This window comes from Barbus barbus (genome assembly GCF_936440315.1).
Source record: "Barbus barbus genome assembly, chromosome: 31".
NCBI classification, from domain to species: domain Eukaryota; kingdom Metazoa; phylum Chordata; class Actinopteri; order Cypriniformes; family Cyprinidae; genus Barbus; species Barbus barbus.
In genome coordinates, this window is record NC_136759.1 from 9387787 (window position 1) to 9525243 (window position 137457).

General features: G+C 37.5%; 4 protein-coding genes across 12 annotated transcripts; 1 reads left to right on the top strand and 3 right to left on the bottom strand.

Moving 5' to 3' along the window:
• Positions 1 to 6760: 6760 nt before the first annotated feature.
• Positions 6761 to 22576, bottom strand: LOC306851554 (sodium-dependent serotonin transporter-like). 5 transcript variants are annotated; one of them, XM_079387870.1, is made up of 15 exons: positions 22453 to 22557; positions 22114 to 22208; positions 17104 to 17690; positions 16351 to 16485; positions 15811 to 16033; positions 15031 to 15169; positions 14805 to 14939; positions 14534 to 14637; positions 13802 to 13929; positions 13495 to 13607; positions 12494 to 12625; positions 12215 to 12314; positions 11640 to 11740; positions 9462 to 9629; positions 6761 to 8919 (listed from the first exon to the last, which is right to left on the bottom strand). In XM_079387870.1, the coding sequence occupies exons 3-15, from the start codon at positions 17480 to 17482 to the stop codon at positions 8836 to 8838; spliced, it is 1941 nt and encodes a 646-aa protein (XP_079243996.1). In that variant the 5' UTR covers positions 17483 to 17690; positions 22114 to 22208; positions 22453 to 22557; the 3' UTR covers positions 6761 to 8835. The 5 variants fall into 5 exon arrangements, with proteins under 5 accessions (XP_079243996.1, XP_079243997.1, XP_079243998.1 ...); XM_079387871.1 differs by lacking the exon at positions 22114 to 22208 and having other exon boundaries at positions 22453 to 22576; XM_079387872.1 differs by lacking the exon at positions 22453 to 22557 and having other exon boundaries at positions 22114 to 22383.
• Positions 22577 to 25134: 2558 nt separating this feature from the next.
• Positions 25135 to 42845, bottom strand: LOC306851560 (bleomycin hydrolase-like). 4 transcript variants are annotated; one of them, XM_079387892.1, is made up of 12 exons: positions 42696 to 42845; positions 41941 to 42138; positions 39825 to 39934; positions 39389 to 39530; positions 39120 to 39208; positions 38262 to 38354; positions 30289 to 30444; positions 30056 to 30214; positions 29009 to 29076; positions 28807 to 28924; positions 27526 to 27595; positions 25135 to 25414 (listed from the first exon to the last, which is right to left on the bottom strand). In XM_079387892.1, the coding sequence occupies exons 1-12, from the start codon at positions 42703 to 42705 to the stop codon at positions 25266 to 25268; spliced, it is 1362 nt and encodes a 453-aa protein (XP_079244018.1). In that variant the 5' UTR covers positions 42706 to 42845; the 3' UTR covers positions 25135 to 25265. The 4 variants fall into 4 exon arrangements, with proteins under 4 accessions (XP_079244018.1, XP_079244019.1, XP_079244020.1 ...); XM_079387893.1 differs by having other exon boundaries at positions 39422 to 39530; positions 42696 to 42815; XM_079387894.1 differs by lacking the exon at positions 42696 to 42845 and adding an exon at positions 42547 to 42638.
• Positions 42846 to 57899: 15054 nt separating this feature from the next.
• On the top strand, positions 57900 to 107472 carry LOC306851557 (RNA-binding protein Nova-1-like). 2 transcript variants are annotated; one of them, XM_079387877.1, is made up of 5 exons: positions 57903 to 58546; positions 63465 to 63527; positions 66983 to 67126; positions 95940 to 96106; positions 106328 to 107472. In XM_079387877.1, the coding sequence occupies exons 1-5, from the start codon at positions 58390 to 58392 to the stop codon at positions 107348 to 107350; spliced, it is 1554 nt and encodes a 517-aa protein (XP_079244003.1). In that variant the 5' UTR covers positions 57903 to 58389; the 3' UTR covers positions 107351 to 107472. The 2 variants fall into 2 exon arrangements, with proteins under 2 accessions (XP_079244004.1, XP_079244003.1); XM_079387878.1 differs by lacking the exon at positions 63465 to 63527 and having other exon boundaries at positions 57900 to 58546.
• Positions 107473 to 125776: 18304 nt separating this feature from the next.
• Positions 125777 to 128328, bottom strand: LOC306851563 (DNA-directed RNA polymerase I subunit RPA34-like). The gene is made up of 3 exons (XM_079387897.1): positions 128097 to 128328; positions 127879 to 128008; positions 125777 to 127108 (listed from the first exon to the last, which is right to left on the bottom strand). Exons 1-3 carry the CDS (start codon positions 128146 to 128148, stop codon positions 126421 to 126423), a joined length of 870 nt encoding a protein of 289 aa, XP_079244023.1. The 5' UTR covers positions 128149 to 128328; the 3' UTR covers positions 125777 to 126420.
• Between the last annotated feature and the right edge of the window lie 9129 nt (positions 128329 to 137457).

Consider the following 137457-nt stretch of genomic DNA (forward strand, 5'->3'; position numbering starts at 1 on the left):
TATATTTATTTATTTTGCCAATGAAAGGCTGCTCTCAGATGTCTAAAATAATACAATTTTATTTTACTGATTTATTTCTTTTTTGGTGGGGGGGGTAAGAAATGTACCACGCCTGTATTTTTTTTTTTTTTTTTTTTTGCTGATGACCAAGTGTTTTCAAAATGTCTAAAATAATATATAAAAATATGGAAAAATAGTTAAATAACACCAATAAATCCGCTTTTTTTTTGTCATCCATGCGTCATATGACTACATATGTACGGAGGAGGGTGCTATTTCCAGGGCCTGATCATAAATCTAGAACTGATTGTTTTATCCAACAGCTTTCTTTATCCTATTTAGAAATACTAGACTACTGCAAGCCAATTCAGAAGAGATTTTCCTCCGAATATTAGCATCTCTGGTGAGGTGTATGTAAGAAAAATTTATCATATCCTTTAAAATATCTGGGTTACAGATTATTGTAAACCCCCATCCCCCAATTAATCCCAGCAGATACTGGTGTTTTAGAGAGCTTGTGGGAAAAAAACACAGCCTAGAATCAATGCAGACTCATTCTGTCAGAGAAAACAAGCAATCAGCTAGAGGTACTTTATTTTGCTGGGTGTGGGTGTTTTGACTGATTAATGGATTCATCTCACAGCATTATTGCTTTCAGCGGTCGAACGTCTTATTGGTTATTCAACACATCACTATTCCTCATATTTCCTCCATTCAGTTAACAGCCACAATATATGAGGAAATGGAGAGCCATTGTTTCCTGTGTCTCCATGTAAATATTGTTTTGCTGCATGGACACGTCTCACATTCTGTCTGTTATCACATGGATGCATCTGTCAGTGACCGTATCTCTGTCTCTCTGTGGATTAGCAGGGAGAGCAGGGGAGATAAGATTGAGATTTGGGGACACTGACTACTGATTTTAAGACAGACAGATGAACAGCAGTGTCTTTTAATTAAAGTTTGGGGGGTGGAGTAAGACTGCAGAATTATAGACAGAATTATAATGCTCTCATTCACACCAGACATATATATCATGGTAAAAAAAGTGAAATTTAAATAAAGCTGAACCACCTAAATGTGTTCAGATGCAGTGAACATACTGAGTAGCACCGAACACTCACTTTATCATTTTGTGATATCAGTCCTAATAGTGTAAAAATCCTGTTTAATCTCAGTTGAGAACTCTTCTATGTCAGAATGACCTAGGGAAAGCACAATAATCGCAGTGTCCACTCTGTGAAAGCAAATAAACGGTAGCAGCAGCATTTATAGTTGCCTAAATGAAAAAGAAATATACTGTAGCACAGACTCTGGCACTAGTCCATCTAATGGTTGTCTACTGGAATTGCATATTTTGTAGTTCCTGTGATACAGTTACTGAGTGTAATAGACCACTCAGGGTAGCACCATATTTAGTTTTTGACAGGAATGGAAATGAGGCTGTGATGGATGGAAGTACAGTGCGTTCAATGGATTGTTGCGAATGGATTGTAGCTGATGAAACGTCTTTCTGTGAGAGAGAAAAAAAAGCTTTCAGTAAACGAAAACTCCATAAAACAGTTTGGAAAGTTGTGAAAGTTTCCAGTAGCCCCTCACTACAGTACACAAGATCCATCCTGGAGATGGTAGGTTTAGGGATCAGGGGATAGAGATGGGTAGTTTAGGGATATTTAAGGTTGGAGGAGTTGGATCTGGATCCAGCCTCGTCCCCTGGATCTTGTGTTCCGCAGTGAGGACCATCTCAAAATTTCACAATCTAAGGACCTTTATACAGTTTGTGCCATTGCAAAGACCTCACAGCCTTGTTTTCATCTGCCTTAAATTCAATATGGCATCTAACCTGATTAAGGAGTAGGTATTGAGCTCATGTTCTTGGCTAATCAATAAATCAACATAACAAAGAATACGCATTTTAATTATATAGGCCTATATTTTAATAGAAACGTGAGACAATTGGAGAAACTATACAAAGCTTGTTTAAAATGTTCTTTAGTGGTTATTCAATAGGGACACAATTCATTTACAGGGTTCCCATAATTTCCTCGGCAATGAATTTCCATGATTTTTCCATGGCTTTTCCAGTTATTCCTAATAAGTCTTTTTAACATCATTTTACAGAGACTGCTGGGGAGGATTTACATTTGTATGAAAAACTTCTGTAGGAGAAAATATATTTCACACGCCATAACGGAAAAATTAAAAAAGTCAGAGAGGATGCTTTCAATATTATAAAGGCTAATTAATTACCATGTATGAAATGCATGAAAAGTGATAATAGCGTATGTGTTTGTTTGTGCATATCAAACTAACCCCACCAGATGGCGCCACTTTCTAGATGATGACAGAGCAACAGTTGTGAAATGCTTATTACAAAAAATGAATAGAAGATATTCTCTTAATCAGTTTATGTTCCAATTTATCCAGAATGTACTTACATGTTAACATCAGAGATACCACCATCAGTATGTGTCTTTACTCTCAGCACTTCAGGCTATAAAGAAGGTGGGTGGAAGTTTAAATTCTGAGCCTTATGAAAACTATTATTCTAACAGAGTATTGAGAATCAGGGAAAGGAGAAGATGGAAAGGGTGTGCGTGTGTGTATTTGTTGAGATAAGAAGGCATTCTACGCACACAAAATGAGTTCATTAGGCAGTGGGCTGCAATGAAGAAACCCAGTTGCTTTTGATAAAGGGGGTGCAACTGAGGAGGAATGAAAGGTTTCATTTCCTGTCTTCGCAAGGCAACATATCGCCCAGATCAGCCAGTGGCAGGGTAAAGCTAGGGAGGCTGGGTGACAGACAGGAGAACAGAGGAAGAGGAGGAGAGAAATACCAGGATTCAAGGAGCTATTACAAACAGGTAGAGAAGAAAACGTATTATATGCAGAACATGCATGATATGTTCACAGGTGGGTTTCAATAAGAGAAAACACTACACGTTTATATATAAAGAAAACAAAGATAAAACATATAGGCTACATGGATTGTAATGCGTTACACCACACGTCCGAGATTAAATGTGCACTCATTTTCAGCCCGCTATATGGAATCTGATTTTGCTCATTAAATCTAGGCTACATGTTGCTCTGACATTCTTAGATTGTGTTTCTCATTTGCTGTTTGTTCGTCACACCTTTATAACCTCTTTGGCACAGGTTAGAACTGCCTGTGATGTTTATGAGGTATGATGTGATCTCTCCATTACATTTTCCAAGGCAACATTTTGTAAGGATCACTAAAATACAAAATAAAACAAGAACTTAACTTGTTTAGAACGCAACTATTAAAACCAGCATCTTAAGCCCATGATGTAGGCCTAATGTGTTTTAAATCTCCACTAAATGGTTACAGCACTTTGTCTTGAGTTGATCATTTTTGTATGAATAGCTTCAGAGAAGTATGCAAATTTTACAGTGACTTTAGAGATATCGAGTCCTTAAGACATTTTGCGTGTTCCTTGAAGAACTGCAAACCCATTTTTGCCTGAGAGTGAAACAATTAATGTAATCCTTTAAAATAGTATAAAGTGTAAAACAATCTAAAGCAGCAATTATGCTAAATATTCATTTATTTTGTCTGAGGTGGAAAAGAGATTCAAAAAATGTTGATCTAAATCTATAATAAAGTGTATAGCAATGGGTTTATGTATTTTTAGCCATTTTAATTTTTGTTTTGTCGTTAATGATTGATAATGCAAAGTGCTCGGAAGGTCTGCTGTTCTTATGATTACTTTCTCAGTTGAATGCAATTTCTATTGCTGTCATGTCAAATTCACACTGCAAAGGCGGTGGCATAGATGCTTCTGAAGTGGCATTTAAGTGTTTTCACACAGACTGTTTAATGCTGCTCAGGGGTGGCATAAAAGCATTTACACAGTAATTACAACTGATACTAGGGGCTGAGGTGGGTTACTTACAGCAGGCATAATTTAGTCTGGCTTTTATTCTGCATTACATCTTTAGACAGAATTTTGAGCAGGCACAGAGCAGCTTTAGCTTAGCTCTGTAAAGAGACCTTTATTTCTGTATTTTTCTGTCTGTCAATGTAAATATAAATGTATAAGTAAATAATCCATTTACTTCTTATAATAATTTTAAGAACCCCAACCCCTTTCGTTTTAACTTCTTTTGGAGGTTCAAACCTTAATTACTGTTCCCTGCTTTTAAGTGGCCTTTTGTCAATGGTGTAGTCTAAGTGAGATGAACAGTATACAACTGAGAAAGCAAACTTTCTTCAGCTAATATCAGTGTGAAAGGTCAAAATGATCAAACAAAAACAGTAAAGCCAAAATATGAGCAGAGTAGGCGTGTGAGAGCAGAGGGGCAGATAAAGAGATGGTGTGATCGTTGCAGAGGAGAGAGGGAGATGTGACAGGGTGTTTAATATAGATCCTTCAGTCTGATAAAGCTGACAGGAGGTTCCCATCCCCAGAAGAGCAGGGACTCATAGGAAATTGCCAGAAAGAAAAACAGAGAGAGGGAGAAAGAGAGAGGAGGATTACGTGACTGACACCCCTCATTATATTTTTTCTCTCTCTGTTTTCTTTTTAGATTTCTCTAGAATGTGTTACTGAGCTTTAGAAGTATTCAGATATGGGGTTTGTCCAAAAAAATATGCATGGTATGGTTGTACAACTTGATTAGTGTTAACATTGAGTTAAAAAAAAATCCTGAAGGGACCTTGCATTGCAGTTCACATCGTGTGAAAGCTGTAACTCAACACTGTGTATGCATCTGAGTTCAGAGCAGAGGAGTGTTTGTTCAGGCCCAGCTTTTACATGCAATGTACTGTATAGATTAGTCCTTGATGACAGAAACTCAACATTAATGCTTGTCACAGGGCCCTTGTTGCAATACCAGAATTTGAGATGCATTTGACTCTCAATGTACCGAAAACAGAAATTTGAATCATAAATTTATGCCCAGTATTGTTCAAGATTCTCAATGCAATTTAATTCACCATGAATTATATAATAGTTATAATCACTGTATAATCAGAGAATACTTTCTATTGTCAAATGGCTTCTGGGATCTAGGAAACTTTGTATTTTGAAATGTTGAGGGGAAAATAATTATCTGTTTAACTGACTTTCAAATAATTATCCTAAATAAAAGGATACTTTACTTTTACTTTACTTTTAGTCATTTAGCAGATGCTTTTATCCAAAGCGACTTACAAGAAAAAGTAACTAAAACTAAAAGTTAACACTCTGTAAATACTCTATACATACCCATTTAAGAAAATACAGAAATTAAATAAAATTGACAAATGCATACAACAATTTCAATAGTAAACATAAAAAGGGAAAAAATAAATAAATAAAATAAAAAGCGATACTTATATCATTTGCCGGTGTCCTAGGATACGTTGTCATAACTTAAGGACTTTTGTTAAAATCAAAAATATATTTTTATTAATAATTATTTAATTGTGAAATACAATTTAAAATAGCTGTTTAATATTTTAATTGCCTATTTTTTCTTTATAAAAGTCTTTACTGTCACTTTAGATCAATTTAATGTGTCCTTGCTGAATAAAATAATTTGTTTACTTTTAAAAATATATCTCTGAAATATTTACTGTTTAAAATAATACAAAAACAATACAAATTATGCTGATGATAATGATGATGATTATTATTATGAAAGACAACAATCTAAATGGACCCTATTAACTTGATGGTTAAAATTTAGCAAGACATTTAGTCTATTAAGGATATTATAACTCTACACACCCAAACGTATTTGAAACTTATTAGAAGATATAAGAAAGAAATATATAATTTAGGACATAAATGCAGCTGGATTATTTCCAATGGTTTGATCTGTAAAACCAGAAAATCATCTTGTAATTATGTGGAAAGGGTGAGGAGGAACGTGACTGACAGCTCATGTTAATACAATGAGTATGTGTGTGCAATCTGCTCCTCAGAACATTTGTGAGCAAGACCTCATTTATCTACGCCCAAACCCACCTGATAACAGGCTCTGAGGGAGGAGTGTGCGATAAATGGGTTTTCTAAAGATGGGAGATAGGGAATATACATGAATTAGCTCAAGGGAGAGTTAGACGTGATTCAACTGTAATCAAATTCAGTCAAAAAAATGTATGGGTGTTATTAAAATGTTATTTAAAATGTTTTGTCATAATTATCACATAAATGTGTAATGGATAATATTTTTGAGTTTGAAAGGTCTCTTATACTCACCATGGCTGCATTTATTAGATCAAAAATAAAGTAAAAACTGTAATATTGTGAAACATGATTACAATTTAAATTAAGTGTTTTCCATTTTAATACATTTTAAACTGTAATTTATTCTTGTGATGGCAAAGCTGAATTTTCAGCATCAGTCTTCATTGTCACACGCTCCTTTAGAAATAATTTTAATACGCTGATTTCATGCTCAGGAAACATATCTCTGCTACTTAATATTTTTTGTCAAAATTGTTATATTTTTCAGGACTCTTTGCTGAACAAAGTTCAAAATAACAATTTATTTTAAATAGAAATCGTTTGTAACTATTTAAATGTCTTTACTGTCACTTTTGATCAATTTAAATGCATCCTTGCTAAATTCTGTAAAAAATCGGAATAATTAAATTCTGAATAGTGTATATTTATGATTTATTGAACTTAAATATTTCAATTCATCACTTTGAAAGTTAAAATAGCCCACTGAAATCATCCAGGATTATCAGTCAGACAGATCCCTATTTTGTAGCATAAACACAATAAAGGCACACATCCATTATTAATACATATAACTTTATTTTATGTATTTGTCCTATACATATTTTCTCTTAACAGTCTCGGAGACATACATAGATCAAATTTAGACTTTATAAAGTACAATAGATTTTCAATACTTTGATAGACAGAATAGTAAATTGTGCTGAGAAAGAAGAAGAAAGGTCAGCACTGGACTGAAGAGCACACACAGGCACGCACGCACTCACACACACACACACACACACAGATGCACAATATAGACTCACGTCTACGGCATGCACACACACGCACTGATAGAATTGACCATGGCTTATTACTTCTCTACCTCGATGTACAGCTCACACATGTCAGTTCGACAGAGAAATCGACGTCCTCACATTTGCCCACTCTACGAATTCAACGAGTCAGCACAGAACGCCAGACCACACGAACAGCAAAACTCACAAAGTACACATGCACATACTTAGATGTCCAGTCACACCTTTTTTTCATGAAAAAAGTCTTGAGGATCAAGGCTGAAGCATTTGTAACAAGCACATTAGTATTTGGTTTCTGCTACTAAGTGTAACTCACACATAAATATATGTAAAAAATAAATGGCAAAGGAACATGCTAGTGGTCGATCAATATTGTTGTTTTTTTTCTTAGACTTTTACATTTGGTCCCTCCAGTCCTGAATATTTGGTCCCATTCTTGTAAATGCTACATGTAAATAGTAACTGGGTAGGCAGACAAAGAGTTCCAGTAGCAAATAAACAAAATAAGCATTATATGAATGAAATGCCACAAATGTCCCACAAATAAATACACATATGCCTAACAATTGGTACATATCCTCCAAAAGTAGGCTAAACACTTAATATCTGTTACATATACGGGCATGGTGGTCAAAGACGTACTCATACACACATATCCACTCACACACACACACATACACACCTGTGCAAAAAAACATTTAAAAAAATGTATGATTTGGGCCCTTGCTTGTCTCATAAAAAACATTCTGTTACATTCCTACTTTTACCCTTTCCACATCTGAAATGTAAAATAAAAAAACATTTAACAAGACAGAAAATAAGAAAATATATTCACAATTAGTGATGGATTCAGTCCCTAAACCACAAGCAGCTTCTTTGAAGTCATACTTACAAATTTCTATAATGACAATAAAGAAACAAAATCTTTTTTGGCCTCATATAAATGAGTGTACATGTAAAATATACCTGAAATTGGTCACAAAACCACAATATAACAATCTTTATGTATTTAGTTACTATTTAAGGACAAATAAATATTGTAGAAAAGCAATGTATATAAATTTTAGATTTTCATAAAGTAAACTGAACCACTTGTGCGTCCATTCCTGTTCTTATCCCAAACTTCACTAAACAGATATTCAAAAGTTTGGAGTTGGTGAGATTTTTTTATGTTACATGATCCTTCAGATATCAGTCTGATAAGAAACATTGGTTAGACTTTATTTTAAGTTGTCCTTGTTTCAGTGTACATTTAAGTACTGAGTAATATTAATTAACTACATGTACTAACTATATGGTTAGGGTTAGGATTAGGGTTACTTGCATGTAATTATGATTAATTTATTGTTATTATAATAATAAGCACATGTATTGTGTTACCGAAACATTTCTTATTATCAATGTTGAAAACTGTTGTGTAAACAGTGATTTTTTTTCAGGATTCTTTGATGACTAGAAAGTTCAGAAGAACAGCATTTATATGAAATAATCTTTTGAAACAATGTAAAGTTCTTTACTGTCACCTTTGATTATATATATTTGATTATATATATATATACATTGTTTATGGAGATCTAAAATAAAAAATAGAAGGACAAAACACAAACTCAAGAACTTGCTACGGCTGTCAGTAACTCATATGAGCGCTGACAGTGGTCACACATGGATGGCTAGAATAAGAATAAAACAATAGCTGTATTCGGAGGCCTGGCCTCACCGTCACACAATACAGGTAGCAGACTCCTCTGGGGTGAGGTGTGAAGGGAGGTCAGCCGAGGCCCTTACAGGAGACACAGGTCCCCTGCTTTTGTGCTACATGTCCAGCAGAAGAGGAAATTCTGTCACACGGTGTTGGTGATGACAATTGTGTCTCTCTGAGGGCCGCTGGACCCCGGAGCCTCAGGGGTAATGCTCTTTAGCAGACGCTACAGGGGTAAGCAGTGAGAGTGGTGAAAACTGTGAAAACGTTTAAGTTACAGGAGGGTGTTACGGTAAGTCGAACAGCTCAACTACAAAGAAATATTAAAGAGATTAAACAACAGTGATATGTTGCAACTCTTGTCAGTTAAATACTGAACAGCTGTGGGCTAAAACTCTCCTCTATGAGGCACATAATTACACACCCCAAACCTGACATGCTAAAGTCACTGGTAGTTACATCACAGAATCAACAAAGGTTAACCTTGTGTCATTTTTCATCAACTGCCAAACACATCCTGTGACTAAAGTGTCACTGCATGGATGTATACAGTGACTGACAGCCATGTGCCTTGACTCCCTTTGATGTCTATCTTCACGTCTCAAACAGAGAAAATTTACTAACGTTATCAAGTTGATGCGTTGCAGCATAATTGTGTCTGTGCTGCTGTAATGTGTTTAAGTGCCATTGTTATATCTGGCTCACTTATTAGACCTGACAAGATACAGTAATATATGTGTTTTGATGTTTTTGTCTGTCGAGGCTCACCTGTTTGAAGGTCCCTTTGGTGGTGACTAGATGGTAGACCATGTAAGAAGGCACACAGATGAAGGAGGACACTCCAATACAGTAGCCGAGAACTGTGGTCCAGAAAGGGTACAGGTAGTCAAACAGCTTCACCTCGGGAGGGAATGCCAGGAAACTTCCAATAATGAACTACAGACATGAAACAATGAGAAGAATAACAAAACTGTATCTGCATTTCTGACATGCTGAGATCTGGAAAAATATAACAAAGATCATAAACGAGAGGTTAAAGGGATAGTTCTGCCCAAAATTAAAATGCTGTCATCATTTGAACCTCATGTTCTTTTGTGTTCCTCAAAAGAAAGTCATACATGAAAACTGTCAGGGTTCTGTCGTGTGTGTCATGTGTTCCTGCCCCTTGTGTCCATATTTGGTTTGTTTCCTGTCCTTGTTAAGCGTAATCATTAGTTAATTCTTGTCTAGCTGTGTTTGTCTTGTTATCTATGATTTACCTGTGTATTTATAGTCCTGTCTGTGTTGTGCCATTTCGTCTGGTCTACTCGTTAACCCCGGTGTGTGATGTCCTTGTCCTGCCCTGATGTCATGATTAAAGTCTGTTATTTGAGTTTATCTCCTCGTCTGCGTGTTCCTGGTTCCTCCCTCGTGTGTGCACCGTGACAGAAGACCAGACCACAACAGTAAGCGGCGCCCCTTCACCTCGTTTTATTTTCCGTTTTTGAACAGTTTTTATTTTTTGTTCCTGTTTGGTCTGTCCCTTGCGGCATGGAAGTCGCCGCTCGTCATCCTGACTTAGCCCGCGTCAAGTGGGCGTGGGAGTTCGGCAGGATTGCCGCGAGTGCCGCGAGTCCGCTGGCCGCGAGCCCTCCAGCCTGCCGATCGCGGGAGAAGTTCGCCGTTGTCCGCGGTTCATCCAACCCGCCGATCGTGGGAGATATCCACCGCCGTCCGCGGCACACCAAGACCGCCGTTCGCGGGAGATCAACGCTGCCGTCCGTGGGGAAAGCCAACCCACCGTCGGCGGCTTCCCCAAGTCACGCCGCTAGCCGCGGCTCATCGACCCCGCCGTTCGCGGGAGATCACGTCGCCGTCCGTGGAGAAAGCCCACCCACCGTCGGTGGCTCCCCTGTGCACGCCGCCGACCCGCCTCTGACTCAATACCCGCCGGATTGCCTCTGACTCAAGCCCGCCGCGGAAGTGGAAGCGGTTGCTGAGGGAACCTTGTGAGGGCCCCTGACTCCTTGTCATGCCCATTAAGAAGCCTCTACTTCCGAGCTAGCCCAGGTGGGCTCCTGTTCCTGTGGGCGGTCCTGTCCTGTTCCAGTGTCTGTGAGTTTAGCCCTGGAGGGCTATCGGGTTCCTGTCCTGTCCCTGATCCTGTCTGTCTGGCCCCGGAGGGCTCCTGATACCCCCTGGATTCCCCATGGAAATTTTTTTTGGGGGGGGGGGGGCGATGAAGGATGCCTCGGCCACAAATACCACCCGCCATGGCCTCCTGAGCTCCCTGCTCCGCCATGGCTTCCTGAGCTCCACCGGGGCCTCCGTCTGTTCTGCTCTGGAGGTCCCCGTCCTGTGTTCCTGTGGATGTCTGTCCTGAGGGGCCTCCAGAGCGCCCACCCCCCCTCCCTGATGGAACTGTTAAGGCTCGGGACGAGCCTTTCGGGAGGGGGGGAGTACTGTCAGGGTTCTGTCATGTGTTCCTGCCCCTTGTGTCCATATTTGGTTTGTTTCCTGTCCTTGTTAAGCGTAATCATTAGTTAATTCTTGTCTAGCTGTGTTTGTCTTGTTATCTATGATTTACCTGTGTATTTATAGTCCTGTCTGTGTTGTGCCATTTCGTCTGGTCTACTCGTTAACCCCGGTGTGTGATGTCCTGCCCTGATGTCATGATTAAAGTCTGTTATTTGAGTTTATCTCCTCGTCTGCGTGTTCCTGGTTCCTCCCTCGTGTGTGTGCACCGTGACAAAAACATTATGACCGACTTTTCATTTTTGAGCCAACTGTCCCTTTCAGTGTATTTGCATGTAAATGCACTTTCTGGACTGGGTTTCTGTAACTCAGACAGCATAGCTTATCAAATCATGGGTATGAAGGGAATGCATGAACTGATAAAACATATACCTTGAATGCAATGGAAGTTGTTTTGGTAAGTCACAAAATGCATTAATGTAATAGACTGACCAATAGGAAGCAGGGACAGATGGCTACCCAGCAGACCCTCCAAAACAGACCAGGAGCAAAGCCAAGCATCAGCTGCACATCATTGCAGAAACGCGTCGTCCCTGCACGTATTTTACAAACAGACTTAGTGCACATCGCCTGAAGCAGCATATCGGATTACGAAACTATTGAGGTACATGATAAAATCTTGGGACTAATAGTTGGTAGTTGAATAAGAAAGAACAGATGAACAACAGCAACATATAAAGTGACAGAAGTAGCTAAACAGTTTTATAGTTTGACATTATGACTTCTCTCCCTGCAGTAGTGACTAAAAAAATACATTTTCTTAGACTCTCAGGAATTAGGCTAAAGGGGGCACAGTCCAAAATAAGTTGAGGAAGAAAAACTGACATATCAAAAGCATACATTTTCCGGCCCAAAAGCCTCTAAGGGACCATCTTGTCTAGACAATTCGTTAAGAAACTACGTAGGAGTTTGTTTGCTTCATCAAACCAGCACGGATTCAGACCAGCAGCACGGTCAAAACTAATTAAAGTATATTTTGAATGATTAAGCTGCAATCTAATACATACCATAGAACCAGGAAACAGCAATGACCTCGAGGAAGACCACGGTGATAACAGCAGGGCCCGTGGCATACTCCTCAAATAGTTTAACAACAAATGCACCTCCCTACAAACACATTGCCTCAGTATTAAAATGAATCATTAATGTGCACACTTTGGAAAATGGCATGTTATTTTGGTAAATTTCCAAATTTGGTCTCTGGACAGTATTTAAAGCCTATTAGAACTGAAGGAAAATCCCCCAAAGCAAAACAAAATTTTTGTTTGCAGTGCTGTTAGACTTACGTAGGTAAGAGTGGAGAGGGCGCCCAAATAACAGACGCACACCAGGCCGAGCACAAACCATTCTCTCCTCCTGGCCAACAGGTGGGGGAACTCGTCCAACATGGCTGTAATTACCCCTTCCAGACCTGCAAACTGTAGAGCGCAAACACACACAAGAGACACATAGGATGATAGAAAAGTAGGTCAAGGACCCATTAAACTTGTACAGGCATTAATTCAAATAATGCTCCTTATAAGGTAAATACAGCACTCAGTGGATTTTGACATTATAATCAAACAGAAATAGACTACATATAGAGTTATATCATTAGCAGACTGCATTAATCCATTCCTGACATGACTTTTATAGATAAATATACTAAAATATATTTGTAAAGCTACAAATAGATTTACATAGTTATGTACTTTATAAAAATACCCTGCAATTGTACTTTTGGTATACTAAACTGGTATATTAAAGTCTGCTAAACTGGAACAACTAATTTTGTAATTAATGCACTTTAATTGTGCAGAAGTAGTGCTTAAGACCAACTAAAGATATACTAAAGTATATTTGTTTGTGCTAAAGTAAAACTACTGCAAGTATACTTTAGGTACAATTTCAATATCTATGATATTATTCAAAGATTAGAACACATATCAGGCTTAATATTAAGTAATATGTATTGTGCACAAGCAGTTCTTGAATTTTGTTGAATTTTTAAAATCAGTCAGTTTATCCCGAGGGATAAGACAATAAATATGTTAATAGATTTGATTTATGCTTAGTTTGAAATAAATGTATTTTAAATATATACTTTTTTACTGGTATTGATGTGTGTGGTCAGCATAGGGACAAGAATGGGTTAACTATGCATGCTGAAGACCTAATGTAATGAAACACTGTTGACAATACATTTTACTAAATTCAGAAACAATAAGCTGAGTAAACAGAGGGAAAAATCTAATTCATTAAGGGAGAATTCATTGGCTAGTATTTCAAGAAAGCAAGAAAGACTGACCGTGCTATCCAGCCCCAGCATAATTATCATGAGGAAGAATATGATGGCGAAGAACGTAGCAGCTGGCATATTGGCAATAGCCTCAGCATAGATGATGAAGAGCAGACTGGGACCTTCGAACACACGCATCCAATCAAGACAGGTAAATCAAATGTCATTTTAGTGTGAACAGCCATATCATTTTTTTGCAATTGATATTAAGGTTTAAATAATTATTTAAAATTCTTTAATTGGTACTTAATTGAATGGAAATGGTGCCATAGAGCAAGAATAAAGAAGTTAGGTAGAAATGAAATGAGGTGCTTACCAGCATCTTTAGCTACATTCTCCACACGTTGTTGGCGCATCTCTGCCATGTAGCCCAGCACGGTGAAGATCACAAAGCCTGACAGGAAACTGGTCAAACAGTTCACTGAGCTTGTGACCAATGCATCTCTGCAATTCAAAGAGAGATATAAAGATTTGAGCAAAAAGAAAAATTATAAAAAGCTTAAATAGATTAAATAAATAATAAAAAAGATTAAATAGCTTAAACAGGGAGCAACAGAGAAAAAGGATAATAGAAAATAAAAACTAGATTTTTAGAAAGCTAGCGATTGCAAAAAAGTGTTGTGGGTGATTTCAGGGCATTGCTATGATTTTAAGAAAGGTTCCTAGGTGGTTTCTTACAGCACCAAGTCAACAGAGTCCACCTCCAAGTCTCTATCATATTCTAGTTCTCAGATAAGTCAAGATTATTTTTTTCACACGTTTTATCATAAATAAAGTTGCTTAGAGAAGTAATAGAACTCCTTTCCTCAACAAATCTAATGATTCATGATATCATTTTGGCTATAGCCTGAACAATGCTGGAAGAGTTATGAGCCAGAGTGTAATACTTAGGATTAGGCCAACGCCAAACCTACATAGAAACATATGCAAAAAGAAGCTGGGAATAAAGTGTGAATAAAGTTCACATTTTAAGCTCAAGTTTGTGATAACAGAACCTTAAGTGCAGATAATAGAAAATGACAGCAGTATAAATGTGAGCCAGGTGTACTTGTAGCAGTTGTTATGAAAGGGATTGTAGCTGGCAAAGGCCAGGAGAACACCAAAGCCTGGACCCAGAGAGAAGAAGATCTGTGCAGCTGCATCAAGCCAAACCTGAAAAAAACACAGATGGAGTGATTTGTCTGTAAAGATTTTCATTCATCCATATCATACCTGACAGATGGCAGGAAATATGTGTTATAGGGGAAGAGGGACACAGCAACCAACATGGATTGTGCAATATCTTAGTATTCAGAATGGTTGATTTAGTTGCCACTCACTGTAGTGGTTAAAAGTTTGCTCCAATCAGGTTTCAGGTAGAAGACCACTCCTCTCCATGCTCCCGGCAGGGTGGCCCCTCTTATCAACAGGATCAGCAGCACCAGGTACGGAAAGGTAGCCGTCACCCACACTACCTGCCAGAAAGAGTCATGAAGAAGCTGCCGATAAACAGTTTTAACTCAAAGTTGGCTATTCTTTTTCTTTGAGGTTTCCTGTATATCTTACCTTGCCGGAGGTTTTGACCCCTTTCCAGATGCTGAAGTACACAACAATGAAGATGAACAACAGACAGAGCGCTAGTTGCCAGCTCACCCAGCCCAACTGATGAAGACCAGGGGACAGATGAACCTGCAGAACATGCCGTCTAAGGACATGAGAGAAGTTGGTAGACAGTTTATAAAGACAAACATAAGTAGAAGCTACTATTGGGTGACAAAGGTGTCACAGAATAGTAAAAAAATGGTAACACTTTAGTATAGGGACCAATTATCTAGTTGCTTATTAGCATGACCATTATTAACATATTGGCTGTTTATTAGTACGTATAAAGCACATGTTCTGCATGACTATATTCTACATCCCTAATCCTACCCAATACCAACACTTAACAACAACTACCTTACTAATTAGCAGTTTATTGAGGCAAAAGTCATAGTTAATGGTTTGTTAATAGCAAGAATTGGACCTTAAAATAAACTGGGACCAAAAAAAGCTTAGTGAGTAGGAAAGTACTGATGAGTGCAGGACAGTTAGATAAGAACAAGAAGCAACATTTATATAGAAAACAGGAAATCCTGGCAGCACAAATAAAAAGTGGGAGCAATCAACTAAATGAAGCCTCTAAATCTCTCCAAAAGCAGCGGATACACAGAACCAGTCCCCCACCTGCATCTTTCAAGAGAGAGTAACACATTCTCTCTAAATCTCGTTCGTTCAAGAAGCCTAGTAAAGGCAAAGTTCTTAGCTCTATCCCTTTCAACTGGACTTGCACTTACACGCACTTACATATAGAACTCTTCAGCCGGAGAGACAGAGGTGCTGGTCCAGGAGACATTCAAGTCGGTGGACAGGTAGTGGGTGCAGTTGGGAGTGTTCCACTGGTTGGTACAGGTGGTCCAGGGTAGCGTGGCACGAAAGGAGGACAGGAGGTAGTAGAGAGCCCAGGCCATTATGGTATTGTAGTAGAAGGCAATGTAGAGCGCAATGATGCAGATGGCAAAGCCTATACCTGCAAAAGAACATGATCATGCAAATGTTTCTATCACCTTCCACTTTGGGGAAGTGGCTGACATTTAGGACAAAGTTGCATTTACATAAAATCAAGTTTCTTAAGCAGCTGGCATTTTACCAGGTAAATGTGACAATTTCCATAACAGAGTCCTGGTTATCAACAAAGAGAGAGCGGAATCGGTAAGAAGTTTAGAGGAAGGTCAAGGGAGAGTGTACTATCAGCACAGCACATGTCAGTTTGCCGTTATCTGTCTGACCCTTAACCTGGGTTCTTGGTCTCAGAAGTCTGAGCCTTGTGAAGCAGACCAGTCTTACCCTTGAAGATGGGGCAGATGTGTTTCCAGATGGAGATACACCCGCTGCGGTGAAACTGGCCCAAAGCCAGTTCCATGTAAAACAGCGGCACACCACCAAACACAGCCATCAGCAGGTATGGCAGAAGAAAGGCACCTAAACACAAGGATTTAGACAGGAAGCACAATTGAACTTCACGGTTCCATTGCAGTGGTCTTAACTCATCCTGAAAGCACTATTGTACTTACAGAAAAGACTCTAACATACACAAAAAGTTCCTGTTCAGACAAGCCCCCAGGTTCTTGATTAAAGTTTTATACGTGAGCTTTTGACGTGAATGCTAGATAGCTGTTGATTGAGCAGCAGCGAGCCAGATTATTAAACAATATGAGCAAGTCCCACCCATGAGAGCCACAATTAATGGTGTTGGTTGCGGTGAGTGTCTCCCTGCCTGCTCTATCTCATGCACTCCCTTTGCATGGTGAAACAGGAAATTACAAAGATTTTATTACTTGAAATTCAATGAAAGGAGACTAAAGCCTGTTTGTACTGACGAGGCGAGTTGGATCGCACAAAGACAGGAGACAACAGCAGAATTCCCCATTGTCTGTTAGTTCTTTTTAAGCAAACATCACCAAGTTGATCTTGTCTCAAAGACGGAAATCTGTCTTTTAATCTTTCTCTACACAATATTTGTTTAAGTGCATCAAACTTATCCGTCTCAGAGTTGCCTGCAGCTTTAGTATCACTATTGCCTAGCACGTTTGACCTTACCCCCTCCATTTTGGTAGCAGATGTAGGGAAAACGCCACACATTGCCCAGGTCCACTGCATACCCGATCACCGACAGCAAGAAGTCCATCTTTTTGCTCCAGGTCTCCCTAGGCGGATCCAAGCTTGTCTGCTGGACCACCAGAGTCTTGAATGCCCCAGGGGTGCTGCCCCTGTCCGTCCCAGCACCCGCACCATCCCTAGGGCTTTGTGGGGATGTGCTGGGATAACCGTTGGAGACCTGCCCAGGCCCGGAGCACGATTTCTGACCCTTCTCCGCAATGCTGTCCGCAACCAGCCTTCCATTTTCTTGTGACTCTTGCTCCTTCTCATGCTCTCCCTCATCCTCTTGATTCATCATCACTGGTTGTTTCATCTCCATGGTGAGGACTGCTGTTAGGGTTGAGACGGTGGTCCTCTTGCACTGGCTGATATCGCGCCCATGAGGGGATAGAGAGCCTGGAGAAGAAGGGCTGAGTTTGGAACGGAGCAGGCTGGGATGGAGAGAGCAAGGAGAGTGTGACCGTGCCTTAACCTGTGCGTTTTAACAACCTCAAGTGGGAAAACAAGCAAACACCGCTCAAGCCCAGCTGTAGAACAAAGAGAGGGGAAATTCAGATGGCGCTGGAGGGGATTTAGCATGGATTTACCCCTGTGATTCTGATACAAAGTGTTCTTAAGAAATGACACATCATCTTTGTCAGAAAAACCATATGTTGTTTTGAAAGATATCTGGAGATTTTGATTAAATATGCCCTTACAACATGGGGTTAAAGCTGTAAAACGCTAAGTGAACTCTGTACATGCCACAGCAACAGTAAGCCTTCGGGAGCTGCCAAGACAGTTATTTATTCTCATTTTCCTTGACACTGTTGTTACTTAACTTCCAATAAGAGAGTGTACCTGATGTTAATCACAGATGCATTAGATTACAAAACATACACTTTTTACAGCCTTTCCCCTAATTTAAATAGATCTTATATACATTTATGGTACACTTACATTTAACAGTGAGAGTTAAGTAATTCCAAACGTTACGACATGTTAAACAAACAAGGCATGAAAGACTATGTGCAACAATTTTATTTTTATTTCAGGACAGAAATTAAGACTCAAACAGGTTTAAAACTTGTTTGATCAATACACGGTTAAACATTACCAATAATTCATTATACTGTGTTTTAAAGTGCACTTCAGCATCCAAAATTAACTGGAGGGCAAGTTGCTTCCAGCAGCATCCTTACTTTCCGCCTAGCATTCTGTGAAAGCTGTTTGTAATTACTAGTTGAAATTGATGGACATTGATGCAGGTGGGTGAGAAGATATTAAGCAACTACTATTTATCACAACTTAAAGATCATAATAATGTCAGGAATAATTGAGAGGGGAATACTAATTTTTTCCCTGCTTGCCTTTTCCTCATACTATAACAGCTGATACATTTAATTTAGTTTCCATCAGGGGATTTATAACAGCCAAGAAATGTTTATTATTTATTCAAAGTGAATCATTTGTTCCTTTAAAACACATTTATAAAAAGTAAAAAACTATTAATGATTTTATGGTGGATGTGGAGAAGGTGGAAAATGTTCTGCACTATTAAAATCAGACAAAAAGCAAAATGTTTGCCCATATCCAGCATGGCAACTTATCAATACAATTAATTTGTATGTAAGATTTGATTCGTCAAACATGACTCAAAAATTACGCACAGGCACATTTTATGTGGAATGATTGAAAAAGTTAATTTAAAAAATAAGGACAAGCATAAGTTAAATGATCATGCCATATTATCAATCAATTGTAAATGTTAACACAAAAAATGTTAATGTTTTACAGCTGCCACCACATATCCTTCTCATCCAAGTGTCACAAGAAGACAAGATAAAAGACATTGAATTACAAGTTTTATCTAAGATATTTTTTCTGGACAAAGATTATCTGGTTGGCAAACTGCCTGATATGTATTATTTACAGCCCTATCTCTTTCTACTTTCTGCCCGTTTTTCTTTGCACACACTAGTCAACCCACAAATCTATTCTCTTTCACGCACACTAAATCAACTCTCCTAATACTGAGCATCTCGGACACCTCGCCTAAATTTTTGTTCATAATCACAGATAATAGCGAGGTCAAGATCAGTGCAGCTATGTTATGTTAAGAGTTTGTTCGGTTACCAGGATCTCATGCTAAATGTGCTTATCTGTTACTCCACAATCTTCATTATAACACATCTGATATACACATAAATGCCAAATGAAATAAAGTTAATACGAACAGTTTTATAACCAATAGATATTGAGATAAAACACTTCCAGTCCCATTATAGCATCATTAGACTCATTAAATTGAGCTGCCAGAGTTCTTCAGGGTTCTCAAAAACCTCCACTACAGCAGAACTAGACTTCCACATTTTAATGAACTGAAAATATCAGTTAAAGTACAACTTTAACAACATAAAACTGTTGACAAAGGCTCAATGGCATACATAGCAACATCAAAATGCCTCCTGTTACACATGCAGGCACGTACAGACACACACACACAAGCAAAGACTTGCAACACATTATCACACACGGAGCCACAAACACCATACACAGCGCAACCCTACCGTGCTGCGGTTGAGCAGTTCTGTGGGGGTCTGTGTTAGGGTGGGGACCAACACCGTCCCTGGGAGCCTGGTGCTCAAGACACACCCCCTTCACCCCTGCTCGCTCTCTTTCTCTCTAACTCAGGCTTCCTCTACTTCTTCTTTTACCAAAGAGTCTTTAACTTGCTTTGTGGTAGTCAGCCTAAGGCACTTCACATGTAGTCACATAGAATTAAGCTCAATGATATAATTATGACCCCTGCTACCAAACATCTGTTCATGGAAAACACAAGAGGAATGAATGGAGAGTGCAAGCCCTCGTTTAAAGCACATCCACATACTATTTATTTGTGTCAAAGGAGGCCTGACCTACATTCGCAAAATCCCACTAATATATTCAACTTACACATAGGATCTTAAACTGACACCAGGTTTAAGAGAAACTGCCTATTAGTTTAAAAGAATCACTGATATCCTTATTGACATGCTACTCAAAAGGTTGGACATACCTATGACTCTTTAATATCAATATGTTTTTATTACACATTTACAATTAATGATAAACTCATCAAAATGATGAAAAAACACAAAATTCCAAACAAATAAGATGTATTAAATGGGTTTCTACTTTAAGCACTTGTTGCTTATTCTTAATTATCCAGTCCAATTCTCTGTTTCTCTCACATATATACTGTACATATACACTCTGTGTATGTATGTATGTATGTATATGTGTATATATATATATATATATATATATATATATATATGTAGTTTTGTCATTTATAAATCTGTGTGATATGTAAACAACTAGTCTAATAACTAATTACAAAACTAATTTCAAGCATATAAGCATGATTTCAGATCAAAATGTTTTTAAGATGATAAGAAATCATATAAATCTAGTAAAGTGTGTCCAGACTTTTGACTGGTTATCTATATATTCTCCATAAAGTGCAAACGATGATGTTGTTTGGAAGGCTCACTGTAAAAATAGACTAAAAACAGTTAAAATATAGGCCTTGTTTATCAATTCATCTTCTAAGTGCCATGGCGAATAAGTGAATTACGCACACAGTTGAGTCCCTAATTGTAAACAAGATTTCAGAGATAAATATGAACACACAACGTGGTTTCCACATGGATTTTAAGCTGTACATAATGTAACAATGTAAACAATACGGGTTAAATCAGCAGGAAAAGATAAATACATTACCCTTCTGTTCTTCTGAATGAACAGCGATCCAGAAATAATACAGCTAAGATTAACGATGGACACAAAACCTATTACCTTTTGAAAATTAAACACCATACACTACAAACCAACTGACACTCGTAGGCTCTGAACGATTCAAATACTGAAAGTTGTCAATTTAACATAGCATTAGAGATTATTAAAATGCCTTTGTTTATTTGAATAAAAGCCATCACCTCAGGGCAAACACAAACAAACCACACACATACACACAAAACAAATAATGTAAGATAATAACGCATGATTTGCATTTTAGAACACAGAGAAAGTAGGTCAAAGTAGGTCCTAATACTGCTATAACTATTTTATGATTTTTGTGGTGTCAAAATGTGCCTTGTCCAGTGTAAATTGTAATTAGGTGTAATTAGAAAAAAAAGTAATTTTTAACATAAAAATCTATAGTGTTATTAACTGATATCACCTGAAAATGTTTTTTAAACTGATCCTAAGGTGATTTTTGGTGATTTATTAAGTTTATGCAGGTGTCCTAGTAGAGTAACTAAAAGTGTTCTTTATTACATTAACTAACTATGAAATTGTCAGGCAACTTTTGTTCAATTTTACAGGCATAGGCTATATAAAGGCCTATACATAGCCTATTTTTATTAGTCCTATAGGCTATATTAGAGAGAGGGTAGTTTTATTAATTCATCATCTTTTTATGCAATGTTTTGTTTGAAAAGTATGTGCTATCTTTTTCTTAAAAAGTACAATCTTTTAGGTGGAATTAAATGTGTAATGTTAAAGGATGTTGCTATCACGTGCATCATATCTAAATCCTTCAGTGTCATAATCTGAGTAGAAAACAAGACGGTTGGCAGTTTTACTAATCTCTGACATGTTGTTGTTGGTTAGAAGACGGGACCGAGGGATCAGGACAGAAGCAGGAGTGCTGGCGATGTGATGAAGGCACAAATGGACCGAGGGAGACGGGACGTTTAATCTGTCTAATGACCCTAACTAGAGTACACGAAGAACCGCCTCAGAAGAACAACATTAAAGATCCTTCATCGCTTTTACAGGTACAAATAAACCTTTACGCATGAAAGGCAGGCATATAATGTGTTAATCAATAACCTTAAAAATATAACTAACTAAACACAATTTTGAATCTAAGTATTTGCTTAGAGCGTACCTAAAGAGAAAGATGGAGAAAGTGTGTCCTACCTTACAGATGTCAAGTCGAGTTCTACAGAGATTTTTGCAGCGTCCCTCGGGTGACAAATAATTTTTCCCACTTTTTACACGCAAGCGCTCACACACTGTTAAGCATACACAAGTATTGTAAAGCACCAAGAACATTTGCTGAGGATCCATTACATCCAGTTTTTCTTGCCCATCAGAAGGTTCTTGCAAATAGTCTCATACGTCAATGAGAGGCTGACTTAGTTTTACAGCTAAATGTAATACATGCTACAACCCTGTTTTAAATTCTCAAAGACAAACACACATAAGATTCTGCAAACATTCACATAGTGGCTCTGAAAGACATACAGTTACACTTACAGTTTGGAGAACAGCAAATCTTTCCAATCTGTTTGAGCTAGTAGGTTAATCCGCAATGTCCAATGAACTGAAAGGCTGGAGGGAAACAGAGGGATTGGGTGAAGGTATCTCAACTAGGCGAAACAGATTTTAAAGGAGGGAAATAAGAAGCTTAGATTGTGTCTGTGACAAATGCACTCCCCTTTAACTTTCTTGCTAACCAGTGGCAGATCGGGATGTGAAAGAATTAAAGAGCACAAAGATTCAGTCAAGAGTCCCATTTCAACACTCAACTAGAGAGTTCTTGGAATCACTCCCTGAGGACTTGAAGGCATAATTATTTGATGGAATGGCCAACAAAAAGGTACCGTTCCTCTGAGGTCTTTAAAAGCCCTTCCACATGTTTTAATCTATTGTGGGGCCTTGGTATTTCCTATGACCACAGTCTTTGCAAAGTTCAAAAAGGTACCGTCTCTACATGGTAGTGGAAAGATTGTGTTAAATCTATGCAAAATAGTCTGATAATATCATTTTATGTTGTTGGAAGGTGCTCGATTTAAGTATTAAAGGGACAGTTTGCCATATGGAAGCATTTACTGAAAAATCTTTGTCACAAGGAGGACTGAAACTGATTTGGCAGAACAAAAATAATACATTTAAGAAGTAAATGAATTATCAGATCTCCAGTTCAGGGAGTCATCTGCCGTGTGAAGAGTCAAATCTGGTAAGCAGCCAAAAATATGCATGTCTTATCTCATATTAAAATTATCAGTTAATGTGTTAACTTTGGCAGCCCTAAAAAAACTACTGATAAACTACATATTAATATATTAAAATAATAAATAATATTTTGCTTTTTTTATTTTAAATTGATCAAAAACTTAATGTTAAAAAACTAGCCAAGTAAGCTAATAAACTATAATGAAGAAAAACGAAAACGAAAAGACATTATAAAATATCAAAATAAATTAAAAACAAAATTCTAAGTGAATAACCTCTTTATGTGCTCCTTAATCTTAATTTAACCATTAGTTTACACTGAGCATAGGGTATAGGTGCATGATTACAAAATAAGTATATCCCTTTTCCTTCATACACACTCCTATGTGGGTGTAATTAAGGAGAATTACCTCCTCTTAATTAGATTTAACACAGATCAAACTGACTCAATTCAATTTGTTCAAGTTTGATTACAAATCGATCTTTTATGCCCCTTAAAACTAGCTGATCTTAGACTCAGACTTGAATAAAGATCAGCAGAGATGAGATGGCCTTAAAACGAAGTACTATAGGAGTGCATATGTAGCATTTTCAGAAGGCACGTTCTGAGGTGAACTCCAACAGATAACGTCATACACTGTAAAAACAATTCTGTAAAATTTACGGTAAAAAACTGGCAGCTGTGGTTGCCAGAATTCTACCGTAAAAAATACAGTAGCAACGTTTTAGGTTTTACGGTTTTAACTTAAATTTACAGTTAAATACCGTAATTTCTTTAACTGACAATCTTAATATACCAACCTATTAAAGTACTGAAATCTGTTTTGTTCCTTTGAAATACACTGATAACCACCAAATGCAGGTAATGATGAGAAAGTCACATGATAAGCCAAAGCCCATCACAAGCAACTTTTAGACAATAGAATATACAGAAGGTGCACAGTGTCATTCACACAAGCACTAAACACCATCATGGTGAGACTCATTAAACTGAAATATGCTATAAACATTAATTTAACAACATTAGATGTAACATACAACCCTAATAAACATAACTGATAAGAAAAAACTAAGAAGAAACGTAGTTATTTCAAAGAAAAAACGTCAAATTCAAACAGAATTTGAAATGGAAAGCAGGGAATTCTGGGAACGTCAGTTTACGGTTTTTCCCTGTAAATTTTACAGGGACTTTCCGTTAACCATGTAACAGGTTTTTTCACAGCATTTTCACAGTTTTTTACCGTTAAAATCACGATCATTTTTTACAGTGTAGGTCCCAAGCCATGATTTAACATATGCTGCGCTGATAGTCTTCCAGTGGGATCTCAAATAATCCTGTCTGTTGGTGGTGAGCGTTGCACCTAGGATGTTATGAAATTCTAGTAAATAATAATAATTGTTACATAACCCAACAATAATTGTTGGGTTATGTACTAGAAAACACACAAAAATTTAAAAAAATATGCTCACCAAGACTGCAATTATTTGATCAAAATTACAGTAAAAAACATTAATATTATAAAATATTATTATAATGTAAAATCCCTTTTTTGTCTATTTTAAAATATTTTCAAAAATATTATTTATTCCTGTGATGGCCAAACTGCATTTTCAGCATCATTATACCAGTGTCACAGGATCATTCAAAAATCAATGTTTATAAACAGTTGTGCGGTTTAATATTTCTGTAGAAACTATGATACATTCCTTTCCAGAATTCTTTGAGTAGAAAATTCAAAAGAATTCTATTTATTTACAATTTAATTGTTTGTTTTTTTTGCAATCCAAGTGTAACTTTTGATTAATTTAATGCATCCTTGCTGAATAAAAATTCAGATTTCTTCCATAAAAAAAACAACAACAACTTGAATGGCAGTGTATATATCTCAAAGATGCCATAATTCAAATCACGTAATGCTGATTAAATCAGGAATTATACTGAGCAAATGATGCACTGAAATGATTCCACACTCAGACTCCAGTGATAATAAAAAAAGAGACAAAATTTTTTATTTTGTTTAATATCTAGAGTAGGCTTTTTGTGAGAGGGTAAAAACCGGTTGGAGGCGGAGTCAAGGAGACCAGGCTGAGACCAGTGCCTGCGGCTCCCGTGGTTATGCCAGGGCTCCCATGGGGTCCCAGGCCGGGAGGACGATGGGCTCCTTCTGCATGACATCCAGCACTTCAGGAGGGAGGAAATTCTTATCCACCACCACCTCGTACACATACTCCGAGAACCACTCGTCTGTCATGATCAGATATCCTGCAGGAAGAGGCCGAGATGAGGCACGGACAACAGACAGAGATAAATGGGTAAAATGAGAGATGAGCACAAGAAAGATAGAGGGACGGAGGAGTGGAACACCATTTAATTTGCCGCAACAGAAGCTCTTATATGAGAAACTTCAGCTTAGCTCACTAGGTTTGAACAGAGCTCAATCTGCCAATTAAAAATGTAATTAAGCAATATGGCGGCGATATATAAAGTCCAAGTCTGAAAGATGTCCGATTTAGCGCCGCCTCGTGAGACTGGGTTTTTCCATCACACGCTGAAATCCGATTAGGCTTGCGAGTAAAACTAACAGCAAACCGTGTTTAACGCTGCCAAATCTGATGTCAAATAAAATCCTGATCCCATTAGCTCCGCACATTCTCCATTGTTCACATGGAGGGAACGAGCCACACCTTGTCTAGATTGCCCGTCTCACCTCTCAAAACCAAAAAGGTTTGATTTTAAAACAAGCAAACACACATTTGAACAATATTTTTCATTCAGGATGTGTCAGGATCTAATCGTGTCCGTTAATGGCTCCCGCTAAAGCCAGTTCCTCTCTTAATCGCTTAAAGAAAGTACAAAAACTTGACATCAGGAATGTTTTGCCCTGTTAAAAGCAGGAAGTAGATGATGATAAGCTTTATTTCACTCAGCATTCACTCCTGGGCCATGACTGGTTGACTAAGACAAATCAAACCAGGCCATTGAATGCCTAGTGAAACAGAGCAGAACATACAGTGCACAAATGAAGCAGTAGAGCTTGGATTTCCATGTTGGATTTCTGTGCATCGAGTGTGTGCAAATAGGGCATTGTTTATGGATAAGAACAGACTTTTAATGAGGCTGAGAGAAGCCTCAGAGACAAACGGTTCTGAATCTGAAAAAACTAACCGATTTTTGCTACAAAACATCACGTTTATTTGAGTAGCTAGCAGTCTTTGATTGTGTTTGTAATAAATATCATGCATTCCTGGGGGGCACAAAGCATCTGACAGAATATTTACCTCTCTATTCATCACTTCTACAGCCATAAAATCTACCAGCTTCAGGGGCCTCCAGTTAGCCATTGACCGCATTATAAATATTCTGTCAAAATCAGTTACACAAATACCCCTCTTTAACCTCTTGTTCGTGCCACAATATGCAAAAATAGGCCAGAATGAGGCAGAAATAATCAATCTTACAAGCCTGAAGCCTGTATTCCTTCAGAACGTTTACGCGGCCCCCCTGAATATATCACATTATTATCTAATCTTCAGGGGAAACAACTGTTATGACCAATTTGAGAGCCCTTAACCCCTTCGACCTCAACAACACATTTTTCTAATTCCCCTCCTCGTCTAGATTTGCTGTTATTTAATTATGCAAAACATTCTAAAACCAAACCTTTTGAACGTTAGTATATGTGCAACAGAAATAGCCATGCTTGCCTTAGAAACACCACAGAACCACAGCGTTTGCACATTTTGAGGAAGTCAACCTATGAATGCCTTTGGATCTCATTAAACCAACAAAAGAAAAAGTATTTTAACAGGGAAAAAAAATGACACACTTCACCAAATGGAAAAATTACACACTTCACCTAAGGCAAACTTTGAACTTTTTAAATGCGCAGATGAAGCAATCTGCAAGGAATCATTAGAAGATTATAAAGGTATTGGCCAAAATACCTTTATAATCTTCTGAGGAATTCAAGTCTATGGAAGCGGAAAGAAAACGGCAATGTGTGCACACACTCTTTCTTTCTCCGGGCAGCCAAAGCTAATTAAACAGCCCCTCGATGTAGCGTCTGTTTTAAATAAGACGGTGGGTATGGACATGCGGGTCCAGCTGTGAGCGGGTCTACAGATGTGCCCGGCCCAAATAACACACACAGCATGCTCTAAACCTCTCAATCCAGAGAGGCCCAGCAAAGACCCCATGCTAAATCAAATATCCAGCTCCTGGTGTTCTCAGACAAGAGTTAAATTAAGTTGAAGCACGGACTAAAGAGCCCCAAGAAGTAATCCTGCTGCAAATTGAATTATTCAATGTCAAAAGCTAAATATCTGTAAATTAGGAAGCATATAAAAGCGGCAGACCGATGGTAACCCCCTCACCTTTATTCCCACGGTCGTCTCCCCACGAGTTCTCCACACGCCACTTCTCGTAGCATCCCTCCTTTCCATTCTGTGGATGAGAGACAGAGGTGATTAAAAAAAGAGAGTGAAAGTCCATCCCATGCACATGACAATCATAGTGTAGTGGATAGAGATGTGGAATCATAACTGAAAGGTTTTAGGTTAACAATGGATGATATGTAAACTATTGCCACTGCGACTCTGGGCAAAGCACTTAATCCCAGGTGCTACGTGTTATTTATGATAAAAGCGCCTGTTAAATGACCAAATTATAGGAACAAAATTAGACTTTAATAGCATACACAACTGTTCAAATGTTTGGGGTTGGTAAGATATGGGGCCCTATCATACACTTGGCGCAATGTGGCGCCAGGTGTGACGCAAGTGTTTTTTGCTAGTTTCAGCCTGACGCAGTTATAATTTTCACATCCTGCACCACGTTGTTTAAATAGCAAATGCATTTGCGCCTATTTGTGCACTCATGGGCATGCTGGTCTGAAAACGAGGTGTGTTTTCAGAAATTGTTGAATAAAATCATTATTTTAGTTTTCTTTGCGAACAAATAGTATTCTCGTAGCTTCATTAAATTAAGGTTGAACCACTGATGTCACATGGACTATTTTACCAGTATCCTTACCATGTTTCTAGGCCTTGAACGTGGTAGTTCCATTGCGGTCTATGCAGGGTCAGAAAGTTATCGGATTTCATAAAAAAATATCTTAATTTGTTCCAAAGATGAACGAAGGTCTTGCGGGTTTGGATCGACATGAGGGTGAATAATAAATGACAGAATTTTAATGTTTTGGTGAACTAACCCTTTAATGCATCCTTGCTGAAATATTAATTTGGTATATTGAGTATTATTTTCTCTGTATTTCAAATTTTGTAATGTCTAGCTGCTCTTTAAACCTAAGATATCTTTTACTTATTAACAAAAAAGGCAAAGAAGCCCTTTGCTTTACAGCACATGTACACTGGTGCTGCCCCACCGGGTGCCAGAGAAGAGAATAATGAACTCTGGACATGCATATGGTGACTTATGAGGGCAAAATAGTCAGTAATCTCAAAATCTGCTTGTAATTAAACAGGCCGGATGTCTGCAGAGGGAGGAATAATCTTGAGGTCATAATGACTGCAAGTGCCGTTAATGAGCATTCAGGGTCATGACCTGTGTGATATAGTGTTCTTTAAATAACTATCTCAAACTATCCAATCCAAGCATGTTCGACAATGTTTCTGAGCGTGCTGTTCTGCCAATACCTTGTCAGTAACGGCAGTCAGGATCATGGCATGGGTCATCATAGAATCTCCAAAGATCAGCCTTTCTGCCTTAGACAAGTTTTTCACCGAGATGCCGAACACCAGGTCATGGTTAAACCTACAAAAATACAGAGAATCCTTAGTGTCAAAAATACACTCAGAAAAGTCTTACCTTTTAACTGGCAGAAGAGGCAATACTCACACATTCATGTCATTGATGCCCAGTTTGCTGTGAAAATGTTTGCCTACGTCACAGCCGAACCACACCGCCTGATGCCAGAAAGACACCAATTAATACAGACATACATTATCACAACCACTATTTTTGACTATCAACTTATGTGTTCTATGTTTTTCTCTGTTTTTGTGCTGATTAAATTGTCAGGACACAACATGTACAACAAGACTTGAAAATTCGAGAATGCAATATACTGAAATTGCAAAAAACTCTTTACACGGTCATTATGTTTCATCCTGATAAAATATGCATCTGGGAATAGGGATAAGAGACAAAATGACTAAGCTGTCCACCAGCAGGCTATTCAGTTAGTTAAGTTTATCTAGATTTTTTCTCTCTTTTAGCTCAAAAAAATAGATGAATTTAGAGATGCAAATGAGTAAAAAATGCTTCTCTCAATTAATTTTCACTACAGACATCAAAATGCTGCATTTGTAACGAATTGACCACCTTCAACAATCACTATCAAACCACATAGGTCTCTTTTGTCATATGGGAATAATTGTGCAAAAACGATTATAGTCATTTAATCTGTTTATTCCTGGGCTGTGATTCACATACACTACTGTTCAAAAGTTTGGGGTTGATTAAATTTTTCAATGTTTTTGAAAGAAGTTTCTTGTACTTATGGTTGCATTTATTTGATAGTCAAAAAGTAAATATTGTGAAATATTACTACTATCTTAAAATAACCTTTTCTATTTCAATAGATTTCAAATTGTAATTTATATCCGTGATGGCAAGCTGAAATTTCTGCAGCCATTGCTCCAGTCTTCAGTGTCACATGATCATTCAGAAAGGTTTACAATTCTTTGATCAACAGCGTGTATCTGAAACAGAGATATTTTGTAATATTGTGGCACTTTTGATCAATTTAAAGCATCCTTGCTAAATCAAAGTATTTCCAAAAAAAATAAAAAATTTGGTATCCCTAAACTTTTGCAAGGATGATCACATGACCCTAAACCAGCCTAATTATAATGGCAACCCTTCGAACCTAAATGATTTTACCTCTCCACCCTTGATGGAATCTGCAGCAGCTTTCTTGAGCAGCTCGATGGGCTGGTTGTTGTAAAGTGTTCTGCGGCCGGCCACCATGTTTCCCAGAAACTCCACACTGTACAGCTTTCCATAGGGGTTTTGTGGCCGAGGGTCGTTAACGAGGCAGATCTGCACAGAGATTACACAACCTGTGAGTGAAGACTACAACAGACTGAAGCTGACATGGACTGTGCTGTTCTTACCTTGTCCTGAAGATTATAGAGGGGCTTGACGTGCTTTGTGTAAAACTCCAGAGGAGTTAAAGGACCCATGCGGTGGAAGGTCTTCTCCTTGTCCCGGTATTCCCAACAGATGGTGTCTGGAGGACTGCCCAGACAAACACTGGCCACTCGAAACACCTGAAGACATCAAGTAAAAGAGAAAAAAAACACATGGAATCATATTGCCCCCAAACTTTTGAACTGTAGTGTGCATAGCGGAAACTCTCAAGTTTTATGGCTCCTAATAAGCATTCAAAATTCAAAAATTGTTGATTGAAGATTGAACTCTGAAGATGGATGACATATGAATGTGATATCTTAAATAAGACCTGGGAGAACAAAACAAACCACATTAGAGAAAGCTCTGGCTTTGACAGGATGTAGCTGAGATTAGCACTAAGAACACAAACACTGTGTGTTTGACTCTGGTACTCTTTATTCTGAACTCAAACTGTTTTTAGTTCTCAGAATTTAGCCTTTGTTACTCCAATCCCAGGCATTTCCTGCCCTCTCCTGACCGCGACCTGAGCTTTACATATTGGAACGTGGATTTCTCGTAGCCAAGATTAACTTGACCTTGATAATATGCACTTCTTGGTCAATCGCAAATGCAGGAAGGCAAGAAACTGGACAGATAAGATGTGCATGTCTTTTTTCTTTTGGCATATGCAAGTAGGCGAATCAACAAAGACGTGCCACACAAACTGAATTTTACAGAGAATTCTGGTTGACTTTATTCAAACTAAATAAGATTTCATTTGTCTGGACTTCACACAAAATCCATAGAAAATAAAAACAATTTATGACTCCTTAAGCTTTTTTTTTATTTAAGGAATAGTTCACTGACTAATGAAAACTTATTTACTCACTCCTCATGTTTCAAAAAAAGGAGATTTTGCAGAATGTCAAAGCTGCTTTATTCCAACAAAAGGGGACAGTGTTTAAACTGTCAAGTTCCAAAAAGGCAAGACATTTGCTCATGAGATGTGAAAAAAAAACCAATGACTCTTGTGCAATGCCATGCAAGCGTGTAGGAGATTTTAATAGGAAACATTGGGAGAATAATGACTTGAATTTTTGAGATGGTATGAGGAAACATTTAAATTTATTCCAAAAAGTCACTTTTGACTACTCTCTAATTTTCCCTATAAACAGAAGCAAAAGGCAAAAGCCGAAGGACAAAAAAAAACCTCTACATACCAAATAAAAACAAAAACATTAAAAAACCCAGAAAAAAATAAAAACACTATATATACACAAACTATATACAGTCAGGTCCATAAATATTGGGACATCGACACAATTCTAACATTTTTGGCTCTATACACCACCACAATGGATTTCAAATGAAACGAACAAGATGTGCTTTAACTGCAGACTGTCAGCTTTAATTTGAGGGTATTTACATCCAAATCAGGTGAGTGGGGTAGGAATTACAACAGTTTGCATGTGTGCCTCCCACTTGTTAAGGGACCAAAAGTAATGGGACAGAATAATAATCATAAATCAAACTTTCACTTTTTAATACTTGGTTGCAAATCCTTTGCAGTCAATTACAGCCTGAAGTCTGGAACGCATAGACATCAGCAGACGCTGGGTTTCATCCCTGGTGATGCTCTGTCAGGCCTCTACTGCAACCGTCTTCAGTTCCTGCTTGTTCTTGGGGCATTTTCCCTTCAGTTTTGTCTTCAGCAAGTGAAATGCATGCTCAATCGGATTCAGGTCAGGTGATTGACTTGGCCATTGCATAAGTCCACTTCTTTCCCTTCAAAAACTCTTTGGTTGCTTTTGCAGTATGCTTTGGGTCATTGTCCATCTGCACTGTGAAGCGCCGTCCAGTGAGTTCTGAAGCATTTGGCTGAATATGAGCAGATAATATTGCCCGAAACACTTCAGAATTCATCCTGCTGCTTTTGTCAGCAGTCACATCATCAATAAATACAAGAGAACCAGTTCCACTGGCAGCCATACATGCCCACGCCATGACACTACCACCACCATGCTTCACTGATGAGGTGGTATGCTTAGGATCATGAGCAGTTCCTTTCCTTCTCCATACTCTTCTCTTCCCATCACTCTGGTACAAGTTGATCTTGGTCTCATCTGAACTGTGAAGGCTTTTTTAGATGTCGTTTGGCAAACTCTAATCTGGCCTTCCTGTTTTTGAGGCTCACCAATGGTTTACATCTTGTGGTGAACCCTCTGTATTCACTCTGGTGAAGTCTTCTCTTGATTGTTGACTTTGACACACATACACCTACCTCCTGGAGAGTGTTCTTGATCTGGCCAACTGTTGTGAAGGGTGTTTTCTTCACCAGGGAAAGAATTCTACTGTCATCCACCACAGTTGTTTTCCGTGGTCTTCCGGGTCTTTTGGTGTTGCTGAGCTCACCGGTGCGTTCCTTCTTTTTAAGAATGTTCCAAACAGTTGTTTTGGCCACGCCTAATGTTTTTGCTCTCTCTCTGATGGGTTTGTTTTGTTTTTTCAGCCTAATGATGGCTTGCTTCACTGATAGTGACAGCTCTTTGGATCTCATCTTGACAGTTGACAGCAACAGATTCCAAATGCAAATAGCACACTTGAAATGAACTCTGGACCTTTTATCTGCTCATTGTAATTGGGATAATGAGGGAATAACACACACCTGGCCATGGAACAGCTGAGAAGCCAATTGTCCCATTACTTTTGGTCCCTTAACAAGTGGGAGGCACATATGCAAACTGTTGTAATTCCTACACCGTTCACCTGATTTGGATGTAAATACCCTCAAATTAAAGCTGACAGTCTGCAGTTAAAGCACATCTTGTCCGTTTCATTTGAAATCCATTGTGGTGGTGTATAGAGCCAAAAATGTTAGAATTGTGTCGATGTCCCAATATTTATGGACCTGACTGTATTATGTATAAACAAATTTTGGTCTATTCATCACACATGCAAAAAAACACTAAATCTAAAAAAAAGTTTATATTAAATAAAAATGGACATCGCCATGAGAGAACTTCAATAAAATATACTTTTTTTTGGTCTTTTAATCACACAAAGCTCGCTCATATATCTTCAGAAGACTCATAATGACTATTTTTAATGGTGCTTTTTCATCCTATTTGGAGTTTGACAGTATAAATCATCCACTTTCATTTGCTAAATATCATTTATGTTCCACAGAAGGCTTTGGAAGAACATAAGTCAACATTTGTCAATTTATTGTACTCTTTAGATGAGAGGTTTCAGAAGAGAGCTAGTAACCAACCTTCTCTCTCACCCTATTCTAGCCCAATCCCAAAAGAAAACCATTTAGCATTAAAGTTTGTTTTCTCTATCCAGTCTTCCCAGAGGGAGAGTAAATACCGGCGGCGCCCAGCCCTCTTTCCTCCCTGTTGACCCGGCATTGGACCCAGATGCTCCAACCGCACAAACAGCCTCTGCGTCGCACGCTCTGACATCCTCTCTCTTAGATAAACTTACAGGACCGTCCAAACAACATGGGCGCCCGTTTTCCCTTTTTTTGGCCTGTTGAAAAGTGCCGCTCACACAAAACAATGGCCGAGGTTCACTGACGTCAGTACAGAGTCAGCGAGTCAATATTGAAACACCTGTCTGAGGCTGGGTGGCCACAGGGCAGCAGGAAGAGCTGAGAGGCACATCTAGGGATGAGCGGCTGGCTCACAGGCCAGAAAGATGAGCATGCCACAGCACAATGTAAATCTTTTGCTTAAGAAAAACACAATGTCTCGTCCAAAAGCACTAAATCTCATCCTCTCAGGCTGTTTCGTTATGCCTTCAATTTGGATTATGCAGGATCTGTGAGTCGGAGCAACTTAACAAGAGCAAGGTGTATTGATGCAATGTTTAAATTACTCTAAACTTGTATGTATGGAATAAGCAACACGCATTTGATGTGAAAGGTGCAGGAAACTCTCATATGTCCTAAGTAGATTGTCAAAAGCATTTTGACATGTTACAGGAAAACGTTTTAGTTTATTCTAATGGGTCAGAGCTGTGGCCTTGTGGTAGTCTTGAGCCATGGTGCTTACACAGGCATTATGACATCAAACATGGCTTATGTAAAAAAGGCAGTAAAAAGGCAAACTAAATCACTAAATTAATAAAATTAAAAATAAAAACCATGAAAAACTAAAAAATACAATAAATTAACCCCCCCAGAACTAAACTACATTACAAAGAACAAAAAAAGACCAAATAAACAAAGTAAATAAAATAAACCACAATAAAAAAGCAAAACAAAATAAAACAGATCAACTAAAAATTAAAACAAAAACCAGCAAAACGAAATGAAATAAAATGAAACCTCTCAAACCTAAAAGAAAATTAAACAAAATAAAAACAAATGAAAATCCATGCAGAACTAAACAAAAACATATTACAAAGAAATGCAAAAAATAAAAGCAATAAACTACAAAAAAAAAAAAGCGCAGAATAATAAATTAAACACCCCACAGAGCTATATATTAATTACAAAAGAAGAAAAAGGGACAAAAAGTAATTAATATGAAAAATAAATCAATAAATAAAATGAAAAAAAGATTTGTTGACAAGGAAAGCAACACTCTGACTGGCTGTCTCACGTCAAAGTAATCCATGTGCAAGCAATCAGCCATGCAAATTGCTGGTTGTATGTATGAAGATGCAACATGGCACATTTCCAGCTGCCTGTGGGTAGGTACGTGTAACTGATCTTCCACGTAAACATTGCTTTTCTATATGGCTGCTAGACTCCAGTACAGAGACCACAGTGGCGATCCTATCATTTTAGTTTGTGTTTATTTGCATCTGCTTCTCAAGCACAGCTTTGCAAGGAAGTAAACAGAATGAAGTTCAACAAAGAATGGCATGTTAACAATTGGCCTTTTTGCTTTTGTTACATGGCAAAAATGAAACAACGCAAGCCAAAATATAATTTATGATCGGATGACCCATTAGAGGCTGTGAACAGCTGACATTCGATTAACTTTAACTTTGTGGAAACACATTTGGTCCTTTCAGACAAACAAAGATCAACAAGGGAATTTCAGATTGTCTTTATGTTGTGGTTGTGGATAATTCTCTGCAGTGATGAAACAGACCTCAACCAAAAAACAACAAAAATGCACATTCCTTTATCATACATACACAATCTTCTAGCATGTGCAAACAAACTCCAAGATATGTGACCCTGGACTACAAAATCAGTCATAAGGGTACATTTTTCGAAATTGAGATTTATACATCATCTGAAAGCTGAATAATTAAGTTTTCCATTGATGGGAAAGATCATATTGTTAGGATAGAACAATATTTGGCCAAGATACAACTATTTGAATATCTGTAATCTGAGGGTGCAAAAAAATCTAAACATTGAGAAAATCGCCTTTAAAGCTGTCCAAATTAAGTCCTTAGCAATGCATATTACTAATCAAAAATTAAGTTGTGATATATTTATGGTAGGAAATTTACAAAATATCTTCATGGAACATGCTCTTTACTTAATTTCCTAATGATTTTTAGCATAAAATAAAAATTGATAATTTTGACCCATACAATGTATTTTTGGCTACAGCTATAAATATACCCGTGCTACTTATGACTGGTTTTGTGGTCCAGGGTCAAATATGACAAATGAGCAGAATATTTATAAAATACAATCATGATGAATTGATTCTGTGATTAAAGCAATTATATCAAATTTCCTCTGATCTGTAATATATGTATATTATAAATATATATGTGTGTGTGTATTTTATAATAGAAGCATTTTGAGTTCCCACATGAAGCTTCACAAGAAGTGGTTTGTTTAGCAACTTTAAAGCATGTCCTGCAGCACACAGGTCTGCGATTGTAAAGAGTGACACTGTCCAGTCCAGCAGTGCCAACACATCAATAACTCCAGTTAAACAAAGTCACCTTTGATCTACTTGTGTGATTATGAATGGAAACGACAGATAAAAAAAAGGTACAAACTGATTTTGAACCTCATACAAGTTCTGAATTGACATATTATACATAAATATGACCTGCATTTGATCTCATCCACTGTAACTCACCATTTTGATATGAATAAAAATGTCTCACCGTGTCCCTATTAAATAAACTAACCCACGTCCCAACAACTCCTCTGCCAGTGAAGTGCTACAGAAAACAAACCTCCACCAGGTGGACAAAAAAAACATCCTGTCGAAAACAGGATATATGCTTAGGCATATGCTTATCCTGGGAGAGAAACGCAGAGAATGAGCTTAGAGATATTAACTTAGACGTGTGCGCTGTGCATCATCCCTCCACAGATGGTGGAGGTATAGTAATAATGCCAGTGAGATTGCCTTTGCCACTCAACGACAGGCACCGGGTGATAACCATCATGTTTGTGGAACATTCTGTCATCAAGTCCTGCAGGCGCTTGCTCTTTCTCTCCGTCTAGCTCACACGCATAAAAATGCGTGCAAACATATAAAAGATACGTTAAAATACACATACGCAGGTATTCACAAAACCAGGGCACGCTTTGTATGTGCTCATTTTGGTTCACAGTTGGGTGACAATGTTATTGGAAGTCGTGGCCTAATGGTTAGAGAATTGGACTTGTAATCGAAAGGTTGCGGGTTCGAGTCCCCGGCCGGCAGGGATTGTAGGTGGGGGGAGTGAATGTACAGCACTCTCTCCACCCTCAATACCACGACTGAGGTACCCTTGAGCAAGGCACCGAACCCCCAACTGCTCCCCGGGCGCCGCAGCATAAATGGCTGCCCAATGCTCCGGGTGTGTGTTCACGGTGTGTGTGTGTGTGTGTGTGTGTGTGTGTGCATTTGTTCACTACTCACTGCTGTGTGTGTGCACTTGGATGGGTTAAACGCAGAGCACCAATTTCGAGTATGGGTCACCATACTTGACAATACGTCACGACTTTACTTTATTGCTCAGCTCAAATGGAGTTTAATTATTGATGTCTATGTTTTATCAGATCGAGCACTTATGATATTTACAATATGTCAGTACTTACGTCATTGCATCACTTACAGTCTGACATACAGACGGGTCCTATTTCAAATTTAACAGGGTATTGTTTATTCTTTAGAATATATAATAATAGTATAATAAATATGCATACCTACAATCAAATTGCCAATTTTTTGGAATATTTCAAATTCCTTTAACAGATTTTTGAACGCCATTGAATGTGTATTTTAAGAAGCAAGTTTCGTTTTTTTATTTTTTACTTTTAGTTTGTACATTTCATTATATACACATTACATGTGAAATGTTACACTGGTTATATGCTGATCTTTGTGAAAAAAATGACCTTTACATTTTTTTATGGACTGAATTATGAAACTGATCATATTGCCCATATGTTTGTTGATTCTGGAAATGTGTCTTAAAAAAGCTTTTATGTTTCCCAAAGCTGATATATTGGGGTGTTTTCAGAGCTGGCAACTGCCGATAAGGAGCAAACAGTTGCAAATCCCACAATTATAAAAAGTAAGCTTGACAGTCTCTTATCCACAATTGTATAGTTCTCTCTGCTTATGTGAAATATGCACGAGTTTGCTGCCAAGCCAGTGAAAGATAACCTTGCAATATTGTCTGGCAACCTCTAGTGGTGGTTTCATAATCAGTCAAACAGCGCCCTCAACAGGGCTATTCTATTACCTTTCTAAATAGTTTGTTCAAAAATAGTCCATTTTTTTTATTCATCATGTCATTCCAAACTGTTATCTTTTTATGAAGAAAAAAAGAGATAAAAGAATCCAATTTCTAATACAAAATATTTCTTATTTAAAAATCAAATCAATATGTTGCCAAGATCTTTAATTATGTAATTGATGTGCATATGCGAATACAGGGATGGAATGACACGAGGTTGAGTAAATTATAATTTTTTTACCTTTTTTTTTTTTCAGGCTGATCTATACCATTGTCATAAAACAGAGGGCAGGTTTGCTCCAAAAAACAAACTCACCTCCTCAATCATGGTGTCTATAGTGTCAGAGAGCTCGATTTTAGTGGCTTCACTGGCCACCATGTTCCTCAGCCTTAGACAATACTCCCTCAGCTGCAACAACAAAACAAATGCAAATTACAAATCACAAAAATAATTACACTGAAAAAATGGATAATGCTAAATAATGTGTCTAATTATATAATATCTCAAATGTGTTATAACACATCTTATAAACCCCTTTCTCACAATTTTTTCATAATATAAACCAAGAGTAAACAGTGCTTTAAAAGGCCATGTAAAAAAAATGTAACCTTTCAATCTTTTCAGATTACTGTTAACTAAAACTAAACTAAAATTAAAAATAGTTTTTGGTAATTGAAATTAAGCAGACAAACTGGCAAAAAAGTGAAATAAGTTTAAGTACCAAAATGACTAAAACAGAAATAAAAATAAAGCTAAACAGACATTAAAAAAAACTAATAAAACTGGCAAAATCACATAAAAAAACTTGAAGCTTAAATTAAAATAAATATCAATGATATAAAATAAAAGCTATTTCAAAATATGAATAAATATTATGAAAGTAAAAAAATTCTAAAATAACACTGGTTACTTTGATTAATCTTTTTATCTCATATTTGTTTGAGCTCTTCATTAAATGTCATGCGGGCCAAAACTCCCATCTTCCTCATTTATCTAACAGACCTTAGCGACTTTATCCTCTGCTCATCCGATGACTCAGAGTGTTTCTGTGATGGAGCCACCAGCTCATGCGCAGCCACTAAATCCCCGTTCGGTAAATGTCAACATAAAAGCTTGAGGGGATACACAGCGCTGCAGACTGAGAGTTGCTTTCAAGGGTTGAGCGTAACTCACCTTGTGATTGAGGATATCGTTCATTCTACGGGAGGCCTCAGAGCTGTGAGACTCGGGGAAGCACTTCTTAGGGATGACGCCGTATTTTTCTGAAAAACACATAGGGTTTTAAATGCAACTTGAATGTGAAGATGTACAAAGGTTCAATTCATACATTTAAACCATTTTTGGTCTGAAGTGAAAAGATGCCAATTCACATTTAAATTGACAAGTACATGCTTCCCCTGAACAAATGTGAGTTTAGTTCAATGCAACAGAGCTAAACTGACCAATAAGGTTAACCAGCATATCCCACTGCCCACCATCATTGGTAGGATTTGATAGCAGGAACTGAACCAATCTGCCATCTACTGACTCCTTCCGCTGGGCTGTCTCCACACAGGCATGCAAAAAGTAATAGCATCTCTCCACCTGAGACAAAAACAGAAATACAGATGATCAGGGGCTGTGTCCCATCAAGGTGAAGGGGCAGAGGGTGGACACAGTGGTCCACAAACATCCAGGGAACACAATACATCTCACACAAAAAGAGGATTTACTGCACTTTTACCATTAACACAATGAGAGCAAACGATAGACAGCAAAAACAACACAGCAGAATTACAACCTGAGAGACTGGTGTAAATAAATACAGTTGATTCTTAGATTAAACAGTAAAGATTATGTCGTTTTTGAAAACCCAGACCAGGAGGAGCGGTAACTTACTTTGTCCCAGAAAAAAAGATATGACTGACTGAATTCAAATTCTTCAATGTTAAACTTCTTCATAAATGGAAGACGCATGACATTGAGGCATGAGAAGATCCAACATCTCCCTGATGGAAAAAAACAAAACAAGCACAGACATTGAGGTCGGGTCAAACCTGAAGGTACTTAAATTGGATTTTTTTTTTTTTTTTTTACTTTACAAAGGTTCCTGTTTTAAGCCATTTGGACCCTTTTCATATTATGATGATGCACTTATGTATCCATTAATTCATCTAGCTGTTTTTAAACACATTCACGAAGACTCATATACTCAAAACCTGCATTTATTTGATCAGAAATATTGTAAAAACAGTAATATTGTGAAATATTACAATGTACAGTTAATGTTTTTGAGTTTTAATATATTTTAAAAAGTAATTTCTTCTTGTGATGACAAAACTGACAGCAGCCATTACTCCAGTGCTCCAAAAACCTTTCTTCTTATTATTATTATCATCATTACAACGTTCAAAACAGTTCTGCCAGGTAATATTTTTGGTGATTTCCAAAAATAAAAAATCTGTGATTCCAGGATTCTTTGAAGAATAGAAAGTTCCTGACCCCCAAACATTTTAAACTGTAATGTGTGTGTGTGTGTGTGTGTATATATAAATATATATATCTATATATATATATATGTGTGTGTGTGTGTGTGTGTATAGTCCTACAGTACATCATCCAGGCATTCCATACATACATATATTCAAATAATAATAATATTGTATTTGCTATGCAAATATTTTTCACATGTACTACTATAAAAGTTTATCCTGCTATAGGTTACTTCCTTGTTCAAAAAAACAGTACTAATGAAATACATATGTGAAGTGGTGCACCAAGTATTTTTTGTTGTTTTGCTAATTCTTTAGAAAACATTCAGCAGTAGTCTTGGACTTCACTGTGCAAAGACAAGTTTCCAGTTACTCTTATTTAGCTGTAAGCTTATTCTAGAATCTAGACCAGGGGTTCTCAAAGTCTACATTCAAAGGTCCAAATCTGAATTTTCATCAGTGTCAAAGGTCCGGAACAATTGGTTATTACAAAACGTGTTTTTAATAAACATACATAACATATAACAAATAAACACTAATTTAAAAAAAAAGGTTCCCTTTGCATTCAAAATACTTTAATAACAAGTGCAAAAGTGGCAAAACGTTAAGTGTCAGCAGTAGAAGTCGACCTATAATGTTTTTTCTCTGGCCAATGCCGATATTTAGAAATCAGGGCAGCATATGGCCGATATATGATGCTGATTTTTTGGGCCGATTTTCTCTTTTTTTCCCTTTATATCAAAAGAGAGTTTGCGTAAATGGTTATTGCAGGGCACAAGATAGTAATAGTAGTAGTAGTAGCCTAATTCATAGTAATAATACATGGCTCAAAACTTAAGCACCTTCTCAAAACAGTTCTGAAGCATGCTTTTTTGTTTATGTTTGCTGACAGACACCAGTGTTTCCCGCAGACTAGCAAATGCAAGTTGATTCTCTGCCAGCAGGAGGCGCTGTTGGAGCGTGATATATAGCTGTTTCCCCGGTAACGACTGTAATCAAATAAGCGCTACTTTATCAGCCATTACAGGAAAGACCAAATGAAAATTAGCATCAAAGCTTTTCTGAAGAAAACGGACGGTTCTTTTAAATTAAGATACATTCATATAAAAACACCATTTTATTTTTGAAACGCGCAGTGCTCAGTTTATTCAACGAAGTATAAGCCTTTTGGAAAATCTATTTGTAGCGGTCAGTTTTGATATTGTGACAAGTCGCCACAAATAAATGTATACACTGGGCACTGCTATAAGACAAATTGCCATAATATAAGTGATAGCGCAAAAAAAAAAAAAAAAAAAAAAAAATATTAGCGGTGAAATGTCGCCCGATTATGTCAAACGTCATACGCTCACTGGATGTCATGATGACAACAAATGTCCGGACTTTGAGAAGCACTGATCTAGACCATTAATATGACTGACACTTTCTCTCATGTGGGCCTAGATTATTTTACCGAATATCTGTCAGATGCACCATTCACCTGCAAAATTTTACTTCTCAATTTTCCCTCACAGTGTAGGTACCTGAGTTTTTCTGGTTGGTGACAGGCTTGCCCTCTGTGGGAACACTGTGCTGGAACACGTGTACTGTGTCCTGGACCGTCTGCCGATGCAGACAAACCTCTAACGGATCAATGCAAGTCGAGACGTTCTGGGCGAGCAGATATCGTGGCTCCGAGCGGAAGCGCTTGATAAAAGCTGATGCTTTCTCCTGACTCAGGCCTGGGCAACAAACAAGGACACAAACACAAAACAAGGGCTCTCAATTTACAGACCAGGATGGACAGTGAGTGTGATACTGTGCCTTTAAACCTTCATTGACATATTGCATACTCATGAATGTTAAGAAATACTGACAAGTATGACTTTTTCTATTCATGTAACACACAAGAGTTTGATAGAATGATGTCATTGTCAGATTCTGCCTGAAATGATTGACAGCCAGCTCTCTGACTTCAGTTTGACTCCTTTCATTGTTTATGTAGTTTAACGGTGTTTAGCTTCTCTTTCACACAACAAACCTTTCCATTTCCAATAATTACACGTAAGCACTCGTTTTAACCCATTCAAAGCGTCACACCAGAGATTTAGCTCGAGCATACGATATCAAGAGTTAAAAGTCTATCTCACAGCTTTGCTTAGTCACTTTCAGCTGTAGTAGTAAACAGCTCGGGCTAGTTAGCCACACAATGCTACTCCATTCACATCAACATTTGTGAAGCTCTGAGCCCTCAACCCACACCTACGAGCAGCGAGAGACAATATTTACACATACGCACCAGTGTCCATGTTTGCAGGTGAGGAGAGGAGGTGTAGGAGTCTGATTTGTAGGTCTTTGTTTATTTCATTCGCCGACAGCCAGCCAGTCTGTGCGGAATTCCGGAAACAGGAAACCCGGTGAAATCGCGTGTCTTTCTGTCGAGGTTGCCATATCTGAGGGAAACCCTCCTATCTGGAGCATTATTGTTACACATACCCACAAGCCGCTACAGTGAAAAAGAAACGTCAAAAATAAAATAATTATTTACAAATAAGAAAACTGTTGAAATTGTATAAAACGAAAATTCAGCATGGAGGAGTTTCTTCAGTCGATTGTCAACTTTAGGTTGTCAAACTGAATTTAATATCTGTTTTATTGTCTGTTAATTCTACATAGGTTTTGCTACTTTTTGCGGTCTTCAAGCAATAAATGTCTAATTTAAATGGGAACAATATAGGTATGGTAACAAGGTAGGAAATTTAGTCTTAATTTGGTCACTCGGTAGGGATTAGCTGGGACGAAATTTCAGTTTGTAGTATTTCATAAACTTGATAAAGAACAAAAAAATAAATAAAATATGTTGCACATTTATTCATTTGAGACACTTTATCCAAAGTGATTTACAAATGTGCTTTTTCAGTGTGTTTCCTACACTGGAGTCAATACTGATGTATCAAGCGTCATTGTTAATTAGGGGCCAGGCACCTATTGTCATCGTTAGCGTTCTTATTCTTCTTCCGTCGGAAAATGAATGGCAGCCCATAGAACCGATTGCGGGAAAGTTGTAAAATTTGGCACACTGATAGATGATAGTGTCAATAGTAACCACAGCAAATTTGGAGTATCTAACTCAAACTCTCTAGCGCCACCACTAGTCCAAAAATTACATTTTGAAATGCTAATAACTTTTGAACCGTAAGCCACAAAATGAAATTCTTTTTTTTCCTCTGAATCCTTGGCTCAAGCCGAGTCGAATCAAATTCAAAAATCGTAAGGTTTAGTTTTTTCGCTATCTTCAATTGTTCGTACAACCTACTTTGTCGAACTCGTCCTAAACGGTTCGTCCGATTCTCACCAAAATCGAATCATATTGTGAAGTTGTTGTTTAATATTCATTGTATTCTTTTTCTGGATGTTTTTGCCAAGGACTTTTATTTTGGTGTTGCGTCCTCCGAGAAGGAGGGTCAAGTATGTGAGGGGAAGTCAAGAGGGTAGAGGTTGGCGGGCACAGAGACCAGTTGCTCTCCTCCCCAGTTCTAGGGCTTCGCTCAATAAAAGTTATTAGCCGTCTATATTTTCAAGTCCATCGTCTTTATTCACATCAACCCACGGGCAGCTAAAACCCCACGCCTTACATATTTATTGGTGGCAGCGGTGGTTGTCTCCGGCGTCTTTGGAGAAGTTGCTGTTGGACTGGTATGATGACAAGAACTAAAATATATGATAATCGCTGCCCTTTCATCATATATGCTGGATCAGTTGTGCTAGTGGATTAATTTAGACTGAAACGCGTTTTGCTTTACTCACCGTTTCAATTGCATGGACTGTATTCCGACGGACTATTTATAACTTTAGAGAAGTTTTGTTGTTTTCACCATCGTGTGAGTTTTCATTTCACGTTCAGTTATTTGTTTCTTTCATTTTATTTCGGAAAAATAAGTAAAGTACAAGAAGACGTTTGCAACTGGACTATTAGAAGTTGGCCTATTGCCAGGATTGAACAGCGCTCACTTTTCGGACACGTGTGCGTGTTACTCCCTCCTGTGGCGGACTTCGGTGACTGCAAGTCTAACCTGCAGACCATCTTTACCAATAAAAGACTTTGCTCGATTGAACTGACACAACACTGCATTGACTTCAATCTATTCAAACATGGCAGAGGACAATGTAACAAACCCGCAAGTGCACTTCAGAGCTGTTTTACCTCCAGACTTCACTGGGGATGGCAACGAAAGCTTTTCTCAGTGGGCTCGTCGTTTTCAAGTATGCTGTGAGACCTCAGGTATGGACAAACCTCAGCTTGCCAAGGTACTTCCTTCAAGATTGGCAGGTGCTGCATTCAGTTACTGGGATAGTTTGTCGGATGACATAAAAGCTGATTACGATACCACTTGTAGCAAATTAGCTGCAGTTTTCGATCAAAAACAGCTATTAAGAACCTTTCAAACTTACTTGAATGCCAGACCGCGTCTGAGTAATGAGCCATTGGAAGTGTATGCTGCCGAACTGACCCGCCTTGTTCACCAAGCTTTTCCGGACTATGGAGAATCAGCCATCAGAGGTGAAATTTTGCGACGTTTTATAGCTGGACTTGAACCTGCATTGCAAGCTAAGCTGTATGAGTTTGGTGTTACTACACTTGACGATGCGATTAAAGTAGCTGGTCGGTGTGAGAGAGCACGTTCTGCAGCCACCGAGACTTTTCCTCTGCCGGCGCCTGCTGCACCTCAACCAGCCGTGGTTCACAGCCTCACGACTGAGTCCACCAATATGCTTGCAGCACAGCTCAGTGACCTCCATCTGAAAGTAGACAAACTTCAGTCTGTTGTTACTATGCTGACGCAGCCGAAGTCTCATTATACCAGTTTTGTTTCATCTCCAGAGCATCACTTTGCCTATCGTCGACGATCACCTTCACTAGACAGAGCTAAAGACAATCTATATTTGTCGTCTTCTCGCTATCAACATTTCACTGCATCTGATGAGCCCTACTCCAGAGGACGATCTCCTGTACGTTCCAGTAACAGCCATCGCAGGCCACAAGGGAGCCCCAGGCCAAGTCATCATCAGCAGCAAGGCTATGAAACACCCTTACTCTATGACAGTCGAGATATTCGCTTCAGCCCTCAGCGGGGATATGCTGCATACAATGACTCAGTGACTTCTCAACCCGGTTACAGGCGTCAATCAAACGATGACAGCAGTCCAGGCAGGAACCGAGATCGACGTAGGGGTGAGCAGTATTACAGACATCGCTCTCCAAGTCCACAACAACCACATTCACGCCATGTACACTTCACCGAGCAGCGGTCGGGAAACGAATGGTAGCTGGAGATGAGGGCCAATCTTCAGTTCAACTGTCAGCGGCCCATAGCGAAAACACGGTGACATCTTCGGACTCTGCAATCTGGACGCCATACATAAAAGGACTCGTTGAGGACCAAGAAGTCAGTGTTTTCCTTGACACTGGTGCTGGTTTGTCGCTCATTAGTGAGGCCTTACGTCAACGCATCCCTGCACTGAAACATCGCCCCTTACTGAAAAGTTTCCAGGTGGCACACACACTGACAGGACAACAATTAGACATTTTAGGTTCATTACCCGTCACATTACGTCTTGGGTCACACACATTCAGTGTGAATGTGTATGTTGTAAGAGACTCTAGACAGGATGCCCTTCTTGGATGGGACTTCTTCAAAACACATGGTGCCTCAATTGACACAGTCTCTGGTACTTTTATGTTCAATAATGAGAAAATTTCCCTTCTCAGTTCCTCACATGCATTGCCTTTTTGCTGTAATGTGTTCTTGCTCTCACAGGTCTCAGTCCCCCCCTTGACAGAGATTGTTGTTCCTGCTTCAGTAGCTTGTACCTCAGAAACAAGAAGTCAGCTTCATGGTTTTCAAGGTATTCTAGAACCGAATGTGACATTTGACAAAGACTTGGCTGTTGCTCGTAGCTTCTCTAATGTTGAGAATGGGCTCACTGTAGTTCATCTACTTAATCCTACACACCAGGACATTGAGCTGCCCAAACAGACCCATTTAGGTCAATTCTACACTGTACGTAATGTGCCTTCTGATTTCTATAGGCCTGTGGATAGTCTTGTGGCTCAGGTTAGCCTGCCAAGCCTTTCATGCCAAATACCTGATGTTCACATGGGTACTGACACTCTTACTCCCAGTGAGGTAGAAGTAGTTAACTCCCTCCTACAAGAGAACTGTGATGTCTTTAGCACTACCTCTGCCGATCTTGGTAGAACTGATTTGATTAAGCATAGCATACAGACGTTTTCTTCGTCCCCTGTGCGTCAGAGAGCATACCGTACATCTCCTGTCCTACGAAAGGAAATCGACAACCAAGTACAGAAACTTCTTGATGCTGACTTAATTGAGCCTAGTCATAGCCCATGGGCCTCCCCAGTGATACTTGTCCGTAAAAAGGATGGCTCTTACAGATTTTGTATCGATTATAGACGTTTGAACTCAATTACTATCAAAGATGCTCACCCACTTCCACGTGTGGATGACAGTTTAGACGCCCTTTCTGGAGCCACCTTGTTTAGCACTCTAGATTTGTCCAGTGGCTACTGGCAAATTCAAATGGATGATGCTAGCAAGGAGAAAACTGCCTTCACTACAGGTGATTCCCTCTATCATTTTAAGGTCATGCCAATGGGTCTTACTAATGCCCCCCCAACATTTCAGCGATTGATGGAGCTTGTTCTCCGTGGCCTCCATTGGTCCAAGACTTTAGTATATCTTGATGATATAATAGTCTTCAGTAAGACCTTTAAAGACCACATTCAGGATCTCTCTGAAGTGTTTGGTAGATTACGGCAAGCTGGCCTCAAACTCCATCCTCAAAAGTGTCAGTTTTTCAAGCAGTCTGTACTCTTTCTAGGACATGTTGTTTCGAAGGATGGCATTCAACCAGACCCCAAAGTGACTGAGAAAGTGTTGAACTGGCCTCGTCCAACTACGCCTACAGAGATTAGAGCTTTCATAGGCCTCTGTTCCTACTATCGGCGTTTTATCAAAGACTTTGCAGAAAAGGCAGCCCCTTTACACAGCCTTACAAAGAAAAATGCCAAATTCACATGGAGTGAACAATGTGAGGACACTTTTCAGTATTTTCGGCATGCTTTAGCTTCCCCTCCTATTCTCACCTACGCTGATTTCAGCAAGTCGTTTATTCTGTATACGGATGCATCTCACCATGCCATTGGCTCCGTTCTTGCACAACAACAACAGGGTGTTGAAAAGGTAGTAGCCTATGCCAGTCATGTGCTAAGTGCAACAGAACGCAACTGGTCCACCTTTGACAGAGAATGGTGGGCTATTGTTTGGTCCGTTAGACATTTCTCACACTACTTGCAAGGGTGCCCCTTTGTGATTGTTACTGATCATCGTCCCTTGTTAGCTTTAAAGAAAATGCCTATTGATCGTGATCCAACAGGGCGTAGGGCACGCTGGGCATTGGAGCTTGATGTGTACGATTGGGTCATAAAACACAGGAATGGCGCAAAGCACACAAATGCAGACTCACTATCTAGACGCCCGACTGAAAGTGATACCACTCCTCAGCCTACTTCTGATCCCTCCATATCAGGCCAGTCAGAACCTCCTTTAGTCACAGCCCCTCTTACCGCTCATGCCATCATAGACCTTTCTCAGACTTTGTCAGTCGATATTGCGAAGTGTCAAAAAGAGGATGTCACACTGAGGACAGTGAGTGAGTGGTTGAAAGATGGACGAAGACCTCCAGCTTGGGCTCTAAAGAAAGGTTCGGCAGAGCTCAAAGTGTATTGGCGACAGTTTGATAGACTGCATTTGCAGGATGGGAAAATCTACAGTTTTGCCTGTAACAAACCAAAAGAGTCACCTACTCTTCATGTAGTCATTCCCAGCAAAGCTGTCCCCCAGGTGTTACACTTTTTACATGGACATTCCACTGTAGGTCACCTTGGTCATAAAAAGACACTTGCAAGAGCTAGAGAGCATTTCTACTGGCCATACATGGCTAGAGACATAGAGAACTACTGCCAACAGTGTGTCCCATGTCAGTCAAGATCTATGCCAGTCCCACATCGTGTAGCTCCCCTGCAGACTATTCATGCCAGTCGTCCTTTTGAAAAGGTGGCAGCTGACATTACCGAGCTACCTGTGTCACCATCAGGCCATAAATATGTCCTCGTTCTCCAAGACTATTTCACCAAGTATGTGAATTTGTACCCTATGAAAGACCAAAGAGCTGTAACGGTTGCACAATGTATTTTTGAACAGTATATCACAGAGCATGGTGCTCCTGAATGCCTTCATACAGATCAAGGCCGTCAGTTTGAGGCAGATTTAATCAAGGAGTTGTGTTCCAAGTTGGGTGTCACCAAAACCAGGACTTCTCCTTATCATCCTGAGGGAGATGGTTTAATCGAAAGATTCAATCGCACCCTGAAAGATCAGTTGAGTAAATGTCTGTACCAGCAAACAGAGCCATGGGATACCATGTTAAGGGCAATCCAGTTGTCTTATAATACTAGTGTACACAGCAGCACTGGATACACCCCTTTCTTCCTCGTTCATGGACGTGAAGCCAGATTGCCACTTCATTTACTCTTCCCTTGTCCTACTGAACCTTCCAGTGCCTCTGCAGGCACCCCAGCAGAGTATGCTACGTCTGTCTACAAGAAATTGCAGTGTGCTTTCAAGTTCCGTCAGGAGAATCAGGAACATGCTCATGAACAGCAAAAAGCTCAATATGACAAAAAGGCCAAATATACCTCGTACAATGTGGGAGATTTGGTTTGGTTGAATGATCCTGCTCATTCCCGGTGTAAACTGGCCCCACGTTGGAAAGGACCCTACACTGTAACACAAAATGTACAGCCTACTGATGGTTATTCTGTACTTTATGCTATTCAGCCAAAAGGTTTTCCTGCAAAGACACCGCAAGTGGTACACCATAACCGTCTAAAACCTTACTTGTTTTCCACCTATCAACAAACAGTTTCGGATGCATCCTCTCCCGTTGCACAGCCAGTTGAAAGGGAAGTACCCACTAGTACTTCTAATTCCTCTACACTTGCTGTCCAGGAGAACTTGCCTTCTGTTGTCTTTACTGGTGAGGTCCCCAGTCAGAGTCCAGCTAGGTCTTTGCTTTTGGGACAGTCCCCCCTAAACTTGACTCAAAAAACTGGACCGTTTACTGTCACACAGCCTGATGACATGGACACTGTATCCTCAACAGTGGACCATCCTACTATGGCTCCGCATGGTGTGCTGGACCCTAGACCGTTAGGTCGCAGGCCTGTCAAATTGCCTGCAAGGTTTAAAGATTATGTTGTGAAATAAAAAAAAATAAAAAAAGAGAAAAAAAAAAACACTTATCAGTTCTTTGTTTTAGAAGCTTTGCTGCAGTACGCATAAACACCCCGTATTGTGTTTATTGAAAGTGTTGGTTATGTTGCACCAATAATCTGCACATTGTTTTGTCTGGTTTAAGGACATTGTTACTTTCTGTGTATTGAAAACGTGGACGTTTCTTTTCCCACAGGGTGACTAATGTGAAGTTGTTGTTTAATATTCATTGTATTCTTTTTCTGGATGTTTTTGCCAAGGACTTTTATTTTGGTGTTGCGTCCTCCGAGAAGGAGGGTCAAGTATGTGAGGGGAAGTCAAGAGGGTAGAGGTTGGCGGGCACAGAGACCAGTTGCTCTCCTCCCCAGTTCTAGGGCTTCGCTCAATAAAAGTTATTAGCCGTCTATATTTTCAAGTCCATCGTCTTTATTCACATCAACCCACGGGCAGCTAAAACCCCACGCCTTACAATATCATCTTCAGACCATGCTGACAAAAAATTATGGATTTTGTATTGATAGACAAAACCGTTTTCACATACCACAACATCGAAATTGAGACATGATGCCAAAATGACACTTGAGGCCGTATCTCTGCAATGCTTTGGCATATTGACACCGAACTGTGTGAGCCATTGTCACCTCACACAGAACACACCACATCGATTTGATAACGGTGCCACCTGTTGGTCAAAGGTGAAAAGTCATTCAATCATATTACTAGTAGTTTTAGATGATTTTTTCACTCATTTGGACTGCAATAATCTTAAAATGGCTTCAATTACTAATTTCTGCAGTTGTTCTGATATCCGTGCTATGCTTAGCTCCGCTGATGTGCTTGGCCCCGTCATTGTTGCTTGCAGCTATATTTAGTTTTGTTATTTTGTTTGTCCTTATGTATTTCATTGTGTTAGACCTCGTTGTTCTTTGACTTTTTCTTTGGGGAGTCATTTCTTTTCAGTTTTGTTGTTTATGGTCTCACTTTCTGGATACTTGTCTTGCCTTGTTTAATAAAATAAGCTTTAACAAAATCCTCAATCTTTCCTCTCTGAGACTCTAATTTGTAACATTATGGTCATTATGTTGTGTTATGCTGCCATGGTACTTTTTTGTTTGTGCCATGAGAAATGTTAGTAATTTTCAGTTGTTATGACTACAGTCCTAGTTTCTTTGGTGATGGTTTTTCCCAATAACATTTCAGACTTAGTTCTGAAATCAACATGTCCCTTTCATGCTGAAATTATATTACACACACACACAATTCAACTTGAAGGAGATTGTTAACCTTAATAAGGTGTCAACTATAGGTGCTAATCTATTTTTAGTTGATGGGTTTGCCCAAAAAAATTTCAGACTTTGTCCTGAAAGTGTAATTTCTTTTTAAATTTGGTCATTGTGTGGAAATTGTAGTGTGTGCCACTTAAGTCTGACGTATAATCCATTTTATTTCAGTAAAGCACAGGAAACAAGGTTGAAATCCATTCCGATGTAACATTAACAACATAATATCTACAATAGATTCTTATGTAAATCATTAAACCAAGCTCTTTTTTACAAACTAGGACTGGTTTAAGATGAACCACACACAGCAATAGTAGAATAGAACAGAAAATAATAAAACATCAAATTATTCATAAAGAAAAAAAAATGTCTTCTTCAGTTTTATTTCCAGAAAATTTCTTAATGCGTGTACATATGTTGTAATATAAAAAGTTGAACTAAAATGGAATAATGAGCCCCTGAACTAAGTAGGGATCAATGTCAAAAGTTGAAGTGAGTATCTTGTCTGGTCAGCAGCTGCTTTAAGTACTACAGTGCATCTCATCTCATCCTCATGGTATGGCCCAGATTTGCCAGTTCTTGCTGTGACATGTTTCCATAGGCGGAACTTAGTCTTCCCCTGGCCGAGGGTCAGAAATTAATGGGGGCTAGGGGTAAAAATGTCACCGAAATGGCCTTGCGCAATTAAACTAAATCTAATATGACTGACACGAATAAAGTGAAAATGAAAATAAAATAAAAAGTGTCGACTATGGCATTAAATTTAGATCTGCTCATGCTGCATCAGATTTATTTTTACACGATTTTCAACGTTCAGCATTATAACCAATCACACACGATTCTGTTGAGTTTCTGAATGCAATGGCCAATCAGAAGCTTTCAGATGAGTCATCGCTGAAACGCCGGAGTTTAGTGCGCCTGGTCACTGACTAAGTTCTGCTCTCTCGCGAATTCTCTCATCATAAACAAGTCGCAGATATATGTACGTCGTATACGTAAGTAGTTTACACAGCTTCATTAATTATAACGGAGGTTTTTGAGAGTCCCAAAACTCTTGTTAAACCTAAGTGAGTGATATAATGTTTTTTGATAATGTAAACGTTCTTTGCTTGCTTTCTAGACGTAATGTAGTCGCTGTTTGAATAACCATGAAATTGAAACCGTAATAATTAGTAACTTACAATGTTTTTATTAAATTGTGATCACATTAAATTACAAATATTTAATGACACCCATATCTGCACTGTAAAAAGTGATACGTTGACTTAACTTAAAAAAAATTGAGGAAACCCGTTAAGTAAATAATAATAATAAAAAAAAATAAGTTAAGTGAACAATTTTTTTAAATTATCATTTACTTAAACATTTTAAGGCAAGGGGTTTGCTCAGTTTTTTTAAAGTTAAGTCAACTTATCACTTTTTACAGTGTGGTAATTGCCTAAAAAGACGGGTTTATGATGTGCATAGCGAAATGATTGCACTAACATTACATTTTACATTTACATTTAGTCATTCTGCAGATGCTTTTATCCAAAGCGACTTACAATTGGGGAATACATAAAGCGATTCATCTTAAAGAGGCAAACAGACACAGGAAGTGCTCATAATACCAAGTGTATTACGAGCTTGTGTGTGCACAATAACATTAGGTTACTTGTAGCCTTTCCCTGGAGTTGGTTCACCCTTTGCCTATGGATGTTTCCCTACTGTTTCACCAAGACTTTTGCAAGTTCTTGAACACATCTGGGGAAGCACAAGTTACAGGTGGTACAGGTACCAATGCAAGGATGATCAGCTGTCCTTCCTGTATACCTGTAAAACTGTTAAAGGTGGGGTATGTAATTTTTCAGAATGCTTTAGAAAACTGAGTCAGGGCCGAGTACCAAAACAAACTTGTAGCCAATCAGCAGTAAGGGGCGTGCCTACTCATGATGAGGAGGAGGAAGCATTCAGTGAACAGCCGAGCCGAGCGACAGAAAGATAGAGATGGCGGATAAAAAACAAAAGAGGAAAACGTCTGCGGAACGATAAGTCAAGAAGTAGGACCCCTGTAAATATCGGATCAGCTTTCCTGTGTCTACACCGGACGCGGCGCGCCGCAACAGCTAAAGTCTGCCTACACTGGACGTGATAAAGCAACCATTGAAAATCTTTTTAAATTTGTGTCAGCACGTTATAAATAGAACTCGCCAGCAGTTTTCTGTCAGGGATTTGTCGAGCCGTGCAGCATCCAGTGTAGACAGCATCACTGATTACAATGACTTCTATAGTATCTTGTCGCACTGCTCGCGTCTGGTGTAGACACGGTGTAACATTGGTTTAGCTTTGTTTCACAGAACTAATCATTGCCTGGGTTGCGTAGGCTACGTATGTGTGGAGCTGAGCTATCAAAACAGGGGCGAGACCCTTTTGGGGTAGGGGCGGGTTTGTTTTGGTGATTTCAAATATCAACATTGGCTTCCAGAAATCACTTACCCCACCTTTAAGGCGTCTTATATTACAGACATTACAGTTATAACTGTGACCTTTATTGCCTAGCGCCTGTAAACCGTAAGTGTCTTAAGGACTGTTCCACAGGTGCATTCGAAATAACTTTTCATAGTTCATTAAACAAGTATAATAATTATTGTTTAAACCCTCTTGTCAGTCCTGTGTCTTGTTTCCCCCTCCTCTCGTGTCTATATTTGGCCTTCCTGTTCCTGTCCTCGTTCCCTGTCATCTGTAGTTAATTAGTCCCTAGCCCTGTTTAATTTCTCTGCACCTGTTTCTGTTCTTCCTCTGTGATTCCTTGTGTTCTTAAACCCTGTGTTTCCCTGCCCCTGTGTCCGGTATTATCGTCATCTCCATGTCTCCTGTGATCCCAGTGTTATCAATAAAGTTCTGAAGTTTGTGAAGTTCCTCACCTCTGCGTTTCCCTGCTCCAGAGTGGGATCTGACACCTCTCCAATAAATCTGATCTGTAGACTATTTGGATTTTGGATACTGTATCTTTAAAATAGCCTACAGTACCCTGAAAAAGGGACTTTTTTTGTTATTGCTGAATATGCATGCAATATTTCCACATTACTATCGAAATTAACTAGCTTTGTTATCATAAAAATGAAGGGAATGAAGAAATAAACACACACACACACACAAAACGATGTTGTGAGACTGCTGCCCTCTGGTGGCTGTAAGTCACGTGAAAGATTCAAATTAAATGTGACTAAGATTTTGCCACAAGAGGACAGTAACCTTGCATAACCTCCACTCCACAGCTGCATTGCCTTGAGTGAATACAACGTTTATTAATAGTTTTATTATTAATTTCAAGAACACTTTTTATAATGCGCATGCTGTTAATGATTACTGATATGTAACAATAACTATAGCCTATATTTTAACAGTGCAGTTGTGTTCTAGTTCAGAAGGAAGCATCAAAATATGAAGAGCTTGATAATATATAATAATAAAATAAAATAAATTGTTAGATGTGTATTTAAAGTTATGGCGTTTGTCATCTCTGCAGCCTTTTTTTTTTTTTTTTTAACTGGTAACACCAGACAAAGAAATAGCTTTTCTCAGTCTCTTTGACTGCTTCCATAATTCACCCACAAGATGGAGACTCTTGTTTATGTCTTTTGTTTCTTATTTTGGCCTTGCAGTTCTGATATTTTAATGCTAGGAACTGGGAAAAGATCCATCTCACATTCCAAAATACTGTGTATACATGATAACTGAAATGTGAATGATTTGATAAAGCCATGTTATAGAATGAAAATGAATTTAAATAGCATTTAATTTAATATCCAACAATGAAGAGACATGGTTTGAAATTCACCCAATCTGGCAAACAAATAATTCAATTTTTTATTATTCTAGCTAAAGGTAGATATTAAGAATGGTTAGGGAGTAACTCAGTATCCTCATTGGGTTTATTAGTAGTTGTTTATTTGTAAAAACAACTTGATAATGATTCCAAAAAAGGCTGTTTGTGCCAGATGAATTATCAAATACCCTTGTCTCCTTTTAAACCTGCATAGTGCCATGTTGTTGCTCATAAATAAATGTGTAATTCAATGCCAGATGTTGCCCAGTCCGGCCAGTTCTTAAGGTTTTTCTGTGTTAGTTGCAGAAACAATAGTGTGGGTGCTCTTTTGGAAAAGGGGGCAGATGGGGTCCCCTCTTCAAACAATGTGTGTAGAGTGGGGGAGGGTGTTATGCATTGAAAGTCATCCTTGACGAGATATCACCCTTTCACCAGTGTGACAGAGGGGAGAAAACTGCACGGTTTATGTGAAAGCTCATAAACCCATATTGCTTTATATGGAGAGCTTATATGGAGAGCTTTAGCCACCACCATCTGTCCGAAATTAACATTTGCGTTGCTGGCAAACAAAACCTGATTTTTGTTTTGCTACAAGCTTTCATGGTATGTAAATATGGACTAATGAAGTCTATTATTTTTGTCAGATTGCTACATGGAAAATAAATGCAAAAATGAAATATGAAAATATATATATATATATTAAAATATGTAATATATGTAAATTGTTTATTTAATGTTATATATTACATAATAAATTATGAAAATAACAATTTTGTTTGTTTGTTTCACAAGAATGGGTATAGAATAAACTAAATATTTGCATTTTATTAAGTTTATGTGGGTTAATTTGAGGTTACTCTGAGGTTATTTTTTATCCACAGCATCTACTTGCATCGGTTAAATGTTACACAGATAGACACCAGATAAAAAAAAAATATATGTATTGTATTCGAACATGCTAAATAATTCTAATCTGACTATTTCCCTAATCCCACACTATCAGGCCTGTATTTGATTGCGGATCCATGGAAGCGCACTCCATTTTTAAGCAATAGCATCATGTATCATAATTCTCACATTACTGAAGTTTTGTGGTCTAAATAAAATAATCACCCATTTTATTTCATGAGTAATGAGCTTTTCTAGAATGTGACTGGTAGAACAAACAACGCAAATGACTTTGATTGTTTCACATTGATTGCATTTCATGGATGGCCGGACTCAAAAGAAAACAAGTGTTTTATAGTCATTTATTTTGCTCAGTTTTCCCCCAGTAAATAAAAGCCAAATGTCTCAGTATGGGTTTGCCACATACCTCCACTCAAACTGAGCATAGGCCTATGTATTTCGGATGACACCGGCGCACTGCTGAGTGTGCATGCAGTAGACGGCACAGCATCACCTTGTTGCGAATCTGGAATAAGAGAAGTGCTCACCTCTGGCCCTGTATTGACACAGGAGGAGTGTGAGTGTGTGTGACAAGAGGATACAGAGAGTCTTACTTGGCACTGAGGACAGTACAGTAAAAAACGATTGCACTATAGAACAACATCTTTGCATCCATCCATTTAATATGCATTTATATTCAACTTAAAAGTATTTTTAAAAAGTGAGTTTTTATTTGTAATTTAAAATTCATCAACATTATCATCATCGTAAATTAAATAGTTAAATGTAATACTACTACTACTTATAATAAAAGTAAAATGACTAGGGCTGCAGAATGATTGATCGTGATTAATTGCATTCAAAATAAAAGTTTTTGTTTACATAGCCTACTACATGTGTGTGTACTGTCTAAATTTATGTAAATACACACGTGTATATATATATATATATATATATATATATATATATATATATATATACTTGTTTATAATTTGTATTATATATAAATATTTTATGTATAAATTTAATCATTTTTCCTTAATACAAACATGTATGTGTGTATATTTATATATACATAATAAATATACACAGTACACACACATGTAAACATAAACTTTTAGTTTGAATGCGATTAATCACGATTAATCATTTTGTAGCCCTAAAAATTACATGATTAATTACATGTAATTATTTGTATTTAATTAACTTATTATTGTATTATTATTATTATTATTAATAATAAATAACAATAATACAATTACAAAATACATAATAAAATTATATTAATGTTATTATTGTTTGATTAGTCATTTATTAATATTATTGCATTAATAATAATAATATAAAAAAATAGTTAAATGTAATACTACTACTACGACTACTACTACTACTAAAAAAAATATATAAATTAAATGTTGTTTAATTTTGTATAAAATTATAATTGTATTTCTATGATTGTAATGATTATTATAATTATTAATTAATAATAAAATAGTATAAAAATGTAAATAAATGAATAATTAAATAAATAAAGCACTACTACTACTACTACTACTACTAATAAATAAAATGACAAATTGCATAATAATAATAATAATGTTTTATTAATTTGCCATTTTTATTAATATTATTTAATTAATTAATTAATTAATTCAATAATTAAATGTAATACTCTATTTATATTATTATTAAGTAATAGTAAATTTGCATTAAAATTAAAGTAATAAATAAATGTACTACTACTTAATAATAAATAAATAATAATAATAAATAAATAATAAATAAATAAAATGACAAAAATTAATCCAAAAATAATAAATAAAAGTACAAATCTCATAATAATAAATACAATCATTGTAATAATATTATAATTATTATTGCCTAATAATAAAACTGTACAGTCGTATAATTCTTGTGGATTAGACAGAGACGAGCTGCGCATTTCGAATTGTATTTTTTACATCCCTGCGCCTATTTTCCAATGATGCTCTCGCATTTTCATCACCGCCACCTCCTCCTGTATTGTCATGTGACAAGTAGGATTTATACATCGCTTTACCGGAGAAAATCAAATCTCAACCAATCACAGCTCGAGGTGGGCGTGTCTGTTTCGCCACATTTGACAGCCGCGGTCTCGGCTCCACATGACGTCACCCGCTGCCCTGAGCTCCAGCAGAAACGCGTAAAGATGCTCTGAAAGCAAGACTGCAGCATCTCCGAGTCAGAGCCTACAAAACCATCGCATCTCCTCCAAGCGCTCGTCCAGCGCTTCAACGCCATCCAGCACTATCTGCAGGGTTTGCCCACCTGCATGCGGGATCCGCTGTTTTTTTTTCTTTCTCCCGTTGCTATTTATTATCCAGTTTTTAGCCGTGACTCTTTTGAGTTGTGCTGACCACTGAGGTCACACATTGTTTTCAGCAGGAGAGCGCCATCGCAAGCCACGAGTGAGGACGTTTCCCCACATCACTTGTTATTAATATCAGTGCAGCCTGAGCATAATCGAGCCACTGGATATCGATGCGTCTTTCGTTCTGTATCTAGGCTGCTACGGAGGATCGACGCACACCAAACATTCATATCATCGTGGTTTCACATTTAGAAATATCTGCGTATCGCGTCTAGGGAAAACGAGAGCGAGCCTAAAGCTTCTTTATAAAAATGATGGCCGGTGGGGCAGTGCAGCAAAACGGGATTTTCTCCAATCCGCATCATCACAATCAACAGCCGCACATGGAGTCTGATCCCCCCGATTCCCGCAAAAGACCCCTGGAGACCCCGACGGAGGCCAGCAGCACCAAACGCACAAACACAGGAGGTAAGACCCAAACGTTATCTCACTTGCCAATGAATTAGCGACTCTTCCCAAAGACAAGTGCTTTGATGTAAATCCACGGAAGTATAATCGTCCATGGCAGGTTCATTTTCGCTTTCCACCGAGCATCTCACCATCTAACGCGGTCATGCTTCACCAGACATGTGCATCTGGGATTATATTCATATTTACAGTTCGTGTCCATTTTAAGTGGCCCAGAATTGGTGGTTGCGTTTTACGCACCTACGATAGTCCTTTACCAAACACATCCTCTGTGTTCCTAAATGAACGGCTTATGCATGGAATAAAGCGGTTGTGTATTTCTAAATATAGGCTAATATTATGAGCGCGTACCAAAACATTCGAAAACATGTCTCGTTGCGTTTACGCATCCTTGCTATCACCGCAGATGACCTTGCGTTATGATCTTGTGCTTTGAATCTATAATCTTTTATTTTGAAATTTGGCCCTGCAAAATAAAGTTATGAATGATAAATGATTAGAATTTTTTATTATTTATTTATTTTTTTAAATGAAATGTATAATGATAGTGTTAAGAATTATTATAGCCTACCACTTGCATTTTAAGATTTAGGCTACTATAATATGATACTCAAAAATGAAGTAAAAGCCTGAAATGTTTTTAATGCTTCAATTTTATACTGTAGTCTATTGTTTATACTGGACCCATGCTTGCTTGTTTATTATGCATTCCGGCAGATGCCATAAGAATTCTTGTGTGCACTACACTTGTCTGCTAAACTGTTAGGCTAGTTAAAAACAAAATATGCATGCATTTCTTAACCTTTAAGTCTTTTAGCTGATTGGTAGATGGTAGTTTGGTTGCAGGTTAACCATGTAAACCATTGTTGTTTTCTGTGATGGTCAAATCCCCATCTTTAGTGTCATTATACAGGAAACCATCTTATTTGGGTCTTTTTGAACTTCATCACATTAAAGGTAGAAAAGAAGAAACATTAGAAATATTAGCCTAGGCAATATATCTGTGGTCAGTATTTATATTTAATAAAGGTCAGAATTCAAATAGAAGTGCAAGAACAATTTATTTCACCTGCTAAAGGGTTTTTCAGTAAAATAAGTGTTTGTAGTTACAGTTAAAGGGTTAATTATGGCGCATAAATGAAGTGATTGGCGGATGTTTACATGTGAAAGAATCGATGCAGAAAGCGTTATGAATTGTCAGTCAGAAGAAGCATGCTGGACTCGTGGGAGGCATAACCTGCAGATCCATTTGCTAAAATGAAAAGACGTTGATGCTTAAGAGATCTGGGCTTCACCGGAATTTATTTGCCAAGAGGAATTATTCTATGGGGTTTCCAGAGTTATGGAAGGGAATCTGGAAATTCTAATATAGTAATTTCCAGGCCTGAAATGTCAAAGAAATTCGTAAAATCTTGAAATGTCATGTAAAGATGGAATTTTCTATTGGCTATACACAATTTTCTGTTGTTATTTTTAGCTATTAAATTATAGAATTGCTCTCTGTGCATGCAGTCTCTATAAATGAATGAAGCCCTTAGCCAGTTAAGTAGTGTAAAATTGAACTGGTCAAAAGCTGTAGGAGCCTTGATTCTATTTAAATAATTAATTGAGTTCAGTTAATTTAAAATCACAAATAGTTACAGTAGTATAGAAGAATGTATTAATATTACAACACAGTCATTTTAGTATTGTAATATGGCACTAATGCTCTATTTAAGCATCTATATTTATATTAATTCATCCATCCATATTTATTAACTTAAATGTCTCTCTGGAAAATGATAAAATAGAAATGCTGAATTAAAAAAAAAAAGATTAATTTAGTATTTTGTATCTCTAAGAGTTGATAAGGCATAGATAAATATGTTGAAGGGAATGTTCTAGTTTTTCCCATTTATATTAAAAGAGTTTAAAACATATGGCATGTATTAACATGGTTGAATCTGTTTAGGATCAACATGTACCCGTAGTTTCCACTTTGTGGTTTATAGTTAAGCACAAGACGTTACACAGGCAGATCATCGGGTAAGTTAGTGTGAGTTTGAACCATTTGTGTAGTTTTTTGGACTGCTTTTGAGTTGAAACGAAGGATCCAGTCCTACGACAATATTATGTCTAATTTGTTTTCTTATAACATTTACTGTCTTTGATTTGGTGTTTACATACTTGTTGGATTAGTATCATATTTTGTGTGACTTGCATATTGTTTTAACTCTTTGTTTATGGGATTAAATCATGATTCAGATGACAAATGATAGCATTTTAAAGGCTGACTGAAAAACAAAGTCATAGGCATTAAGACGAAAGTCAACTGGCTTAAAACCAAGAATCATTTTCCTGCCAATTGTCTTCGACTTCAAGTTCACCAAAGAGCCTCTCTCCACGTTCTCGAGCTGTCTCATAAGATGTAATGTTTTAATTTTGTAAATGGATGGACTGGCACAGCACAGTGCTTCCATTTACAAAAGGTTGTTTTAGGGGATACAGATGTCCTAGCTGGACAGCGTGAGGGGACTGTGACCCTCTAAGGCTGGAAGAAAGCGTGGAAGTGTGTGTATGATACAGTGTTGTTTTTACTATATAAAGACATTTTCGGTTGCTGCTCGGCACTGAATTTGTGACTAGCCTTTTTTTAGATTCTCTTGCTTGTGCATTTCTGCCCGCAGGATGAGAAAATAGATGTCTTAGAAGGGGTTGTTACATAAATATGATTTGCTAGCTGTGTTTGAAGATTCACCTCCACCCCCTCAGACATTTATACGGGGGACCAATAACCGATTCGTCGCTGTCGCCCACCTCGTTCACTCACATCCTACAATGCAAAACTCCCACCGGTTTTCAAATTAAGCGCACAGGTTTTTTCTACGGCTGTTTTTGATAGGCTCAGCAGAAATACATTTAGGGTGCGCTGCGTTCTGCTCCCCCATCGTTTGTTTGTTTCGCCTCTAATCACAGTTCTGGGTCGGGGCGATGGTTACTTCTTCCTTCCCGAGTCCATTTCTCATTTCCCTTCAATAGCAGCAAGTCATTGATTATCCAAGCAACGCTCTGTCAATTGATTACCGTACAATCACGAAGGGGGCGCTGCTTCGTTTTTTTCTTTAATGCACTGCGTCAAAGAAAAAAAAAATCTCATGCAGGATGGTGAGGATTTGGGAGGGCGTTGTAAAAGGCGGCCCCACATTGGATGATTCGCTCGCCCCTCTCGGCTCGTCTGCCGTGGAATGGAGGACGGGACCTGAGATGAATATGGATGAGATGAATGAAAGAAGCAATGCGAAAGCTTCTCCTCAAGCCTTCGCGCTTGTTAGAACAAAGCATGCTGCTTTCTCTCACATGCGGCAGAAAGCGAGTAGTATGCTTTATTCCGAGTGCAATGTTTATATCGGAAGCCATTTTGGTCAGTCATTGCTTGGACAGCCGCGCAGGGAAAGTGGTCCTTTCATCACTCCACTAAAATTAGATGTATGTTTGTTGTACTTAAGCACAAATGCTATGCAACCCAATTATGAATCTGAAATCTCGTATACAATGCATACGAGAAAGGAGCAACAAAGTGTTTGTAGCTTTATGGCTTTGTGCCTGTTTTCAAGGCCCCCAACATAAGCCCACAGGAACCTTCAATCCTCAAGCTGATGGTGCTTATTCTGAACCACAGCTCTCTTGGGAGCCTCTAGCAACCAATGATTTGTGTTTACGCCCACTGGTTTATTATGAGTAATACCCATTTTGGCTTTTTTATTAATTATTCTGACTTCTCAGTGAGTGTGATGCATGTAATCATATAGATGTACACACAAGACAGTGCTTATGAAGATATTTAGTAGGCTGGAGGGAAGAATAACAGCGTACCAACTTGTTCTTGTTTTGTTCCCGGTGTAGCACAATGGGAGGGACTCATTTCCCTCAAAGGCACTGTTACGGATATCCGTGTAGTGTAATCCACTGATTTTTCTCAGCCAGGGCTTTGTGTTGACAAGTGACAAGAAATTAGTTTAATCCAAACTTGGGCTGTAAATGCTCCATGTTTTAGAAGAGAAGAAACTGAGAATGTCTTTTGAAATAAAACTGATGTTGAGAAATTAGGAATATTCTGGGTTCAGTAGTTCATTACAAATTAAGCTCAGTCAACAGCATTTATGGCATAATGTAGATTACCTAAAAAAAAATATTTTCATTTTCTTTTAAAAATGGAAATATTAAGGTTATGGTGAAAGACTTATAATGGAAGTGAATGAGGCTAATATTCAGAGGATTTAAAAGCAGAAATACGAGGCTTCAAATTTTACTCTTTAATTGTTCTGTTAATTCTTGTGTATTATTTGAGCTGTTCTTGTCATGTTTACTGGCATTTTAGGGGTTTAGGTGTTACGTTTTCATGTTGTAAACCTGGATATAATGGAGGTTAGTTACACTAAAATATATACCATGTATTGTTTACATCTTGTGACTGAAACTACTACAGTGAGTATTGTAATGCTTACAGATTGACCCCCATTTATTTCCATTGTAAGTGCCTTACTGCAATTTGCATTGTTTAAAGAAAATGAAGCATAAGTACAAATGAATTAATTTTTGTTGTAATCAAAATTATGCCACAAGTGCTGTGGATTGAGTTTAACCTGTATTGAACCTGGAATAGTCTTTTAATTCAGAGAAATTCACTGAATGTATTATTCACTGAACAAAGTCGTCAGGCTACGTTTGATTTCAAATAATCGTGGAGATGATCGGAAACCAAGAAGTCATTGCTATAAAGTTCATTATTACTGTAACTTTATACATGACATCAACATTCACAGGTATGTTCTTGATTCTTGGTTTAAAGGTAGACTCTCATTGTTCTGTACTTCATCTTGTTTTGTTTTTCTATCTGACATTTCCACAAAGATTAATTTTCTCATTCACATTCTTTTAGAGAGATGCAACCAAGCGGCCATCCATGATCCACCATTTTCATCAGATTTTGTCGGATTTCACGGTAATTCGTTTAATTTTCTGCAAAAAATTACATACAGATTTTGATGTCTGCAACCCAGAGTCTACCTTTAACTCTGTGATGTTTCTTACTTTCTTTTTCACTGCATAACCACCTTAATGCTTTGTTATATTTTGCTGCTCATAATTAACAAAGTAAAATGTGTAACCTAATATTGTTATGAAAATATGATATTTAACATAATATCATGTGTTACATTAGTTAGAGTAGATAATGTCAATTATAGCCAGTCTGGACGCGACCTCTTAATCCAATTCATGACAGACTTTTGTTAGATGCTTTTGAAGAGAGAATACTTATGTATGCATGATACACATTATTTATAAACCTGCGCCATATTAATCAAGGTTAAATTTAGACTCATCCAAATCAAAAGGAGGGCAGTCTTAGCTCAGTGAGAAATCTGGGTCATTGCAGAAAAGCATGTAAAAACCGTCTGTTTATGAAGTGAGAAAACAACAGCAATTTTTAGTATGTGAGTGAAAAATCAGGATTTGTCATTTAGAGGTGTCTGCGAACCCTGTTCTGAGTACATTTATTTGTGTCACAGTAACATCCATTATTCCCTTGTTGTTTATTCAATTCATAATCTGGTGGCATCCAGTACAACTATTCTGGCTAAATATGAGAATATACTTGTTTAGTTAGAGATCCACTTCATTACACATCCAGATCAATTGGCTTGTGATTCTAATGAGATTGCTTCAAGAAGACTTAAACATTGTTAAAATGAGCCCATTCCTTACTGTTAAAGGGATAGCTTGTTCAAAAAAATGAAAATACTGTCATCATCTACAAACTCTCAAGTTATTCCAAATCTGTATGATTTTCTTCTTCTGTTAAACATCAAAGAATATATTTTACAATATATTACAGAATATATTTTAAGTGTATTTTAGAATGTTCAAAATATTGTTGGTCCTCATTGACTTAAAATACTATGGAAGTCAAATGGGTACCAGAAACTGATTGGTTATTCACATTCTTCAAATGATCTTCAACAGAAGAAAGAAATACGTACAGTTTGTTTGAGGGTAATGAGAGTAAACGATGAGAGAATTTTCATTTTGCGGTGAACTTTTCCTTTAAAGAGGTAATTCATCTATAAATGAAATGCACTCTCATGTTATTTCAAACCTGTATAACTTAATTCAGTGAAATACAAATTGTTTTGAAGAATATTCAGACCATTCTATTTAATATAATAAAAGTGAATGGGGACTGTGAATCCCCAAAATGACAAAAAAGCACCATGAAAGTGGTCCATATGACTTGTGCATTATATTTGAAGTATTCTGAAGTCATACAGTAGTTTTGTATGAGAAACAGATATAAATGTCACATATAAAGTCATTATGCATTAAAAATGTTGACGTGTTGTGTGGTTGACATTTGCAGGCTTAAATTATGGCTGAATCACGAAGAATCAATCTGTTGAATCAGATCTTTTCCATGAATAATCTGATCCACGTCACAAAACCAGTGTGAATGATTCATTCATGAGTCAGACTTGAATTCAGTTGAGTTCAACTCACTGAATCCATGATCTGCTCTCAATGCTTACTAGCTCAGTGACAATTACAAGTTAAATTTCACTCAATTTGCCATACAATCCTGCACACGAGTCGTATGGACTACTTTTATGGTTTATCAGAAAGCTCCAGTTCCCATTTATTGTAAATACGCGAAAAAGTCAGATGATTTCATTATTCAAATTTACTCCTTTTGTGCTCCACAAAAGAAACAATCTGATCTGTCACGTCCATCTTGTTAACAGAAAGCTAACACTTCTCTTATTTTGGTTCACACATAACTACAGACATGTGCCATTACTTTGCCACAGATGCAGTTGTCAAGTCGGGCCTTCGACCAAAACATTGTCGTCGTTGCCATTGTTAGCTCATTTGTTTTTCCAGCTGCACTGTGACATTAACACTCTGTCCAGGAGTCTCTTTCAATTTTACCCAATCATCAGTATTATGCTGCAAGTGCATGTAGTTTAGCCTAGCCATCAGCCTAGATTGACAAGATAAACTGCTTCTCCAGAATAACAATCTAATCTAAAACGGCCGTCTTCTGGGAGTCGACACAGATTAATTGTGGTGGAATATTAAGCACGTACCCAAGCGGCCCAGGCAGAAGGATACAATGTCATGTTAAAGTCAAGGTGAAGGGACCATGTACTGTGCTTCTGCTGACCTGGATATGCAGCAGCCAGGTAGAGCCCAACGATAGATGAGGCACTTCACTGCCCCACCGCTGCTCCACTTTCAGGAAAACCTTTGCTGACCTTTCTCAAGAGGGAACTGAAATCAGGATGTCTTGTGCTATATTATTATATGCACCTTACTATTCACTTGCTATAAATGGCTACTTTACAATGTCTAGCTTTCCAGTTACATTGAACGTGAGTCTCTTAATACATCTTTTCAAATTCACCTTCTCTTGCGCTTACTTTGATTGACGTGTTTAACAAAATGTACCCTCATCCCGGATCTTTCCTAATTACATAACTTGCAATTTTCATGTTCTGCTAACCTACGCTAGAGTTTTTGTTCTGCTCTTGACTGTTATTGGCCCTGCTTAACTTAAGCGTTAATACTTGTGGTTCAGTGTTAATTACTACTCGTTAAGTCCACTGATCTTATTATAGTGGTCTTGTAGTTCTTTGCTGGTATAGTATTTCAGCTTGACTTTTATTTATAGCTGCCTTCTCTGATCGCCTCTTGCGTTTTCTCATAAGTCAGGCATTTAAGGCGTTTAGCAAGAATGTGAATTTATGCATTGTGCAGCCATCTTTTATATCCACTACCATTTGAAAAATTGGACTCACCTCCTCAATCTTTATCACTTTATTCTACATTTCATAATAATAATAAGCCATAAAATCTATGATGTAGCACAAATTGAAGGATGTGACTTATTTAGTGGCCAAAAATGTTAACTTATATTTTAGCTTGCTTAAATTAGCCACCCTTTCCTAGATTACACTCTGGGCATTCAACCAGCTTCATGAGGTGCCACCTGGGATGCTTTTTAAACTGTATATATTATTAAAGAAGTTCCCATGCTTTTTCTTCTCTCTCCCTGCTCATATTCATCCATTAAAAAAAATTAATTAAACTGTAATTAAAATTTTAGTTATTGTAGTAATTTATGTATGTCTACAAAAGAAGTTTTATGCTTTTAAGCATAAATGCGTAAAATAAATGAAAATGTCAGATTACAGAAAAATGTATTTGCAGAAATTTTTATTTATATCTGTTGCAAATAGGTATCTAGTAGTAGTAGTATGAATGGAATGTTATTTTATTTAAATCTGTTGTGTATATATTTATTTATTATATGTTTTATATATATTTATTATTTATTGGATGTGTCAAAAAAAGTGTAAATCTATTGCAGAGTTCATTTTTTCTATCTTTTTCTGTTTCCAGAGGAAGGCGAATATTTCTTGAAGGTGCTGATTCCAAGCTACGCCGCAGGCTCCATAATTGGCAAGGGTGGTCAGACTATTGTCCAGCTACAGAAAGAGACAGGGGCCACCATCAAGCTGTCCAAATCCAAAGACTTCTACCCGGGTAAGTCTCCTAATTCAAGAAAGCTTTGAAGGGAACCCTCGTCAACCTCCTCTTGTTTACTGCACCACCATCCAGTCATTAAACAGCACACATTTCAAAGCACCTGGATTATATTATAGCTTAATTAACCCATGTTATTAGTCTATGCTAATACATTACCAAAGGTACCTCGTTCCCAAAGTCACTGCGACTCGTTCTTAATGAGAATCATATGGGGTGCTGTCACCTTTGGGCTTGCGGCCACACCATATGGCCTTTATCAGAGCTCAGGTTGCAAAGAGTGCCAGATCAAGTGGGGACAAAGAGCCGAGAGACTCACAAAGGAGCAAGTATGGAGTTCAGAGCTTAAATAAATGCCAATGCAATGTTTGAATGGTTCCTTTCTAGTAATGTTTACATTTAGAGAGGAAAAAGAGGCATGTTTTGTGTCTGTGTGTGTAGGAAGTCTTTCAGATGTTTTTAGGGATGGAGTGACACAGAGGAAACGAGAAGCGGCGGGGGGCTTCTGGGCTCTTACTTAAAAGGGCTTTGTGCGATTTGCTCATCTTCCCATCGTTGGCACGTCCAACAGGGCACCTCTGTCCCATTCCCCTTGGGATGTGGAGCACAGAGCGATGGCCGGCCATGGCAGATGCCAAATGCAAGACACCTCCTACCCACCCCCCTTTCATTGGTTTTGGCAACCTTGTGTGCTCCAATGTCTAGAGCAGGGGGGGTTGTGATGGCTACTGAATCAAGGGAGAGGAACGTAGGGGAACAGTCGCCGGTGCTGTGCTAGGTTGTTCGAGTGCTTAATGGGGGGTCCTTCCTCTCCAGTGAAGGGGGCATCTGTATGGAAATTAGTTTGAGCTTTTCCTTGGGTGCGAGTCAAAAGATCCACCTGCTGTGCTGCTCTCACGGTGGGGAAGGAGGGAACTTTTTATCTGGTTAAGGGAGAAGTGTCTGGTATAACTAAATCGCAAAACCGTTTAAAGAAGTACATCATGTCTCTAAAGATACCATTTGTGATAGAAGCTGAGCTGGCATTTAATTTTGGACAAAGCAGCGCTGGCCAGAGACATCTATTATTTCTGCAGAACGGATTTATTAGTTGTCTTCGCTCTAAATATAGCTCCTGCAGCATTTATTGGGAAACAGCCATATTTTACAATGACCTTGCATCTGTGAAGTACACTGTTCCATCTTATAGACACAGTAAGACACTGTTAAGTTAAATGTAGTTTATATGTTGTCATTTTTATTAAATAGCTTGCAAATTCATGCAATTTCAGAACATAAACTGGATATTACAGTTAAGTGGCCACTACTTAAGCATAGTTCACTTAAAAATGAAAATTCTGTCATCATTTACTCTCTCATGTCGTTCCAAACCTGTATGACTTTCTTCTTCTGTGTAATACAAAATGAAATGTTTTCAAAAATATTTTTGTCCATACAAAGAAAGTCAATAGGGTCTAATGTTGTTTTGGACCGTAGTGATTTTATTGTATGGAGAAAAACAACTGAAATATTTTTCAAATATATTTTGTGTTCCACAGAAGAAAGAGAATCATTCAGGTTTGAAATGACATGTACAGAATTAGAATTTTTCAGTGAATTAATCCTTTAAATAATGTTAAGTTAAATGTAGTTTATATGTTGTTGTTTTTATTATAGCTGCAGTCCGTAACTTTTTTTGTGTTCAAAATGTACAAAATTTATGTAATAGTCGAGTACACCATGAATCCATTTTCCAAACCATGTTTTTGGCTTGTCCTGAATCCCTACGGTACACCTATAATAAGTGTTTATATTCAGACTATTTAGACTGGTTCGGGAAGGTACCGCTGTGGAGTAGCCCGGTACCTGCGTGATTCATCATAGACATAAACAGAGAGAAGTAGCTCCGGGTACAATCATACCAGCAAACTTACAAGAGGTCAAAAAGGTGACATAGTTCGTAATTGAAAGGTTGTAGGGGGGTCTGGGGGCATCCCCTCCCATAAGAAATGTTTTGACAATGTAAATGAAGCGTTCTGGTGCACTCTGACAACAAAATAAAGGAAAAAGACAACATATGCTTCAAGAAAAAAAAAAGCACATTTATACCACAAACTTTTTGGACAATGCAACTCTCTTGTTCATACTTCTCTTTTTAATTTATTTTTGCAAATTTTAATGTTCACATTAATCAACAAACTCCATCTTTTCACTGTGGAGGAAACAGAAGCTGCATCTGAAGTGGCTTTGGATGTATTTACACAGATGAATGGGTCACTTAATCATTGACTCGATTCGTTCAAAAACGTGGATTCCTTCTGTAACGAAACACTGCTACTGTGTTGCTCGGAGACACAAAACAGTTCTGCTGTGGCTTTGATTGAAACGTCGTCAGAGAACTTGAGCAAAAACAGTCAATATTGTATTACAAATCGCGAACTGTGTGTCTGCCTCACTCACGATGAAGAAGTTCCACACCGACGACATGTTTACATGCGGATGTGAGCGTAAGTGTGACGAGCTCGTGAGATGAGGTGTATTCGATTTGAAGCAGCAGCGCGCAGACCGGTCGGCGTTTAAAATCAAAGTACCGCGAGAGCGATTCGAAAGCGGTGCTTTGATGTCATACAGCGATCGTTCTGCGCGGTGATGCTTCAAGTCGAACCGAGAAAGGCCCTGCGTCCCAATGTGCATACTAAACACCCTATCTGCCCTAAATAGTATTGAAAATTACTACTATCACATAGAATTTAGGATGGATAGGATGCACATTGGGACGCAGGCTGAGACTTTGGTCGAACACACTCCTGTCTACCAGCTTGCAATAAAAAACTCTTCGGATCTAGACAATTCACATAAATTACATATTTTGATTCAAAAGGTCAAATTTAGCCGAAAAGTGACTAGTTTGCAGGTATGACAATGTTCTTCCGCAACACGCACGCAGTTCTGTTTATTAACCACTAGAGCATCAAAAGTTACGGACTGCAGCTTTAACAATGCAAATCCGGGATGCTACAGTTAAGTCTCAGGTGCTTAAAGTGACAGATCACCCAAAAATAAAAATTTGGTCACTTATGCACCCTTATCTCATTAGCGTCAATGGGGTCCAATGCTGTTTTAGAACCACTGACAAAACAGTTTCTCAGCATTCCTTAAAATATCTTATTTTGTGTTCCACAGAAAAAAGTCATACAGGTTAAAACAACAACATGAGGGTGAACAAATGATGACAGATTGTGTGTGAACTATCCCTTTAATTACTAAAAAGCAACTTAAATTCAAAGGCTTATGTTCCACAGTCCTTTGCATGAAAAAACAGCACCAAAAGTCAAATTTTAACGCACAATGCTTGCTTGATTTTTCTCACAGCATTTTCAGATACGAGTCCAGAGAGTTGCATCATCCTTTTTTCTTTATAATTGGCCAGCGCTCTTCCTCTCAGGTTTCCTGAGTGTGTGCACATTCTGACTTTTCCCTGTCCAAGTCACTGATCCCCATCCAGCCTCTCTGTCCCTTTCAGCAGAATGTAGCAAAATATTAAAGCTCACTCCTAATCCAGCACCATGATTGCAGTTTTTCAGTGTTTAATACCCAGAGAGCCATGTGGCCCTCCCCCCACACATTATCAACATTACTGATTTCTCTGCTGTGTAATCTGCTTAAGACCTAAGCTTTGTGGCCAAAAGATGAAAAGACGCAATATTACATATCTACGGGTAGAAATTAGTTTTCTACGTGTTTATTTTATTTGTTTTTTTCTCTCTGGCTCCCTTTCTTCAACCTTACTCACTTAAATAATTGCATGTTATTTGAAATTAAATGAATGTGTTTTGTATTGAAATTCATTTATATTTATATTAAAAGCAACTAGTTAACCATAATTCTTAAAAACATTATAAAATATTGCTAAAACATCAATAAAAATGCACTTTAAAGTAAATCTGACATTGTTATAAAGTGTAATATTTCTTTAATCAATATTATATTATATAGTTTTAAAAAAATGTACTTTTAAGATTTGACGCTTTTAAGGAATGTGTGTCTTAGTATACTTTAGTTTGTGTAAAACACTTTTTGGACAGTGCTAACAACAATTTACCATGGTAATACCATGTTTTTGGACTTTGAAGTACCTTATGCTCATAGTACCATGTAAATATCATGATATATATCAAAGTACCTTCAAATCAAACCAGTATGTTTTTGAGTGCTGACACGTTTATGATTAGTTTATGATAGAGTTAGCCTTTGTTGCTACTGAATAAGCAAATGTTAGCACGGGTTAGCAAGTAATTATGTGACTTTTGCTGTGTTTTGGATTTGGCCTGTGGAAAAGTGTGTCAAAAGAGCTTGAAAGATTCACACTCGAGGAGTGTTATGTACAGAAGGTGAAGTTGTTTTGTAACAATGCCAACTGAAATTGTCTACTGCTAAAATGTCAATATGTCTTAAAGCTTGTGCATTATAATTAATGATTCAACACATTTTAGTGCTTGTTAATCAGACTGTCTGTGAACTTCATTAATTGAGCGCTATGTATAAGTGCTAGCTTAAATGCCAGCATGTAAAAACGCTATTGTCGGAGACAGCGGGATAGTCGTCATCTGGGCTATGGAGGAGAGACGAGGTACCCTTAATCCCCGTGGCTTTGTTTTCTTTTTCAGGCACGTGACGTCATTTTCTGTGGCCGCTAACCCTCAGTGCCAGCCAGTGCCTGAGACTCACACAGTCAAACCATCTTGTACAAAAGAGCCTTGCTTCCCAGAGCGAGTTTGACCCGAGTCTCATCATAGACAGAGCGATATAGAGAGAAACACTTAGCGAGGGGGATGATTGGAGTGATGGCGCAGACAGTGATCTTGAAAATGATGAAGATGCTAGTACATCAGAGTACATTTGTGATATAATTAGCATGTTGCCCACTTAGCGTGCTGGCGCTTTCAATTAGGTATGATCGTCAGAAAGATCTTCAGAATGTGACGTCTTTCTTTCTTTCTCTTTCTTTCTTTCTTTCTTTCTTTCTTTCTTTCTTTCTTTCTTTCTTTCTTTCTTTCTTTCTTTCACTGTACCCGTGTGAAAAGAAGTGTGCTTAATTATGTACTTATAATTGTAGTGTGTTATTTAATATTACATTTAAAGTAAATGTATTTTAAATGTGCTAATTTCCAACTTTGTCATAACAAATGTTTTGTTACATATATATTTAAATACATGACATAAGAGTATATTTTAGTTTACCATAAATGCTTGTCAGTACATTTGTCAGTAAACTTAACCATATTTAAAAGACAATAGAAGTAATTATGAAATTATGAAAGTCCTACTTAATGTAAAAAACACTCTTAAGTTCAGCTGACTTAATTTAATATAAATTTAAATTATAGTTCTTTTTAATGTAAATGCAAATAACACTAAATTGAGTTTCTGAAAAGAAATACATTCAGCTTGCACTTAAGTATATCCTTTTAAAGTAAATTATTTCTGTTAAAGTATCTTCCTGCTTTACCCCCTTCAATTTTGTACCTCTTTCCCCTCGGGTGTTGTACTTCTGCTTCTGTAATGTGCGGCTTTCCGTCAGATGTAATAGAAAGCCTCAGAGGGACCTGCCATTAATAGAACACAGCAAATTTATTCCAGGAATCAATTTTTGCATCATGGGAGTGGTGCCTTGTCCTTTACTCTAGCCCTCCCCCTTGTCCAACCACCATCTCCAGTGCATCTCTATGATGCCTTAGCACAAATGCTATTGATCAGTCATGCCACTGCAAAGAGAAAGGATAAAGGATAAAATTCACAATGCAAACTGATGAGAATAGCAGGTGCATTCCCTTCAAATTTGAAAAGCCAATCTCTTTCCACCCAGGAAGTCCACTGACTAAATCATTTTGATAATTTACACCTCGATTCAATAGTGTCGACAGGGGATGTGGGTAACATAATGTTAAAATTCAGTCTTTCCCTTACCAAGCTCAGAAACACTGAGGCGTATCTACATTAAGGGGCAGACCTACATTAAAGGGATAACGCTGTCAGTTACTCACCCATGCCTTTCTTTATTCGGAGGAACACAAAAAAAGATATATTGAAGAACATTGGAGTTTAAAAATATTGGACCCCATTGACTTACACTGTATGGACAAAAAACACTGATAAATATTAAAAATATATATATATATATTTTGCTTCAAAGAAGAATGTCAGTCAGAATATGTTGCCTGATATTTGTAATTATTGCATTGGCCGTTACATTTGTCTGTTTGGCCATTAAAGGAATAGTTCACCCAAATATGAAAAAGTCCTTACTTATTTGTAGTTCCAAACCTTTCATCTTTCATCTTCATCTTCAGAAGATATTTTTGATGAAGTCCGAGAGCTTTCTGCTTCTGCTGCTAATGTAGGAGCTGGTGTTCTGAAGTGTTTTTGCTGATCAAGTACAAGTTTTATCAAGTTATTCCTAAATTTTATGAATATTATGTAAATGTAAATATAAATTTAATTGCAAGGATCGTTATGCCAGTGTTATTTACTATTTACTATCTTCAAATTAAATAGTGTGATATATATATATATATATATATATATATATATATATATATATATATCTGCTTTATATTGGACAGCGGCCACTCTTGCTCTCCATAACAGCATTGGCCATTAATAAAATTCATATTGGATAACCACTACTGATATGGTCATACAGTTTCAAAACAACGTAAATGATGACAAGTTTTCATTTTTGAGTAAACTCTTCCTTTAATCTGCCTCTTTTTTTCTGAATTGAATCTTCTGAATTTACTTAAACTGTTTAAAATGTGTTAGAATCATCAAATCATTGGAAATATTAAATATACACACACTCAAGTAGCAGGTGGAGCTTTGTGAATATTGACTGATAAAGTTCCTGCAAAATCTGCAGGCGTCGATGCAGTCCGAGGCTAGTATTTCACACACAATAGTGCTTGTTGTAATGGACAATTCTCATCACGTAATACGTTATGTTTTCAATAGTTTCACGTGGAAATGGTGAAAAACAAGGGAACTGATGTCAGCCATGAGAACTGATGCCAGTTATGAGATAACGGTAAACCATTTTGTAGATCTGAGAGCCTTTAATCCAGCATTCCTGTAGGTCTGAGTGGCGTTGCCTGTCTGTCAACCCTCAGACTCTGCATCATTAGACCAGGCACTGAGTGAGCTAGAGCTTATGGGCACAGAGCTTAGGACCTCAATAACTGTCCCATGCTTGGGCGATGTGGGGAATAGTGGATTCGGACAAGGAGGATCTTGGATTTGAGAGCTAAATATATCCCTTTGTCTGTAAATTTTTCCTGTGGTCTATATAATTACCTCTATGACACTGAGCTTACCGCCTGACACTCTTGTCATCACCCATATTAGACTCTGAGCTGTGTATGTTTGAGTTTTTGACTGAGTATATCAAGGGATTTGAGATATTTGTGACAGTGCAGTTATGTCTGATCCCTCGGAAACTCAGGGACGAAAAGATGCAGACATGGAAAGAAGTTGAGAGGGGAATGACACAGTGAAGGGGGAGGAGTGATTGAATATTCAGTTGTTTGAATGGGCAATGATGTGTCTAAACTGTGTAGGACAAAGAGGAGTGGTGGGCCACTTTTAATGACAATAGAAGCTTTTGACATCGTTGACGGCACAGCTCCTCAAGTGCGGGGGGTGGTGCAGGCGGGCAGGCTGGTCTCCCATCTGCCTGAGGAGGTGTCAGTGTGTGTGTGCAGTGATGAAGAGACAAAAAACAAGAGTGAAAGAAACAGGAAAATGGCAAAAGTGAGAGTGCTGTGCACTGTGTAAAACTGGAATGACTGAGTTTGGTTAACACTACATACACATAGAAATATTTAATGTGATGAATGTTTAAATTTTTAGTTTACTAAATGAAATGACTGTGTTGTTAAATGTTAATTATTTAATTTATTCTATTTTATAATCAAATGTTTCCCTGAGATATAATTTTATGTGTGTGTGTGTGTGTGTATATATATTGGAAAAACTTATATATGTAACAAAGTCTGTGTATACAGTGTGTTTTGTGTGTACACACACACACACACACACACACACACACACACACACACTGTATATACACACTTTGTTTGTATATTATACTTAACTAATAAATAAACAATGTGTGTATATGTGATAGAGATAGATAGATAGATAAATTATGAATAAATCAGCATTTTATCAACCATTGACCAGCCAGCTCTCAAAATACCAATCTCTGAAAACCCCATATCAATTAACTACTAGTAATAATGCTGCACTAAATAAATGGTTATCAATCATAGTGAACAACAAATGTCTGTAACTCATAGTAGTGCTAGTAGTTGTATCGAACGAGTCTTGTTTTTTTATAAAAATGCATCCTGGGTGTCAGTGGGAGTCTGACGTGTTACATAAGTGGACCTGTCTCTGTGCTTTTGTCTGAGGCTGTCAGTGGAGTAGAGATGATGAATGTGTCAGTGGGAGACAGCCATCCTCATCTCTCGCTGCGTTCACTCTGTCATCTGCTGCACATTTTATGATGAGCTCATCAGTAAAACCCACCCCCACGTTCTAAGCTCAGCAATTCAGGGCCTTGACAGATTTTATTTATATGCACAGATATATACATACTTTTGGCGGGAGAAGCTTACATGCAACTTTTGTCAGAAAAGAGTCTCTTGGGATAAAACCACTTGCTAAATGAATAAATGTAATGTAAATATATATCGATTTCAATAAGTGGATACAGAAATTGATTGTGTGATACTGAAATCATATGGCTTTCCTATTCACATTTTTTTAAGAATAAACAGCGTTTTTATATAATATATTAGTTAAATAATAGAGACTAATATGATAGTATATTTTAAAAATGTTGTACTCTATTGGTACACATGGTTTATTGGTAATTTTTTCACCTCTTGTTATTCTAAACAAAAGCTTGATACGTAATAACTGATCTAAAAAACAGCATTAGAATTTCTAGCCTCATCTATGTTCAGTGCGACTCATGTCTTATAGCTGCACGCAAGGTGCACAGGATCTGTCCCACAAAGGTGGGACCTCTCCTGGGGTTTGGTGCAGAGCTGACAGGGGTGACCCCACGCCCCATCCCCCTTTGTCACAGACACGCCCTCCTCCCTACGGTTTCTCACTCCCCCCTTTTGAGACAAAGCATGCTTTGTTAGTCTCTACACTCTGTTGCCTCAGAGATGGGAATTAAAGTGACGGCTCCAGAGGCAAGAGGTTCCCCTCTACCATCATCATTATAGCCGTCTTTCTCTGTTTCCCCAGCTACACCAGGCAGGTAGACAGGCGACAAAGATGTCTCTCGCTTCTGTGCCGATGTCTGCCTCTGGGCTTGGGGCGAGACAGATGCGTTGTCTGAGAAATAGACAGAGAGAGTTAGCCGCAGTAAGGATGGATACTCTCACAGTCCGGTCACGTAGAGAGGCCATAGACTCCCACAGCCAATCGCATAGTGGCAGGGCCTCCATTTTGAAGTTCCCGCAGAGGGAAAATAGCAGGGGCAGATGTCCTGCTGCTCTCACTGGCCGTTTAAAACATAATGTAAACAACAACCGTACTGAGAAAATAATATTAAAAGATATGAATTTTAATTAATATAAGTATATATTTTTATTAATTTGATCTTAAAATAACAGTAATGTATATTTTTAAATGATTTATGTTGTAGAATTGAGATTTATCAAAATAAAAAAAGTATTTAGCAGAATACATTACAATAAAAAAATAATTTGCTTAATTTACTTGAATACATTACTATATTTTAACAAGGTTTTTATTAGATTTCTGAACTAAAATTATACAGATAATCTCAAAATTTACAGTAAAATATTTATAATTGATATAATTAAAAATGCATCTAATTTTGAGAGGCACTCTCAAAGATTTATATATAATTAATATTTTTTATTTTGTTACTTATTACACAGAATAATTATTCAGAAGCAATCTTTAATCAAAATCAATCACCGTTAACATACCTTTAAAATAATTTTAATATATTTTATAAGTATTAATGTATTAGCAATGATATTTGTAAAAAAAAAACATTTTAGTACATTTTATGTAAAATCTATATGAAATTAGAAATAAATAATAATGAGTAAATTTAGCAAGGTTTTTGTTAGATTTCTGAACTAAATACAGACAAAATTTCTAAATTGCCAATACAATAATGATTATTTATATGCAAATCAAACATCACCAAGTTACAGTAACATACCTTTAAAATAATTTTAGTATTTCTGTATATATAAATTATTAATATGTAGTAGCATTGAGATATTTGATCAAATAAAATTAAATGAACAATTTTAATAAATGTTATATAAAATATTATTATATTGCTTCAAATTTACAATTAACAAGGTTTTTGGTGGATTTCTGAACTAAAATGATACAGACACACATCTCAAAATTAACAGTAAAATAATTATAATTGATGTAAGTTAAAAATATATTTATATTTATATATTTTGAGGAGCACATTAGGATTAATATATAATTCATTTGTTTTATTCCAGAATAATTCCAGATATTCCAGAATTATTTCCAGAAATATTCCAGAATAATTATTCGGAAACCATCTTTAAAGGCGGGGGGGGGGGGGGGGGGGTACAATGCTGTTTCATGCATTCAGAGTTGTTTACACTGTATCGTGGCTCTTGATGACGTAAACGAGGGTGGAACTCCTTTTTTGGGCATTTCTCCCGGAAGAGCGCGCACGGGATTCGCGCGGGAAGAATGTCTCTAAAGAAGTGTTTTTTTGGTTGTGAGGGAAAAATAACCTTGTTCAGCTTCCTGAAGCACCCAGCGTTACGTAAACAGTGGATACAGTTTGTTTTTTCGGGGCAGCAACGGAGTTTCTCAAGTGTGTTTGTTGACGAACGTTTTATAAACAAGGCCCAGTTCCACGTTGGATTTGCACATCGTTTGATACTGAAAGATGAAGCAATCCCAAGTATAAAAGATCCCGGTCATGATTCAGCACTGCAGACGGTAAGTGAAACGGTAAGTGAGATATTTGGCATCAAATATCTGTGTTTTGTTGTCGATCGGCGCTCAAGTGCTCATCACGCTTTAGCTCCGCCGACGGCGCGCCCTCCAGGAGCTCGGCATTTTTCGGAGAGAATCGTAAAGCTGTATATTTCTTTTATAAATATGATCAAACTTAAGACTTTTTGGTGATATGAAGGATGCAATACTACTCTATAGGTACTCAAGATTAACATGAGATTGGGTGAAACTGTGTGTGTTATGCCCCCTTTAATCAAACATGGCCATGTTAATCAAGCCATTTGAGTAATAGTCATTTTTGCATTGAAGCACAATCAAAAGACACAAAGGCCTCCAGCACATTTCTATAATCGCAGATCCAGCCTAATGACACCTGGCCTGCCGGTTGCTGTGGCATTCCCTCCCGTTGCATAATGAGGTTATAAGTGCAAAATCATTTAATGCCTGTGTCCTGCACTGGGGCAATTTAGCATTTGCACTGAGACATTTGGAGCTTAAATAAGAAAAGCCCCTTACATAAGATCAGGACAATGGAAAGCTGCATTGTGTAGAGTAGGGGGGCACCTTTCCTCTAAAACGGAAGGTGGTGAGGGATGACAAAGAAGAGTATTCAGTGTTGGCGGTGGGTTTCTTTTTGGATCAGATCCAGCCTCCTCGCAGAGGGGACAAAGCTCCCCCTCTGTGTCTCAACAGAGCCTCTAAAGGCACCGAGTTCCGCAGCTGCCTCCCGCTCCGCCCATTTGCCTCCCAAAATCTCTAATCCCCACTGAATGACCCCCTGAACTCCCTTTCTCTCTCTCATACGCTCACTACCACCTTGAGCTTACCAGACCAGTGATTCATTTCTCCCGCGTCTCCCGTCAGCTGTCCAAACGTTCCCTTCAACACAGCGGCTGTATGCTTGTATTAATTGCAACAGATCGGCCACGGCTAATTATCCTTGACCCCTTTAGCCTCGTAGGAGTAACGTGTGTCCAGAGCTGGGTAGATTACTTACAAATTGTAATCCGTTACTGATTCCAGATTACATGACAAAAATTGTAGTCAGTAACGCAATCTGTTAAATTACACATTTTAGGTAATATAATCAGATTACTTTTAGATTACTTTTGATTTAACTCATTTATCTTGTACCATAATGATGTAAAAAATGCAAAGAGTAAGAAAGCTTGTTCCATTAATTGTAATTTACAACATGAAGCGCATTAAACATTATATTACAGTTTCCCAAACTAGGGTTCAGGGTTCGTAAAGGAACTGCAGGGGGGTTGTGAGTTTTATGAAAAGCTGAAAATTAATTAAATCATAAAAAATTAAATTAAAATAAATCATTTTAAAACAAACTCCCCTTTTTTTATTTAATTTTTTTTTTTTGAACTCCCTTTTGAGGAAAGTCTCTTCACTTGGCGGCCATATTTGCAACGCCTCCAGTCAGCTCATACAAGACAGTCTTAATGAACAGGGGAATCCTGAAATCTCAAACACTGCTCACATTGTCAAATCAGCAACAAAAATCTGATATTAATTGCCCCATGAATGTTGTTTCTTATGCTCAAATAGCGTTTAAAAAGCTTCTTTTTCAGGCTAGACCAGGCAATGTGCATGCAGAATCATAACCTGCTTATACTGTGCATGTGGATTGGCTGGTCTAGTCAGGTTTCTATGGGAAATTTGACTCTTTCATTTCGAAGGTGGGACTATTCCTCCATATTGCGTGTTGCAGTTTCTCCCATTCATAAGTATAGGAGTGAACAGTCTTTGTGTTTCTATAGTCTTTGTTTTAAATAAAACACTTACTAAAAAAGATGAAATATTTTTATTTACCTGCATGCCATGTGATCATTAATCAACATCAAAGAAACTGTGAACATGCAAATGTGATACTTAATTATTGAAATATTTATTTTTAAATCTCAGGGGTACTTAAAGCAAATATATTTGGTGAATAAGGTTTTGGAATGCCTGCATTACATGTATCTAAGAAATAACATGAATATGTGCATATATAATTAGTTATAATTAATAATACATGGTTAAAAAACCTACAGAGTAATAATTCAAATAAAAATGAATGTGTTCATCAGTAGTTGATGCAATGTTGAAACCCTTCTTAAACCTGAAATGATTTTTGTAAATCCAGTGGTCAAATGCTGTCGCCACCTGACTAATGACTGATATTTGTGTGAATGTTCACAAGACTGGACTATTTATACATATATAATAAGTATATATTCGGTAGGCTGTTTTATAAAGGAAAATTTAAAAGATGAAAAAGAGAAATTAGGGGGGATCAATGATTTATGAATAATTTATTGCTATTGTGTGAATAATATGTAATCATGTAATCCATAAAAAAGTAACTGTAGTCTGATTACGAGTATTTTAAAATGTAATTTACTCTGATTACAAGTATTTCATTTTTGGAATCTGATTACGTAATCCAGATTACATGAAATCAGTTACTACCCAGCTCTGCGTGTGTCTATGCATCGACTATGGGTTGGAGAGCATACAATTTGGAATTTGCGTGCACAGATATCTAAATGTAAGACTGCTATTTGATATATATATATATATATATATATATATATATACACATATACATATGAGATAGTCTGTTTGATCATCTTTGGCACTGGACCATGGGTTGGTTGAGCTGTTTGTGAGTCAGCTTTGGAGCTGGAGAGAACAGTTGTTCCTCAAGGGGACATCCTGAGATGGTCATGTGACCATGGCCTTCTAGAATTATGTAGCATGAGGGAGGGGCGTGGCCCACTGACCTTAACCAACTGTCTCGGTCACTTTGACTTGGTATCTTTTGTTGTTGCAGCTGTAATTTTTGCCATAAACAAAGAAAACATACAAAATAAGTAAATAAAATATAGTTTTGAAATGAAATGCAATATATTTATTGTATATTGTTTTATAGTATATATATATATATATATATATATATATATATATATATATATATATATATATATATATATATAATATATATATATATATATATATATATATATATATATATATATATATATATATATACAGATTATAGTTTGCTATTCTTGTTGTAGCCAGGCTGTATGATGTTGCCTTTTCAGTCACATGAAACCTTCGAACGCAGACACAAAAAGATTGCTAATTGCTATTTTGCTGATTGCTAATTGCTATTTGCTTCTCAGCTATCACCAAAGCCAAATGTTCCCCAAAACGTTTAGTTGATGCACCACTTGGGCTTTCCCTAAAGAGATCAAGCAAATAAGCGAGAATAAAGCACCTTTAAAAGAGTGATTCTTGTTTGTCTTTGACTACTAACCTCTCAGTTTTCATGCTAAAACCTGAAGCGGAAAGGGTGAAGATCCACACGTGCGTTGAAGACTTTACAATCAGTGCTTTCAACCTTCATACCCACTGTTTCACCTCCTTTGCCCACGCAGGGCAGGTGCAGGCAGAGGGGGCAGCATTTCAGAGCCTCCTTTGGCATGAAATGTTAGCACTTTACTGCACAGGGGTTGGCTGGTCAGCGCCGTGAGCTCCATGCCAAATTTCAGGAAGGAGGATTAAAGCCAAGTCGATTGTGAAAACGAGTGTAATGCTTCTCTGTTCCTTCTCTGTTCCTCCTGACAGGCGGTGCTGATCATGTCCTTTTAGACATGAGCTGTACGTTAACTTAAGGCGGCCTAAAGGGGTTTTGGAGCTGAATCCTAATTGTACGGCAAGTCAAGCGACTCAAGCGGCACAAGCTGACCTGAGGCGGTGTCATGATTGTCCCTGAGTAGCTGGGTTGTGCATTTTTCAGAATGAAATTGATATTGTTTTTTCAATTCTTAAATACTTCCTAAATTTGAATCGAGTTTAAATTGAGATAGCAATCAGAAAGCACAATTGCTATTTTAATTTGAATGTAATGGAGTAGATTTAAAATTAACTGAAATTCAAAGAAATGAATTTAGTCGAAAAGCAAAATAAGACAAGTTCAATGCACATTTCTTAGTATTAAGCCTAAAATGTGTTTTCATGTCACTATTTATGAGGATTGTATGATCTTTGAATAATATCAGTCTTTAAATGCAAGATATTGAAAGTGTACCTAAAGTATACTTGCAATAGTTTCACTTTAACACAATCAAAAATACTTCAGTATATCTTTAGTTGGACTTCAGCTCTACTTTCGCACAATTAAAGTGCAAAATCAGTTGTCATTTAGCAGACTTTAAGTATACCAGTTTAGTATATCAAAATACAATTGCAGGGTATTTTAATTAAGTACATAAAAATTTAAATGTATTTGTAGTATACTTAAAAAAAAAAAAAAATGAAATGGTTGGGTCCTGAAGGTAAAATCCTATTTATTTCCTTAATGGGGAAATTGATTTTTGACGTTAACTTGTAAACCGTTAAAGACGACCTACGTGAACTACGAAGTTGTTAATCAATGATAAATGCCCACATTATTTCTGCTTATTTTTTAAATAATTATCGTGTTTAACAGCAGGAATCCTGATGAAAAACTACATTACCCATGATTCTGCAAAGAAATCTTCACCAATCAGAGAATCTAAACTAACAAATTGCACCAAAATAACACTTTAGGTGCCTGCCTACTCCCATGAAGCACAGCAAACTACTTAAATAATTGTATATGTGCATATTTTATATGAAATGTAAAATCTATTATTTCTATATAAAATTAACATCCTTAAATCAATAGTTTTATATTTTGTAATTTGTAATACTTCATGGGATTGTAGTTCTTTCCCTCACTGACACAACTGTCTTGTCTTTTTTCTGCATTTAAAATCTTGTGATTCAGCTCATAGCTGGTTGGTGTCACATGTCTGGTTTTCTGTTTTCCCCTGTGACCTAGTTTTCCCCATTCTGTTTAATTAGTCATTCAGTTCACCTGTGTTTGTAATCATCTCATTAATCTCCAGTGTTTGGTCCATCCTTTATAAGTCCTCAGTTCTCCCTTTGTATTCGTCCGTTCTCGTCAATGTAAGCTTGTTTTATTGTCTGCCTCTTGGATAGTCTCATTAAAATACCTTTTGTTTCACTTACCTTCATCTCCCTGAGCCTGTGCCTCATCAGCGCGTGACAGTTGGTGTGGTTCATGTTTTATAACTCCGTAATGAAGACTTGGAATCCCTATGGGAAACATGAATGTAAAAATGACTTCCATAACCCAGGCTGTTGAAAAAGTGGGTGGGCACTGTTGCACTCTATTCACTAAATTTCCTCTTTCTGCCATTCCAGTTCAGCTTCCTGTGGGGTGTGGCCAATTCAATTCACATTCACACTCACGAATTGAAAAGAAGCCAGTTCTTCAATTAAACCCAACTGACTTCTGAGAAGTGACGTGGCTGCTACCAGAGCACAGTTTTTGGACTGCCAGCTCTGCGTTACAACAAATGCCTTCTGTCTGCACGTCTGCATGCACATGCAAGATCCATTCATATGTTGGCAACTGCACGCAGTGTATGTCCATTTCAAACACTCTGTATTTCTGCACGCCTGTCAGTGTATTCTCATGGTGCTGAGAGCCTTAGAAGGCAGTGGGGGTGTCTCATGTTCAGGTTGACTTCTCCGGCCTTGCTTGGCTCCTCAACCCCATTGCCTCATTTGAATTCCAGCTGTACGAAATGGGGAACAGATTGTGTGCATGATGTAAAACGGCAGACATTCTCCTGTTGCTATGGATAAGGTCATCTGTTGAGTAAACTCTGAGCAGATTAATACACATTATGAAAAATGGAAAACTGAAAACATGGGACAGAACAGTAAAATTGAAAAAAAGCTCTTCTGGTGGTCTCTTGTAGCAGACAAAAAATAAAAAGTTAGTGCTAAAGGGTTGCGATAAGGAGTAGGCTGGAGACTTAAACTTGGAAAACACTGATAAAGAAACAAAGCAGAAAGCTGGCCCTGGATCTACAGGCCTGGGCGCTTTGATGGGCTTGGAGGAGATGACTCACAGGCCAGTGGAGGAGGCCCAGACCAAAGAGGACTCTTAGCAATTAGCGGCGCTTGGACATGACAGCTTTGGGGGAAGTGGTAGCGAGTTTGGATGTTCTTGTTGTAGGTTTTTTGGAGCAGCCATGCCAGCTGACTCAATCTGCCTATCGTTCAGACGGGCACTGTTTAGACATCTTTGACGGACAGCAGGCAAGCAGAGACAGGTGTGTGTTGGGCTCCGAGCACTTGTGTGGAACCCAATCCCTCCGCAGGGAGATGCGCTCAAGGAGTTGAGGACACTGAATATGTGGACGGGAAAAGCATTTAGATGTAGATTTAGGAAGGAAACATTTTGAGGATTGCAAACAGGCTAGGCTACGTTAGCATTCTGATATTGTAGCAAAAATGTTTTCCAGTTGCTCAGCATCAATGTACTCCATTAACTTTTCTAATACGAGTTTTTGATCATGTAAATGCAGTCTTCCACTCACATTAGCTTGCAGTTTATGGTTAACAAAACGTGCTAATGTTGCACAAGTGTTTTTAGTGAGATTAGCTCATTTTGCAAATGGAGCTCTCTGTGTTTATTCATATTGTAAAGCACAGTGTTCATTTTCCAAGTTACAGGACAGTTAAAGGCTAGTAGAATGCTAGCTAGCTAGCTGGTTTTACCCAATCTGAAAACCATTCAAACTGAAACATAAATAAAACTACATTATGCAGGTATGTGATTTTTTTTCTTTCTTGTATTTACACAAATTTCCGCATTTTCTGGCAAAAGATTCAATATTTTTACACCAAAATAATATAAATCTTAAAACATAAACAATCATTTTAAAGTGTTGTTTTACAAAATAAAATTATAATATATTATTATAATGATTAAATACTTGTTTTATTTTACATTATAATAGTATTATTGCAATAATAATAAATTTGTATATTGATTGGTTTAATTTTTAGAATGCAACTAATAATAATTATATGAGAAGGTATTATATAAATACATATTATAATTATGAGTTAAATATTGTATATTTTTGTATAACAGGTTTTCCTTATTTTTTTCTCCTTATATGATCACATACACGATTATGTAAACACTGTAAATTAAAAATATTTTAAGGGCACAAAAATCCTTAGGCTAAATAGACAAAACAGAGGTACTGACAGACATTTACAAAATGGCTCAAGATTTTTGCTTTTGTTATTAGCAAACTGTGAATGTGATGACAGGGATTGTGACAACCTCATCATCATCTTGCTCACTTTTCTCATTTCTACAGCTTCATTATTCATACTAAAGGTTGGACGGACGAAAGGAGGCAGAGGATGGATCTTAAATGGGTTGTCCGTTCACAGCGTACTGAATTATGGGGGCCAGTGGGTTACTCTCTCCTCTATAGCCTAATGTAGATGACCATCAGTCACTGTTTGAATCATTTGTGCAAGCCCGGAATTCACACCAGCTCCGGTTACCACACTGGCCTTTGGAGATTGCAGATGCACTCTGGGATACAGTGGTGTACATTAAATGTGTGTGTGTTCGAGTTTGATAGAATTCCTGCTTTTGTAGCTTAATTCAAGCACGTTTAGAAGTGAACTGATACATGGTGAATAATGAAGGTAGCTTTTGTGTAGGTGTGCAACAAGCAAACATTTCAGAACATGAGCGTATTACTGCATGTGCATGTTGGCGCGTGGGTCAGGCATTATACTCGGGTTAGCGTGCGTTCATTATAACAAGCTGTTATGCATGCATTGGATCTCTTTGTATTTGGCTGAGCAGTTGTTTGGTTGCTCACTACAATAAGTAAGCTGGACCAAAGTGTTAACTAAACATCCTCAGGAACCTCTTGAGGATAGATGGTTTTGATAAATCTTCACAAACACAGATGCAATGGATTTGCAATGGAGTCTCAGTCCCAGTGTTCAATGCACATGTCTAGAAACAATTAAAAATATACATAATCCTTCACAAGTGTGTGGAAGTGAAACCGTAGTCTGAGTGAAACCATAGTCTGTGCAACACTTGAAATCATTTCAGCAGTGAATTCATTGGCTGTAAAGCAGAGTCTCCTCTAACAAGGAGCAAACACTAAAGCATCTATGGATTTTACACCTTCTCTCCATTCCCCTGCAAGGCAAAGGCAACTGTTCTGTTTAGACGTCAGCACTCATAAATCAGGGGACTGTAACTCTTTTAGAAATAAAGATCTGCTGAAAATACCTTTTGATGTTTTTATTAGAAGACATAACTCATGCAGCTATCGATGATGCAAACTATCGATGAGTGTTAAGTGAAATGCTCCTCAGACTAGTTTGTTGTACCTTCAGTTTGTGAGTTTGAGTTCACGTTGAGAACGTGAGGTGTTTGTCCAGAAATAACACCACATTCTTATTTGACTTATAGGTTTGTATGCAGCAGATTTATGACAGTAAATAGCTGCTTGTGATCTTCGGGGCTTAGGTTTGTGAAATGTGAGTTTAAGAAGCGAGTCGCATAGGATTACAGTCTCAGATGTGTCTTTTGAAACATCCCATTTTGGCAATTGTGTCCTTTTCTTTTTTCTGTCCCTTGAGATTAACCATCTCCAAATGCAGTTCCCTCTTCAGAAATCTACAAAACACACCCGTGGAGTTGGCTCTTGAGTAATTTCCTCATCAAGAGTGAGTCAGTGTCTAAGCTCATGGACCCTGCTTTTTTATTCATTTCATATGTGAAATGTAATTCACGAGTTCGCCCTTGCGTATAATGAACAGAGTCAAGGTTTATGCGTATTTGGCGTGCTGTCCGGGGAGAGGGCTCCGAGCTCTGTAAATTACTCCCGAACCCGGGGCACTCCTCCTGTCCGGGGAGAGGGGTCCGAGCTCGGCATTTAGCCCGGACCCAGAGCGCTCCCCCCGAGCTCCTCCCCACGCTGGGGTAGGAGCGGGCTGATGGTGAGGAGTTGGGGTGGAGGTGGGATGCTGAAAACTGTAGAGAGAATGAAGGTAAGATGGCTTGGTCTATTTATAGAAGTTCTCTCTCAGCTGATAGGATAGACTGAGTGATTGCTGATGGTGAATTGGCCGTGTTAATTATCTGCGCGTGCTCCTCCCGAAATTTGTTAATAAAACATCACGAAATATATCTAGGCTGTCATTCGGTTACTTTTGTTAGTTACGTGAACTATTACATGAAATGGCCATAAATTGAATAAAATGACCACAAATCTGCAGAGAAAAGTCCACAAATGAATACAATTCAAAGACATTTCATAAAAAATTTCAGTTTCAAATAAAAAGTTTTCATCAAAGAATACTGAAAATGTATCACAGTTTCCACTATAATATTAAGCAGCACAGCTGTTTTCAACATTGATGATAATAATAAATATTAGAAGGATTTCTGGAGGATGACACTGAAGACTGGAGTTATGATGCTGAAAATTTAGATTTGCATCAGGAATAAATGTAATTGTAAAATATGTTACAATAGAGTTATTTCAAATTGTGTGTTTCACAAAATTACTGTTTTTACATTATTTTTTGATCAAATAAGTGCTTTTCAAAATCATTAAAAAAATCTTACCAACTTTAAACATTTTAACTCTAGTGTAGGAGGGCTGCATATTTTTGAAGACAGTAATATCAAACATTATTTTTAATATTAAAATATTTTTGTTGTTATTTTTAATTATTTACAATATGTATTGTTTTTCAGCATCTTACTTCATGAGCACCGCTTTGAAAAACGTGTCTTGAGATCATTGCACTCTTTTATACCCCTCAGCTGCTTTTAAATGAAAAAAAAAAAAGCATCCTGTATGACTCATAAGTACGGAGCCCCTAAGAGCTCATGGTGGTGGAAAGATTTCGGGGTGGGTGAAAAAAATTCAGGGTGGGAGGAAAAAATATTTTTCAAATCTTTTGCGTTCTCTCGCAAAACTTTGCGTTCTCTAGTACATAAGAACATTACGGTGGTATTTCAGTTATGAATTGCTCCAGTGATGAATTTTACACACAGGTCTGGGAGCATGATTAACTGTATTTTTATTTTTATTTTTATTTTTTTATTAAATTGACAGCCCTAAATTAATCACATCACATCTAAAATGCACAGATTACACAATTTGAGGCAAATATCCGCTCTTAAGCTAAAGTGGAAAAGCTCCCGGGAGCCTTTGAAATAGTGTTAGGCACCTGGCAGGAAAGTTTAGACCCCCCTTCCCATCTCCCACCTCTTTTTTCATTCTTCATCTTTCTTTTTGGAGAGTTTAGTTTCTCTCTGAGTAATGTTACCCCCTCTTTCCTTTCTTTATTGGTGAGTTGGACATATTGAATAAAGAATCTCTTTCGCTTTCCCTTTTATCGCATTCCCTTCCTCTCTGTGTCTCTCTCTCTCTCTCTCACTCGATGCCTGTTGTTTTGTCTCTCGCTCTGTCTTTGTCCCTCTGTGAGGTCTTGGAGGGGTGTGCAGGAAGGTCTTGAGAGGGTGAGAGAGAACATTAGAGAAAAAGATGAGGACAGGATCCTAGCCCAGGCATCTCTTCAGCTGTTTGCACGGCATGGGCCCCATAACCATGGTGACATCACTATAGATGTTGGGGGCTGGGGACGGCTTAGATCAAACTGATGAAAAGGGATGGACAAACCCGGCACTTCTCAATACGAGTGACATCACTGAAGAGGAATTCACTCTTTCTTCCAGATCCTTTGTTATTCTTTGGAGAGCCTTCTATCCTTCCTCTGCTGTTTATAGAGGCTTGTTCCATTGGAAAAGCATAGTTGAATTGACTGAAAGGATCGTTTATCCAAAAATGAAAATTCTGTCATTGTTTACTCACATTTATGTCATTTCAAACCTGTATGACTCGCTTTTATTCTGTGTCACAAAAAGATAGTTTTTTATTGTTCATACAGTGAAAGTCAGTGTAATCCAGTGTTGGACCCCATTAACTTTCATTGTACTTTCTTAAAAATAAAGATCCCAAAGGGGGGAGGGTTTGTAGTGATGCACTTGAAGAACCATTTTGGGTTCCCCATGGAACCTCGCTATTATTTTTCGTAGTGTAAAGAATATTGAAATATTAAAAAAATTAAATCTGAAGAACATTTGTCCGCTATAAACAACCTTGTAGTGGAACTGTTCCATGGATGTTAAAGGTTCTTCATGGAATCATTGATTTATAAGAAGAGGTTTTTATTTTTAAAATTTGGGTGAACTATCTCTTTAAGAAGACTTGGAAAGAAAGGTTCCCATCTGGCCTAGTGACTGCTTACATGGGGTAGTGTAGGCACGTAAAGAAACGTCTGGATTTGGAGCGTCCATCCAGCCTGACAGACTATAAAATACAGTTTCAAAGAGCATAAAGAGATTTGAATGGAAACTCTCTCCGAATTTCCAATCCCCATCCTTCTTCCTCTTTACTGTTCATGATTACATAAGCACATGCAACACCCCGTCCTTTCTGTTTTAAAATAAAAACACATTACGTCATCAGCAGCTGCCCCACAATATTTTCAGGGTCTGCCAGTTGCTGTGGTGATGTGTCTTATGTCATATGCCTGCACTGGCCCCCTCCCAAACATTCATGTTTTTATTAACATAATGGTGCACACTGACACCAACAGGACCCAGGGGTCCCCTGTTGTAATTTGCCCGTCCCCGCAGTCAACACTTCATCTCATAGTGGGTGCTCCATGTTGAAACAATGACCCATGTGCTCCTGTGGGACTCGTGTACATGGAGGCTGCAATCAGAAGCCCTTTGATGAGTAGACAGGAAAATATGAGTCACTGAGGAAGGGAGATGGCTTTTTTAACCTTCCCAACTCATTCTTCCTCTCTCTCTCTCTCTCTCTCACTCCCCCCGTCTTTCTTTCTCCTAACACCAAATCCAGGAAACATCTGTAACCTCGTCCACTGGCAGGGTCGTATGTTCACCTAGTAAATCTCTAGGCCTACTGTTGGACTATTTGGAAGGAAGGCAATCAGGAAGCTTGTCAGAATTTTCACGTATTGTGATACAGTGTAGAGACGTTTCTTGGACAGTCCTGTACGGTGTGTCTTCTGAAAGATTGTCTGTGTCCTAGCAGCTGGTGTCATTTGTCATGTGGTACGCAGCAGTTTAATTGGTTATTGAGCTTGCTGTGGTCATTTCTATGGGTTCAGGGTTCTGTCAACCAATGAGTCAGTCCATCTTGCAGCTTTGGTGTTGTGGGAGCTTTTGATCAGCATTTGTGATCTACATGACAGTGCACTATTCTCCCTATGGACAAGCTCTGGGAACCTAATTTAGGAATCATCTACCACCTTAAATGATTATTTATTTATTTATTAGTTTTAAGATAAGCTAAGGTAACAACAGTTATGGTAACATCTCTAATTTAACCTAATTGTGATTTGAATTTTGTTTTAATTTTGAGAATCGTCTACTTGCTTTATATATAGTTTAGAATACAACATCTACTGCTTTAAACCTGATTATGTTTTTGTCATCATTATTTTTTTAGAAAACTTCTACTACTTTAAACCTCATATATTTTTAAAAAATCTATTTTAAACTAATTTAGGAAACATATAACCTGATTTTATTTTCATATAGTTTAAGACAAAGCATCTACCACAAAACCTGGTTACGGCTTTATTATTTTTCAAAATTATTTATATTATTAAAATCCTAGAGTATGGTTTAGTATAACATTAAACATTTTTTCCCCAGATTTTTGTCAGAAATCCCATCTTACCATGCCTGAATAAAAGGAATAGTTCATACAAATGAATTTTGTCATTATTTACTCACCCTCATGATGTTCCAATTTTGAAGAACCAAACAGTTGTTGGTCCCCATTGACTTCCATAGTAGGGAGAGAAATGTTTGGTTCTTCAAAATTCTTCAAAATATCTTCTTTTGTGTTCAACACTTATACAGGTTTGGATCGTCATAAAGGTGAGTAAATGATGGCAAAATGTTCATTTTTTGGGTGAACTATCCCTTTAAATTAAAAGCTTGTTTTTCCAGAGACATTTCTTTTATTTGTAACAAGTAGAGATGGACAAGAGTACCAGAGTCCTCAGAAATTATGAAACTACACGCAAATGTAAAAAAATAGCCATATTTTGTTATTTCGAGTTTGGTTATGGCGTCATTTTCAACAGTGCCTACCACTCTGACAGCAAGTTGCACCAACACTGTCTCTGAGTCTGTGGGAGCAGCAGCGCTCTGAGGAGAGATTAGAGGGCATTCACACAGGACGTATTCTCCTTTTCAAACAGCTAGACAGAGCTGTGGTCTTGAGACATGTTTCTGCTGGACTGCAGGATCTAGGCATTACCTCACATTGCTGCACTATTTACCTTGTTTAACTGGCTCTTTTTTAATGATGTGTTAGCACATTACATTCCATACAGTACATGTTAATGTTTTGTACATGCTCATGTGGTTTTGTTTAGGGGCCCTTATGGACTTACATTGTCTTTTGCTGCAAGTTTTGAAGTCACGATGGAGTTACTCTTTAGAACAGCCTTCCAGACACTCCATCACTCACACAACTACAGAAAACAGGCCTCAACCCCTCCTTTTTTATATGCTTTTGGGGAAAAAATTTGCATTCCTGTAAAGAAAGACAGGATAGCCTGTGCCGTAATAATAACAATAATGATGTTTGTCAGTGTTCTCAGTAGCTAAATCACCAAAACGTTGCTCCATCTAGAAACAAGAACAAGGAATTAATGACTCATCTATTTAACAACTGTATAAAATCAATTTAGAACAGAGCCAAGTAGGCATTCCCCTAGCAACTATATAAAACACCTCCACACTGCCCAATACCTTTTCTTAGATTTAACTCTTGGTCTGTACTGTAAGCCGTATGTGATTCCTTAAATGCTACTAGCACAAAGTTTGCACTTATTGTGAAATCAGAGATTAATATGTCTATTAGTCTCTAGCCTCTGTGTCTATATAGATGGAGACCAAACCCTTATTTTCAGAAGCAGCACAGGGACTCACAGGGCCTCTATCAGAATCTACATTTTTAACTGGCATTCATTCACTGTGTACTAGGGCTGTGCAGAAAAATTATATTTCTGAATGTTTTTTAATCCTTTTCATGATATTCATTATATATATATATATATATATATATATATATATATATCTCTACTTATTTTATTTATTTTAATTAGAGGAATTATTAGTTCATAGCAGAAGACAGTAGCAATTTTTTGCTTTGCTTTTTATTTTACTAAATGAACAAAATTAAAAATGTATAAAATGATTAATTAATTAATTATTATTTTTCAAAAATTAAACATGTCAAAGATGCCAGAACATGTACATTCTGGATCATTCCAATATATATATTTTATCAGAAGAATTATATTTTTATATCTTCCTTTTTTATATATACTCGCACATATATACAAACATTACTGTTTGAGGTCAGTAAGATTTTTTTCTAATGTTTTTGAATAAATGTCTCATGAAGGGTGCAGAAATGAAGTACAGTAATACTGTGAAATAATAATACAAATGTTTTTGTTTTCTATTTTAATATATTTACAATGTAATTTATTCCTGTGATGGCAAAGCTAAATTTTTGGCATTAGTGTCACATGATCCATTAGAAGTCATTCTAGTATGCTGATTTGGTACAAAATAAACATTATTTTATCATTTTATTGAGGTTCTTTGTTGAAAAAAGAATAGCATTTATTATTTTTTTGTATTACTTTTTTGTTTACTGTCACTTCTGCTCCATTCTGTCTCATTTAGTATGTAAATGTTGGCTAATTTTATATTGTCAGCCAAAAAATATAGAAAATATTGCCCAACCCTACTATGTGTTCTATTTCTTGGTGTGGACGCTGATGAGGTGTTGAGGAATGAGCTGTTGAGGGGGGTGTTTATGTGCTTAGATGGGTGATAAAGCAAACTACCCATCACTTTCAATGAGCTCCATGGGTAGAAACCTAAACGTGTGTCAGAAAGTGACCCTTCTGTTTGCAGGAGGGAAGAAGATCCTCAGTGACCTCTTTCTAAACTCCCCCCACCTCTTCCCATATCCCGCTGAGTATCTCTCAACAGACACATCACAACCTCTCCAGCACCTCTTCATCCAGACAGTCAACACAACACAACACATAAGCTTTCTGCTTGTTTGCCAACATAACTGTGCCTATACAGCTATTTGGAGTTCCTTGCAAGTATGCTTATACCAAAACTAGCCCTCATTCTCTGACAGTTGTTTGTCTGGTGTTATCCACACCCTACCCCCCTCATCTCCCTGCCAAAACAATGGTGATCTCTGCTCTAATAATCTACCGCCTCGATTGGTCTGCCACAGATTACTCTCGGGTCGCCAGCTGTCGGGAGCTCGGCAAAGCTTTTTTTCCCTTTTCTTTTTTGTAGGATCCCATCCATGATCCTGAGATTTCTCAGTTTGAGCGTATTTACACGGCTTCATATAGCTAGTCTGGGACCGAACCCAATTATTTTCATGCTAGTAAACAATAGAAGGTTAAAAGGAAACCGGAAAACCCTACTGCGCCGTGCCGATAAGGGCCGATTCGCTTCCCAGCCTCTCGGGAGCCAAGAGATCCTGGCTTCGGATCAGTCTGGTTGAGTTTTTTTCCCCCTCTTCCCTTCTACTTAAAGCTTTTGTGGATTTTGTTTTTATTTCTGAATCTGAATTGCCACGTTTGACTGCCTCTGTTATGGCGCAGTGTGATTTCGTGTGGGTTTTGGAGGATAAATGCCCCAGAAGCACGCTTTCGGGCAAAATGTGAAGGATTAGTAACCAATCAGAGAACCGCAGTCGGTTAATTCCCTTAGAATCTGCACCGTTAAAACAATGGTGAATGTATGTGTGTGTGCATGCGTTTAACCTCATGTTCTGTGGAATTGGAGTAGAAATGCCGATATTGTATCTGAATTAATTGAAAGTGGAGACTTTGGGGCGTCTAATGGAAGGCTTTCTGTGAATAGGCTGCCAAAAATAGTAGCATTGCCAGGCGACTGTTATTGCAGCTGCTCCCATAACTTCAGTCTGCATGTACATAGATCCATGGTATTTACATGGGCAGATGCTCTAATGCTGGTTATTTGTCTCCTAACACAATGTCTGTAGTCTCTAGTGTAATATGATTGATGGCCCAGCGACTGACGGATTCACTCTCTGATAACACGTACGATACTTATCATAGTACGTGGCTGTCATACAAACAATGCGCCATAATATTATAAGATTTAGTTGAGTAAAAACAGAAAGTAAGCCTTCTGTTATCAGTGATTCCTGGTGTTGTCAGCTGATGATAGTTTATGCTGCTTCTACGTAAGGAAAAAAACATTCCATCAAAGTTTTAGCTCCAAACACCATCAATCGCAAGAACATGCCGTACGGCCTCAGTCTTACGCCAGCAGTAGTAAAACAACTTTGGGTTAACTGCAGAAATGTGTATGAGAGTTTGATGGGAAATATATGCATAGATAGATAACTATAGGGAGCTTGTATAAGGAGACAAATAGAATTTGAAATTGCATTTATAAATATATAAAATATATATATATATTATACACACACAACCTTTCAAAACTTTGGGGTCTCTAAGATTTTTTATGTTTTTGAAAGATGTCTCTTGTGCTCACCAAATTTATTTGATCAAAAGTACAGTAAAAACAGTAATGTTGTGAAATATTATTATAATTTAACATAACTTTTTCTATTTGAATATATTTTGTAATAAATGTAATTTATTGCTGTGATGGCAAAGCTGAATTTTCAACAGCCATTGCTCCAGTCTTCAGATTAACATAATCAGAAATCATACTAATATGCTGATTTGGTGCTCAAGAAACATTTCATCAATTTTGAAAACAGTTGTGCTGCTTTATAAGTTTGTGATACTTTTTGTTTCAGGATACTTTGCTGAATAGAAAAGTTCAAAAGAACAGTATTTACTTGAAAGATTTTTTTTGTAATATTATATATGTCTTAACTGTCACTTTTAATCAATTTAACACATCCTTGCTCAATAAAACACCTTAACGACCCCAATTTTTTAAACAGTAGTACATAATTTATTGGTCATCTGACAATTATTTTAAATATTTTTATATATTATTTTGTTCACTAAATATGTGTATACTTCATATAATTATTTTAGGGGTGACTTTATTTTATTATATTTTATTTGATGAAATGGGAATTGTCTTGAACCTAAACTGAAATTATTTATTTAATCTAGTGCAGTCAAATCGATTAATCGCATCCAAAATAAAAGTTTGTGTTTACATAATATATGTGTGTACTGTGTATATTTATATTTAAATATTCATGTATACATTTAAGAAATATGTGTAATATATTTATATATAACATAAATCATATAAATATTAATATATATAAACATGTAAATATTTCTTAAATATATATACATTTATATACACATGTTATGCAAGCACAGACGTTTATTCTGGATGCGATTGATCATGATTAATTAATTTCACAGCACTAAATTTTAATCTGTAAGAGAAAGCATTTGATAATAAGTATTTTTTGGCTGGTCATATGATTTAAAAAAAAAACTTTTTAAAGTTAAGAATTAAGTTGACTGACATGGAAAATACTGAAGCATGTTGGAACAATGCAGTGCCTTTTGGAAACCCGTTTTGTAGTTTATTACACAGAAAACATGCTCCTTTGGCCCTCACCTCTTCACTGCACTAGGAAAAATGCCATATTATTAATCACTCTACAGCACACTGTAGACAACATCTGTACATCACACTGAGCCCAAACTATAATTTGTCTTTTTGTGCCTCCTTTAGGAACAACAGAGCGTGTCTGCTTGATCCAGGGCACTGTAGAGGCGCTGAACAACGTCCACGACTTCATCGCAGAGAAGGTGCGGGAGATGCCGCAGAGTGCTCAGAAAACAGAGCCGGTTAGCATACTTCAGCCACAGACCACCGTCAATCCTGACCGTGTCAAACAGGTGAGGCCTCACTTCCTTCAACTCACCCTATTTCCTGTTTCTTCCTATTTCCAGTTTCCTCTCAAATCTTGCATGAGATTGTGTACTTCCTTCTTATTTATGCTACAATTAAATCAGATTTTATAACAAAAAGCACAAGCCCACAGTAAGTGAGGATGGACATTTTGATTATAAATAATGTTAACTTGGTCAAACAAACTCAAGAAATTTCTGAATGTGTTTCAGTGACTTGTCTAATTGACATCGACCAGTGGCGATAATCACCCTCTCTGTTTAGGTGATTATCGCCACCGGTCACTCCATTATTATGCTCCATTGATCTGCTGGGCTTCTGCATTGTTGTCATCCACATCAATGATTCTTCTCCTTTATTTATCATTTGCTTAATTAAATCACCCTTAGGACAAAGAGAGAGAGTTGGCTTTATTCATGAATAATTTACAGCATGCTGCCGTTTTCTGTTCTTAATTTTTAGTTAAGCCTGTCCATTAAGGAAGTATCCTCTTTGTGCTTATTGAGCAGTCTCTTGAAGACAGGGCCATAACCTGAATTCCTAGAACATAAGTCCAACACGCTTACCCCTGCAGAGTTGCCGACCTAATTATTTATGCATGTAATTATAGGGCTTATCAGCGGAGCAGCACATCTCACTTTAGTGCACATTATTGTGTCTGCTGGGAGAGCATCACTGCAGGCCCTACCTGCATTCTGCTGCATTGTGCAATATGACAAGCTATATTTTATACAGGAATGCAGAGAGGTTAGAATGTGGAGATACATTGAGCATGTACATTGAGTCATAACTAACTTCCTTGAAATATATTTAGGATTATTCTATTGATCAATCCTGATAGATTGAGATTGATTGATAGATACTTTGCACAAAAGTACTGTTTGTTTAACTTTTTTGTTTAATTTTTAATTAAATATATATTCTATCAGGGCTTGACATTAACTTTTTTGCTCACCAGCCACTATGGCTAGTGGTTTTCCAAATTTACTAGCCACTCAGCATTTTCACTGGCCACAATTTTGTTGTTGGGAAATTATGTTTTATATGACTAAAGTTACTTGATGCTATAATTTATATAAATTGATTTCCAGGTCATTTTATGCCTATTTAAAGGTCATTTTCCTTTACCATATTAAATGCTTGTCATCTTTCATATAAAATTTTTACATTTTATGAATAATTTCACTTAATATAATAAGACAATATAGGGCTGTTACCAATAAAATGAAATCAGTATTAGCAAATCTGATATTTCCACTGCAGAAGAAACAGAAACAGCTGATGAACTAAACCGATATTGGCCTAGAAAATCACAACTTTTCATTTTCGGTCGGTCTTAGTACACGAAGTAACTACAGAAGAGTCAAGCTTTAAATAGGAAAATTATCTCAACTCTTTGGTCATTTTTGAGCGAGATGCTAATGGTCTAATCCGATTCAATGATCTATGCTAAGCTAAGCTAAAAGTGCTACCGCCAGACCTTGAGATCGATTCAAAAATGGTAAAACTCAACTGTTTAACTGTAGGGGAGTTGTAAAATGAGCCTATTTTCAAAAAAGTGGAGTGTTCCTTTAATGAAGCTGAAATGTAGTATGAATGAATTTACATTGCAAAATTATAATAGCATAAATAATGTCATATATGTTATATATATATATATATATATATATATTATTCACCTAATACTGTATATTTTTGCCTCCCTATATGTATAGGTATATGTTTTTACTTTTTTAAATTAAGCATATTTTATATATTCATTATTCACTAAATATTGTATATTTTTTGTCAATGTTTTAGTCAGTTTTTTTATTACTGTATATCATATATGATTTTGCACTAAAGGATTTTATTCTTTTCTAGTCAAAATTGCGATTTGCTTTTTTGAATCCGGCCCACAGTGTAATGTGATTGAGGTTATATGATCTTGCATTGCCATTGCGTTCTTTTCCAATTGTCACCACACGTGCGGCTGTCATGGCATGTATCTCATTGCAGTACACACTGACTGAGAGATTGAGGGTAAGAATTGAAGTCATATTAAGCAGCAGCTGCTGATTTCGGGTCAGGAACGTCATCCCCTGAGCCTGCAACCAAATGGTCATGGCAAGAGCGCGACTGACACCAAACTTAATCCACCCGCCCTTCCACACCCACCCACCCAGCAGCACAGGAAATCAATCTGATCATCTAGATGCCTCTTTGTTATGGACGTCTCATTGTTTCAAACAGTGTCTAACTAACTCAGATGGTAAAGTGCCAGCCTGCAGCTGGCTTCCTCTGGTCTGTGCAGGCTTCCTCTGATCTTTCCTCCGTCTGTTTCCCACATCCTGTTTGTTCAGGAAATGGTCCATTAAGGAAGACAAGAGTCCCTGATGTTGTCTATAGGTAGACATAGTAAATCACTGCAGTTGGGCATTTGCATTTTCATGACTTTTGTGTACTGCGTACCCAAACAAATCAATCCTAATGTCATTTATTCAACTGAAAATCTGTAGTACTGCATATGGCAATGACAAAAATTCTCAAATCATTCAAGGGTAAAGAAATACATATTCTCGACTTTCATTAAGGATCAGTTGACTTCTGACGCATATTCACATAGTATTTATAAACATTGGCACTGGAACACCATTAACGGTTCCTCCTGCTTCGCTTATGATTTTGAAAAGTCTCTTTTTTTCAACATCACAGAGAAAATAATTAATTTCTCCGTGCATCACTGATTTTCCATAATAACCCACAGCTTTGATTCTATTATATTGATCAGTGGGATTGCCTTAAGTGGCAGTGCTGTTTCAAACCATCCTTTCCCTTCAAGACACCACCAAAACCAGCCTATTTAATTATCCTGCATCGTGAATCTAATAAAAGTTCTCATTGGAGCACTACGCCTGCATACACACATAGACAGCCAAGTGAAACACTGCTGTGTTCTCTACTCGTCTCCTAAATTAAAAGCGACATCAGGAAAATTGCTATAAATTGCTCGCCCAATAGCCCAGCCTTCCCTTCCCTTCTCTCCCCTCCCCGCTCCACTCTCTAGAGGGATGGTGACTGGCTAAAATATTTTATGCCTTTTTTAACCTTCAAATCCATCAGCCGGCCAGGAAAAAGGTCACTATCTCTCCACGGAGTATCGATCTCATTTCCAGAAGAGCCAATGGAGAGGAAGTCTTACACAACATTGGATGTTGGACAAGGAAGTACATCCTCTAATGCCGGGCATCAAATCTCTTTTGGGTGAAAGAAAGGACAGATGCCGTCTGTGTTGTGTCTTTAGTATTTACAGACTCTCTTGGTTGTTTGTTTATACAGTCACAGCGTATTTGTGGAAAGCGTGTGTAGATCTTTTTTACTGTCTTATGATTTTTAAAGGGTTGTGGAAAATATGGAAATATCAGGGAATTGTGGTTTCCAGGCTCTGAGAAGTCATGGAAATGTTTAGAATGAGTTCATTTTTTATATTAATTTATAAACTATTTTATAAAAATAAAAAAACACACACACACACACACACACACACACACACATACATATATATATATAATTAAATATTTTTATTAATTTACAAAATTATTTAATTAGAAATAGCTTTTTTTGTGAGTGTAATTTCAATAAAATAGTTTATAAAAATTATTATTAATCAAGTGGAAAATTGATTACATTTTTAGTAACACTTTACTTAAAGCCTATGTAAAATGAATTATAATTTTAATGCATTAATTATGCCTTGTAATGCACCTTATAATGCATTGTACAATCTCATGAATAATTGTAACCTAAGTATATTATAACACTTATCAATTCATTGTTATACTATGATTTTTAAATAAGATATAATATATTACAGTGCACATTGTGATTAATTATAATGCAGTATACCCTTTAAAAACCCTTTATAATGCATTATACATAAAGGCTTTAAGTAAAGTGAAACCAAATTTTTCTTCTAGTTTTGTTTCTCTTTAAAATGTTTGTCTTGCAATTGCTCTTTATAATTTCAAAACTATTTTATAGTTATTGCACTTAAATTCCATGCCAAAAATATATTTACTATTAAAAACTCAGACTTTTTCAGTTTGCTTTGCTTAATAATTTAAAAAATATATTTTATAACCATGAAATGTGATAACAATTGTCAAAAGAGGTGTAAAATATTGTTTTCACTCTATATGCAGCATAAAGCCCTGAAATAGCATGTCCAATGGATGATAAAAGAGGATATTAAAAAGTCAGAATGATGAGCATTATTATTATCAGGGATTATATTGGCTATTTCAGAAGAATTGACATGTTTATATCAAGTCTCACAGCGAGTGTCACACCTACCTTAAAAGCAGGTCACCCCATTGATATTGGACTGTGGTGATCTCATATTGTCTATGTGTGAGAGGATGTACTCTATCCGAAGCTCGCGCATCTCTAATCCTGAGACGGACCCCTGGAGATACGAGTTGTAACATTCTTTGATGGATGCAGAACTTGAGCTGTCTGAAATGGCATAAAAATCAATAATAAATTAGATCTTTATTAAATATGCATCTGTAAGGCGCATACTTCGTTTGCTGTTGCTCTGCGTTTGGGTTCTGGAGAGATCTGGGATGTCAGCGCTAACGGTTCAAGACTAGATGGTAATGTTGAGATGGATATTTTCTGATGCAAGTTTATTTTATATAGATATCCACATTAAATCATGCAAATTGCTAGCATATGAGCTTATAGGGATAGTTTCCCAAATTCTGTCATCATGACTTTCTTTCTTCTGTGGAGGGTTTTTGAAGAATGTTTCTGAAGAAAAGTATTTTTATCCATACAATGAAAGTCAGTGAGGTCCCAAACAACTTTGGACCCCATTGACTTCAATTGCATATAGACAAAAAACACATCTTCATTTGTGTTCAAATACAGGTTTGGAATGGCATGAGGGCGAGAAAATGATGACAGTATTTAATTTTTTTTGTAAACTATCCATTTAAGATCGCAGAATGTCACATTCTAGATGTTTATTCAAATGAATGTCAATCTAAGACTTAAAATATGAATGTGTTCTATTGGAGAGGGCAGCACACTGGATTTTGGGGAGATTGAGGACCCTATTTTAGTTTACTATGAGCTCGGCTATTTTTGGGTGCATCACCCCTTGTGATTTCACTTAGGGTTATTCAATGCAGTCTAGATAGCTGAGGGTTAAAACTGTTTGTATATTTATGGAGGAAACTGATGTCTTTTGCATATAAATGCTTGTTAATTGCTTTTATACAACTCTAAATATATCCCTTTTACCACCATCAGGGGCCTGTTTCATAAAACAAGTTTACCAAATAAGTCAGGCTTATTTAAGTTATTCTGACTTATTTTGAACCAAATCAACTGACAATAAGTCTAACTGAAATAAACCTGGTTTATTTGGTCAACTTGTTTTATGAAACAGGCCCCAGGTCTAAAAGTAGAAAAAAAATTTTTTTTAGTAGTATAACATTGAAACAAAAAAAAATGGTGTAGAAACAATTTCCACTTAGAAATTGCTAGTAAATTTCACAAATAATGAACCATTTACATTAAAGTAAATGTGAAATTTTGAATTATAAAGACTGAAATAGTAATTTATTCTAAAACATACTCTAACAATTTTTTGTTTACAATGTCAAAAATCTATTTATTTTGTTTTACAGTGACAGGTGAAATGAGTAGCTTCTTGCGTTTTGCTCTTGTGTTCAAAATATAAAACGGCAATGAAAATCAGCCATATCACAAGCTTGCTTGCTGCATGAGTCTGACGAAAATAATTATAGGGAGTAAATATTGAGAGTTGACCACTCATACAGGACCCTTGCTAGCAAACAACAACCTTTCACGACAGTCATACGACCAAGGTGAGGAGGAGGAGGACAGGGTGTTATTTTTAACTCGTGTGGAGTCTTTTTTTTTTCTTTGTCAATGCCAGCAGCCAGAGCACACAGGCAGATGCTGTACAGAGATGGGCGGCTAAGCCCAGGATCAGGAGACAGGCGATTAACCCAAAGGCAAGCGCTTAAGACTTCAAAGTGCAAACAGCTATGGCTCTAGAGTCAGGCACTGTTCCGGGGACAGAGGTTGGGAGTGGGGAACAGTTGCTCGGGTTTGATGCGCCAGGGGTCACATCGTTTGAGACCCCTGCCACCTTCAGGACTAGGTGCATTTTGCTGGCACATCAGTAGAAAGAGTTTAGAGGAAGTTTGAATTGCTTTTTTCAACGGCGGAACAGTTTTTATAACACGCAGCCGGATACAAAGACTCCTGGGGCCTCATCTGCTCGTTCAGCAAAAACCCACACAGAACGAGACCATATCCTTTGATTAATTTCTTGCGAGACCATATCCTTTGATTAATTTCTTGCTAGTCTCAGATGCTGCTCTCATTATTTTCTGTATTTTTTTGTAGCAGTAATAGAACAAAGTAACACAGTCTACATAAGGAGTACATACATGTCCTTCATGGCTGACCAATCTTTCATTGCCCATTACCCACAACCCCCTGCAGCATCCTCCCGACAATTCATCAAAGGCTTGTAGTCCCAGATGACTGGTGGCGCAGCGGCAGCAGGCGTCTCTCTCTCTCTCTCTCTCTCTCTCTCTCTGTCTTGCACTCTTTATTTCTCTCTCTCAGCCTCCCTCTTCCGTTCACTCTTTTATAGATAGACGTAGCAGGCATCCACCTCCTCTAGCTCAGCACTTGGATGCATTCAGTGAAATTAACCTGCATATGTGTCGACGCTGCTCGATTCCGACCCAACAGCCTAATTTCAATCAGCGCTTCTGCCAAATGCCATCATCGAAAATGAAGGCATCATAAAGAAAAAGGTGGAAGAGCTGGATCTGCTATAATTAGCAACAAATGTCACTTAATTATGCTAAAATTATGCTTTGTCATATTGTAGATTTTTGGTGTAAATGTAAGTTTTGTAGATACATTTTTGGATAGACATATATTGACTACCATCAGATATATATATATATATATATATATACTGACAGATATATTGACTAATATGACCAATTAAAACACTACTGTCCAAAAGTGGGTGTTTTTTTGGGACAAAAATCTTGATAATTATAATAAATGTTCATTAAGCATCAAATCAGCATATCAGAATGATTTATAAAGGATCATGTGACACTGAAGACTGTAATAATGCTGAAGATTTCAGCTTTGCCATCACAGGAATATATTACATTTTAAAACATTAAAATTAAATTAAAGTGGAAAACAGTTATTTTAAATTTTAACAATATTTCACAATATGACTATTTTTGATCAAATAAATGCAGCCTTGGTGAGTATAAGAGACTATTGTTTTTTAAAATACAACAAAAAAATCTTGCCATCCCCAAACTTATAAATATTGGCATTATATCAGCCAGGTGACCAAGTCTTTTTATTTAAAAGAATGATTAATTAATAATAAATAAATATATAAAAAAAATATTAATTATTAGTGTGCATGCAGTGCATTTAATTAAAGGTCTACATGAAGATTTAGAGTCAAAATCTGCATCAGGAAGTTACTAATAGTGAAATTATTTAAATGTATCCCTACAATGTACCATTAAATTGTAATACTTCTACAAGCGCCGTCTTAATATATGTTGTCCAAACAGTGGAATCCAAAAGTTTGATAGCACATTAAAATCTAATTCAATTGAAGCCTGAAAAAAGTTTTAGGATTTGGAATATTTTTGAAAAAAAGGAATTAAATTAAATGAAATTAAAAAATGTAAGATTCTGATTTTGAGGTCACTAATCAATTTGTGAACTCTTTTGAACAAAAGGTCATAAGTCTAATCTGCTAATAGATCATTTAGCAAAATAGATGCATTTTAACTGCAGGTCTCAAACCTTTGGCCTGCACTGCATATGTACAGATCAATCACAGTACGTCTCTGGTGCCAAAAACAATCTGCTTTCCATTGCATTAAATGCTAATCACGAATACAATTATTTTGCTCAAAACGTTCCTTATACAAGGTTTTGTTTATTCTAGCAAGATAAAAGGTGAATGTAGGAGTCCATGAAATTTCCTGTCGGCAGTTTTTCATTTCTATGCTAATTCGGCTGAGCTGAATGAGAGTTCGAGCTACAGTGGCAAGGCTAAACAGCCTCTGTAAAGACATGTCTGTGGGCAGCGAGCTTTCAGCAGACCTTGAGGCGAAGAGTGAAAAGAACGAAAGAGCTCACAAAAGAAACAAACGTAAAGGCTGAGCCGATCACCACCCCCTCCCCAACCTCTCTCACTCTCTCTGCTTTCCTCTAGTCTCTCCTTCGCTTTGTTCATACACACACACACACACACACACACACACAATCACACGCCCCCACAGACACACACATCCTCGCTCCTCTCGTCTCCCCTTTTTACCATTTTCATCTATCTATCTGTCATTTTGACAGTGCAAATATTCTGAATCCAGCATTGTCAAAGCGCTCTTGGGAGGGTTGGAGCTTTTCATTATACAGAGTAATTAACTGTCAAAGCGAACACCACACCGCATATTTGTTTTCTCACAATGCTACTGCGTAGATGTATCTGGCAATGATCAAAGAGATCAAGTGCTAATTTGTTGGTTCAATTAATAAACGAATATGTCAAGTTACACGGACGAAATTCAAAAAGTGTGTGATGTTTTCTTATACATGTGCGCACATGCGGTATTATGGGCCAAGTAGCTGTTGGTTTTAAGTGAATGGTTGCGAGCATACAAGGTGGGGGGTGGGAGGGTGGTTGGCTGGTTGGTTGCTATGCATCATTCCGACTCCCTTTCAGTCCCCCTTGAATGCTGGAGTTGAGTTTCCATGGAAACACTGACCCCTGGGAGTCGATGCTTTTCAGGAGGAGCCTCTTTTTACCTAGTGATTCACAGCTCAGGAAGTACAAGAACAAAACACACAAGCATCTGTATATTTATCTTCTAATACATCGTTTTCTGGTCTCATCAGTGCTGCAGTCTTCCTCTCTTGTCATTTTTATAATATTATCATTTTTTAGTTTTCTGCTTCTTGTCTCATGCTTGTTTTATATACTAGTTTGTTTTGTATCTCAGATAAACCAGTGTCATTTTAGTATTTGTACACTATTTATATAGTACTTATTTTGAATTAGCTTTTATTCTTATGGTTTTTGTCATTTTTACCTGAAGTTTAATTTTCACTAATTTTGTTGTGTAGTCTTGGCATTTTTAGGATTTGTTTTCTCAATATTTTTTATATCTTTCATTTTTATTATTTATTAATATTTTAGTAATTGTTGCACTTAAACATGTTTAATTAATTGCCAAGACAACATTTTTAAGTGTATCTAAGATGTATATTTTATCTAAACTGTATTTAAATTAGTTTAAAATTTTAAAATCTTTTTAATTGTTTATTTAACAATTCCAACACTGAGATTTTTTAAAATATTTTTTGTAATTTAATGCAATATTTTACAGTCGACCTAATGTGATACAATCTGGGGAAAAAATATAGATAAATTCTAGAAACAAAATTTATCTAATCCTTTTGTTATTTTAAGATTTTATAAGATAAAATGGTGATCAGTTACAGCACCAAATACGGTTTCTCTTATACATTCACACAAATTAAGAACATACTTTTAGGAAAGAAATCGTAATGAACACATTTAGTAACAGTGCTTTTAGCAACATTTTAACAAGATCAGTATGTTCTGTGTGAAGCTTTGGTAAAAAGTACCAGCATGAGTCACTGCTTGATCAGAGGAGCAAGCCAGTCTAAGTTAGGGAAGAAACCATGGTAACCACTGTTTACACTTTTCTTCCCTCTATCAATGAGGAAATAGTTGTTTGCAGACATTGTCTAAAACGTACTCTCTGAGAACACTATGCTGCTGTGCTGCTAAATTACTAGATTAAACTCATCTGTTAGATGTAACTTGATTTGTGGTTTAGTTAATAAAAAGGCAACTTGAAACAAAGTAATTGCTGTAAAAAGTCTAGGCTTTGGTTTTCAATACATATGGGTGCAGTTGCCACAAAAATAGTTGTTTCAAAGACACTGCTTGTGCTGCCACTAATGGGCTCCCAGTGGATAAAAAACATTCTTCCTACTTGTAAATCCCAAAACTGAAAAAATGGTGCATGCTTAACTAGCACAAGAGTGCTGGAGAGTGACTCATTAACTGACACCGGCCTCTCTGCTTATGTTCTTTTCAGGCCAAGCTCATAGTGCCCAACAGCACAGCAGGGCTGATCATCGGCAAGGGCGGAGCCACGGTGAAGGCCGTCATGGAGCAGTCTGGTGCCTGGGTCCAGCTCTCACAGAAACCCGAAGGCATCAACCTGCAGGAACGCGTCGTCACCATCAGCGGGGAGCCTGAGCAGAACCGCAAGGCCGTGGAGATCATTGTGCAGAAGATCCAGGAGGACCCACAGAGCAGCAGTTGTCTGAACATCAGCTACTCCAACATCTCTGGCCCCGTGGCCAACTCAAACCCCACCGGTTCCCCATATGCCAACTCGGCGGAGGTAATGCCGGCTGCTGCTGCGGCGGCAGCGGCCACAGCCTCCAGTCTCCTAGGGCAGGCCAGTCTGGCTGGAGTGGGCGCTTTCCCCACCACTATGTCCAGCTTCTCAGGGAACGACCTGCTGACTATCACATCCGCGCTGAACACGTTAGCCAGCTACGGATACAATACCAACTCCCTGGGCCTAGGGCTCAACCCTGCGGCTGCCTCGGGAGTCCTCGCCGCTGTGGCCGCAAGCGCCAACCCCGCCGCTGCCGCAGCCGCCAACCTGCTAGCCTCCTACGCCAACGACGCATCCACCAGCTCCGGCCACCCTGCGACCAGCCTGGGAGGCTTCACACTAGGCTCGCTCGCCGCCGCCACTGGAGCCACCAACGGCTATCTGAGCGCCGCTTCCCCGCTGGTGGCGAGCTCCCTGCTGGCCACCGAGAAGCTGACCGAGGGGGCCAAAGATGTGGTGGAGATTGCGGTGCCGGAGAACTTGGTGGGTGCCATTTTGGGGAAGGGAGGCAAAACGCTTGTGGAGTACCAAGAACTGACGGGAGCCCGCATTCAGATCTCTAAAAAGGGAGAATTTGTTCCTGGCACCAGAAACCGTAAAGTTACCATTACCGGATCGCCAGCCGCCACGCAGGCAGCCCAATATCTTATCAGCCAGCGAATCACATACGAGCAGGGTGTGAGGGCCACCAATCCGCAGAAGGTGGGCTAAAAACAGGGAGTATGAAAAAAGGAGAGAAAAAGAGTGGGGGATGGGGACGATAAAGAGAAAGATGGAGGGCGCGAATATCAACGAAAATCGGCCACATTCTTTGTGGGAAAAATCTCAGTATTAAAAAAAAAAAAAGATGGATAGAATTCCTCTCAAAGTGGAAAATTTGAAAATGTATAAAATGTAAATATGGGTTTAATCCTTAAGTTTGGGATTTTTATTGGTTGATTTTGTTTTGTTTTTCTTTATTTTTTTGTGCATTTTCTGGACAGCAGTGAATGGCATTTCAACCTGGCATGCTGCCGCGCTGCAGTTCCCAACAGGTGGGCAAGGTGGTCGGATGGGGGACAATGGGGTGGAGCAATCCCTGGAATCGTCCCTTTCCCCACCCCCATCCCCTCCTAGCTGACAGATTTTTGTTCTTTAATTTTTTAGTCCTTAGTTTAACTCCCACCCTTTCGCGCATGCCTTCTCTTTAAGAGGGCCTGAGACTGATTATATATCCCCCCCAGTCTGTGACACCCCATACCCCACCCCAGCCTCCCTTGCCCCAGCCCTCCCAATCCCAGCCGGCCCAACCCTGCCCCACGCTGGGCAGGATAGGGCAGGGGATGTGAGGCTGCTGCAGGGTCTCTCAGTGCCACTAGACATTGACCTGGGGTTCCAGTTGGACCAGGTGCATGCCACTACAGATGTTGTTAGCATAAGGGAAGCTTGTAGAACATGTTGCGGGCATAGGCCAGGACACAAAACGCACCTGAATCTTTCGTACCAGAGCTCCTAGAAAATTGTGGCATTCGTCTATGGGATTTGAGGTCTGGTGTTTATACAAATACTATTATCATTATTATTATTACTACTACTATTATTATTATTACAAATTATCATCACCTTCAACGTTATTTATTAATATGATTTCACCCATAAGGACTGAGGTATTTCCTTTTGTTTTTCTTAATCTGTGAATTCAGGTTGACATGAATGTAAAGACAATATTTTGGATTTAGTTTTTTATTTAAGTAGATTGAATAGTGTGTCCATGTAATATATGTCTTATTTAACGTCCAGTGATAACTGCACCGTCGGCACCAACAGAGAGAATAGGGGCAGATGTATTGTACAGTGATATTAATACACAACACACACACACAGTCAGCAAACTATTGCCAGATGTAAATGCTGAAAATACAACTAAACATACGCAGACTTGAAATCACAGTGGGACTAGACAATTTATTCACATATCTACTGTATGAGAATGTAGGTCTTTGCACAAGTCCAAGGGAGTGTCAGAATACGACTTTATATGAAAGCCAATCCTTTTCTGTAACGTCCCAAAACATATCCCCATCTTTACTCTACACTGCCCCTCTGCAGAGCGAGAGATTGTGCACTTTGAGCCGCTGCAGTCGAATATCTGAGCAAATCTGCTGGAAAATTTGCGTAGATATTCCATATCAAATCAGAAATTGGCCCTCAGAGCTCTGAGGCGTTTCATGAACAACATACTACTGAACGACTACGAACTAATTCTGATCTGCACAGGATTCTCTGTAACATGGAAGTCCCAGGTTGTCTGTTCTATCACAATTTTTTAAATATATGTCCCGAGTCACCATTTAATCTAATTGTAGAACGGGCTGCCCGTGTGAAGATCATCCTGTGCAGATCTGAAATACCCATGTGCGACGTATGTGCTGCTAATAAGGTCCTATTTCCTTTTTTGTTTTGAATCTGAGTACACTGAATTTCGTCTTAATGCACTGTGAAGTGTGGAGGCCATGATGGAAGGCCAAAAAAAGTCAGGGCTTCTATATCCTTATCGCATCGATGCATCACCATGATGGAATGTACTCATGTGGAACGTCTCATATTTATAACAACCTACATGGAGTCAAGGTATCGCTTACCGTAGGGCGGAAAGGAAGTCTGGATGGTTTGTTAGGTTGAGGTCAGACTCTTCAGACCAGTTTTTTGGCATCATGTTGCAGTATCCAACCTTAACTTTCCAAATGTGCACTAACTACCCGCCAGCTGACCGTGTATATTTATTGTGAAGGGGCAGAGGATGGTATATTCTGTACGTTTAAACTCTAGGTGTCCTCCAAAATGATTCTGTGTCTAAACGACAACATATTGATTCTTTACCGGCTGGAATGAGCTTAAAAATACCAAACTGCTCCTTATTATCAAGACTTTAAAACAGAGAGCATTTCCCAAAGAAGAATTAGACCAACAGAAAAAGACAGAGTTTGTGCTCTCTCTCCCAGTGACTAAAGTTATCATTCTTTCCTCTCCTTTGCTATTGGAGCACCAGGGAGAGTAAATCTGAACCGATTGGTAAGGAGGCTTCTTTATTCTCATCTAAAAACCATCACCTCCCCTCACCTCTTCTCAACACCCCTTTTTACCTTCGTGCACCCCCATTCTGACACATCAACCCAGAGACCCCCTTTTTTCTCACATCTTTCCATGGGTGGCGATGTCTGGTGTAACAGTGCATGTCTGCTTGCCCTTTCATGAAACAATGATGATGCGAAAGGGAAGATGCGCCTACAGAGTAGAACTAGAAGCTTGCAGTAGATCACAATTTCACACATCACACCTTGAAAAAGGGACTTAATACGAGCCATCCATGTGTTTGTATGGTGTGCATGTGTGTGTAAATGCGTGTAAAGGTGATAAGTTTGGATAAATATGAATGTGTATAGCAGTTGCGCCCAAGGTGAGGAGGTCTGAAACAGCAATGACTCCAGGTACTCTACTATAAGATAGTTGCACGTTTTTGTTGAGGTGCAATTTTCAAACAATAGAATGTAATAGTTCAGATTTGAAGATCAAGACAAGGAAGCGATGGCAATCGAGCGCCTCCGCATTTTAGAGTGCATCTGCGCATTCGGTTTTACCCATGATGCAGTACTTCATCAGACACTTCAGAGCTTGAACGAGTCTCGGTAGATCCCCCAGATAATATTTTTTCTTGTTTAAAAAAAACAGTTACATCACTGTTTGATTTAAGACACATAAAAAGAAAGATATTACTGTGACAATTTAATGTGAAAACTATAAAAAGGTGCCAACATAGTGTCAAGGAGCAGCTTTCTGTTTTGTTGTTTTTGTATTCAGTACTGAAAGTACATATGGGAGGGGGACTCCCATATGTACATATGTGTTTTTTTTCCCGTTGGTTTTTTGTTAGTAACTGGGAAAATAGATCAAATGTGATGAGTACTGAAAGCAATATACGTAACGTAGTAGCATGTCGTCATGTCTTGTCCTTTTATTCTGTCTGTGTAGGAGCTTTGGATTTACCTAGATGTTGAGTAGTTTTGCATATACTATTTTTTAAGTTGTGAAGATGCTGCTATTGAATAAGTGATGTACTAAAATTTAAGATTAAAAAACATATCTGGTCAGTCATTTAGCAGGATGTGGTAGTTGTAAGAGGTCTAACTAAATGCTACATTGATAATGAAATAATTGCTATATCAATGGATTAAATAAACCTGTGCCAAAATAGATCTTTACAGATTTAAATGTGATTTAAACACCATTAGTTAAGAGCAGACATACCTTTGTAATTTAAAAAAAGAAAAAAAATGTGAAAAGTGCCAAACAAGCCACAGTTAAGATATAACTAGCGGGGGTAAAGTGACTAGAGAAGCAAAAAATAGACATTAACACTATAAGGTTGAGAGTTTTCTGCCCCTTTAAACGAACTAGTCCTTGTTAAAAAAGAAGGGTGGGATTCATCTCGTAGGCCAAACAAATGCAGGGTGCCATGTGGCCATTAACACATCCCCTGGGGCTAGAAGACTGCCGAGTTAGCTTAGCATGGTTAAAGTTTTATAAGTTATCAGCATTCTTAAGTCAGCCTTTTATAGTTCTGAAAATGTATTTTGTGAAGATAGATGTTATCTTTTTTGCACGTCGATATTGCATGATACCAAGTGAAGCATGGATTTTAAAAAAAAGTGAAGACAAAAAAAAAAAGCAATGTGCATTCATTCTGAGGACAAATCTTTGCATGGCAACAACAGTTTGAGCTATTAAATTAGCTTTTTCACATTTTTACCTTTTTACTTTTAGTTTTGCTAAGACCAAGCTGGAGTTTTTGTTGTCCATGAAAACTAGGCCACAGAAACCAAATCCATTCATAGTCATGGTCATATTCTGCGTCATAACTATAGCACTCATTTTGTACAGACTTATCAATGTTTTGTGATAATTTCTAAGAAAAACAATGGAAAAAGTTGGGTAACAGAGGGTTAATTTAGCGACATTAACATGGCCGTAAATGTATTCACCACTACATAAGTTTGCATATCACTTTCGATCATGATTTTAGGGCTTGTGTTTGCTGTGTCAGTACTAACATCATTAGGCTTCTGTTCTTTAGCTTGTTCTGCCATAACTGCACATTAAGCTTGACCCATTCTCGCGAGAATATGCACTTTATACTTCTCTTACACTTCACGCCACCCCAGATAAGAACAGCCCTGTTTGAAGTTAAACAGTTTGAATCCTTTACCTCAGACCTCCACGAATAAAGGATCTTTACTTCCCGATGACGTCATAACGCAATGATGCGGCACTACTTTTTGCATGAGAAAGGATTGGCCAGATGTTCGAAGCTGACCAAAAATGGCATAGTTTTTACAGAAATCGTTATTTTGACAGTGTTTTTTATTATTACTATTAATGATAATAAGTGCCAAAAAAAGGGCATGTCTCATATCATGAATATAGTTTTTTTCTCTCTCGCTCTCAATTTCAACGTCGAAATTGCACTGTGCTTAGTCATGGTTGCTATGTTTTCATGCGTAGAGGAGACGGCGCAGTGGTGTTTTTGTGCAGTCGAGATGAATGCAAACTTATGGTTTAGCTGATGTTGAGAAGGTCATTGCTTTTATGTGGGCGCACGGAGAGCTTGACGCTCTTCCCAAACCCCACACGCCCCCAGACCAACCCCCTACCCCACGCCATCAGAAGACGACAGCCCGAGGACACACTTGAGCTCGTACCCATTGAAGCACCAGCAATGTTAGAATACATTTGTCATATCACTGTTCTGTTCTCTTTTTTATTTTCCTGTTTTTATTTGTACGACACTCTCTAACCTAGACCAAGTATAACAAAAATGTCATTCATATGTATCCTGTTTACTCTCCCTTTTTCTCCCTTTTGCACTTTCACTGCTCCCCTTTTTTCCAACCACTCCCCACTCTTCTGCCGACCTCCCCCTCACACCCTCCCAGACTTTCTCCTGAGTGCCAAACAAAAACAGTACCATTCCAAACTTTTTGAGTTCTCTTGTATGTTGGACATCCATTGGACGCACCCATGAAGCCAGCATGTTTCTCCATAACATGATGTCAGTCATGACGCCTCAACATTACCCAAAAAGCGAGCAGTAAAAGCAAGACCTGGATTAACACGGTAAAAACACGGCTGGCTACCTCTCATAAACTGCTTTTCCTAATTCTGTCATCTCTTCAACCTCCAGGACATCACTGATTGTGTGCCATAATGTTGAGGGGCACTGTCACTCTCCTCACCCCCGAGTCTCTCCATTTGATTTTCTCGATGGAAAACATTAAGCGCAAGCAAAGAAAAAAAAATCAATTTTAATGGCAGGTTTCTTTTTGTTTCTTTAGCATAAAAACATGCTCAAAAAAGCTGAGGAGTGTGTAAACATCAGCCGTGCAGCCATCTTCTGTCTTCTGAACTTTGAACTTCTCACCCCTCATGAACTTTATTGACTTTCTTCCTCCCCTTCTATGTTCATCAACTGTTTGGACTTAAAATCTCCATTCCATCTCCAAACCTTTTTGAGACTGTGCAATTCTAGTTGAGATGATTGGATTTATTTCTCTTTTTTTTAAGTCATCATTGGGGACGAAAAAATCATAATAATAAAAAAGACACACAAAAGAAAGAAAAAAAAATCAATAAGATCCAAACTGTTTCCTCCACAATTTCATTATTTTCTCTCATTGTAAATATCTGTCAGATTTGGTTGAACTGTAACCAGAAACGTGTTCAACGTAATGGGGCTGGCAGCATAAAATCGCTTTTGTGGAGTGCTCCTACAAGTCGCCGATAGGAAGTTGAACTAAACTAAACTAAAACAGCTCCAAGAAAGAACGATTCGGTACTGCGATCAACAATTGAACATGGTGGTTATAGAGCCACGCGCGCAGTACCGAGACCATCAGCTGGTCAAAATCCGGATCCGGCCCCTCCACATAATGCATAAACACTACTAAACGCCAAGGTAGACTTAGTGTAGGTTTCATACTAATCTCATTGTATATATCAGACGTGTCGAGTGTAAACTGTGATACGTGTCAATTAGGTGTCTTGACCATTGCAGCATCTGTTCACGAGACGAAATTGTTTCTCTGTGATGCCAAACGATCATTTTCATGCGTCTCAACCATGCTTGAGCTCCACATCTAATGTTTCTATGCTGCCAGCTTTGTTTTCTGATAACCCTTCATGAGCTTATTTATTTTCAAACTACTATACAATATTAATAAATGGCATCAAGAAACTAGACAAAAGGGAATGACTGGAAAGATGAATTACTGTTTTGTTTTTAGTATTTTAGTGGTTTCTTTTAACATCATCCATTAACTGACTTAAAAAAGTATTAAATATTTAATGTAATTGTAGGATTGTGTTTGTACAAAAAATAGTGAGTTGTGTTTCTTGACTTGTGGATTACCAGTGAAGTCAGCAATTTAGTGCTAATATCTATTAAGTCGTTCCTTTTCTTTTTCTCTTTTTCTTTTTTATTTAAGGGTTATTATTTTCCGACAGCAACAGCAGTCATTATAAATGTTCATTTTACCATCACCTGTCTTCTGTTGTCTTATTCTTCACCTCCCACTACACTCAGTTTCATCAAATAACACATTGCAAGTTCGTGCCTGAAACCATGTGCTCGGTCTTGGGGGAGGGGCCATGCTGCTTGAGTGATGCGAACGATCGAAAGAATGAACGAATGCGACTGCTTGTGAGAGGCTTGGCCGGGTGGGTGTTATGTCTTCTGTCCACCTAAAGCTAAAATTTGTTGGGTTTCCATTTACCAATGGAACCTGCTGATGTTATAGCTCAATCCCATCATGTAAGCCTAGTTGATTTTGATCGTTCATAACTCCCCCTCCTCCGTTTGCCAACCACTTTCCACCACTACCTTTACCCCCCCCCCCCCCCCCCCCCCCCCCCCCCCCTTACGAGCCATTCCCTTGCCACGCACCTCCCACGCCATGTGATGTTCTCCATCGATAACATACTACTCGACCAGACCCACATTAACTCTGTTCTCATGCCTGCAGAGGAGGCAGTTGCCAGTCAACTCGCCCTCCGCTCATGATCCGCCACCATCCCTTACCGGCTGCCGGGGCCAGGCCCAAATTATTAAATTATTGCTCATTTTAAAAAAAGAAAACAAAAAAAATGAAAAAACAGACAAGTGACTCTCAGGGTGTTTACGTAATCTACCTTACTCTGTGAACTCACAGAACCGCAACCCAGCTCTCCCTCAAGCTTTTTAAGGAGCCCAAAGACAATTTACCATGTAGGATCGCTTATCAAGTCTTCTTCAAGAAAAACAAAACAAAAAAATGACAACAACAACAACAGAATGATATGCACCCAATTAAAGGAGCAAGCAAAATGCTGTAATGTTTACAACTTAACGAGACCAACGCTGTTGAAAGAATGTGTAGGAGTTCAAAGACAATTCTTTAATAATTACGTCATTTCGAAGTGACTACATTTGAAATGATAATTTCTGTGTGACATGGAGTTATGTGTTAACTGAGGCATTTTGGAAACATTGCATGTTCCTCTTTTTTGCAATGACTTACATTTTTTTAAATGTCAGAATGGCTGGTACAGTGTAAAGTTAGAGCTACATTTAGTTGCTAATAATAAACTACATTGATGTCAGTGTTCATCTCACATATCTTGGAGAAAGGTACCGGACTGCGGTCCGAATAGAAAAAAAATTCATGTGATTGCGTTACTGTATAGAATTTGTTCATATTTGTATATGGTGACAGTGAAAATAAAGGTTGTACTGGAAGTATCAGGGACACGTGGGTAGAGTTTGAAGGGCCACTTACAACACCGACTGTAAAGCTCATGAGGTAAGTTACATGAGGGGGGAAAGTATCAATTTTGTTTTTATATTTACAGATTTGACCTTTATTTAATATATGACAATGAAATCCTTCACATGGATGTTTTAATGAAACTGGCATCTACATGTTAGAGTTTAAATATTTAAATAAAGCTAGTAAGAAGACATTTTAAATAGTCTATCAGTGAAATAAGCCAAAAAAATTCATACTCGTATGGGTGTCTTGAGTGTGACTGATATGCAAATGCAGCGTGTGTGATGTAACACAATGTAATTTGCCATCACATGCTTGGTCGTTTTTGTTCTTAATGCATGTGGTTTCAGGATGAAGTCAATTCAAGATGAGTTCAAAAAGATGATAAAGTCTCTTGATCATTGTCATCCACCCACTTTTTCTGTGCACTAATTCATCCAACCTACAAAAACCACCTTCACCTTCCCAACATGTCTCCAAAGCCAACACCAGCTAAAAGCACTGTGGAAAATCCCAATATAGCCATCGGTCAGAGAGGTTGACCAGTCTTCATGTTGGCTTCCAGCAAATTGATCAGTGGTGGAGACCCCAGGGAAATTAACATTCACCGCATGATTTAAAACCTGTCTCACCAAACCAACCATACACTAAAGAAGTATCTCCAGTGTTCAGACAAAACTGATATTTTTTAGTGATGGTCTTTTAAACACAGTGTTTAATTCTAATAGGATGTTTTGCCATAATTCGGTAAATAATTTTGAAAAAATCATTTAAAAAAAAGGCAGCTACTAGAAGTCCCGGATGGATATACCGAGTCGCTCAGGTAAAAATCATGTAGGAATGTTTCCCTCATGCATAAGTAGTGATTTCACAATCTAGACGTGATCCTGTGATATCTATATCTGCATCCATAACTCGGTACAAAGTTCTGAGCTCCTTTTTAAACATGGAAACTGTCATTATGAATAATACGGTCTTTCAAGTGGAATCATCACTCCCTCTCTCTGTCTCCATTGGGAATGGTGAGCTGGTGTAGCCGAAGCTCCATCATTTCAAATGTATCCAATCTCACTAATTGTGCACCTTTATCAGCCTTAGGCCTTGATTGATTTTCCCCTGCTCCAGCTCGGTTTCGTTCCCCTCACCTCAAACCCAACAGGCTTTTCCTCGTTTCAGCCCAGCTGTTCCAGAAAGCAAGCCTAACTGTTTCTGCCCTCCTTCTCTCTTCGGAGGGGGCGTAAAAGGAGTAAGAGAGAGAGCAAGAAGCAAACAAGAATATATTCTCAGCTCTCATAAATCCCTTGAGTTGGAAAGCAGAACTGTGGAACATGTGCAAAGATCTCCAGTCCTTAGTCCACCACTTTTCAAGGGAGAGCGAGCAGTACTCTGTCCTGAGATCACGTCGGCCACTCTCAGCTGTTTTTATTCAGACGGACTGTCTTTGCATTTACTTTCAATGCTGTATGTGAATTTGCTGAACAATATCTGTCGCTTCTTTTTAAGTCAGATTAGTCACATTGGCCCTAAAAAGTATTTGGACATTTAAAATGTATGAATTTCATTACATTACACATATATATATATATATATATATATATATATATATATATCAGTAATAGATAGATAGATAGATATTGTTTATTTGCAAAAACAGTAACTGTTTTTTTTCATTTTCAAAAATCATGTTTTTTATTATGTTATCATGTTTTTATTGTGTTAGTTAGCTGTATTTTTTAAGAGTTATTTTTACTTAATCAAAATAACCCAGCTGCGGTTTGATTGAGATTAATTGGAATGCACAATGAAGAAACATGATTTTTGAGTTATCTGTTTTTGCAAATAAACTCTCTCGCTCTCTCTCTCTCTCTCTCTCTCTCTCTATATATATATATATATATATACATATATTGTCATATATATTTAACTTTAGAAGTTACATTTAATTTAAATTAATTTATTCAAATGAATTGTGATTTTGTTTGATATTTTCTTCCCTAACACACACACACACACACATATATACATTATATATATATATATATATATATATATATATATATATATATAAATAATATATAAAATATATTTATTTTTATTAAATATTTTATTAATATATTTATTCAATTTGATATTTTCTTCCCTAATGCAGTGACTTGATACAAATACACACACACACACATATTTAAATATTCCAAATATAAATTATACTAATATAACTATTTCTAAATTTTTAAAATATAACTAATATATCAGTTTTATATTATATATATATATATATATATATATATATATATATATATATATATATATATATATTGAATAATATGTAATAAATTGATTATTTTGTTTGGCATTTTTCTTAAATTTTAACTGGGCTTACACTTTTTGGGGCCACTGTACATTGGTAGATTTGTATATAAAATTACTAAAGTACCACCTTCCTACAGATGCATCTTTATAAATTGCAATTATATGCAGAAAAAAGTTGAAGACTGAAAAAATTACAACATCTGTCACTACAAATGTGTAAGAGTAAATCATTTTGATTTGCAGTTTGAGCAACAGCTTTCTGGCTGCAAACAGGCCTCAGGAATGCATGAGCTGCAGTTATAAATGAACAGTGCTGTCCCTCGTTTCCTCAGCTTCACAACAGGTTTCTGTGTGTGCGGTGGTGCTGAAGTGAGCAGCATGAATTCAGCATGAAATCTCTACTTTTAATAGGGCTGACTCTTTAAAAACAGCTAGGATACAGGTTCAGTCAGAGCGGCGCAGTCTAATCGATTTAAAGCTGCGTCTCGGATACATGAAGGCTTGTGCTGATACAGAGAGTAGCTGTCACGTCAAAGCGAGGTGAAATCTGGCCCACAGAAAGACTATAAAACGAAAGTCAGCAATCTGGGTCGCAGAAGAAAATCACTTTGTCCTCAGATTACTTTGTGTGTGAATCTATCAGCGACTAATACTAGTCTTCAATGTACAAATCTGACCATGAATACTGTTCCTAAGATGAAACCAAATCAGTTGGTGGTCCATAAGAATATGTCCTTTGATCAGCAATAATGTTCAAAACTTTATAAGCTACCTTTTTATGGCTTTGATATATTTGTTTGAATGTTGCAACAAGATGTATTCAATGTATTTTGACAAAATAGTACAAAATTGACAAAAACAATTGATAAATCACTGACGACTACACTGTAGCAAGAAAACACTTTCTCTTTACTGTGAAAGCAAACTTCATCCTTGAGTCATAAAAGGCCAGATTTAAACACTATATTCTAATTTAATTTTCCTCCCCTTTTCTTTACTTTAAAAGAGTATAACATTTCCTTAAGTGGGAACGCCTGCATTTGTTTTTGACAAACCAAAATATCCACCCAGTTCCATTTCACTCAATTCAAACTGGTTTCATTGGTCAACCCAAAAACACTGAAAATGATTGTAATAGTTTTGTATGTTTTTTTTGTTGTTGTTTGTTTCTTGCTGTTGTAATATTTCTAACAAACGAAGCTGATAAATTATCCTAGAGTTCGTTCGTAATATAAAGAATAACTTTTAACATCAGTGTTTTATGACTATATGTACATAAGATAAAGAAATAAATTAAGAAAGTTGCAATGCAAAGCTGTGATTTTAAAGCACTGTAGCGTGTACAGTGATTTATTTTTATAAATTTTATGCTACATATGATATGTTCTGCATTTCTGCAGTTGTTGTTTCTTTTGTTTTTGTTCATGAGCATATGCTTTAATAAATATGTTTTTTACAGTATATTGCTGAGGCCTAAGCTATTCTTATGTCAAATTACAGTAGAGTGAACCTTATATAGGTCACGCTTTCCTTATCTTTCAAGTGTGCATTTTTTTCTAATTATCCATAAATTCTTGCTTCTATCTGTAATTAGCCTTGGTGCTGTACATGTAAGTCTATCTCCAAAGCCTTAGCACTGATGAACTCTGCTGAGCTAATGAAGGATATAAATGCTCTGCACAACTGCAACTTCACACCTCTGAGGGGCTTAATTGGGTTACTGCTTGCCACAGATTTGACTGGAGCACAATGAAGACAACAATTCATGCTCCCAAGACGCGAGATAAAATAAGAAACGTCTCAGTTCTTGTATAAATTTCTCCAAGCTTTCTGTGTAGGTTGACACTGCGAGACACCCAGCACGCAATGATAAATCTACATGTCTGTGAAGAGAGTCTTTGTGAGAAAAGACTTGCTGAAATGTACTAGATAGAAAACTGTAAACTGAAATACATATCAGAGTGCATACCCAAACAAAATAACTTCTATTAATATGGTAAAGTGTGGCAGTTTTTTGTTGCAGCATCATGTGCAAGACAATCAAATAAATGAGCAAATGAGGAAAAATATCAGATAAAATTCATAATGCATATTAGATCATAGATAGATAGATAGATAGATATACAAATATATATATATATATATATATATATATATATATATATATATATATATATATATATATATATATATATATATTACGTTTCTATACAATTATGAATAAAATACAATGTATACACAATTTTTATAAATAAAATATAAAGTATATCAAAATTTTATTAAAAAATATATTTTTTTAAATTGTGTACAGTGAGAAAAGAAAGCTACTTTTGAATGACAGTTTGACCTTTGATCCTTTTACCCTTCAATTATAATGCTGAATCTACTATTTTTCTCTGGCAAATGAACTAGACCATAGAGTTTGTTGACTAACTTTGGTTGACTTGAACTTTTTATTGATGTTTTTCAATGGTTGAAACAAGATACTCTCTGATGTTCATTCGTGTTTATTTCTCACTATTAATAGTAAAGATGAAGAGATGATTGCTTGACATGCCGCTTGAACTGAGGCTTTACAGCGATCTGTCACAACACATTAAAGGGCCATAAAACGGTATTTATTTATTACAAACAAAAACAAAAAGTGGATTCCATTGCAAAACAAAAAATCCACATCCAGACACTCACATAGCAAACAAAGTACAAAAACATTTATTAGACAGAGCTACATATTAAAAAAACACCAACGTGTATCAGCCCAAGCAGGCCTTTGTCAGGGTGTCTGATTTATTGTTTGAATTTCTTACAAAATGACAAAATTTGAAAGCTGACACTTTGTTTCATACCAAAAGTATCCTGCTCTGTCTTGTCTGTCGACACATTGTGTGTGTGTGTATACAAATTATCCTATATAATTTAAAAAAAATGTATATGAATAGTGAGAAAAAACTACTTTTCAAACAGTCATTATTTTTCAGTTCCATTTGGTTGTTACTGGCACAAAATGACACACTTTAACTTTAATGTTTAAACAGACTGGGTTTGAAATTGTATTTTAGTGCAATTTGTAGGATATAAAACCAACACAGCCATTTCCAGTAGACTGAAATAAAATATAGATTTATAATAACGCCATAAATGCAACTGTAAACAGCACGCAACACGGAAAGCTTTTACTTAATCACCATAGAAACTGGTCAGAGCCTTCTGACTGAACACAATATGTCCTCTGATGATAAACTATCATTGTGGACACTCAAGTCTCTGGTAAGAGGCCTACAGTATTTAGCCAAGACTCACTGATGAAGATCCAGCATTGAACTTCATCCAACATCTAATTTTCCTAAAAGCTCATTTAAATAAACCGAGCTCTTAAACTCAAACACCTACTTGAAAAAGTTATGTTAAATAAACATAATCATATCTTTGACACTGAGGTTACATGTTGCTCTACAGCCCACCTTCCCAACTCCTGTCCGCCAGAAGACATCAACAGCCAGGGTAACACCCACTGAAGACAGGCCGAGTGCCGAGGGGAGCCATTTATCTCTTTCACTCAGCCACAAGGGGACGAAATACACGTCTTGTGACCTTTCTAAGCAACTCGCCACAGCACTTTGAAAGACCATATAAGGAACATTTTATGGTGAGTTGAAAGGAGGAACAATTCGCCAGGCTCTTGGCCAGACGAGCACCCTTGAATCTGGTGTGTGTGTGTGTTCTGTATAGGTTTTATGATGGATTTTAGTACTGTGGAAATCCAATGGACGGTAATAACACAGCTTGCTGATCAAAAGGAACAAAAGCATCTTATGCAAGTGCTTATAATCAGTAGTGACAGCATAGGTTTTATGCAAGTATGCTTAAAAGTACACTTCCAGCATTACTCTATAAAAAATAAAAGTTCATTATTGGTATTGATGGTTCCATGAAGAACCTGTAACATCCATAGAACCATTGGACTGTAAAAAAAAAGAAAAAAAAAAGGTTCTTTATAACAGAAAAAGGTTCTTTAGATTATTAAAATGTTAATCACACTACGAAAAAAATGGTTCTTTTAAGAACTGTTCACTGAAAGGTTGTTTTGGGAACCAAATGGCCTACATTTACAGTCTTTATTTTTAAGAGTGTACTTGTTTTTAAAGTCAAAATGACATCAAAATGGTTCCTATTTCGAATGAACACACAGTTCAAAGTAAAACAACTCCCCCTTTCAGCTGACACCATACCTATTAGTTAAAGTTCATCAGATGTTCATTTATATTAATTTAGGCTAATTTTGGAGCCTGTCTAAAACAGTTAACAGCCAATAGTTAACAGTAAAATTGGTTGTTAAATTAGTGATAAATCCTGCTTTTTCGCAATTCAGTTCATTTCTGAAATTCCTTTATTCTTGTTGAATATCTTGTTTAATTCTGAAATATATCATACTGCAGAAGTGAAATAGGTTCGCGAATGCTATTTCTAATTGGTCTTTTGCTTTACAAAGTTATGAAAATAGTGAATAAATGCAGGAAAAAAAATTTTTTTTATTCTAGACTGCTTTGAAAATTATTTATTGTGAAATAGGCCTACTGTAATATTCTGGCATGCAGTACCACCATCCACATAACAATGCAGGGCTGCTCCAAAAACATTGTAAGCCCCTGCAATGACAAGGTGTGTCTATGCAATAATTCTGTACACAGAAAGGGAAATCCTCTCTTTAATTTGAATCACAAATTCGACTCAGCTCCCAATTAGGCTACTTTACCAACATCTTCCCCCGCATTTTTCCACGGTTTTAGCAAAAGCAGCTAGCACCTGAAGGTTAAATCTAACAACAATTCCATGAGGTTATAAAAAGCTCTAGTGACCCAGTTTCCATCTGCACTCTCCCTTTTATCTCGACAAGCCATGAAAAAGAGGCAGAAACGGAGAAGTTGTCAGAGCTGCGCAGAGGGAAGCGTGCGTTTGGCACCGGTGGGGAGTAAGTGACCCTTGGACAGATGGAAGCACAGCATGTCTGGCAGAGACAGTGTCGGCCTACCCTAACGGGTCATGCAGTCGCCACCACGAACCCTGGCCTCAGACAAAATAAGGCTTGTTGGGTTTTCGTTTGGGCAGAGAGAGAAAATGGCATATTTTCAACAAATTTTCTGTTTTTATTTAAACTACAATGAGAGTAACAACAACATTAGTAACTGCCCAATTTCACACAAAACATTTGCCACACAAACTGCAAAACCATATGACACATCAGCAGTATTTGGAAATCAAAAAAGAAAAGCATTAATAATAATTTATAAATAAATTGTATATATATGTTATGTATTTGTATATCGATATATTATATATAAATAAATATGTATTTGTAGAACAGCGGCAGTAGGCGCTTCAGATGGAGAACAGCAAAAAAGTAATAATTAATTTACATATATTTAATTTAATTTATATTATACACGCACACACACACACACACACACACAGCCTATATATATATTAGAGAAATATAACAAAATATTTATTTGTAGGACACAATGTGCACAGGCATCTGTTGAGTTTGGCCGATCTCCACTACAGCCGTTATCATCCCAGCCAAAAGTTGTTTTGAAAGGCTGGTCTTTGTGGATTTTGTTTCTTCTTTATATAAATATAAAACAATATTTCAGGCAGCACATCTTGGTCAGTGACAGAAACACATTCATAGAGGTGGGTAAGGAAACAATGAGCTGCTTTTATAAAATATGTCTTTTTATAAGATATGACTTTTATTATTCTCTTTTAATGCAATGCAGGAGCCGAATCCAGTTGTATTCCTGCAGACTTCATCAATACAATCAACTACACAATAAATAACTAAATAAATAAATAAAAAAACACCTTATTTTTCCCAAAAGAGTGGCCATGGTCTCCTCAACATCCAGCTATTTTTAGCTGTTTTAACAGCTCGTTTTGCTGCTTGATATGGCAAATTAGTGTGTCTTACCATATTATTTTAATGTATTATCTTAATTATGAGCACACTGGTTTGTAGTGTTTTAACTCTCTGCACGTTGTCGTACTTCTTCTTCTTGTGGCTAATGAACCGGAAGTCTCGCCCATAGGCTTAGGATACTTCCGCGTTCAATAATAAGGTTTACAGAAATGTAAACGAGAGGAGAAACTGCACTGAAAAGCTCCCTGAATTCCTTGCTGCTGCAGGGGAGGCTCAATGACACATTTTGGAATCTCATGTGAACCAATTAGTGTGCAAACAAGTTTCTGGTGCAGTAATTCATCCCAAACAAACACTTGAATAGGATTTATCAAGTAGAAATAGTGACTACTGCGTCTTGACGTGAAGAAAATGTTGTGTATTCTGGTGCTTCTCTAATTGGGGGGAAGGCACCTATCGAACCTCATTCAGTAGTCCTTGGCAAGTCCGCATTGCTATGGTAACTCCCCCAATCCCCCCTCCCTAAATGCTGCAGGCCGCGTGGAGCACTCTGAACACACACAGAGAGAGAGAGAGAGAGAGAGGGAGAGCGAGAGAGTGATGGGATTTATGGCTCTTTGAGGGGATCCGGATCTTGGCGATCCGTTCCTTTCAAAGAGCCGTTGAAAAGAACGGCTCTTTTGGCTCTTTTTAAATATTTAGAATATTTAGACTATTTTATTTTAAGAAGCCAGCTTGGGGGCATCTCAGTTTATCCTGGAAATAATCACTGGGAGGAATGATGAGGTGAGATTTGTAGTCAAATAATTAAAACTCAGATATCACACACCAATATCGGAGTTTGAATTATTCTGAAATATTGATTATTACCTCGTGTGACGGCAGCGTGTACAAGTCATGGCTCCGCTCCTACCCAATAACAGAGGCACGCAGGGTTTTTTCCACTGGAGTACTGACGTGAAGGATGCGTGCACAACTATCATCATGATGTTAGGCAGTAGCACCCCTGCGCTGGGTGCGCCCCTCCCCCTATAACTGTTCTGCCTCGCGGAGGAGCTAATTTGTGTGCATCTGTGTGAAACACGCATAGGAAAAAAAGAACGACAGAAAGAACGCCCCCCCCCCAGCCGCGACTCGGCTCCCATCGTTCATGTTTATGAGCCGTTCAAAAGAATCGGTTCGTTCGCGAACGTCACAACTCTACACAGTGGAGAAAGACAAGAATTGCTGCAGTGAAAGGGGGGAGGGTGTGCACAAACAAGATTGGCCACAAAAAACCCCCCAAAACAAATCATTACCCCGATCCCCGCCCCCCACCCAAACCTTATCGTTTGCATCGGTTTAGGGTGCATAGGACCCCCCGCCTTGCTTTGTAGTCTGGGCACGTTGCTTCCAAACTTCAGGCTGCATTCAATTATTTATCTGCTTCACCAGACACCCAGCAATGTTCAAGCATCTCATAACGCCTGGAGCATATCGCGGGAAAAAATATTATTGATGAGTTTATATGGGAAATAAAAAACAAGGCAAACGAGTTGCACGGACATTACCGTCCCCGCCTTTGTAATAAAACCACAGGTGGTGACAAATCACTTGTCTTTCTGTGACTCAAACTCACAGAAACTAAATATTTGGCAAACGTGTGGGTGCTGGAAACAGGTGCACATAAAATAATCCACGCATTTTAAGTTCTTCACTGTGTGTGTGTGTATATATATATATATAGTTTATGGGACGATATATCATGTTTAATTCACAAAAATTTCTCATTGAGTTTCAGCAGGTGCAGCGTTCTCTAAATACCCGATGAACGCAAATGTAAGCAGCGCCTGCTCCCATTGGACTCCGGGATGTTGAGCTTTACCTGCATGTGCGCAGTGGGAGGGGCAGAGAAACCGAATTTGCAGGCGGCAAACGTGCCGGTGCACATTAGAAAACATGACCATACCTCAGTGCAGAACAAGCGGCGGACCTTCAGCGTTCTCAGCGGCAGAGGGAGCTCTGTCGCCACCTACAGGCGAACCGCAGAAACGCGGTGTTTGAAGAAATAGTTCACCCCCAAACATGAAAGTTGTCATTCTGATTTTTTTTTCATTGTCAATACAATGAAAGTCCAATCTTATATTTTCTTTTAATGTTCCACAGAATAAAATCATTCAGGTTTGGAATGGCATGATGAAGGCGAGTGAATTTCTTCCATTTAATGCCTGTATAGACCTTAGTTAAGGAAGCACCATTATTTTTTAACAAGAATGAAAACAAGGCTGTAAGGGACAAAAGTAGTGCATTTGATAGATTGTACTGTTGTTTAACAACATAGCATTTGTTCAGCTCACAAAACATTTTTTGGGGGGAAAAAAACTTTCAGTATAAAAAAATCTCACATTAACTGCAAGTTGTGAAAATGATATGATCAAGGACCTTTATACAGTGTGTACCACTGTATGTCTATCCCTTAGTGACTCATTTTCAATATGGCATCTAACATGAGCAAGGTCTATTACATAAAATGGCTCTGTGATGTGCAGTGCAATTTAAAAAAAAAGATTTTAAGTAGAAGAATGAATCAATGCATCAGATAATACTGAATGTTGCACAGAAACCTTGAATTATTTTAAGACAGACACAGTTTTTCAATTGTATTTGACAGTTAAATATCACAGTAAGCATTTGTGAGCATGACAAATTGATGAAACATCCCTAGTTCTTATGACAGTCTACTCGTGTCGACTACTTTTCTTTTTCTTCTTTTTAGTTTTCCCTGGGGTGTCAATGCAATCATCATATGAAGGATCCAGTGGCTCAGTTTTAGAGATTAAACTTGCATCAACTATGTCTTCACTATATCTTTCCTTCTCTTTCTTCACCTTTTTCTTCTTCCTCCTCCTCTCCTCCGTCGGCTCTTCCTCCTTAAGTTCAGATGACTCTAACTGATCAATTTGTGTCTGTTCTTCTTTGATAAAAACTGCTTCACTGTCCTCTTGCCTCTTGTCTTTCTTTTTCTTTTTCTTCTTTTTCCGCTCCTCGCCCTCGATCGGTTCCTGACTGGTTCTCTTGGGAACAGTTGGAGAGACTACGGTGAGTTCATCTTGCACGTGAGCTGAACTGGAACTACCAAAAGGCTGGAAACGTTGCCTGAGACCAGCTGGGATGGATGGAGCTGGAGCGGCCGGGATGGGAACAGGACCTTGGTTCTCACTGCAGTTTCCGTAGCTCTCTGAGATCTTGATGACTCCACTGAAGCCGGAGGAACAGAGGACAGGCTTCTGATGTTTCCCTTTGGGAATGAGCAGATGGAGATCTGATGGTGCCGTTCTGCTGCTGAGGAAGCTGTAGATCTGAGGTGACACGCCAGAAGCCTGGACCGTTTCCAGTCCTGATAAGGGAACTTGGAGGTTTTCAAAGCTGTAAAGGACACAAAACAATGATTGTTAAATTGATAAACCACATTTTCAATTATGTAAAGTTTATTAAAGGGTTTTGTTTTTCAGTATGAATTTGACAAATAATTTTAGCGATGATTTCTTGCAGTATATTTAATACATTTAAACCATTAAGCCAGTAACACACAAGCAGTTACCCTCAATGGACAGACATCATTTTTTAAAGTTTTTATTTGTTCTACAAGAGCATTTAAAAAGAACAATATCTACCTAAAGAAATATTTCAACGCACAGCAAGACTAGAAAAATGTATAGTCACAGTAGAGTGTTCTGTGACTTTTAAGACAATCACAATTTTGATATTTCACAACAGTAATATTTCCAGGTTTTCCGTGACCATGGGAACCTTGTCAATATTTTCAAAATAATTAAAAAACAAGTAAAAAAGTTCTAAAAGAATGTTAAGGACAACTAATAGATTTTCTGCTATTAATAAATGATTAAAAAGTCTTAATATAATGATAACGTATAGGAATGCTGGCATTTACAGGACTCCTGTAGATTTTCTATTATTATTTTAAGCATTATTAAACATTACTTGCATGAAAATACAATTAAAACGCATTAATAAACATTAGCATTATATTAAAGTAATATATCATATTTGTACTATGTGTGATCGATCTCCTCAGGATTGGTTTCAAATTATGAGAGTATTTTGAGAGAAATTATGAGAGAATTTTATGAGAGAATTTTAAACAATTAGCTAGCTATTTCCAGGGTATTTTGTACCATGTAGGATCGAAGCGAGCTGGGGCTTTGATGATCCATAATTCCTTCTCTCCATCTTCGTCCTGAAAGGTACTTGCAGAGGAATCATACGGCATGGACACAAAGTCAGCCGGACACTGGTACTTTGAAACTGTGAGGAAAAAAGAGAAAATATTGACATATTTGAGTTCACGGTCTGTAGTGAACAGACTGAACAGTGTTAGCTAGTTAGCACCCACCTCTCTTCTTTACTGTCTGGGGTTCACAAGCTTCTTCTTCACTGTCCGACATAGCGGCGCTATGCTTTTACTATAGCAGTATGTAATAAAGGTTTTCCGATGTCAGAGTCACCGGTATGTTCCTCCGAATACAAATGCCCATGTAAACATGTGAATCACATGTGGATGGAAGGGAATCAACTTTGACCCGGAAAGACTTCTACACATTCGTTGGAGAACGCCTGGCTGCAATACATGTAAGCGACAGCGGAGGGCGCCCTTATAACAGTGATAACAGGGGTATATACAGACACGATATAAAGGAATACGGTGTATTTTATCTAATACTAATAATGTGTGACTAAATTACAATTTTGAATTTATTAATGAAAAATCGTACTATATATGTTTGCATGTTATAATACACACACACACACACACACACACACACACACGTTTACTTAGCTATCTAAATGGGGACATCCCATAGGCGTAATGGTTTTTATACTGAACAAACTGTATATGTGCTATTGTCCTACACCAACCCTGCACCTAAACTTAGCCCTCACAGGAAACTTTCTGCATTTTTACAATTTAAAAAAAAACTTTTAGTTTATTTTTAAACCCGTTTTACAAATGAGGACGTCCCCAAAGGGAGGTTTTTGGAGATTTTGTCAGGTTTACCTCACTTTTGGGTACAAATTTGTCCCCAAAATATGGTTAAGTAGGCACACACACACACACACACATACACACACACACACACACACACACACACACACATAATAGCTTTAATAGCATTTAATAGCTTTTATTCTTAAAATGTCAAACATAATATCTATAAAATAGATCTTTTTCCCAGGCAATAATGGTGCGAATGTTCAATAGCAATAGATTTTAATATGTGGCTAGTATTTATTTTATCTACATAACATTTTTAGTTGCCATATGAGATGCATATAAGATGCATTTGATTTCTTCTTAAAAACGTTATTATTATCATTATTATGATTATTAGTGAAATATCAGTTTATTTTGTTGAAAGGCATGGGCTTGGTATTCTCTTCCCCTTCTGCGTTTATTTTGTCATGTTCATCTCAGGTTCAATACTGTGGGAAAGCTCCCCAGTACAGTAGAGCACACTAGATGCAGTTTGTAATTGGAGATGCTCCTCACGAAGATTCAAAGCCTCCTCCAGTGAGATCCAGTGAACAAGATCCTTTCAACAATATCGTATATAACAGGTCACCAAGCAGGTCGTACAGTTCATACAGTCTGAGGGTCAAGACTGAGAGGTAGATCTGTAAATTGAGTTGATGTTGTAGTGTGTATTTTGGCTGGACCGAGCAGATTATGCTGTCCTGGTTTAATTTTAGAAAACTGAGCAAAAATGCATGTAAACAAAATATAACGAGGCTTGTCATTTTTGCTTGTGTGGAGAGGCCACTATGGATTTTTTCAAATATATATATATATATATATATATATACACAATGAGCAGCTTGATAGATGTATTGCTATTCAGGCTTGAATCCAGTGAGAACTGGAACATTTTGACTTTATCTAAACTATGAAGTCCAGCCAGATGATGAGATGGTGTGGTTACTTCCCATCAGCACACCCACATCTTGAGTTGTTCCCCTATATTTGGTGTTGCTCTTACAAGGGGTTATTCACTTAGGGAATGGGAACATGGGAAATTCAACCACATCCCGCATCGTTTCCCCCATCCCTCTGGACCCACAGTAGTTCGTCATTCCACTGACCCTCTGTCTCGTCCTGGACCCCCAGCAGACGCCATGACATCAGCAGGATAGCAGACGAACCCTGCAGCGGTCATCTTGCACCTCCTGTCCTCAAACTACCCCGCTCCCCTCACCTCAGGAGGACTATTAGGTGTTTGATACTGTGAGGGCTTCGTCTGTGAGCAGTGTCAGACAGAGCTTGTAAATAGTTTAGACTGTTAATTGTTGATTATTAATTTTCTTAATATTTCCCAACATTGTAGAGGCTGGATAAATGTTAAACTTATTTAAAATAATAAATACAGATACTGTGTATTTAGTTTATCATAATTTCATTGTAATTCTGTATTTAAATAACACAGAATTACAATGAAATACATCAATTATATGTAAAAGACATAATTACATAAAATAAAATACATAATTATGATCAAATAAATACACAGAAAATATATTAAAAGAAAATCACAGATTTGTTGTTTAATAAAATCAATATAACACAAAATATGTTTATTAATTTTAATGATAATAACAATAATAATGTGAATATGTATGTTTTTATATGTTTATATGCACACTACTTTTTTAAACTTTGAGAACAGTTAGATTTATTTATTTATTAATTTTTTTTTTGAAAGAAGTCTGTTATGTCCAGGGCTGCATTTATTTGATCAAAATACAGTAAAAATATCTAATATGCTGATTTGGTGCTCAAAAAACCTTTCTTATTAAGATCAAAGTTGAAAACAGTTAATACATAAATGTTTAATGAAATAGAAAGCTCACAAGATTTAAAAACCAAAAATACCTTTACAGTCATTTTGTATCCATTTAATGCATATTTGCTGATTAAAAGTATAAGTTTTTGTAAAAAAACAAACTGATTGGTAGTGTATAATAAATGGTATTGTAAAATAAATATATAGTGTACATACACACACACACACACACACACACATATATATATATATACATACAGCAATAAATATATGTTCTTTAATTAAAAATTTAAATATACACTATACACAGTATAGTGTATATTTACAGTAAATCATTAATTTTAAAATAGCACAGATATAACCTGTCTATACAGCACAGTATGTGCTCACATTGAGCGCAGTCTAATAAACACAACAGAGCTGAAGGTGAACACAAGGTCACATCGGTGAACCATGATGCAAGGTCCAAAAATATCACTTTACCATTGTTCAAAGTCTAGTGAAACACATTTGATTATAGTTCTCAGTCTTTCAAGCATGAATATGAAAAGTAAAACATCTCTTTGTACACACTGATGCCTAACAACTTTCCCTAATGACATAAGCCAGACCTCATGCATTTAAAATGCCACCGTGTGCTGGTGAAACGTCCCATTCTCTAGTCTACAGTGTTTAAAAAATGCATCACCGCTTCAGCCTTTCTCTTGCAATTTGAATGACACTCAACCAATTACATGTTTTAGTGCTGGAAATGTGTGTGCTTTGGTGTAAAGAAAGTCCTCTTTTCTCTGCTATATATTCCTCATAAAGATGTGAGTGGAAGATAATCTCTGTCGAAAAATAAGTGCTTTGGCTCCCAATTTTCTCTGCTGATTACCGACAAACAACAGCAAGCAAATAAATCACACTGTGACTTGTAATGTGCAGATTACACAAGTGCATAAAGTGGGCTCTAGAGCTTTTATTTTGTTTTCAGTGAAGATTAATGAAGAAGCCTGCATTTCATTATACTCCAATCGAATGTCTGTTGCCACTGACATCTGATAAATTACAGATGGCATGCTACACAGTATTATAATGTCCCAGTGAGACCTTGACCTACGATTGGATAAACACGATATAGTTCAAGTAGTCCACTTCACCCTCTGCACATGCATAGCATATATCTGAGAAAAGATAGCAGCAACATCCGCTATAGACCTCTAAGATACTGTCCTATTATTTATTCATAAAGAAGTTACATCACATGAAAATGTTATTGCAAGCTGACTGAAAAACACTTATATAGTGACAAAACAAACAGCAATGTACATGTTAGTACATTAATTAGTACATTTCACTATTGATAATAATTTTAACATATTTGATTAAATGGTTAATTAATAATTTATAATAATTTATTAAATTATTTGAATGTTGTCTGTTAACTGGATGGTCAGAATAAGTCAGGGAGCAGTACGCAGACACGTTTGTACAGTCTGGCACTTTCAGATAAGAACCCATTGGCATTACTCCTTTCCAGGTCACTGGACAGCCACACCGCACCGGTGCAGAGCTGGAGTGCCAAGGTATTGTGTTTCACTCAGGAGGAACGTGACCCAGTGAACATTGACCTTGGACAGATGGGCAGTGCGCTGCAGTACATTGAATGAAGGAGCATGAAGTCATGACTTCAGTCACACAGATGTTGAAAGGTAAAAGTAAATGCTGGCAAGGCACGTGCTGTTGAAATAAACACACATGTGATGCAGGTTCAAGATGATTTTGCATATTTTTCTTTCTTAAAAACAACCACTTTTATTCTCCCATGTTACTTTTTCTTTTATATTTTAATTTTTCTGTATTTAAACTTCTGAAAAAATTAAACTAGTCTTTAATTAAGTGCCTAATGCACTTAAGACCAGAGGTGTAAAGTCGAGTAAATGTAACTAATTACTGTATTTAAGTATCTTTTCGGGTACTTTGTAGTTGTATTGAGTATCAAAGATATTAGCAACTTTTACTCTCTACTTCACTACATTTTTAAATGAGTATCTGTACTCTTTATTTCACTACATTTGAAATGAGTGTTGCAGTTACACATTACATTTTGCATGGCACCTAGCTTTTCTGCAGCAGTTTATTTATGCTACAAAAGATGTGATATTGCCAACTACAGGGCAATGAAAGTACTAAATCTTATGCATTTTGCCCTTACCCAAACTTGTCAACAAGGCTACTTTACGTGAATGTGAGCTTCTTAGCTAGTAGTTTGTGAATCACAGGTGCTTTAGAAATGAGATGAGGACATGACTGCAGCTGGCAATGAGGCCGAAACCAACACATTCAGTGCAAGAAGACTTTTACTTAACATTATTTTATCCATTACACTGAAGAGACCTTTTTGAAGGATGTTGTTTTTTGTTTTTGCAATTTTGAGTTTTATTTTGGTTTCAGAAAATAAGCGTGATTGCTCTCCTCACAAATCAGCTCTTTCTTGTTTTTGTTGCGTTTTCTGTGCCTTGTCTTGGACTTATGTCACCTCGTGTCTCCCGTGGTGCTTGCATCTTATCTTGTTCAGCTTGTTAGCCTCCTGTATACTGTATATACAGCCCTAGTGTTTCTTTAGTTCTTTGTGAGTTGTTGAATGTAATGGTTGTCTGTTTCCCCGTCATTCTGTTCTTTGTTCCCTTTGGTTTTTGGCTCATTATTTGTTCTAGTTTTTCCATGAAATGCCTGCACATAGATCCTTGCCTCTGCCTGTTTTCTCCAGCTTCTCCACAACGTTACAGTTTTTGACTGGCATGTCTCTTTGACTTGTGCATCTTTGAGCCTATATTTAGTAAGTAAAATACTTAAGTACTGTTAAAATCAAATACTGGAAATCGGTGACTTGTAACTTGTAGTGGAGTAATTTTCACTGTAAGTTATCTGTACTTTTACTCAAGTATGGTTTTCAGGTACTCTTTACACCTCTACACAGATTTACTGTGTGATAATTAGGAGGAATGTCTTAAAGGGATAGTTCACCTAAGAATGAAAATTTTGTCATTAATTACTCATCCTCATGTCGTTCCAAGCCCAAGAAGAGAAATTAAGATCTTCAGAACACAAATTAAGATATTTTAGATAAAGTCTGAGATCTTTCTGATACTGCTTGGACAGTAATGCAACTGACACATTCAAGGCCCAGAAAGGTAGTAAGGACATCATTTTGACTCTACTAAAGCATAAAAATATCATAATATGTTTGCAGATATTTAAGAAACATGGTAAGTTAACATATTTGTTTATCTGAAAAACAATGCTACAGTCAGTTATTCTCCTTTGAAAATGTACATTCCAGCCTGAATGTCTGTATATGTTTTGGTTTGTGAAGCCCGCCCACTGCCAGTTTACCCAATTGTATTTCGGCACCCCGGGTTGCCAGTTGGCCGAAAACACAGCATATTTCATGTCATTTATCGTCATGTGCGTTCGTTCCTGTTGGTGTCCATAATCTGGCAACCTGCATGTGCATCAAGTCTGAGGAGGAGGGTCCGGGTGAAAAAAACCCTCTGCAATATTTTGAATTTGGACTGCAATACCTAGTTCAATCCTACATACAGCAACTTTAAATAGTCCATGTGACATCAGTGGTTCAACTGTAATTTTATGAAGGTACAAGAATACTTTTTTTGTGAAGAAAAAAGACTTTATTTAACAATTTCTTCTATTCCATGTCAGTCTTTAAAGCAACTATAAAGACTTAAAAGCAACTATACGTAGTTTTATATATTTTTGTGACTTTGCAGCCCTCTACAGTTAAGTAAATGGAATTCACTGTTGTAAATATATCACTGTCGTAATTACAGTAGATAAATGTACACTTGCATTTGTTGCTGCCATAAAGTAATTTTGCTCACCAAATCCTGCCCACCAAACTTACATACTCCCAGAAAAGCCCTTATTAGAAGTCACTATACTATCAAAATGATTTTAAAACATGGTGAAAAATTAAAGTATGTATACTTTTATGTATTTTATGTGACTTTGCAGCCCCCAACAGTTAAGTGAATGGAATTCACTGTTGTTTTAATATTGCACTGTCATGGAGCTGTACATGCGCATTTGTTGTTGTCGTAAAAAGCAATCCACTCTTTTTGCAGAATTCGGTATCCGCTCAGAACAGAACTTACTCCCAGAACAAATGTTTGGTGGCAGCGCTGGACATAAACAGAGTCCATTCTCCATATTAGAAGTCAGTGTTCCATCAGAATGATTTTGAAACTAATATTTCAAGATAAAAATGAATTGTCATTTTTAACACTAAAGAAAGAAAAACAGATCCCTAGTACAGAAAGATTTCCTGTGCACAACACAGGAATTAGCAGACTTAGCATACATAAATATTTTGGAGATAAAGTCTTGTGTTTACAGAATATGTAAGAAGTCCCCCTTGAGCATTTTACTGGCAGGCAGCTCAGTGTTCCGCTCTATTAATAATCTGACACACTTCACAAGCAGCTTGATTCTTCTTTACAGTGCTGGTTGGAGTCAAAATGACTAATCTGTGATAGCACAACTTCATGTGAACAGCCATGTTGACACAAATGTGATTTTTCCTTAATGTTGCATATGTCTTTTCCGCTCCTGTATTTCAGGTTATAAAGCCTAGGCCATTGCCCTTGATCACAAATGATGTCATTAAACATTCACTCTTTTATTTACATATCACTTTATCACTTCCTTTCACAACATCTGTTGCCAAATAAAGAATTTATCAGAACCATCTAAAGAAAAGAGCTGAGAACCACACAAAAGAAGAATGACCGACATCATGTATTTTATTTTGGCATAACAGCAAATCTATTACATTGCACTTTCTCGCTACTAACATTCAGGACTTATAGTTTGGTAGGCTGAAATAGGGCACCTGGAGAGCTAATGAAGAAAAAAAAAATTGTAAACAACAGCAAAGCCCATTGTTTGGAAAACAGTTTCCATTTTGGGTATCTGTGGGCCACCAAACAGAAAGTATGTCAAACAAGAGACAGCAGAGAGAAACACACTGCTCTTGTTAAAGAGTTTTGTGAAGACTTAATACAGCGTATTAAGAGCATATTAAAATATGACACCTGAAACAACTCAGAAGATATTTGCGTTGAATGTGATAAGAATGGGAAAATAAATAATTGGGCTTCCTTAAGATAAGCAATAATTTCAAAATAGCATTATAGTATATTTCCCGTAAAATCTAAAAGAATCGACACAAATGGCAGGCATGTACATATAAAACATTCAAAAGGAGAAGGGACTTTTGACATCAGTATTTTGCTGACATTGATTAATCCTCATCTCCAAGTTAAAGATTTTATCATAGACAGTGTTTCTGGATAAAACTTGAGGTACACATAGGTATTGGTATAGTTATCATCAGAAAGTGCACCTTATACAGCGACCCCAAAAAGTAATTACACTTAAAGAGATTGTTCACTCAAAATTGAAAATTCTGTCATTATTTAATCACTATTATGCTGTCCCAAACATGTATGTGTGTGTGTGTGTGTATGTTTTCTTTAATGCGACACAAAAGTATAGTATACGGAATGTTTCGATTGTTTACATTTTGTCCATGAAATTTTGTTTTTGGAATGAAAGTCAATGGGGTCCAAAATAACCCTGTTTGATCTCATTAACTTTCAGTTTATGGCAAAAACCAAACAAAATACAGACATTATAAATAATATCTTCTTTTGTGTTCTACTAAGAAAGGTTTGGAACGATATGACGGGGAGTAAATGATGACAGAATTGTATTTTTTTTATGTGAACTATCCCTTTAAGCCACATTAAATGCTGAATGTTATTGCATCAATTAACAAAATCAAATCAAGTGGCACTGTTTAGATGGCTTGAAAACCGCTTGTTTTCTGTCTAAAAAAGAAAAAGGAAAACAAATTTGTCGGGTATTAAATTGTAAAACAAACAAAAAAATATTGTTCAAAATTAATGTAAAAAAAGTATTCTGACTTTTTGTGGTTGTTAAATCTTAGTGAGGACAACTTCATACATCTACTAAAAATCAATGTGATACATAACTTCATCATAATAGGTACACACCGAACGCGTGCAGCTCGCACATGCATATTAATTTTTTGCTGCCCCAGCCCATTGCTTAACAATCAAAGCAGAAACAAACAGAAAAACAAACTACTGGAGACGGCAACAACAACAGACACTCTCGTTGACAAGCACTTGTGTGAGGAGGTTAAGAGTAGGGTGACCATATGGGCCATTTTTACGGGACGCGTCCTTACCAGGATTTCTATATTGCCTAAAATATCCAGGTTTTGGCTGTTTGCACTGTGCAGGTAGATCGTTGTGTGACATTCATGAGCGCTATAGAGAGCAGAGCAGATGGCTCCTTATGATTTCGAATCGCTCTTGCCCCTACCTTGGTGTCTTTTTTGATCGGTGAGCAGCGACGCTTCAAGTCAAACAAATGAACAAACACATGCGCATATTTGCATCGCTTTGATCGTTCTCTGTAGATCTCACCTTCTCACGCGCCGTGCCATGATTGGTCAGTTATGTACAATCCCTGCATGTTATTGGTCAAACTACTTTGGCTGTATTAGGCCAGGGATGGGCAACTTCGGTCCTGAAGGGCCACTGTCCTGCAGAGTTTAGCTCCAACCCTAATCAAACACACCTGAACCAGCTAATCAAGGTATTCAAGATCACTAGAAAGCTACAGACAGGTGTGTTTGATTAGGGTTGGAGCTAAACTCTGCAGGACAGTGTCCCTCCAGGTCCGAAGTTGTCCATCCCTGATTTAGGCAATATTAAAATCCTGGCCCGGACGTGTCCCAAATGAACGGCACTAAGGCGACCCTAGTTAAGCGATACATGCAACTCTAGTTTAAACAACTACAAAGACAATTATATCAGTCATAAC

Coding starts and splice junctions, on each gene's coding strand:
- LOC306851554 (XM_079387871.1), bottom strand. CDS start 17,482: ATGGAGATGAAACAACCAGTGATGATGAATCAAGAGGATGAGGGAGAG. Junction 15,170..15,810: donor CCGGCTGAAGAGTTCTATAT/GTAAGTGCGTGT, acceptor TCATGTCCTTAG/ACGGCATGTTCTGCAGGTTC. Junction 13,930..14,533: donor TTTCATAACAACTGCTACAA/GTACACCTGGCT, acceptor TTTGAATTGCAG/AGATGCATTGGTCACAAGCT.
- LOC306851560 (XM_079387891.1), bottom strand. CDS start 42,516: ATGCTCGAGCTAAATCTCTGGTGTGACGCTTTGAATGGGTTAAAACGA. Junction 30,445..38,261: donor TAGACACCATGATTGAGGAG/GTGAGTTTGTTT, acceptor TGATGTCTTCAG/GTGTTTCGAGTGGCCAGTGT. Junction 29,077..30,055: donor ATTCCATCAAGGGTGGAGAG/GTAAAATCATTT, acceptor TTCTGGCATCAG/GCGGTGTGGTTCGGCTGTGA.
- LOC306851557 (XM_079387877.1), top strand. CDS start 58,390: ATGATGGCCGGTGGGGCAGTGCAGCAAAACGGGATTTTCTCCAATCCG. Junction 63,528..66,982: donor AGATTTTGTCGGATTTCACG/GTAATTCGTTTA, acceptor TTCTGTTTCCAG/AGGAAGGCGAATATTTCTTG. Junction 67,127..95,939: donor ATCCAAAGACTTCTACCCGG/GTAAGTCTCCTA, acceptor TGCCTCCTTTAG/GAACAACAGAGCGTGTCTGC.
- LOC306851563 (XM_079387897.1), bottom strand. CDS start 128,148: ATGTCGGACAGTGAAGAAGAAGCTTGTGAACCCCAGACAGTAAAGAAG. Junction 128,009..128,096: donor CCAGACAGTAAAGAAGAGAG/GTGGGTGCTAAC, acceptor TTTTCCTCACAG/TTTCAAAGTACCAGTGTCCG. Junction 127,109..127,878: donor GCTCGCTTCGATCCTACATG/GTACAAAATACC, acceptor TGTCCTTTACAG/CTTTGAAAACCTCCAAGTTC.